Raw genomic sequence first — 121485 nt, 5'->3', positions numbered from 1 at the left:
GCCATAAAATGTGTATTACATTGCGAATTTCAAAAATCAAAATTATTTGATATCAGAAGGACATTCTTCGTATTCAGAATGCAATTCGATATGTCTGATGTGCTCTAATGTCCCACAATAAATACTGTCCAAACGTTCATACCCCTTCCCTTAAATGAATCATTAAAAATTACAGGAGCCTGGCATAAACAGAATATGTTCAAATTAATTTCCAAATTTTAACGACGCGTAATGAAAACAATAAGATACAAAGCAATCATACCCTTCTTTTATCCAAATCTCATTATCATTACCATTTTAGTTTCTCATAGACAAGAGTGAGAATATTTTATCAATTAATTAAGTAAATTTGTTTTTGCAATCGATATAGTATCAGCAAAGCAAATACAAAATGTGATCAAGCCTAAATGAGGAATATATGCATACAACTATTAATGAGATTTTACTAAGAGAGTGGTACAATGTTGTTCTTATATTTTATTGTTTTTAGTAAAAATTCTGAAGTATGAACCATATTCCCATTGTTTAATCATAATCATGAATGACCATATTTGCTTGATAATATAGCAAATAAAACAACTTTCAAGATTCAGGAGTCCAAAGGTATCCTTAAAATTAGTAAAATAGTGAACTCCAGTTATCTCCAGTTAGGACTAAATGAATTATTAGGATTGAGCTATGTTTAATTAGGCAGAACTTGATAATATTATTTGAATCCAAAAAAAAATTAGTTCTGTATTTTCCTGGAATAGGGAGTTGTTACTACATGGGAAAGCAGTCATGAAATGCACTAAATCCATTCTTGAACATTGTGATTTGAAAGGCCCGCATTGCAATGCAGTTCACATGCATGGAAGAGTAAGCCTATAGATGAGGTGACCTATGATGTCACATGTTTACATTCAGACCGCCCTCTGTTGTTTCAAAGCAGGCAAAATAACACAGAAGTGTCTATGACAGACCACATAAATCTCTTTAAAACTCAACTTTTAAAAACCTTTGAAGTTTTGTATGATATTATGTATATATCTATTATGTATAGATGCATTTATAAACAAGATTGATACCATTTTTTGTATTATTTGCTTTGAAACCAAAGTTAATGAATAAAAATCAACTTCTTCCATGTAAACTATAGTTTTTTTGCCTGACAGTTTTGATCACATACCAACAGAGGGCGTATCAAACGTAAACACATGTCACCTCATGCATCTATACAGACAATATGCATTTTAAGGTCCATTCAGTGATTTGCTCATCGGGAGGATCGTAAAAATCATCAAACTGTTTTGGCACCTAGATGTGCTAACATACGGTAACCTGTTAGTGTTAAGCTGAAAGCCGTGGATTTGACAATAGAAGACATTAATTACACGAATCTGTAATTTCTCCATACTAACGAGAAATTTGGTACATTTATTTGAATGGCATGAAAAAATGATAGGGGAAAAATAATGAATAATGAAAAATTTGCCTCATTTCGTTGCCGAAAACATGTTACGGAAAACTAAGAATCGACTTTCATGAGCCTTATCATTTTTCATTATTCAGAATCACCCTGTTTCCGAAAATTATATCTCGCCCTGTTTCCTAAAAATTAGTTTATATTTCGCTCTATTTCCGAAGTAGTCCTTGATAGGCAACAAGGTCATTCCAAAAACTGTATAGGGGTGTGGGGAGGGGTTGGGGTTGATATTTTGGGTGAGTGTATAGTGTACTTACAAAAGCAGAAGCCACGAGCCAACAAATTGCTACGCACATCAAAATCCCCAAACAACGGTTACTACACCCGCACACGTAATTCGCGTTTCGCATAAAGCGCACTGATCCAATCCAATTATAAAATAGAAAAATGCGTCTTAGGCCAATATAATTCGAATACATTTAATCACAACTCAACTTATCAAAACCATATACTCCTGTGGATGTACAGATAGGAGATGTGATATACACTACGCAAAAAAAGTTTCTTTATGGTTAGGAAATTTACCCACTATTAAAATCTAGCGACTAATTTTGTACGTTTGCTAAATAATCGCATGCGAATGATTGCCCTGCGAATTTTGACACCTCAATCACTACTCTACGTCACTCCTGAGAAAAGATATGAATGTTTAAGTAACACGAGGTCGAAAAATGAAAATTGCAAAAAGGCCTATTCAAGTTTTCAGCATAAAAGAACACAAAAACAACAAACATGCAGATAACATTTTTGTTTAATTGCTGAGCACATTTCAGGCATCATAGTCATAGTGCCGCCCCTTACTGCCGCTTCTAACTTCACTTGAGATTAATCCCTTTCTTTACCAGTCTTTCAATACTTTGTGTGTCCACCGTTGGCTTCCCTTCCAACTTCGAATGTTACCTTGCTCAACCCCGTTCCACTCGTTGATAACGATGCGACACAATCCCACCAGAGTTGTATCTGCCTTTATCTTCTTGTTGACTCGTCTCTTGTGCTGATCCCAAAGGTTCACCAAGGGGTTAAGATCAGGGCATCTGGAGGGCCACTCAAGTGTCTCAATTCCTTCTGCTTACAGGAATGCAGCTGTAATCATGACCTGTTTTGAATCCCTTTTCCAAATCCATCTCTCAAAACGTAAATGGCTTAGTACCCACTCACCTTTGTCTTTGATCATTCATCTGCACAATAAGCAAAGGATTATCCAACATGCATCAATTAAAATGCTTTAAATTAAAATTGAAAAGGCGGGAATAATGAAACGGTCTTGGATCAGTGAATCAGCTCTAAAACCATTGAATAGGCTTCTTTGCAATTTTCATTTTTCGACCTCGTGTTAATTAAACATTCATATCTTTTCTCAGGAGTGTCGTAGGGTAGTGATTGAGGTGTCAAAATGCGCAGGACAATCTCCCGCATGCGATTATTTAGCAAACGTACAAAATTGGTCGCTAGATTTTAAAAGTGGGTAAATTTCTTAACCATAAAGAAACTTTTTTTGAGTAGTTTATATGTACGGTACAGTGCATTTTATAAACCACGATTGCCATACCGTTGATTAATTGTGACCCGTTTTCACAAAACGCAGAACGTGCTAAGATTTTACTTTTGGTCGCTGGACGATAGCTAACAAATAAATAAATAAATAAATAAATAAATAAATAAATAAATAAATAAATAAATAAATAAATAAATAAATAAATAAATAAATAAATAAATAAATAAATAAATAAATAAATAAATAAGTGACGTAGGGTCTTTCCAATCGATTTAAAAATGATCCCAAAATGCCGTTTGCTTACTCGGATTAGGCCAAGAGAAAAAAGTGTTTGTTTGGCCTCACTCAATCTACCCTATTTTGAATGGGAAAAATTTCTTTACTGTAGGCCTACAACGAATACCGACCCTAAAAATTTCTAAAAATCCAAAAACACTTCTTTTTCAGTCTATATAGGGCCTACTTTAGCATTCTAGTTGACCCAAAAAACACGATTTAAATGAAACATATCACTTAATACCTGTTGTGAAGGCCTATTCAGTGCAGTCAAGCTAGCTCATCGGTAAGACATTCGACATGCGAGAGGTTGCGGGTTCGAACCCTGGCGGTGCCTAGTACGCTCTCGTGGAAAAATTGAGCTAGCTTGAAATTCCCCTGGACAGGGAACTTATATATTGCTAGTTGCATCGTTGTAACCCGTACGAAACTCGGGGTGGTAATCCTGGTTGCGATGGTCATTTCTTGTCTAGGGTGTGCGCTCTTGAAGCTGCAAAGCTCAGTCCCTGTGTTGTTGTTAAATGGTTTATGGAATGATGTTATGCTGTCGGTCAGTTATTGACAGTAATCCTCTCTAGTGTGCAACTGCGACGAAAATACCTAACGTCTCAGGTGTGCAGTAGCGTGGTTTGATGTTTTTCAATATTGGGAATTGCCAACTCCCAAAAATCTTCACAGTTAGAGCATCGAGATAACTATTTTTTGTCTCGATGGTTAGAGCAAATGGACTTTACATGTACCATAGGGCATTACAATCACGCAAAAAGTAGAAATTCGAGAAAAATTGAGGGCGTCACTGTGGAGCAAATCACACATTACGGCTTTAAATAATTACGACATTGGTCGTGAAGTTCTGTACCAAATATGATTGGTGGATCAAGCCAGAAACAGGTAAAAAATTAAATAGGTGATGACATACCTGAAACGAGTTAGGGTCCTATACTACATATAGGCCCTATATGCTATAGGGAATGTACGCCACTGAAAACAAAAACTCGTATTATGTAAGCTGAACTAAGCTTTTGTTTAGTAGGACCACTAGTTTCCCCTGGTAAACTAGTTTTTAATGTCGGACTAAACGTCCATCTAGTATGCTTGGCTAGTACACCATGCAGTGAGGGAAATTGTTAGTACGGACATGCCGAACTATGCCAAATTATGGTACTTTTAATTTACTAATAAGTGAAAATTAGTTGCACCGCAAAAGTCGGTCCAACTAACTTTTCTGGCTTTACGAATTGGTAGAACGAATCATGGTTGTGGACCGTACCAAGGGTTGTACTAAAGTTGAATTTACCGCCCTTTTGATCACATGACATGACTCTTATGACAAATAAAGCTAGTAGAGCTAGTCTGATGCAGCTGTAGACATAGCACATCTAGCGTCTTGAGATGGACATTTTAGCCCGATTCTAGCCCGTTAGAAATGGTCGAAGAAATGGAAAGGTATGTTTTATTGACATTTTTCCCAAGCTTGTTTTTGAATAACTTACAAACCGTTAGAATTTGAAATGAGATTGTAAATCGGAACACAAATGTCATGATCATGGACCGTGGGTTTGTGCATGCATGGTTGAGGCTGCCATGGTTGCCGAATTCGTGGAAACCTTCATCATGCCGTGTGTAGTAGAAAACAGGGCTCGAAAAACGGGGCCAAATCTATTTTTCAAATTCTAACCATGCTAAAACGAATTGTAAGTTATTAAAAAATACAAGGTTGGGAAAAAAGGTCAATAAAACGCAAGTTTCCATATCTTCGACCACTTCTACCGGGCTAGCATTGGGCTAGTTCGAACATTAGTACAGAATGCCCTATTAAAAAAAATAGTCGTACTTGACATCGTTTTTGATAGTAGAGCCCATTAGTAGAACACCCCAATATATTAGTAGTAGGGATAACCATCAAAATTTCATGTTGCCCCTATTGCTACAAAAGATTGTTTTCTGGATAGAACTCATCAACAGAAGTATTTTGGTGGTTAAATGGTCAAAATCGGACAAAAACTTTTCGAATTATGAATTTTCAAAGTTTCCCATTCTGACCGGTCATTGGAACGAAATAAAATGACAAGGTCCAAAAATAGCAATTGGGAGCAAAATTGGCATAAGCATATATTTACCTTTATATATTTCTTTATTTTAACATATATGCAAACATGAAACAAGCATATTGTGAAAGTATCAAAGGGTTTCTTGTGAAATGGCACTTTACTAGTCAATGGCATAAATTATTTTTTCAAACTGAGGCATTGAAATCATGCATTTAGAGAACATTTTCCAAAAATCATCCAAGATGGCTGATATGGCACAAAATCAAAATTGCACTAAGTCCAGGTGAACGTTTTTTTTCCACAACCATAAATATCAATGCTATTGGGTTTAATATGACCAATTAGTAGGTGTATGCAAAGAAAATCTTCAGTGTCATTGAAGGTCATTGACTCATTCACAACAATAGAGGAAATCCACTTCACTCATCATGCTCATGTGTGACTTCTAACAAAAGGTGCTGGTTCCCGTAGTATTCTTCATTCAAACCAATTCAATGCATGACCTCAGAGTCACCTGCATGACTTTCGCGGGCTATTTTGAAACAGTTATGGTTGCACATTCAGGTACTTCTTTTGAAAGTTCTAAACAAGGTATAGCCAGCAGCAAGTTGTAGATGGTATATGCCTAAATATAAGAAAACGTTTAGGGTTGAAATCAGGTGAAAAATACATCGAATGAGCACGAAACTTCACATTTATGTTCAGAAAGGTGTCTTCTTAGCATGATTCGAAAGGAGTATGGAAATTCCAAAGGGAAGCTGGTGACTTAATTTGTAACTCGAGATCTACTTGTTCATTTTTTTTTTTTTTTTACAGAGGGTATGATAGAGGTATTACTGGCAACTCTGCCAAATTACAGCTCAGTAGGCCACATTTTTCACCTGAAATTATTGACATGAATATTTTGTGCCATTCTTGAGCAGTACTGAACTCAGCCACTGGCAATTAAACGCACTGTGGTGATGGACCAATTTTGACTCGCACTTACAAGAAAATGAAATAAGTTGTGTTGCTGTAATTTGCAAGATAGTTACAAAATATAATTGGCATTCACTTTCCCAATTTTTACAGAAAAATATTGAAAAATAAAAGAATGAGATCAATTTAGAAATGTCTGTGCAAGCAGTGCACAGTTGAGCTCCCTGCATGTCTATGGGAGCGTTCTAATCAAGTTGATGGTTCATTGGTCATCCCTATTAGTAGAGTCCCTAGTAAGCTCTAATATACGTCTAGCCCTTTTCTATTCACAGATTATCCATTGTATTCCTTTTGTTTGAGGTTCGTTGTCTCGACCATTACCTAGAGTAATGGAGGTAGCTAGCTGCCCAGAGACCGTTATCAACACAATAGCTCAAGATAACGGTCTCGGGCAGCGAGCTAAACAAAAGGAATACCATGGGCATTCTAGAAACACTATGGAAAGGATCACAACATACATGTAGAATCTGAGTTGGTTACTAGTCTCAGGTAGAATGCAAATGTTACATGGCAAGAGAAAATTATAGAGGGCTCCTGCAGTCCGTATAAGAGTAATTCATATAACACCACTGATGCTCAGTTAGATTTATGCAAATTAAATTTTAATTAGCATAACGAAGTAAATATTCATAAATAAAAAGTAACCGTTTCGTTGAATGTAAACTCAGTACATGTATATATATAAACTTGCCATTGGTTTTTAGAAGGGAATCTGCCTTTATCCTTGCCCAACCCAAAACGCTCAACGGTCCATGCAAATCAGCTGCTAGGCAAGAACCCCCGGGATAGTACCCGACCAGGGGAGCTTCGCAAACTAACCTGCGGTACTCATTACAAGTCAAGAGGCTGGGGGTGCAAAGCCTTACTGTGACCTACCCATAATGGGGAGCACCATTGGACACAACGTTACTAGGTCTTCCAAATATCTGCTTATACTCACATTTTTCTAAGATATAAATTTCATGGTGTTGAAACAGATTGTAGTCCAACTCTATATAATTTGCATTATTCATTAATCATTTGAATAACAATGGTCATGGGGTGAATAAACTCCAGCTGATTAAAGCAAGTGAATAACCTACCAAACCACTTCAAATACAATTGTCAATTGAGATCAATTCTGTATTGATTTGATTAAATCTCTTGCATTTGTCATTAAATAGACTCGCACGCAGGACACATGGGAAGAATATTACACTATCTCGAGGTGTTTTTATTTTGGGAAAAAACCCACAACTTTTACAAAATAATACATCAGTTTTTTCCATTTTGTTTTTTGGAAAATTAATACACTTTTACAACAAATTCGTTTATTTTTGCTCGCCGTATATGTAAGATAAACGGTTCAAAACAGACCATCACCATAGATAATCGGTGTCTTGTTGAGGTATGGTTCGCATGTTAGTCGCTCTGAAGGCTCGACCCCTTCGGGGTCTCGCCTTCAGAGCGACTAACATGCTCACCATACCTCAACAAGACACCGATTATCTATGGTAATGGTCTGTTTCTCACCCTTTATCTACTACGTAGGTCTCAGTTGAACTAATTTATTATATTAGTAGGTCAAGGTTGAACTAGTATTTTGATAGTTAAGTCCCTAGTGTATCCTGACCTACTAACATATAGTTTAGTCCAGTCCAGCCGTATTAGTTACAGGTTAGTCGTACTTGACATTGTTTTAACTAACTTTTCATTAGTTAGTCACCCCAAGTTTCGTTTTCAGTGCGCCTATCATTCCTCTAGTGACTCTGCCAGCTTCCTCTTGTCCGACGTGCCTTCCCGGCCCCCCAACTCAACACAAAAGTTGACAACCATGAGAGTTACCAAATCTTTCAAAGGCCCCCTTTGCAATCATTTCATCAAATTTACCCCCCCCCTTTTTTTCAAGCAAAATCGAGGACAAAATTTGACCAAAAACAACCCCTTTTTTGTGGTTTTCAATGACCAGAATTTCAAACACACCTTTTCAATGATTAGAATTTCAAACACCCCTTATCAATGACACTAAATATTGACATAAAATTTCTGGATTTTCTCAAGTATCCCTTTTATCCAAATCTCGCGGAGAGTGCAAATTAAATACCCCTATTTTTCTGATTTCACTGTCAAATTTCACGGACAGTGCAAATTAAATACCCTATTTTGCCAATTTCGCGGTCCTTCCTACTGGTAAAAAAATAACCCCTTTTCCGCGCAATTTGGTATAACTCTCATGGTTGTCAACTTTTGTGTTGAGTTGGGGCGGGGGGGGCGGGCGCACCTTAAGGCTGTCATCTCACAAGTTTTGGTCTGCAAACATGTTCCGGGGTTTGTGAGAACGGGTCATATTTAAATATCAATTTTATAATAGGCTACCTGCTTATGTTCTGTGTTCAGCGCACAGCGTTTATCCGAACAGCTGCTAATACCGTATTTTGTAACACCTCGGAAATCGAATGTACGATGTTTTTGCCAGTGTTATTTTAATTGATTAATTAACCCTGTAAAATTTACACTTCATAATCATACGCCTATTCTAATTATTCGCATACTGTGGGATATGGGTTGGTATATGAGTATAGGTTGGTCTTTATATTATGTGATACGATCAAACAAAATCAGTCGGAACTCGGAAATATAGATTTTGAGATATAGCCAAACAAAGGAAATATTTCCTTTCGTTTCCTCTTGTTTTGCAAATTCTTTAATAACTCACATCTTTGGAACTGGTTGTTAAATTTCAATGGGGTTTTCTGAAAATGTGCGCTTTTCTCTTCCTGAGCATGCATTTTTATTACAAATGTCGCAGTGTGCGCTTTTCACTTCCTGAATGGTCTAAAAATAAGTTTATGGTACAATGCGCGCGAAGCTGCTCAACTGCTGAAATATAGTACAAAACTGGAATTAATCTGCGCGAAGCGAAAAAATTGGCACTTTTCAGTTTTAAATAACCAAATATGGGGTTAATTTTGGTTAGAAACCCATATACAGGCGTCAACATTGGGGGGGATGATGATGTATGGACCACCCCCACCCCCATCAAAATATTGGGAGGATCTACCCCTATACCGTTTGGAGTTATTACTCATTGGAGTCATAGTATTACACCCAAATTGTAAAATGAGCACATTTTGTTGATTTGTAGGTTGAGATTACAAAATTTAATATGTAACATTCATGCGCGCGGAGCGCTCAAAATTTTTGGAATGTAGGCCTACATGCCTTCTCGTACATTTTACCCCTGAATTTTACCAAATGTTTTTGACCCCCCCTATTAAGGACTGAATTTTTTAGATCCCCCCTTTTAGGGCCCAAAATTTTTTGATCCCACCATATCCCCCCCCCCACCATAGCATTTATGAACACTCCCTTATAGGAGCCAGAGCTCTGCTTAGGAGCATGCCTAACATTTCAGAAAATGTTGCGTTTAATTTTTATCTGGTGGATCTCTGGAAGTCTATTCAAAAGTGATGGATTAAAATGTTCATTATATCTGATGATGTACTTTTCATAAATTACAAAAAAAATCAAAAATCCATGGTTGAAAATGTCAAACATCCACAAATGCATTGATTATAATATAATACTTGATTTGACACGTCACCTGATAAAGTTTGAGAATTGTATATAATTTGCATTTTGTAGATCTCCTACAAACAATGTGGCTCAAAAGCATAGTCCTTGAACAACTTCCCATAGGTAGAGTGAGGCGAGGTAGCGTATCAGAGATTATTAGTGGGCGGAGCTTCCTCTGGGTTACCTCTGGGATTGTTTACATCCGCTGGACTCAGCATTGCCACCGGTACACAACAACAGAATGGGCCATATTTAGCGTATTTTTGAAAAGGGGTGATATATTTTATTAATACTAATTATTCCTTGAATTGGATCTGTTAGTTTTTCACCAATACGTGTACATTTGACCATTCATCGATAAAATAAAACATCCAATGTTTACATTTTGCATTTTGTTATGCTGAGTACCGGGCGAATCCAGGTCCGCGAAACTTACACGTGACACAACTCGCGCCAAATACAATCTCGCGCCAAACACAAATTTGGGGATCACTTCTCCCCTTTCTGGCACTTCCGGTGAGACGATTTTTATTCGGGTTGGCTGTGAAATCCACCGAAATCCAAGCATTTCTCGGTGCCATCCAAGTGCAAATATTCAACATAAGCTTGAATATTTATTGAACTTTCTTAACTTGGAAAGTGAACTTCAAAAGTAGTTTGTTAACTGTTGATTTTCGGCTTAATTTGAAGACCAACTTTGGTTCAAGTTCGTCGATAGCAACAACAACAGCTGTGTATAGATATCACTATACTGTACTGTACTGAACAACTACGTAAATAGAAAGCTTCCAGTCAAAATGCCGAGGGGAGGTTCACAAAATCGCCGTGGTGGAAGTGTTATAACTCAAAAACCAAGAATAATCACCGGACAACAGCAACATACTTATCAAATAATTTCCACAGCTTCGCTACAATCACCAAATTTTACAGGACTTCAAAGTACAAATCAATTTTTTACACAAAGTTCAACTTCAACTTCACAGCAAGAAGAGTTTTTAGACGTAGTCGGCTACACACCAGATGCACTGCCATTAACAAAGGGTATACGCCCTACCCTTGGTAGACCACCGGTAAGTCATCAAAATATACCATTAAATTTAGATGATTAAATTATATATTTATTATGTAATGTTTTATAACTCTGCATTTGATATAAACAAAGCTTGGATAAATAAGTTTTAAGAAAAACGTCATAAAAAGACATAAACATGGATTGTCAAATTAATTTTGCTATTTGTGTATAATTTATCATGTTTTTTTAAGAAACATTAAAATTTTATTGAAAATCAAAATGTACTGATATATACATTGCTTTTGACGTTGCTGTAGTTTGGTAAAACATACGGATACGGTATCACTATCACATGAACAGCATATTTTTATATTGGGGCAATCCTCGGTTTTATCATTTGACGGAATGAATATAAATAATTAAATCGCAATAAATGGAGTATTGCCGAGCCGAGTATCATGTATGTAATTTAATTTGATCAAATGATTGTTTTTAAAAAAAGAGAACTGCTTGATTTTGTTTGATTGAATTTAGAAGCTGCCATGCTGGCTGTGTGATTGTTCCAAATTTATTATATAAACTTGGGGCTTCTTTTGTTTTCTAGACTTGCCTGTACCAACGACAACTCCAATTTTTATGCAACTTTCATAAATGGAATTATAGACATCAATTAGGCCAAGTAAAATAAAAAACATGTTTCACGTCCGGGTTTTTGAAAAAAAGGAGGAAGAGGGGGCTTTTTATTTTTTATTTTTTATCGCAAAATCAGTGTGAATACCCATAATTAGGGCTGTTTTAGCGTATACAATAGGTTACAATAATGCCTGGAAAAAGGAGGAGGCCTCTTTTTATTTCTTGTTCTGAGAGATAGGCCCCTCTAACTATCACAAAACCTTATAAAAGTGTTTCTTGTATATTAGCAAGGCTATAGAAAGCATCTCTACTTCCTAAACATATTTTTTGAAAAGTTATAACTGAATTTCAAAAAATAAAAATAAAATTGGAGAAACCTCAAAAAAGGAAGCGGGAGGGGACGTGAAACATGTTTATTTTTTTATTTGGCCTTACATACAAATCAGCACAAACTTTAACAGAATTAGACATATATAATATTATAATATAATGATTATTGTCAAAAATATTAATTTTCAGACCCCCTTAGTTTTACATGCCCCCTCTGTCCAAAAACTTGTTTTGGCCGGCACCAACTCATGTTTTGGCCGATTTGGATGAAAATGGTGTCAAAATGCTCAGGAGATCATACTGCATCAAATAAGCCTATTCCCTAAGAAATATGAAACATAACCCTTTTTAAAAGGCTGTTTAAAACCTATACCCCTACTTTCAATGCAAAAATTATTTAAGGTGGTTGAAGTCCATTTTGCAAAAACAATGTGATTTCAACCTGATTTCGACGTCAAAATTTATTTCGGCATTGAAATTTCGACTTTGAAAATTTAATTCCATTGATTCAGGACTGCATTCAAAACTGAAACTTTTTTGTGAAATTTATTGATTTGAATGGTTATACATTGTACCATACCCATGTTTCCTAAAAAGAGGATGCTACTCTTGAATGCTAGAGAGTAGACTAGAGAATCATTAAATACCCCTTTAATCCAATTTCAGTAGGAAATTGGATATTAACAGTTAAAATTTTGTTCATGGCTTGCTACAACTACACAAACAAGTACATGGGACATACTTTAGTCATTGAATTTTATTGACATGTAAATTGATCAGCATCAACATGATCAATGACAATTGTTGCCCTTGAATATTGTTCAGTCAGTTGTATTGTTCATTGTTAGCCTGCCAGGCGATCAATACAACCAAATGAAAAAAAAAATTAACATGTTTAGTATCCAGGCTTTTTGAAAGAAAAAAAAAGAATTTTTTAACAATTTGTCAGGGGAAGGTCAGGGCTTGAAAAATGTCCCTACAGTAGAGAAAATATAATAAGCAAGGCTCTTCACTGATCCCAGTGATATGAAGTGTAAAATTTTATACCCAGTACCCTAGTGAAAGCGAATAAAATGGTCATTAGGAATTTTTTTTAAATAAAAATTTGGCAAAAAACAAGGAAAACGGCAGTACCGTGTATACATTGTTTGGTATTGACAAATTTGAAGCCCACATTCAATTTCCCTTCAATTTGGGTTCATGTAAAATGGCTTATTTTTGTCTTTACAGCCAAAAGCTGAATTTTGATATGGGCAAATCACTGAAGATTGGAAGAATGAGCATATGACCTTGACCTAGACCCATTGAATGTTATTGAATGAAATATGACACCATTTTCAGGTGCCATTTCCATTGTCACTTTGTTTGTTGTAAGGCCATGTAAAATAAGTAACATGTAGGGGAGATTGGGGTTAAATGAAACATTTTTCACAAAATTGTCTTTTTAACGCAAACCGATTACTTTCAAGAAACACTAACCATACAAATACAGCCTTAACCTTTATTGGACCTGCTTATGATTATTCATATATATATAATCCAATTTGAAAATTTGAAAAAAAGTGTTTCAACTAACCCCACCCCTGGGGTAAGTTGAAACATAGGGTGGGGTTAGTTGAAACATGGCTTGTAAAAATTTAAAAATAATTATTATTGTGTTGTTAGGGTTATACTTCCCTTGAAGGCACCCTTTAACATACAATCAGTGTGAAAAATGAATAAATAAATATGTGGGAGTCTTGGGTCAATACTTTGGACACAAGGTGACGAGTGTCACCATGGACCAAAATATGAGAAGCCTAAAATATTATAAAATGTACTTTCTGTGTGCACTTTTTGCTTGTATTATTGCTTTTTAACCATATTAAAGCAATATTGAAGAAATGGTAAACATGTTACAAATTTTTAAAAAGTCAAATTTTTAACCATATATTTTTATGCGATTTTCATGTGTCAACTAACCCCACCTCAAAAGTTTCAACTAACCCTGATGCCTATTTTTACATTTCAAAGTTCATTACACAAAATAAGAAATACAATAAAACTTTTATTTAACATTATTCTGGGACTTATTACTAGTGCTTATGATACTCAAAAAATAATCCCCTGAATCTTCAAACAACATGGAGATAACGCATCTTTTCTGAGGGGTATAAAAATTAGTCAGCAAGTCAAAAACGGATATTCCTTTCCCAAGCCAACACTGGTGGGGCATCAGTGCTGTTGCTAATTTGGTGGATGACCCTTGCTAATACCTATTACTAGGTGCCAGTATTTTACCAAATTAATTTTTTGTGTCAGAAAAAAATACAATGTTTCAACTTACCCCGCGTTCCAACTAACCCCAATCTCCCCTACATGTATGTATAGGCCTACCGTCCGTCCCCGCCCCACTGATTTTTATTATTTTTCTAATTTCCTTTGCTCGCCCGCCCTTTGTTTCTAAAATTGTTGTAATGAAAAGACAATGTTGTTAAGTTCTTGGTTATCATTTATAAACACATTGCAAACACTTTCTACCAGCTAGGGGTAGGGCTTTGGGGGAAATAACAAAAATATTACGGGCCTCCCAATTTTTATGTGTTGACAAACACTTTGCAATTGCAGTTTTACATAGTTCTAAATGAATGGTAAAAAAATAACATGATAATAAGGGCCTCCCTCGCCGATTTTTGAAAAAGTCAGGACGATATGTATGTATGTTATTTTTTTAATGTTGTGTTTAGTGCTGGGTGGCAATTCTTTTAACATGTGTCCTCTCCTGCCAAATTCATCGTTTTAGTAATAATATGTTGTGATTTTGTTTTTGTCATTTTTCTTGTAGGCGAAGAGGAAGTTGGAACTAGACGCACCTTTATCGTTTGATGTAGATGGTAGATTCAAGACTCCTAGTCAAGTCAAGACTCCAAGCAAAGCAAAGAAACCACGGCCTAATCCTAAAGTAACCCCAGGTATGGACAAATATATGATTGGATCAATCAAGAAAATTGAGGCGTTTGTTGCAGAGCAAAATCAAAAACAATTTATCAGTTTCTTTGTGAACGCAATTTTCAAATCTTTATTTTGCAGAGGATTTCATCACAAAGGAATGTGTAGGGTTACAGAGCAGTGTTGGAATTGAGCATTTTTTTATTTGCGTAGCAAAATTTGCTTTCATTACTTTTCTCAGTATATTCACATACAGTACTTCGACAGCGTGCAAGTCTATGGCATAAAAATGCTACTCAACTCTAAAATTGTGTAGCATACTAGCAAATTGATAAAATTAAGTAGCATTTTGCTATGCAATACCAGCTATTTCCAACGCTGTTCCAGAGGGGTCCCCACATCACTCCAAAACACCATCAAGCTGAACCCACTCAGTCAGTCTGAAAATCTAATTGATGTTAGGGTTAGGTTTGACGTCTTTTTCAATTAGATTTTCGGGCTGACGGGGTTCGAATAATTGACGGGGTGTCCCCATTCCAGAGATAAGTTCATTTTAGTACATTCAGAACAGTAAAATAAATAATTGAATACCGTACCTATAGTCAGAAAATGGAATACTGCACCATTTCCTTGACCATCTTTTCCAAACTGCCCTCATTCAAGAGCGCATTTTATGTTTTAGAGCAAGCATAGCGCATATTCAATGGTAATCCCTACTTTTTCGGAGTCTTTTTCATACTTTGTTTTTACTTTTGCGACGATCAGTGTTATGGCAGTCGGAACCATTGGTCAATTTGGTTGATCTGATTTGTTGTCTTAGTCGACAACGTGTCGACGTCGGGATTGACTTTTTCCCGACATGTCGCCAAGCCAAAAGCTTGCCGACGACAGCCCTAACAATAATACTGATTTGAGAGGGCATTTTAACTGCAAAAACAGTCATCGATTGCGTGCTGATCTTTCGTTCACCAAAGCTGCCATCTTGGATGACTAAATCAGACTACATTGTATGAGGGCAGTATATTTTTCAATCTTTGTGCAGTGGGAGCCGGAAGTAGATTTGTGCGAATCAAGGATTCTCGCAAAATTATCTTGCGAGAATCTAAATGGATTCGCCCGCACTGCCACAGATTTCTAGGCCTGATACGTCAGAATTTTGTTTCACAGTGCGAGAATCAATCTTGATTCCCACAGAATAAATTTGTGGGAATCATCTGTACCTGAAAACGCGACCAAAAATACCTGCCTTAATAAGGGTTGAGTTCTGCAACCGTGCTCCTCTCTCTTGGGCCACAATGATCTAAGAATTCCTGTTAAATAAGCTGTTTATAAATCACTTTTGGAAGTTTTGGTTATTTGTACTGATTTTGTTTTGTGTTATTATTCTCCAGCAGCAGGAGGAGGCGGAGTCAAGTCCCCATTAGAAAAGTCCCGCTACGACACATCCCTAGGTCTCCTCACAAAGCGCTTTGTCGGCTTACTACGAGGCGCCCCCGACGGCGTGTTAGATCTCAACAATGCTGCAGAAGTCCTGAAGGTACAGAAAAGAAGAATCTACGATATCACCAATGTATTAGAAGGAATTAAACTCATCACAAAGAAATCAAAGAACAACATTCAATGGAAGTAAGTATGAGACACAAGGGAACACGTTGGCCTAGCGGAACGGGCACTGACTCATAATCGGAAGGTTGCGGGTTCGAGCCCCGGCGACGCCATCGTGTTGTGCCCTTGAGTAAGGCACTTTATCTCGATTACTCCTCTCCACCCAGGTGTTTAAATGGGTACCGGCATTCTTAAATGCTGGGAAGGTAACAGACTCGCTGTAGAGGAGGTGTAGCGATCCCCTATAGCAACATTACATGGAGGAGTCTGGCCCAATCGCCAATGAAAGAGAGATGGGCACTCCGATCACTGTTTATACAGGATCGTCTCCTTTACTTTTTACCTTATGAGACACTACATCATGGATCACAATGGCCTCATCCCAATGCCATAGTTCAGTAACCTCAATTAAACAATCATTGAGCAAAATTTGACCTCAATTGAGGAGTATGAGTTTGTGCACCCAAATTTTCAAAGGTCATTCAATGAATGTGCAACTGTATTGGGGTTAAAGAAATGTGCCCTGAATCCTGATAGATGAGCATGTTGTGGATCCTTGTGAGATCAGTGGCATAAGGGCACAAGGGGTACATGCCCCCCCCACCCATGAAAGTGAACATTTTGAAAAATCCCATTTGAAAATTGCAGAAAAATGGCGGTGCCCCCTTTCAATCAGGCTTGGGTGCGCCCCCAATCAAATAAATTGCACTACGACACTGCAATGTAACTACAGGGAGAATTTCATGGAATGTGCCGTGTTTCAAACGTTCTGAGCTTCTGATTGCCGCCACACAACCCAGGAGCTTACTGAATGCAGCTTATCAATAAAATGTTTGTTTTCATGTTTGTTTGTTACAGAGGTGCTAACTCATCGGTTGCCGTGCAACCAGGTACAACTGTACAGTCCAGTCAACATATTAGTGCAGAGTCTCTCAATTTACATGCAGGTAAAAGCGCCCTCACAGGCTTGATATTTTCACGATTTTTAGGTCTTTATTTTTTCAGTTTTGGAATGGCACTAAACCTACATTTTGTAGCCAGAGCTAAATTCTAGGATCATTCATGATCGACTTAAATTGTCAAAATGCATACTAACTCAATGCAACTCTGGAGTTCAGAATCCATGAAAACTGTCCCCACCCCCTGGACCCCCGCAAGAACGGATCGTGCTGCGCACGTATCAACCCTATTTTTTAAGGCGCCACAGGGTTACCGCCGTCCTTGAATTTGAAAACACCTTTTCAAGGCCTTGAAAGTCCTGGAAATTTGCACAAAGTCTTTGAAAATTGGAATTTTACCCGAAGTATAATTTTGACCAAATTTGGGGAGTGGAGAGAAGCTATCACTTTCGTTACTATGTGCTGCATCATGGTTTTTGTGTTGTGGTAAGTCCTTAAAAATCATGCTTTTGGACCTTGAAAGTCCTTGAATTTGAAAGGCTTCAAGGTGCGGGAACCCTGGAGCCAGTATCGCCCCCCCCCCCCCCCCGGTAACGGCAGATACTGACTTTTACTACGGTAGCAGACTGATTGGACTATTCCAGTTGAAATCTGTACACCCCCTATCACGGCTGTGTAATGCATGACCTTAATATTCCATACAGGTGGGGTGTAGATTTCAAGTGGAGCCACCCATTCAGGTAACCCTGTTTGAAATTCACACTCTCTGTGTTAGAGATCTATGTCTTCCAATAGGGGAGTATGGGTTTCTACTGGAATAGTCCATTTTTAACCATCTGCCTAGGTATAATCCACGCAACAGTACCTGCATGGTGTACTGCATAGGGCTATTCCAGTTGAAATATAGGCCCTGTATCCATAGGCTGTTCCCTTGTGGCGTGTGCCCTTGTTTCGTGTTCCCATGTGACCTGCCACAGAGACAACAAACCTTTGTTTTGCTTAGCGGCCACTTAAAAAAGGGCACACGCCACAAGGGAACAGCCTATGGATACAGGGCCTTATACACCCCCTACAAAAAATGTATACATTTTGTATCTAGTCACCATTCAGGTAACCCAATTGGAAATTAATACTCCCTGTGTTAGAGATAGGTCATATCTTCCATAGGGGTGTATGGATTTCAGAATCTAGAATCAATGTTAACACACAGTAGGCCCTACACTGCGATAGTGCTCACGTTCAGGTAACCCCGTTTGAAATTCACACTCCCTGTGTTAGAGTGGATATTAAGGTCATGTCTTACAAAGAAGGTGTATGGATTTCAATAGCCCATTTTGATATTGGGAGTGGACTATGTTGTTGGGCAGGAAAAACCTCATGCGTCATTGGCCCCTGAACATAGAGCAAAACCTATGTAACCTTTTGGCAGTTTTGTTTTAAAACATGTTCGGGGCCACAATCACAGGAGATTTTTCCTGCCCACTGACGAATTAGATTCAGAAAATATTTTCGTCTCCCAAGTAGAAAGGCAAAATGTTAACATTGTACATTTCTTGTATTTGACCCCGTTATCATTCAGGTATAGCCGATTTAGAAAACCGTGAGAAGAGACTAGATGAATTAATACGCAGTGCAACCTTGCAGCTGAAGATGCTGACAGAAGACCCACAGAATGCAAGATATCCTTTTTATCATCAGAGTTGGTTTTCAAGAATATTTATACTACAGCAGGGCTTCCCAAACTTTATCCCCCTGAGCACTACCTGCCGATCTAACATTGCCTCTGATTGGTCAATTACATGATATCATTACTTTAATCACCAATCAGAAAATAATTCATCCCAATGTTTTTGCGTGGTGAAATTATTCTAACAATGTTGACGATTGGTCCAATTGATAATGAAAACTTCTTTTTGGCCAATCGGCAGGTAGTTCTCATGGGATTAAGACCCAAATTTCATAGGAAAAAGTTGTACCGCTGGCTGGCTCCCAGAATGACTTCATTGGGACAAATTGGACAAGATCATTTGAAATTGTAATACAAAAATTAAATGGGTCGAAATGTGAGTTACATGACCAGTACCAGTATGAAAAAAATTCATTTTGACATTTGCAAGAGCTGCCAATCATTTCTGCAAAGGCCTGCTACAGCACCAAGGTGCATATTGAAGTGCACGGTTAGGTGTAAACCTAAGCTTGCCCATAACATGGTATGCGCACAGTGATTTGGCACATTGTGATATTTTACATCCACATGAAAGACACCAATTTTGTGTGACCCAGAGGTACCATTATTTTTATATGGAACAACTCAGTGGTCCACCGCAGTGTTACATTTACAATTATGGTATTTCCTGTGTTCTGTCTCCGCCTCAAAACAATACTTTTATTCTCTAAAAGATAAACTTCAAATGACCTTATAAGGCCAAGAACAAATGTTTACTTGCCCTCTTTGATTTTTGGGATGGGTCGGTCGGTCGGAAAAATGAACATTGGTCATGTGGAAAGATACATCAATACTTCCCTTCTGACCTTCAATGCGCAAGATACACCATAGAAATTAATTCAATAAGAACGACTGCATATCCAGACATACAATGTAAGAAGCCAAGTTTATTGGTAACATTGATGCATGAATGGATAGTTATAATGAATTTACAGTAATGATTTTCTAAAGTAAAATTTTGTTGGCCAAATTTAGCTTTGAAATGAAATTTAGACACAGAAAAAGTAATAAAAACCCAACTAAAAATTTTTTTTTCAAAGGGCCAACCCTGATTTTGGCCAATTTTTGGTCAGTCAGTGGAGGGCAAGCAAACAATTTTTTTGGCCTAATATTGGTACACATAATGCCAATCATTTCAAGCAAGTTTCAAACAATCTTACACATTTCCGTTGATATCATTGCCTTTTTTTCTTAACTCACTCCATCACATATGCTTATGTAACATACCATGACATTCGTAGTATTGAAAGTTTTGAAGATCAGACTGTAATAGCCATCAAAGCGCCACCAGAGACGAGACTAGAAGTACCTGATCCTAGGGAGGTAAGAATCATAACCTCATGAATAAATTCACTGTAGAAATGATGATGTAACAGGATTAACTACCATATCAATACAGGGTTCCCATGGTCCTTGAAAGTCCTGGAAATTTGCACAAGGTCCTTGAAATTCCTTGAAAATTGGAATTTTAATACCTCTAAGAATAATTTAAGCTGTCACTTTCGTTAATACGTGCCACATGGAGAGCCGCATCATGGTTTTTGTGTTGTGGTAAGTCCTTGAAAATCATGCTTTTTGGACCTTGAAAGTCCTTGAATTTTTAAAGGCTGCAATAGGTTAAAACAATTTTTGAATATATCTCCCTGCACTACAAGCAAAGTTCCAGTCACCACCTGTGTTTGTCTGCAAGTCAGTACCGCTCTTTTCAAAGATCTTACAGGTGCGAGTAATAAGCATGATTCTATAGAATTACGATTCAGGTCTTTATCCCTGTTCTTAACTTCTTTGACATAGAAGTGGTTCAATGTAGAGGTACCGCATGAATGCACTAGTGCAGTGCGATATATTCAAAAATTGTTTTATGGCTGTGCCATGGTAGTTATCCTGTTACATCATCACTTCTACTGCGACTAGTCGCCAAAGACACAAACGAAGAATTTACCTGCACGCAACTACCATATTTGTACATTGCATGATTAAGTGTGTTGCACTTGGTCACTAGCAGGTTGGCTATTTTTTTAATGGAAAATTAAAGATTGTTTTGTTTATAAAAAATTAATAAGTTACGGTTATGAATGAATTTAATGACTTTGCACCAGTTATTTCAGGTATTGTGAAAACATATTGCTTGTTCCTCGGAATATCCTGAGGGGCACATTCTGTGGTCCCAGAAGCAAAACGTTTAGATTTTTTACAATTAAATTTAGCCTTAAAACAACTGATGCACACAGTCATTATCCTGTAAATAACCAGGGTCTGTTATGGATTATTGAAAGCAGCATCAGGGCTATTTCATTATAAATGACACGTTCACAAAAATGGCTTTTATCATATCTGGTTGATATAATTAGGGTGATAATGCAGTGTTATTAACTTAATTCTAAGTATGCCACAAACTACAAGCTACATGAGCATTTTTACAGAATTCTGTCTATTTTTTAAATAAAAAAATTGCCAAAAGGTACATTTTAACCCAATTTTGGAGTCCCATTTCATTTTGCCCATGTATTCTGAATAATTCTTTGAAAAATTAGGTACATTCTATGGCAATGTGCTTGTTGCAATGAAAATATGATATGTGTGGAACATCATGCAAGTTGAATGGGGAAAATTGGTGCAAAAATGTTAAAATTCAGAGATTCTTGCAAAATTGGCATTTTATGTTAAATAAAAAAATGAGTGTCCTCTCCAATTCATGCCTCCATTTTTGTTAACATTAAAGAGGAAATATAAACCCTTACCCTACCTGTATAATCTGTGTTATATTACCAATTGATGGGACAGGGCACTGATTGAGGAATTCATTTATTTTACATACAGTAGACCACTTGTTCTTGATACCACAGTTCCGCGTTAAAAATTTGTCCTCTCCAGAACTGAAGTTAATTACTAATTGTTGAAATAAGAAGGATTATATCATAGAATGTGAAATTTGTAGAGGAAGAGTGGTCTTCCTTCTACCAAGGTGGCACATGATTTGGTATTTGTTGCATTTTGCAAGCCTGTATCCACGATTCTGTTTGCAATTTAACAAATGTCCTCTCCAGCACAATTATGTCATTTCCATGAATTGGTAAACAAACTAAAAATAAAAATTTCAAAGAGCCAAACCCACAAGAAATTTTTGCATTTTATTGCAAATTATGCTTACAAACCACTTTAGTGTTCAAATTATTGTCCAGTTGTTGAGAACACATATGATATTATTCTGCATTGAACTTCGGTTAGCTAAAAATTGCAATATTCCTAATTTAACCAGAATATTAACCCTGTTTGTAGTGGATTTTAAATGCTGGGGATCTTTTATGCAATAATATTGATGCAATAATATTGATGCAGCTATTTCTAAAGTTAAAGTATGCTTTATTATGTGTTAAAAAATGTGTCCTATCCAGAACAAATGACACAGGAGGGTCTTTTATTTTAGGTTTTCCATGACTAGTACAACAGATTGACGAGAATACTCACTTATGCATCAGTGTAGCTATTGGGCAGGACAAAATGACTATTTCATGAATTTTTCATGTGAAGATAAAGTTTATCCTTAAAATATGTAGTAATTTTGCACCATTTATCTGGATTAGTATCAATTTACTAATTGTTTTATATTGAAACTGGCATATTTAAGACACTGAAGTGTAAAGGAACATACAACAGGAAAGAAAAAAGCAAGGTACACCAACTTGATGTGGGGAAACAAGTAAAATGCAGACTAGACAGTATGCAGGGGGACAAAAACAGCAAATGTAGGCAGAAGAAGTAGGCAAAGTTCGATAGCCAAATTTTACCAGTTCCAAGGCCCACAGAAGTAAGTGCTGAACCTGCAAAAACAACAAGGATCAATGGTAATACAAAACTGCACTAGAACAAGTGATGAAAATCACTGTGCATATAAACAGACACGCTTAACCAAACATCCAGAGTAGGCACAAAACAGGCAAAGTTCGATGGCCAAAATTGCCAATTCCAGAGCCCACAAAAGTGTCAGGAAAACAGTACACTGGAAGTGATGAAAATCACTGTGTACATAGCAGTCAAACACAGAACAGACAAAAAACAACCGACGCTTCGAGCAGATAAACTGCTCTTCTTCAGGGACAGACAACAAAATATAAAGCAAACAACAAAAACTACATGCTGTAGTTTAAAAACAAATTCAAGTCAAAAATTGAAGGCAAGTTCAAATTGAAATAAGTAGCAAAAAAAGACAGCAAACTCAGAGCAAAATAAGTTGTGTCTTCTCTCATTGAGAGCAAATTCACTACAAAGTTAGACTGGGAAACACTATATGTAAATAAGCACCACCACAGGACAATAGGGTATTGTCCTAATTGACAGGAAGTGAATGTCAAGTGGGGTCGCAATCAATAGAGGTTGTAGAGAATGAATTGAATAGATAGGATAAGTGGACTAATGTCACTCAAACTGCAATATTATGAGAAAAGTAATGCATATTAAATAAAGAACAAATAATGTTTATAGACCTACACAATACATGTATAGTGAAAAATAAGCCAAAAATTGCTGGATAAAACACAAGTCAATGAAGGTCTCAAATATTAAAGTGTAATATGCATACTGAAAAGAAGGGGAGGTAGAAAAACAGAGAAAGTAAGAAAGCATGTGGTCCATGCATGATAAAATTTAATTTCAGTGCATGTACAGATATAGGCTCATGGATGAAAGTGATAAAGCCAAAAATCACTAAAACCAAAGCACAGTGAAATACCGTTGCAAATTGACATGAAATATGCCAAAATAGGTAGTGATACAGGGACTGCTAAAAGCTGGAAAAATATTAGCAAACAACGAGGCCTACAATAAGAAAGCCAAATGTGAATTGACACATCAAACATATAGGCCTACATGTAGGTCCAGTAATAAATGCTAACAAGATCCATAGGCCTAAAGATACACTGGCATGTTAATCTTTAACATTTAAGCCAAGTGGTTGGGTTGTCTGAAGTTTAGAGATCCAGTCTTTCTCAAGTTTCTTTCGCATGAAAGTGTCAGTCTTTGGGGTTTGTCAATACACATGACAGTAATGTGATTTGCAGAATGTCCTGGGAGGTTGAAATGTTTAGCTACTGGTGTATTTCTGTTAAGACGAGCATCGGCACAATGCTCAGTCAGTCTGGTTTCCAGGCTACGACCAGTCTCTCCCACATACTGCACTTGACAATTAGCACATGTGATAAGGTAGACCACATTCTCACTCTGACAACTGAGGTGTTTGTGGATGACATGACTTTCACCTGTGGAAGAACTAGTGAAAGACGACCCTTTCTTGGTGTGTGCGACTGGTGAGCCACCACCCCATTTAGGTTTAGAGTGGATCTCATGATTACATAAAGTACATGAGCCACATGCAATCGAGCCTCTGGGAGGAGGTTGGGCTGGAGGTAGGGATGAACGCACAATCATGTCCTTGATGTTAGCACTTCTCCGATAAGCTACCATGGGTAGGTTGGGAATAGCCTTCTTACATCTATCTGAAGAATGCAAGATACGCAAGTGTTTGTGAAGTATCTGAGAAAGTTTGGGAAGCGAAGGATGGTAAGTGATGACCAGTGGAATGCGCTCTGGATTATCAGAGTCTGGCGCCTTAGGCTCGAGAGCATCAGATCTAGGAATCTCTAGAGCTTTGTTGATTTGTCTGTTGATAACAGAACCAGGATAGCCTCTGGCCTTTAGAAAGCATTCAAGTTCAACTTTTCTCTTCTGAAGTGTCTCAGGGAGGAGCAGATGCGGTTCAACCGGAAAGCCAAGCTGCACGGGAGACTTGACTTGGTATGCTTGGGATGACAGGAAGTCCAGTGAAGAAACTGATGTGAATCAGTGGGTTTAGAGTACAGGTCCGTGTGGAGAGTATCATCTCTGATGGATACCAGTACATCTAGGAAGGGTATTTCCTTGGTTGAGGATTCATAGGTAAACTTGATAGTTGGATGGAATGAATTGCAGAAGTTGACAAAGTGCTGAAGTTCATCAGGTCCATGTGTCCACAGAAAGAAAATATCATCGATATATCTCATCCACATGAGGGGTTTCTTGGAGATTGAAGAGAGCAGACGTTCTTCAAGACAGCCCATGAAAAGACAGGCCATAGAGGGCGCCATTTTCGTTCCCATACTGGTCCCAAATATACAACAATTATTACAGACTAAATATGAATAAGTATGAACCCAATGTTGGTTACATATACTCTTTCAAAGTTGTGTATTAAATTGTTTAAAAAATGTCCCCTCCAGACGGCAGCTATGTTTTACACAGCAAAAATTCAATTTAATTTTTTAATGGTTCCTGAGGGTTTGACGCTCTAATATTTTGAGAATTATTGACACACCATCTGAACTTTGAAATGATAATGAATTTGCATGAAATAAATGAGTTTGAATTTTGACCCCTTTTGGGACTCAATGTTGTCATTTATAATGAAATAGCCCATCAATCAAACACGGCTGTTTGATGTATATAGAATTGGCTTCATTATGAACTAAATGCAAACTATAGATGGCGCTATTTATCCTAAATCATATTTCTTAATTTGCAAGGGTTAGGTGATTAATACCGCCATTAAAACAGCTGGAATAGGTGAAACAAGCAACATGGAAATTTTATAAACATATTTTATCAAACAATAAAAGGAATTATTTGTATTAAAAGTTTGAAAGGGTAATTTCCAGTAACTAAATAGCGCCACCAATTTTGGCATTAACACATACATTTTATATCCGAAAAAGCTTTAAAAAATACTATAAAAGTGAATGATTTTGTAAAAGAGGGGAAATTAAAGTTGAGAACGACTCAAAAGCATCTGTATACATTAGCACTATATCACTTTTAGCTGTTTAAGCCTAAAATTTGGTTATACATGATGTTTTGTTTGAAAAACTAATAAATGATCCCATCAAACAACCGTGCAAAAGTTGATCAATTATCTTTGCCATTTTTTTCATTTATTCCAGAGTATTCAAATTTGGTTGAAGAGCACCAGAGGTCAGATAGAGGTGTATCTATGTCCAGAGGAATGCGCTAAAGATGAATTAAGTAGTAACTCATCAGGGTCCGAGTCTGGCGGCTCACCAAATAGTGGAAAAGGTAAGTACCAGAATTTTGAGTAATTGCATAAAACGGGGCACCGCACCACACTTGTTTATTTATTAATCCTAATACTAATCCAGGGGTGTGAAATCTCCTCTTTTAATTCCTCTTTTTTGGAAATTTCTTTGAGGCAAAATTTTAGCTTTTTCTGTCATTTTTAGCCCATTTTGAGCATATTTCAGTGCTTTTCCTCTTTTTTCAATACGCGTACCCCTGCTAATCATAACACTATAGTAGGAATTCAAATTGAATGAACGCAGCATTCAACAGCTGTACTCGATCCAACTGCGATTGTATATCGCATATTTAAAATTATAGGACGAACAACACAACCTCGGATACAATGCTAACCAATCACTAGTGCGTTGGCATGGTTGAATTCACTTCCATGTTACTCACTCACAGTCGCACACGCTGACGTACCTCGCGCAGTGTACGCAAAAAACATGTCACGCTATTGAAAGCTGCGTTTATTCAATTGGGATTCCAACTATAGCTCTAGCCCTAACCCTAATTCAAGTGTGGTGCCCTGTATTCTGCAATTATGCTAAAAAATGGGACATTGATCACTCTAATGGCCCAAGGCACCATAATATTAATAAACCATTTTGCATCAAGCAGAGATGATTATGCATGTAGGGACTGGGCACAGAACCCTAAGAAATGGGAATACACAATGCAGGGCAGTATATTCGTCCAGCTGGATAGCATTTCACCTGTAATGATGCAAATAAGATTGGTAAAAATATGAGTCAAGTTATTCCATGGAGAATGGAGATGAGGCCTTGTTGCACTGACCATTTGATAAAGTCCACTTGACATCATTGTTTATCAACAAAGGCGAGGGACTGGTCTATCGATATGCTTGAAAGAACTGTTACACTGTTCAATGGCTTTCTTGTATTATATGAAATGTGTTGGGCGATTTAAAATGCATGTGCCCTGAGCAAACTATGATGCGTACACACACTGCAGGGTAAATGACGTCACATGTCAAGTGGTCTTTACTTGGTTCCGATCAGCTCGTGAGCACACATGACATGCCTGTTCTGTAAAAATAAGCCCCGACACACTATCTACGGCAACCCCCTGTAACCAGGTTACTAGTGCCTGGCCAGAGCTTAATAACCTCCTAGATTTCAGCTGTTAATGCTCATAATGCTTCCAATTTTCCTTCAGGTGATCCGGCATTAAAGTCTACAGCAATAGAAGAAGACGATATATCGCCGGCATTAGACCTCCTACAAACCGAAGACCAGAACTCACCCGGAGACTTGGAAGACTTTGTACCGCTTTCACCGCCAGCTGTCGACGACTACCTGTTTGCCTTGGGAGATAACGAAGGCATTTCGGACCTGTTTGATGCGTACGATTTGTTTAAGAACTAAGTGTGTTTGAACTGAAATATTTTGTGTATTAGTACTACTGTAAGCATGAAATGTTCACGTGCATCAAAATTTTGTGAGTGATAAAGATTCACAAGATTTTATGCTCGAATCTTTTTCCCATACGCTTATTTTAAGCACAGAGAAGATATTTTTACCCTTCCCAGAATCCTTTGCAACATGATGCATCACCTTATTACAGCAACTGGCACACCTATTACTTTGTACAGGTTCCCTTTGTTTTCACGTTGAGAATAGTCTGGCTAAACATGGGTCGATAGTCAAAATAAACATATTTTGCAAGATCTGGAATGTGCTCTGTTCATTCAGGTACTTTTGACACTATCAACCCATGTTTCACTAGATAACCACTTAGTACAGAAAATTGATTTCAGTGAAATGCATAGTGGGAAGGGTAAGATGTCTAATCTGATTAAAGAATGATGTCGTGAAAATCACATGCCACAAAAATGATGGTTCTTTTCCAAAATTATTGAAAAAATATTGTGCTTTATGGTCTAGAGGTTGACTATGAGACTGAATCTCCAAATATAGCCTTTGCATGGTAAATCTGACATGCTGCGTTGAATTGTCATGCATGGGAGCCGAAAAAGTGCACCACCAGCATTTATCAGCAGCGGCTTGAATTTGAATGATATCAGTTATCAATTTAACATTATAGAATTAAGCAAATAATCGTACAGGATGAAAAGTAATATAATAGACTGCAAAGAATCATCTCTATCCGCCATAATTATGTTTAAGTATTAATCCATGTCAGCTACAATCCAGGACAAAATTGCTGGAACACTTGCAAAGGTACAGTACTTCAAATGTGCCCTCCCCCCATATTCCCATTATTGCAATTCCAGTTGAAATCCATGCAACCTTGTATGAAAGTTTTTGTCTTCCATGGGGTGTATGGATGTTAACTGGAATAGCCCAAATGGTGCAGCCTGTTGATTTGGTCATGCCCCCGACACCCAACATTGATTGGTGGGGAAGGGGAGGTTGTGGTGGTGCAAGGGATCAGACTTTGCAGTCCATATTAAAACCAGTTTTACACTTAGGGTTCCAACTACTTTTAGCTGGGATTGCTGATGTATTTGAAAATGGATTTTATTCAAATTAATGTTACAATACATTCCATGCTTGATGTATTCATTTATAAAGTACAGTACTGAATTAAGACTTTTTTTACGCTACCAGTACAGTACTTTGCAACAGGAACTCCCACAATACAGTACTGATATTTCTTGAAATCTTACAAACATTGTCTTCCTTTGTAAACTTTAAATATTGTCAATAGTTATGCAAATATATTGGGCTATGCCAGTTGAAATCCATAAACACCCTCTATATAACATTAATCTTCCACACAGGGAGTGTGAATTTCATATGGGACTACTTAAATGGGTAGCTCCATTTGAAATGTACACCCCCTGTGTGGGAGATTAAGGTCATGTCTTACAAAGGGGTGTAACACCAGACCTGCCAACTATCCCTCATTTTGAGGGACTGTCCCTCATTTGGGGTTTTCCTACGTAAAAATAGGGACAGTCCTGTTTTCTGAAAATTTCAGTGATGGCAAATTTAAATGTAAGAACAGCAGAAAATGATGCAAATTTCACTTTAAAATTTTGCTATAGCATTCTCTTTATTCTATTGTGATAAATTTAGACCTGCAAAACCTTCCTGAGTTCTGAAAGTATTGCACACCTCATATCTTTGAATTTGTCAGTACCTGGTTTGTGTACATGTACAAGGTTTTGGGCTCAATGTCCTTCTTTGTGACTTCGGTAGGTTGGCAGGTCTGGGTGTATGGATTACAACAAGGAAAGACCTAAACCTTTTTTAATATGAACAGTTTCGCCTAGATTTATTAACTGTAAATTATATAGTTACATGTTATATGGTTCGGTCATTATGACACAGATTAACTTTTGGTCAATGTTTATTAATGTGATCAATGGAGGCATGGGGCATACAAGGCAATTGCATTCGATGCCTCTGCTTATTTTTTTCCAAGGCCGGCGTCGACAGTCCCCTGTCGGAATCCTGTTGACAAAGTGAATTATGTCAACAAATCGACAGAACTTCGTCCATGGCGACATAGTGCTCATCAGGCAATGGCCCAGTAAAACTTTTCACTCAAAATATTGGCCATTTCCAACAAAATGCAATGCCAAATTTTATCTTTTACCTACTATTTCGCCAACTTTTCATGTTATTTGCCTTCAGGGGTAATACTTTTGGCAGTATTATGCCTTGTTTTCCGGTGTAAAATTGTACACTTTATCGCTACCAGCTCGCTATGAAGACGACCATATTGGAAATTGCCGACGGTGTTTCTAGATATTTTTAGGTTAAAATTTTTAAAATATTCCTAAAATCATGGGGGAAAAAAACGTCAAGATACGAAATATGTCGACATCAAAAAACGGTGCCGACGCCGGCCCTATTTTTTTCCTTGCCCGCCTTTGAGCCTTGGCAATCTGCTTTGATATTGCATTTTGACTCCAGTTGATCAGATTGAGGCCTAATGAAAGTGATACTGTTTTAGATTATGGTGTAGACCTCTTTGTGTTGCAGAGCTCCTACTGTGAGTCAATTATGACTGTAGACCTTGTTGCAGAGATCCTATTGTGTGCCGTAGATATGGATGTTGTAGCCTATAAAAGTTATCCCAACATTGATGTGTTAGTTACTGCATTGGTTTTGCCAGAAGTATTTTGAAGAAAGATTGCAATGTACTGGAAGTTGTATCATCCTAGCCTTGCTTTTAAGGGGTTACTACACCCCTGCCCATTTTTGTGCCCATTTTTTTTTCTCAAAAAATATAGCACATTGGGGACAAGTAAGATATGTATTATATTATAGGGGCAAGGACTACAACTACTGCACTGGAAATTTTGTTTCAGCACAGACAACAGTTGTGGAGTTAGTCAAAAATGAGGGAAAACAAATATTTGATCAATAAATCAATAACTACTTGCTTTGAGTTGTAGTCCTTGCCCCTATAATATACATATCTTTCCTGTCACCAATGTGCTATAATTTTTGAGAAAAATGCAAAATTGGGCAGGGGTGTAGTACCCCCTTTAATCCACCTACAATCTTATATTTGTACAGATCAGCACGGCAAAAAGATGTTGTTTCACTATAAAAATGAGTCTGCTGTGCAGTCATTGCCGTGCCGCTGAGACCTGGACTATGTACGGGGGTGCAAGCTTTTTGGATATGCAGTTTATTTCCGGATTCCATACCCCATTGCCTATTTTCCGATCCCTCACTTTCGCCAAAAAGATTGTACCCGAGCAACTATTTGGCTTGATCGGTTTACTCGCAGGTTTTTTCTTCCAACCACTACTTGCATCCCTGTGCTATTTAGATGCAATCATACGTGCAGCAGGTAATGGACATACATCTTTGTGATACTGAACCCCATGCTATCTAGATAATCATGGACACAGCAGCTAAATGGAGATACATCTTTGTACCACTGAACCTTCCAAGTTCATGCAAAAAACTAAAAATACAATTATTTTAAAGGTGCTAGAATTAAAACACTGCCTTAGTTTATGGAGTAACCTTTTTGTAACAAAAAATGGGCTATTCCAGTTGAAATCCACATCTTAATCTCCCACACAGGGGGTGAAGATTTCATATGGATCCACCCATTTATGTTAAGTCACACTCACTGCATGGGAGATTAAGGTCATATCTACCATAGGGTGTGTGGATTTCAACTGAATAGCCTAAAGTAGCATTGATTCTGATAAGATCTTTTTTTATTGTATTTTGTAAGCAACTGTTAACCCATAAGTGGTTAAAAGGTACATTTTAATACTGTTTTGATAATGTAACTAATTAATGTACTTTATTTGTCACCTTGGCTGTAATTATCACCTATAAGTACTGTACGTTTGTATTCTGAATGTTGACAATAAACATGATTTCACAAGAAATACAATTTTGTTTGTATTTTGGACTTTTGTTTTGGTTGTTGCAAGTTTATACCACTACTGATAATGTCCTATGCTAGAGCTTCCTGAAATTTATCCCCATGACCTAAATTTTGAGAAAAATATGGCACAACCTACAGCATATAAATGTTGTTACTTGGACTTGTTTTTGGAAAATATCTGATTCCGACGTATGCAACATAAATTAAACCGAAAAACATTTTGGAAATTTTATACCAAACATGAATAAAAAAATAACCCAAATTTTCTAATATTTGGGTCAGTTGGGAACAAGTTTTTTCAATCTTCGGTTTTAAACATAGCCATATGAAAGCCAATAGCATAGGAATTAAAGACCACATGAAATTTTTCCTATTTAAGTAGGAATGCCTATAAGCCAATATTTACGTTTTCATCTATTTTCAGCCTGATTTTAGGATTTTTAGGCTGTTTTTCCCATTTCACTCATTTCATATTTTTATTGATGAAGGATCAATATGCCTGATATAATTCTAAACTCTTCAAGAAAAGTTTGGAAACTTTCCAAAACGGCTATATATCAGAAATATTTGAAATTTATTCCCATATTGTTTCATATCAATACAAGCATTGTTCTTTCTTGTCAACAATGGGTAACTTTCTGGGTATGTCTTTGACATCTCCGGTCTGATGAAACTTGGCTTTTAGCTTGGAGATCATACTGTGGGAAAGTTGCCGTACCTTGTGAGGTATGGCAGCCTCAAGCTGACCAGTGACCAGTGTTCGAAATAAGCACTTATCCTCTTGTCCAAAAATCACTGGGGACAACCATATTGAGATATGTACTTATCCTCTGGACAACCACTTTATTTTACCTCTTAAATATGGCACATTTTGGGGACAACCAAAATGTTTTGAGGACAAGCAGAATTTATGCTTTAAGTTGTCGTCAGGACAATCTCCATATTTTCCTTTTTCGGACACTGCCAGTGACCAATAGCTCGAGCCTTATCCAGATCTGATAATCTGATCATAGTTGATTAGAACTTTCTTGCTAAAATGACCACTATGAAGAAGTGACCAGCAAGAGAGATTGACTTGCATTGATGTTAATCCCATCCTAGCACTTTTCATTCAAAATGATATACTGCAAACAACTTTTCCTGAGTCGTTCTTTTTATTCTTGCATTATAACCCACTCATTCATTCAAAGCAATGAGATGAGCGCAGAAAATGTTCAATTTGGCACATTTTCTTTGAAACCTCTCTGTCTTTCAAAGAAAGCAGCTGAATAAGTTATCATCACAAATGAGTTGTCATTGTTGACAAGAAAGAACAATGTTTTCACTGATATGAAACAATATGGAGATAGATTTCAAAAATATCTGATATACAGCCATTTTTGAAAGTTCCAAATTTTGGAGTTCATGTTGCAACATTTAAGGTTTAATGCAATTGATTTTCAAGGCTTGTTTCCAGAGGGGCGTAAGTTAATAATGGAAACAGCCATGCAGAAAAGAATAAACTCACACGTACAATAGTGTATCAATCTGAACTAGGGCCACGGACAAGCCATGCTCGTAAGTCATCCTATATGTTGCAGGGATAGGGAGGGGGCGACCATGATAGGACCATATGGGCTGATGGGGGGGTGATTGTGGGCAGCCGTTTTGGCAATTTTCCTTTGGATTTTCTAAATTTTCAATTTTTAAAATTATCCTGGATGATATCTGTCGTGAAATAAATCAATGCTTCTATAGGCTATTATAGGCCTAGTAGGCCTATTTATACCCTGATTATTTATGCAATATATATAGGCCTACAATAATAACTACAACAACAATAACAAAACCAACAACAAATATTTTGTTAATCTAATTTGTAAAAATATATTCATAGGCCGCGCCTATTTAGACTATAGTTTAGCCTAAAAATTCCTGAATTATATTTGGAAAAAAACGGGCAAAAACGATCAATCGCTGCAGTCAGAACGAAAGAAACGAACAAGAAAAAAGAAAAAAAGTGAGAGAAAACTAAAATAAAAATAAATGGAATGGACCACATAGGGACTCGAACACGTACCAAAGTTTTCCAGCTCAAAACTATAGTATTATATAGTCAAACGTGAGTCCAGCGCGCTAACCGATTGAGCCACTGGGGGATATATGAAATTGATTGATCTCAAACTGACTATTATGGAATAGTGCATAACAGGCTCTTATGATAAACAAGCTCATTACCGCTGTAAATGTCGGAGGTATCGATGGCGAAAAACCTTGTTTTTTGCAAAAGTAGCTTAAATTTAGAGTGAAATTCAAATGTTAAAGTAAGGGATAGACATTTGAGAAATAATGTAGGCAGTTAGAAATCAAAATTAACGTTCCACAATCCAGATATCGATAATGTAACATAACAGTGTTTTGTGGTATAAGATTCTCGAAAATTGTTCCCAAAAACGGGCTAATAAAATTTAATCGGTACTGTATTTGGTTTTTCCCCATGGCAACATTATTTCTTTGGTCGATTTGTAGTACAATACAAAAAAGGAGAAAACAATCACTCTGCGTGATTTTATACGGAGCGAACATTTGAAAAAAACTGCATGGAACGTGTTTTTGATCTTGTGAACATGGTGCGTAAAAATGATTTAAACGAAGGATTTTCAAACGGATTCTAAAAATTTGTACAAACACACAAAAATAATGTAAAGATACATCCATGCACCAACATTTGACTCACTGCAATATTTGATTGCTGAGAAAACGCGGTTTTAGAGTACAACTTTATACGTCTTTTATACGTCTTTTATACGTTTCTTCGTGTAACCTTAAGGTACTAAGCAAAAGCCATATGACCTGCTCTCACAAAATGAATGTGCAGTTTGGTTGTTTTGAGAACCCCTAGCTGCTGAGTTGTCTTTATTTGATGCGCACCTGTACATGACAGGTGATTACGTCCCTGATTATATCTTAGTGAATATTCTGCATGGGCCAGCAGTATGCTTTCACAAAGGACATACACAGGTGTGGTCAACAACTCGGCCAGGTCTTGGAACTGCCAACTTGCAACTTAACGCTCATTTCTTTGTAGGTGGGAGTAGCTCATAATTCAAAAGAGAAAGGAATTTCATCAAATAAACACAAGGTTACTATATATAATATTTCTCCATTGTTTGTTTCAATTCTTTTATTAAAACAGACGCTACTTGTGCATTACTTCAAAAATAGCAAATGTATACAAATGAAATGGCACCTATCTTAGCTATTGAAGCTACATGTATTTCAGAATGCAACTGAATCACCTGTTCGAATCCAGGGGGGCTCAACTTTAGAAGTGACTCAAAATCATGAATTTATACAAGTGAATAACTCAAAATCGTTAAGGGCAAAAATTACACATGCAAAAATTACCACTCTTATCATATCATTCTCTGGAATCCATCTTGCAGGAAAGTTATAACCACAGTACAAAAATTCTTGAGCAGTGTTTTAGCTAGAAATTACAGATTTCCCATCATTTGAATCAAATTTGTCAGTCTAAAACACCTGAAAAATAAAAATCAGGCCTCAGCCTATCCTCTCACAAAGGTCATGAAGGATACTGTATTAGAAAAAGCAGGGCACCTTCCTACTAAATTTTACAAAGGGAATATGCAATTATCCCGAGTCTCTTTTCCACTCGGGTGTGTTCCATACCTAATACTGAAAGTTCCCCATTGACCCACATACAGTCTGGGAACCTAAATGTAATAGTATACAAATATTGACTGCTTTTATTCGGGACATGGTTAAGATTTAGGCCCAAGGTGATCTCAAAACGCAGCCGAGGGTTATAGCATGGTTTGAGATCACCGTGGGCCTATAATCTTAACCATGTCCCGAATAAAAGCAGTCAATATTTGTTTTATATACCGAATGGATACGTGGATGTTGCAATTGAGCAGTTTGATCAGGACGCATGTGACCGGTCCATAGTTGATTTCCATGACCGGTCCATATATGTAGTTCATTTTGAGGGCATAGTTAATTCAATGACTGCACTTTCAACCAATCAGATGACAGGAATCTATATAATTATGAGGTATATAATTCCCCCTATAGTTCGATGATTGCATGATAAACAAAATGAATGGCGATTGTTTCAGTCAAAATTCTGATCATTTTACACCTTCAAATGTGCTCTGACTCAAACTTTGTATCAGAGATGTCAGTGGAAATCATAGTGAAGTAGATCGAGTGTTTCAGGCTAGCCTCAGCCTGTTGTTAAATGTTGGATTCAATGTGCTGATTGTCTGTGTGTGTATCCAATCTAAATCCAATGTAACTGGACAAAAGCCTGGCTCTTCATAGTTAGAACTTGGCTTTGATACATATATCTGACACCATTTCATATCATCCATCACCTGCTTTAGCTGGCTTCACTTTTGGACACGGTGCTGCAAAGTGAAAGAACAGATAGAAACTTGTCAATTTTTCACAACATTTGTACAGGCAAACCCATGGGTAGTAAATTAAAGGGTAGCCCTATAAAACATTATAAAGCTAACAAAAATAATTATAATGTAAAAGGAAAAAAAAGACAAAGAAACTGAAATAGAGGGAAGCAAGCAAGAAGCTAATCATGCAGTGCTTTGACCACAACATTGATGAAGGCTTTGAAGGTGTATGTGTGTGTACAGGGTCTTGGCTACAAATTGAGGGTTGCCCGTCATTTGAATAAAATTGCCTGTCCTAATTTGACCTTTAAAACATTTACCGGACATCTATAGCCCATTGGGGGTTCAAAGAGTTCAAATATGTGTTGATATGGCCTTGTTCTACAAATTCCCTCTACTAAAATGGGCAATTAGCTTCTCAAAACATAAAATTTATAATATAGCATCTGTCAAAGGCATTAATTTTGCCTGTCCCAGGAGCAAACTGGCTGTCTAAAATGACGGCCAGACGGGTGGCTAGCCAAGACCCTGGTGGTGTATACGTGTCAGGGTGTGTGAGTGCATGGGAGCGAGGTGTATGTGCGTATGTGGTTGCTGGCAAACAAAGGTGACATTTTACATTTCGACCGTGCACCTTATTGCAACCGGGGACCGTCCCCGTTTAGCTAAGATGTGCAATTGACTGTAAACAGCCTAAAAATGCATTTGAGAGTGCATCTCTTTTGTTTCGTCGGTCGCAACACATAGTGGCGTACGTGCAGGACAAACGCAAAATACATTTCCGAGAAAAACGCGTTTGAAGAATATGCTACTTATAACATAGTCAATACTCCTCCAATATTATCTCTCAGTTGACCGATTACATTTGAAATTGATGTTAAAGGATTAAACTATTAAACTGTTACTTAAATAGTTAAAAAGGAATAACTTTTACAGGATATATCTTGCTCTAAACTTATACGCCACTATGTGAAACGGACGATTTGGGGGTTTCGGAGGATTTTTGAAGCACAAGTCGCACGTACGCCACTATGTGAAACGGACGATTTGGGGGTTTCAGCAGGTTTTTGAAGCGTAAGTCGCACGTACGCCACTATGTGAAACGGAAGATTTGGGGTTTTCGGCTCGTGTCTGAAGCATATGCCATATTATTGACGGATGATGTGACTACATATCACCAACTCTGATTTTCGCCGTTTCACATAATGGCGTACGTTGATCGTACGTCAGTTTGTGAAACGGAAGATATTGGATTCTTACGGGATTGTTAACATAAGTCAATTGATTAATTAACATTATTTATTAATTAAGTATAGTTGAGCTTTCTTACTCGGTATACTTGAAGAACTTGATATATAAAACCGTTTGGCAAAATTTTATAAAATTGACCAAAATCACCGTACGCCACTATGTGTTGCGACCGACGGTTTATACAGAAATCAGTCCCCGGTTGATAGATTAAAATTTTTAAAAAATGCATAAAATTTGAACTGGGTCAACGTCCCTGGTTAGGTGCAGAAAACATGACTCTGTTTGTCGGTCCTGTACAGGGTCCCTGTTTGCCGGCAAACACAAGTACGGGTGTGTGGGTAGCAGTGGGATGAAAGTGTGTGGGTTGGAGTGGGGTGAATGTGTGACAGGGTGTGGGTGGGAGTGGATTGTATGCATGCCGGTGTGTGGGTTGAAGTGGGGTGGGGGTGTGTGTGGGAATGGGGTGGTTGTTTGTCGGTGTGTCAGGTGTGTGGGTTGGAGTGGGGTGTATGTGTGTGGGGTGTGTGCGTAGGAATGGGGTGTATGTTTGTTGGTGTGGCGGTGTGTGGGTTGGAGTGGGGTGTATGTTTGACGGGTGTGTAGGTAGGAGTGGGGTGTACAGGGGTGGGTTGGAGTGGGGTGGGGGTGTGTCGGGTGTGTGCGTGGGAATGGGGTGTATGTTTGTCGGTGTGGCGGTGTATGGGTTAGAGTGGGGTGTATGTTTGGCGGGTGTATAGGTAGTGGTGTGGTGTACATGTGTCGTGTGGGTGGGAATAGGGTGTATGTGTGTTGGGTGTGTGAGTGGGAGTGGTGTTTGTCAGGGTGATTACATGTATGTATAACAACCCTACTCAATGAATCTCTTCCAACTTCTTTTTAAGTTAATTGCTAGTGGAATAACAAACGTAACAATTATCTTAACCAGCAACATTAAACTTTGCTTTTGCATATTTTTTTTTTCATTTGCCTGTAGCTATAGGGTCAAGTAGCGGGACATCTGGCGATAATAAAGTCTGATATGGTAATAAAAGAAAATAGGACAAACAAATGGATCTAAAGAGAGATTGGAACAAAGAAAACACTATGTGCTGAAATGTTTACACAAAAGCTGTCCTATTTGGACCTGTTCGATGTTACCAGACACCCATGTCTTATTGTGGAAGGGATGGTGGAAAAGAGGTGGAAGAGAGGAAGACCAGCAGCAAGCTGGCTAGATGATATGTGACGTGATGTGTCAAAAGGAGACACTTTTGGGCAGGATCATGAATTGAGAAATAACCAAAAATCTGCCAGGAGGTGATTTTTTCACAATTTGGGTTTGTTGCGAATTTGTGATGTTATTAATGTTTAGAATATTGTCTGATAGTTTCAGACCGGAATATAACTGGCATCTTGTTGTTGTTTTTCAACTCTCAACATTGTCAATAATATTTTTAAAGGCCGATACCAATTTTATAATACCATAACTTACGAACTCAATATCTTCGCTTAGGAATGTCCGATTTCATTGGGGAAAAGGGCGTTGTGGAGCAAAATATCTCTATATTTTAAGATATGTAAAAACCTCAAAATTGATAACCTGCCCAAAAGTGTCTGCTTTTGACATGACACATCACATATACTTTGATCAGCTCGTAATCGGCGGGCCTTATAACATCGCGGATTAATATCAAAGTATTCTATTTTGAAAATTAATTCTCTTGCGACATCTCGCCAGAACCTTTACGAATTACTAATTCAAGTCCTATACTTTGTCTACTTTCTTTAACACACAAATTATAGCCCAGACAGGTCAACCAAATAGAACTCTTAGCGTGCTATTTTTCGGCGTAGTGGTTAAAGCCTAACATTTCCCGCCTATTACGAGCTGATCAAACTATAGGCCTAATCTTACAGGAAAATATCAGGCATGAGAACATATTTCAATGAAAAAAAAGGAAAATTCTGGGAAAAAAGGAAAAGATGCGTAAAATATGGCAAAAATGCTCAAAGAGGGCTAAAAAGAAATTTGGGCAAAAAACAAAAAAAAAGAAGAATTCCTTTTAAAAAAGGAAAATTCTCATGCCTGAAATATGCATGAGGTGTCACTGGAAATGGAACAGATAAGAATAACAATAGGACACTCCAGTTGAAATCCATCACCCCCTACATGGAAGACATGACCTTAACCTCCCACACAAGGGGTGTAGATTTCACCCATTCAAGTAGGCCTATTTGAAATTCACACTCCCTGTGTGAAAGATTAAGGTAATGTCTTCCATAGGGGGTGTATGGCTTCAAACTGGAATAGCCCAATATGGCATTTATTACATAACTCTTACCATTAGGGTTTTCACCCTTGTAGAATTCTTTCAGCAGCTGCACAGCTGTGTCTGCATGTACCCCTGCAATACACTGTTGATGGTTAAAAAAGAAAGACAGTTCCATGTATCAAAGAGCTAGTTAAATATTACATGTGTACTGAGTGATTGGATTGGATTTTTGTCCCGCCTATTTTTCAGGTGCACAACTGTGTACTGCTCAGCTGTGTAAATTTAACTAAATCATTCACTGCAGCATAATATCACTATTTTACAACATAACATTTTAACATTCAATATACTACCATCACTGAACACACAACTATACTACTACATGCCCTGGAACTATACTATATATGGGCTAGCCTAGGGTGGGTGCAGGTATCAAGCCAGGGATGATCCCCCTACTCTTTGTGATAAGAACTGGAATTTCCGAGGGCAGGACGAGGTTTTGAACCACAGACCCAGAGGTTGAGTTTTGTGCATGCTACGAATCGCACTTCTGGAAATGTTAATTAAGGTGGCCTGGCTGTCAGGTGTGCTTTTAAACTGCACTCAGTAAGAAGTTTAGGAATTGAGGTGTTCTATAAATCGCACTCTAACAGGTGATTTAAGGTGTACGATCGCACTTGAGCACCTTAAAACTCAATCCCTGCAGACCCCTCGCTCAACTCCCCCTAATGATCCAGTGCCTTAGCCCCGTCCACTAGGCCTCCTCGCCCTCATGTAACTGCCAGAATATTTGTTTGCAGAGTGATGAGGCGAGTCTTTCATTATAGCATTCATCATTTAACCCCATGAGAACTACCTGCCGATTGCCCAAAAAGAAGTTTTCATTATCAATTGGACCAATCAGCAACATTGTTAGAACAATTTCACCACACACACAAAATTGGGGTGAATTATTTGCAAAGCTCCATTCTGATTGGTGATTAAAGTGAAGATATCATGCAATTGACCAATCAGAGGAAATGTTAGATCGGCAGGTAGCGCTTAGGGGGTTAACATAAATCAAAACATCAAAGACAAGGAAATGACAGGTGACTATCTCCGGGAATATTCTACAACTTGTCAGGTTGCTTTTGCAACCTTGGCGGACGAGAAAGTATTTTCCAACGGCAAAGAGCGTATACGAGCAGAAATCCCACCAGCATGTACTATATATGCTAAAAGTTATTTTACCTCCAGCTATATGGGTTAACAACACCGATGTATGTGAGGCGCCAGGCGGCGAAAAATGTTCAACGGCAAAACACAGTGATACAAAGCTACAATCAACGAAATTAATGTTGGCATACTAAATGTAAATCGCCACCCCTCACCCCCAGTTCAATGTTGATGACAGCAATTTTTCCATTGGGCTCTCCAGTCTCCCCAACATTGATTGAGGGGAATGGGGGAGGGAAGGGGAAAGGAGAAGGTTTGTACTTCTCATCAAACATAGTTATACTATTAGAGCGGCAATGAAGAGTTGCAACATTGTCAAGGTGTGCCAACTATTAACATCGTTGATTGTAGGTACCTGGTATCCAGGGAAAGGGCATGGGAAAGGGTTTGTATAAAGATGAGGCTACTACAGTTAAGGTTCAGGAATGGCTCACTACTGTTGGTACAGAAGGACCTGGCCACCCACCTTATCTAAAATGGCCTCAAATGTTATAATGAGAGTGTGTGAAATCTAAAGAAGTATATGGTGTACGCTTGTGAAGACCACAGCAGCGCGATCCTACACCATCTAAACCAGAGAGACAGTTTCTACAGCTTATTTAATACAGGAGGTAGGTACATATATTTGTTTATAGTAGAGACAATCAAAGTAGAAAAAGGCTGAAGTTTTCAATAAAATAGCAAAATAAAATAAATTTCTGATGCGAAATAAAAAGGGTGACATGCCAAGTAGCAGGTTAGGTCAAGAGTGGGGGGAGTTTTTAACAAGCTGTGATCCGAGGTGACAATCATTCTTTGGCAGGCCATTTGTAAATTTCCCCATGCCTTGGGGTAGATCATTGGCACACAGTCCCTTAGAGAAAAAACACTTTAATATGAACACTTACATTGAATTGTCGTCCTTGTGATGGAAGGTCATCGTCATGGATACCAAGCACTGACCCACATCCTCCAAAGCGCTCATTGGCACACCCATACACCACCTGTGGTATACCTATTGAGGAGAATGATGGGTGCATGAAAATCACATCTATATTTCTGTGTATACGATGGCAGAAGCTCGATTACAATAACAGGCTGAAAATCATCAAATTGACGTCGATCCTCTGTAATTATTTCATTTAAAAAGCGATTCCTAAGGTCCCTAAGCCTAAGCCTAATTTTGTGTCGAATTATGAATAAATAAATCCAAGTTGGTGTGTAATTATTACACAGCCCCGTAATAAAAACTTTCCAGTTCAAGCTCATCTGGTCCAATATGCTAAAGTTGCGCAATTGATGAACAGATTTCAAACTTACCCATAAGTCTAAGTGCCCCAGCACACATGATGCATGGCTCTACTGTCACTTACCCATAAGTCTAAGTGCCCCGGCACACATGATGCATGGCTCTACAGTCACTTACCCATAAGTCTAATTGGCCCAGCACACATGATGCATGGCTCTACTGTCACTTACCCATAAGTCTAAGTGCCCCAGCACACATGATGCATGGCTCTACAGTCACTTACCCATAAGTCTAATTGGCCCAGCACACATGATGCATGGCTCTACTGTCACTTACCCATAAGTCTAAGCGCCCCAGCACACATGATGCATGGCTCTACAGTCACTTACCCATAAGTCTAAGTGCCCCTGCACACATGATTCATGGCTCTACAGTCACTTACCCATAAGTCTAAGTGCCCCAGCACACATGATGCATGGCTCTACTGTCACTTACCCATAAGTCTAAGTGCCCCAGCACACATGATGCATGGCTCTACAGTCACTTACCCATAAGTCTAAGTGCCCCAGCACACGATGCATGGCTCTACTGTCTCTCCCCCATAAGTCTAAGTCCCCCACACATGATGCATGGCTCTACTGTCACTTACCCATAAGTCTAAGTGCCCCAGCACACATGATGCATGGCTCTACTGTCACTTACCCATAAGTCTAAGTGCCCCAGCACACGATGCATGGCTCTACTGTCACTTACCCATAAGTCTACGAGCCCCAGCACACATGATGCATGGCTCTACTGTCACTTACCCATAAGTCTAATTGGCCCAGCACACATGATGCATGGCTCTACAGTCACTTACCCATAAGTCTAAGTGCCCCAGCAAACATGATGCATGGCTCTACTGTCACTTACCCATAAGTCTAAGTGCCCCTGCACACATGATGCATGGCTCTACAGTCACTTACCCATAAGTCTAAGTGCCCCAGCACACATGATGCATGGCTCTACTGTCACTTACCCATAAGTCTAAGTGCCCCAGCACACATGATGCATGGCTCTACAGTCACTTACCCATAAGTCTAATTGGCCCAGCACACATGATGCATGGCTCTACAGTCACTTACCCATAAGTCTAAGTGCCCCAGCACACATGATGCATGGCTCTACTGTCACTTACCCATAAGTCTAAGTGCCCCAGCACACATGATGCATGGCTCTACAGTCATTTGATAAGTCTAAGTGCCCCAGCACACATGATGCATGGCTCTACTGTCACTTACCCATAAGTCTAAGTGCCCCAGCACACATGATGCATGGCTCTACAGTCACTTACCCATAAGTCTAATTGGCCCAGCACACATGATGCATGGCTCTACAGTCACTTACCCATAAGTCTAAGTGCCCCAGCACACATGATGCATGGCTCTACTGTCACTTACCCATAAGTCTAAGCGCCCCAGCACACATGATGCATGGCTCTACAGTCACTTACCCATAAGTCTAAGTGCCCCAGCACACATGATGCATGGCTCTACAGTCACTTACCCATAAGTCTAAGTGCCCCTGCACATATGATGCATGGCTCTACAGTCACTTACCCATAAGTCTAAGCGCCCCGGCACACATGATGCATGGCTCTACTGTCACTTACCCATAAGTCTACGAGCCCCAGCACACATGATGCATGGCTCTACTGTCACTTACCCATAAGTCTAAGTGCCCCAGCACACATTATGCATGGCTCTACAGTCACTTACCCATAAGTCTAATTGGCCCAGCACACATGATGCATGGCTCTACTGTCACTTACCCATAAGTCTAAGCGCCCCAGCACACATGATGCATGGCTCTACAGTCACTTACCCATAAGTCTAAGTGCCCCAGCACACATGATGCATGGCTCTACTGTCACTTACCCATAAGTCTAAGTGCCCCTGCACACATGATGCATGGCTCTACAGTCACTTACCCATAAGTCTAAGCGCCCGGCACACATGATGCATGGCTCTACTGTCACTTACCCATAAGTCACGAGCCCCAGCACACGATGCATGGCTCTACTGTCACTTACCCATAAGTCTAAGTGCCCCAGCACACATGATGCATGGCTCTACTGTCACTTACCCATAAGTCTAAGTGCCCCAGCACACATGATGCATGGCTCTACTGTCACTTACCCATAAGTCTAAGTGCCCCAGCACACATGATGCATGGCTCTACAGTCACTTACCCATAAGTCTAAGTGCCCCTGCACACATGATGCATGGCTCTACAGTCACTTACCCATAAGTCTAAGTGCCCCGGCACACATGATGCATGGCTCTACAGTCACTTACCCATAAGTCTAAGTGCCCCTGCACACATGATGCATGGCTCTACTGTCATTTACCCATAAGTCTAAGTGCCCCAGCACACATGATGCATGACTCTACTGTCACTTACCCATAAGTCTAAGTGCCCCAGCACACATGATGCATGGCTCTACTGTCACTTACCCATAAGTCTAAGTGCCCCAGCACACATGATGCATGACTCTACTGTCACTTACCCATAAGTCTAAGTGCCCCTGCACACATGATGCATGGCTCTACAGTCACTTACCCATAAGTCTAAGCGCCCCGGCACACATGATGCATGGCTCTACAGTCACTTACCCATAAGTCTAAGTGCCCCAGCACACATGATGCATGGCTCTACAGTCACTTACCCATAAGTCTAAGCGCCCCGGCACACATGATGCATGGCTCTACAGTCACTTACCCATAAGTCTAAGTGCCCCAGCACACATGATGCATGGCTCTACTGTCACTTACCCATAAGTCTAAGTGCCCCAGCACACATGATGCATGGCTCTACTGTCACTTACCCATAAGTCTAAGTGCCCCTGCACACATGATGCATGGCTCTACAGTCACTTACCCATAAGTCTAAGCGCCCCGGCACACATGATGCATGGCTCTACAGTCACTTACCCATAAGTCTAAGTGCCCCAGCACACATGATGCATGGCTCTACAGTCACTTACCCATAAGTCTAAGTGCCCCAGCACACATGATGCATGGCTCTACAGTCACTTACCCATAAGTCTAAGTGCCCCAGCACACATGATGCATGGCTCTACTGTCACTTACCCATAAGTCTAAGTGCCCCAGCACACATGATGCATGGCTCTACTGTCACTTACCCATAAGTCTAAGTGCCCCAGCACACATGATGCATGGCTCTACAGTCACTTACCCATAAGTCTAAGTGCCCCAGCACACATGATGCATGGCTCTACTGTCACTTACCCATAAGTCTAAGTGCCCCAGCACACATGATGCATGGCTCTACTGTCACTTACCCATAAGTCTAAGTGCCCCAGCACACATGATGCATGGCTCTACAGTCACTTACCCATAAGTCTAAGTGCCCCTGCACACATGATGCATGGCTCTACAGTCACTTACCCATAAGTCTAAGTGCCCCAGCACACATGATGCATGGCTCTACTGTCACTTACCCATAAGTCTAAGTGCCCCAGCACACATGATGCATGGCTCTACTGTCACATAGAGTATGGTTTCATGGAAGACTTCTTCTTGTCTCAGTGCATGTTCTCTGCTCCATTGGATGGCTTCTTCTATCGCTACCATCTCAGCATGTCTTGTGGCCTAAAACAAAATGGCATGCTAATCAATTCTTTCAAAGAGCTATTTAGTCTAATTGTTATTATTATTTTCAGTATACAAACCAGCAAAAGCTGGCTATAATATTGTGTGCCTAATTACTTAGTGATTGAAATTAACATTTGAATCATTTGCCCCCACTTAGCCCCATGAGCAAAATCACTGAAATCACACTCTTTTGGGCACAAATTGCTTTCTCATCTCTTCTCATTCTCCCTCCCCCCTCACCCAGAACATTTCACATTTCATGCATGTGTGTGTTTTAAGGCTTTTAATATTATAAAAAAATGTTTGGGCTGTTTAAACATATGTGAGATGATCAAGGGGAATGAGTCACATGTTGACCCTGGTCGAAAATGAGGTTTATGTTTCTTAAGAGGACAATTAGATCTTTCAGAAACTGAAAACCCCATACCACTTTTCTGTGCAGAGTTAGGTCAATTTATCAATCGCTGAAAACAATATAAAACAAAAGAATTGTAGCACTTTTGCCAATATCTCCAAATCAATATTAGCGACATCCGACTCATTCCCTTTGATCGTGTCACATATCATCATCATCATCCTTCGGCTGCGGAGCAGGCGACTAAAGTTTCATCCAGCTACATCTTTCTTGAGCCCAGTGGTGGCACCATAGGGGCATGAGGGGAAAATGCCCCCAGTCAGAACTCTTTCCCCCCCAGTAAAAACCCAAAATTACGCAAATTTCACCTTTTTGCGGTAATTTTGGCATCCAAAATTTGTTGATTTTGCCCCCCCCCCCTGAAATTCACTTTGCCCCTCAATGCCCCCCCCCATAAAAAATGTCATGGCGTCGCCACTGCTTGAGCCTTTGCTGATAGTTCACCTTGAACTAAGTATGCTGTCCATATCCCCCAAAAGACACTGGATGTATTTCCAGAACAAGGTTTGTTGCCGTCCAGGTTTCCTCTTGCCATGAGTTGGGACATACAATGCATACTCTTTTACTGGCTCAATGTCAGGCAATCAGAGTATATGCCAACTATAATAATATTTCAGTAAATTCAATCAACATTTAAACCTGTCACATTGTTTCCCTTTCCACACTTTGCACATTAAACGGAAATCAACAGTGTGTGTGTGTGTGTGTGTGTGGGGGGGGGGGGTGTGTTCTGAAACTTTACTTCCAAATGAACATCCTGTGATCCAATCAATACCTACATTTCTTGTTTCATTGACACAGTTTTTGCCTGTTCCAATCACCGTTGTATTCTGATAAACCAGGAGACATCCTACTGGTACCTCTCCTCTTTCCAAAGCAGCCTTGGCCTTTATCAATGAAAGTTTAAAAACAAAAATGAAAATCAGAGAGAGAATTTGTAAGTTATATTTCCTTGCAAATAAACACATCAAAAAATACTGCAAGTAAAACTTATCAAATCCCCAGGCAAGTAGTAGCCCCCTGTGTTGTCATACCAGTGAAAGGCGTAACACATGATCATTGTAGTGACTGCGGCTACATAAACTGAGCTAGACTGCGGAATTCAGTCTTCAATGATAGTCATTTTATATCTAATTGGTCGTTATATGACTATTATTTGAAGACTGAGATCTTTTGATACATCCTCCGTGGAGCAGTTTCAGACAATATAGCTTTGGATTGTTATGATGAGTGAAAAAATGAATGAATGAATGAATTAAATGATTGGGGCAGAGGTTATCTTTTTTAACCCTTTCATGACCACTGAAGCATAGTCAAGGACACTTAAAAAAAGAGGGAGAGAGAGACAGAGAGAGAGAGAGAGAGAGAGAAAGAGAAGGAAGAAGGAAGAGAGAGTGAGTGAGTGAGAGTGGCATAGCCAGCAAGGCATTAGCCAGAGGGGTGTCTTTAGGGTGTCCAAAATGGTCAAAAATATATTATTCTACAAAATCAGGGTGTCCACTTCCTATTCACTCCATTATAAAAATCAGAATTTTAGGGTGTCCAAATTGAAAATAGGGTGTCCAAATGACACCTGGACACCCCTCTGGCTAATGCCTTGATAGCCAGTGGGGGTTCCCTCATTGGTTTTCCCTCATTTTGACTGTAACCCCACAACTGTTGTCTGTGCTGAAATAAAATTTACAGTGCAGTAGTTGTAGTCCTTGCCCCTATGATATACATATCTTACCTGTCCCCAATGCGCTATAATTTTTAAGAAAAATGCAAAAATAGGTACAAATTTTGGCAGGGGTCGACATAGTTATTATTATTATTATTATTATTCATTAGGCATTTCAACAAAAATATACAGCAAAATTAGACCAGCAAGCAAGGGCTGCCAGGGCCCAACAAAAGTGGCAAATGAAGCACTGACATCTAAAAGATGAGTGGACCCCACCCTTGCAAGCTTGTCATGAAAATAAACAAAGTATTGCACTATAAATACACATAAAAATTACAAAGATTATTAACACATTAAAAGTACAAACATTTTTTAAAAACAGCACTATGTTAAAGGCATGAAGCCCCAAGATACAAGAGACACAATATATTGCACTTAGCCAAGCAGGATAAAACACACCACAACATAATGAGATAATGCCCCCCCCCCCTCCTACCCTATCACCACAACAAAACATAGATGGCACCAAGGATTAAATTTCTTGAATGGACTGAAAGTAGTCTCTCAAGTGGGATTTGAAGCAGTTAAAGCTATTGCACAAATAAATGTAGTACCAAATAAGTTGTACGAATTAGTGCCAAAGGGTGTCTCCAGTGTAAACTGTTTCCATTACATTAGTATACGAGGGGGTATCCAAAAGTTTTTGACATCACCCAGAAGTGAAAGAGCTATATCGATAAAATTTGGTCAGTGTAATCACTGGTCCTTATGTACATTATGGTCCAAAATTGGTCTCATAAGTATGTTTACTTTCTTTACAGGTGGCGCTAGATGGGCAGTATGCGCATATCCATTTCATGATAAGATCCTCCACTTTCTTGAGTTTTTTCACTGTGGCCGCATTCAAAAAGAAGCAGTGCCATATGATGGGCAATCATCACCATATATAGTTTTCATTTCATCATAGATTTTCTGAGCATTGTAGGCTTAACCCTTCAAACGCAGGAACTTAATCATGCTGCGTGCCTCAATTTTCACCATCTTGCAGGTTATATGCACCTACTGCCCATCTAGTGCCACCTGTAAAGAAAGTAAACATACTTATGAGACCATTTTGGACCATAATGTACATGACCAGTGATACTGATTACACTGACAAAATTTTTCATCGATATAGCTCGTTTCCTTCTGGGTGATGTCAAAAACTTCGTATGTATGCCCTAATTATTAAAAAAATAATTGACCATGACCTATCCATAAAATATATTCATGTATTGCTTATACGCTGACGAAGTTACGTAATTAATCGGATTAATTACCGTAAAACGGGGTGACTTTGGACGGTGGGGTGACTTTGGACACGCATAGGAAAAACTATTATTTCATGTAGGCTGTTTTACCTTTTAACATTTCTCAGAATATTTTTATATGTTCTTATGTGGTAATGTATGGACATTACACATCACTAAAGTTTCCCAGTATATTATCTTACATATTTTTCATAACTTTTTAGCTGGGCCCATAAAATACAGGATTTTTGTGGTGGTCAAACTTTCGGTACTCCACCAGAACATAAGAGTGGAAACTCAAGCCTGTTGGTTGGATAGTGAACACAGATGAACCAAGAACCTACCTGGATAGTCATGATATCTACCCACTCTTAAGAATTTAAAAGCAGGCTGTGTCCAATGTCACCCCATGGTTTGGCTTCCTTTCCGGGGTGACTTAGGACATAATAAACGAATAGGTATAAAAAATTTGACACTTTGTTTCAACTACACCACAGTGACCATGTCCTACCCCAACATCCTCTGTGCTCCTACCCACCTCACATCTACTTCTCCATTGCTCTACTCTTCAGGTCGGGGTGACTTTGCACATGCAATAGAATACATGGTGTCCAAAGTCACCCCAAACCCAGGGGTGACTTTGTGGACAAACTTTGCGCCCCCAAAATTATCGGAAAATAAAATAAACTCGAGTTGACTCTATGGGCATGAACTGTCCTCTATTGGTACTTGCCAAAGCCAACATGAAACTCAGAATTCTACTGATCATTATAAAAATATTTACGACAATACATCAAAATTGTCCAAAGCCACCCTGTTACCATAACAATAGGTGAAAACAATTTTGAACATATCGCGCTGCACTACAAGCAGGTTATACTCATCACCTGTGTATGTCTGCAATCATAGATGGAATACAATACTGGTCTTTTCAAAGATATTAGTCTTACACTTACAGATCAGTGATCAGCATGATATGGTTCATGGTACCGCGTGAACGTATCAGTGCAGCGCGGTATAACATTCAAATATTGTTTTCACCTATTGCTATGGTAGTTAATCCGATTATTACGTAACTTCGCCAGCGTATACCTGTGTTATATATTTTGTGGTGAAAAATGATTACAAATGTATAATTTGCAATCATTTGTAGAGTAAAGAACTTCGTTCCGACGGCTATAAAGTACAGATCTATGACACTAAAACCGCGACGACACATACACCTGTAGCACTTCTTGGAACTCCCGGTCAAAGCCAGGAGTATCAATTATTGGAACTGCCTCTCGCAAGTCTGCCTTGATCAAAATGTTGTGGAAGATGGTTTATCCTGTTGGATGTTCCAAGGCCTTTCAAAGAACACCAATCCAGGCTCCTGCCACAGAATACATATGTATATTAGGCAAAATATATTCTTTCATCATGAGAGCCAACTTGGGTACGCACAGATATTTGCGCTGAGCGTAATATTAAAATACGTAGTACAGGAATCTTTTATTTTGGGTGGATCATCGTACATGTATTAAAAGGCATTGCATTGAAAATACATGTCACCCATGCACCACGCAATTGAATATATGTATCCCAGGCAAACCTTAGTTAACACATTTGCTAGTCAGCGAAATTCGCCTAGACCGGGGCCCAAACACAATGCATATTTACATAGAAATTTGAAATATATGATTTTTTATGGTGATGAGCCAGTCGCACATGGACCCAACTTGGACTTCACTTGACCCAAATATATGATTTTTTATGGTGATGAGCCAGTCGCACATGGAATTTTAGAGGATTTTGATAGCAGTTCCATTAAAAAAGCTGCTATCGCCATGAGACTAAGATCTAGAAACACCCCTAAATGCTGTTTTGGGGAATTTTGCTAGAAGAATATTTTTGATGAAAGTCAATCTTTGACAAGATGTAACTTTGTTACGGCAAATTTGAATTCACCTAGCATACCTATTGAATAGCAGCCCGATACTGCACAGGTTCGCTTGTTACCAGTTGCTCTCGTCTATGTAATAGGCAATCGCGGAGCCTAAAAAACATGGCGCACATATCATGACAGTCATACCTAGAAAGGATAAAATTGAGAAAATATTCTAGGTATGACTTAAATTGTTGTACCAATAAATACACAAAGACAACACATCATTTATGCTTACGGAGCAAGCGCATCTTTTGAGAATTGGCCACTCTCGCACTGTCTAGTCGCGGGAGTGTGTTGTTCCACGAAAAGAACGCCCTCTCATTCGATCGAGAATTAGATATATTTTGCCTTATAAAGTTTTTTTTTTAAAATGTCCGTGGTCCGGGTACGGTACGCGCTGGTGAATTGCGATCGCGTAGTAGAAGTGACAAGGTCGCCTACTACGCGCCGCGCCGAAGACCAATGGGTCAGCCGGCTTGTTGTCAAGTGCATTGATCAGCCAATCAGCGTGATTGTTTATTGCTTTTGCGCTTACCCTCGTGTACGCGATACGCACAGGCACGACCACGGAAATTAAAAAAAAACCTTTTAAGCTTAGCTACATAACATACACATGATACACATGATACTAGTCCGAGGTCATAACACTCCGATCGCCAGGCAATCTACGTAAGTAGGCCAGTGGGACAACGAAACCGCTACGTGAACGAGCTAACATGATACATGCATTACCATTTTGCAGCTCCGAGTCATCGATCATGCATGTCTGAGGTCAAATTATAACACAAAAAACTGTTTATGAGTGTCTTCTACGAAATCTTACCCAAAGTATTGCTTCGTTCATCCATTTGTCATGTTTGTGTAAATCGTGTTTTCTATCATAATGTTTCTCACTCATCCTTATCATACACTTTTCTCAGATTTTCTGCCATGTGTGATGTTTACAATGTGTTACCGAAGAGTTCATCTATTGTCACTCACTATTGGTCTGTTCTTCATGCTAGAACTTTTTGTAGCCAATCACAGTTCATCTTAGTTACAGATATCCAATGATTGACACTAATGGCCTACGGGCTGTGTGTAACAATAGAGCGAACAGTGAGCTGAGCTGAAATTGTCTGTTACAGGTCTTAGACTTAGTCGAGAAAAACTCATTGGAACAAATCAAGATGAAATTGGTAAGTTTAAGACGCTATTAAAATATGCATTTAATAACAGCTACGAATCCCCAAATTTAGGTTGTAAACTCACTAAACTGGGAGCAAAACCCGGGCAAAACAAAGTTGTTGTACAAAATTCGTCACCCATGTACATGTTGTATAGGGCGCACACCACTAAATAAAAATGATCGTCCCATTGAAATACACGGGAAAATACAAGAAAGTAAGTTTGTTTTTCTACCCCATGTAACAACATTTTGATCGAATCAACGTCTTAAATAAAGATTAAACTTTTATTTAAATTTGATTTTTTGGGACAAGTTGAGACAAGCTAGATACGAACTCCTGAACAGCGCCATCCCGAATTTCAGCCGACACTCTCGCCTCCTTACCAGTTCCCGCCATGATATTGTTCCGAGGGCCTATTGCCCGTGTACATTCGATTCGGAACATTTTCTGAACAGATTTGTAATGTTGAGCTCCTATTCTATCGTTTTTATCAAAACAACCAAAGTCCAAGAGTCACTCAAATTTGGTTCCCTTGGGACGCCGATATATTTCGCGATAGGCGCTATTTTTTACCGAACTATGAAGGGTTACACCAAATGCGGAAGGATTTAGTGTAGTGCACTCTTCTAAGAAAAAATATTTTTGATATTCTTTACACAGCCGTGACGTTAGTCACGGCTGTGTCTTTTTTCTTACAGGTTCTTTCTTTCTTTCTTTCTTTACCTAGCTGGGGTTTACACCCCCAGCTAGGTACTATAATGTTATCCATTACACAGCCGTGGCGTTAGTCACGGCTGTGTCTTTTTTCTTACAGGTTCTTTCTTGCACATCCGCCATCGGCGATGTGCATTCTTTTTACCACGTTCTTGCACATCCGCCATCGGCGATGTGCATTCTTTTTACCGCGTTCTTCTTCTTCTTTCTTTCTTTCTTTCTTTCTTCTGTCAACATCATAATCAGCCATCGTAGCCACATGCTTTCAGGCATGTTGACCATACTTGGTCAGTATAACCGTTTGGTGGTGCCACAGATGTCACATGATCAACTTCCGGTCAAATGTCATCCACTTCCGGTCAATGGCCAAAACTTGGATTTTCACTAAAAATGCTACTCCTCCCACATATTACATAGCACCGTGCCGTCACTTACACACATGCATCATCTATAGCCACTGTCTAAAAGTTATACCACAAAATTGGAATCAAAGGTCATTAAGGGGTCACTTCGGTAAAAGTCTGAAAAATTTGTAAAAATATTCAAAAAATCACTGTCTTTACAAATTACATAGCAGAGAGTCGCCATTAGCACACATGCATCGCTACTAGCCAGGGTCTTTAGGATGTCTACAGTTTTGGGGTCAAAGGTCATTAAGGGGTTACTTACGGTCAAAAACCAAAATTATCAAAAAAAAAAAAAAAAATTTTATCTCAAAATGTAAACAGACCAGAGTAATATAATCATCATACATGAATCAGTGTTACTTGATGTATGCATGGTATTTTTATTTTGGGGGTCAAAGGTCATTAAGGGGTCACTTCCTGTTTTTAGCTAAATAACTTTAAGAATTTTATCTCGACAACTAAACATAGTAGAATTTTTTAATTAAAATTGGAACAATGCATTTTGTCGGTGTACATAAGGTTTTTTTTTCATTGAAGTCAAAAGTCATTAAGGGGTCAGAAGGTCAATCATAAATTTTTTTAAAATCAAAATCCACGTATAAGTTCCGATTAAGCTGAAATTCACCAGGAATATTCCTTATGACATCCTAAGCACTATGTTATATTTTTTCTTATTTTGCATCAGCCCCCCTAAAATACCTGGCGGTTGTGCATGCTCATGGTGCATGGCGACCGCAACCATATCTAGTTGCACATCCGCCATCGGCGATGTGCATTCTTTTTACCGCGTTCTTCTTCTTAAGTTAGGCGTGCAGCCTAACTTATTTCTTTCTTGCCATTTCTTTAAGTTAGGCGGGCAGCCTAACTTATTTCTTTCTTGCGATTTCTTTCTTCTTTCTTTCTTTCTTTCTTTCTTCTTTCTTCTCACAATTTGCTACTACTTCCACATCCTTGATCGGATTTCGACCAAACTCAGTCACAAGCAGTACTGGGTAGCTGTCTACAAAAGTTATGGGTTGTTTAAAGTCAGAGGTCATCCAAGGGGTCACAGGGGTCAAAAAAGGTCATTTTAACCCAAAATACTCCAATCGAGCTGAAATTTATATGCAATGATCCTTATGACATTCTAAACATGTTTAAAATATTTTAAAATTTATTTAAGGTCATTAAGGGGTCATAAAGGGGTCAAAGGTCAAGTTTTTCAAAATGCTCCAATTAAGCTGAAATTTAAATGCAATGATCCTTATCACATTCTAAACATTTCAAAAATATTTTAAAATTCATTTAAGGTCATAAAGGGGTCAAAGGTCAAGTTTTTTTAAATGCTTCAATTAAATGCAATGATCCTTATGACATTCTAAACATGTTGAAAATATTTTTGAAATTCATTTAAGGTCATTAAGGGGCAATAAGGGGGTCAAAGGTCAAGTTTTCAAAATGTTTCAATTGAGCTGAAATTTAAATGCAATGATCCTTATGACATTCTTAACATGTTTTAAATATTTTAAAATTCATTTAAGGTCATTAAGGATGTCATACAGAGGTCAAAGGTCAAGTTTTCAAAATACCAGCTTTCCAGGATCAAGGTATATTAAAACGGCAATTAATGAAACAGTCTTATTAAAATTAATACTATCCATTCAGCACAGTGTTGCTGCTGGATCAGATCGTCACAGTCATCCGCCTAACTTACCTCGTGCCCTTGCAAAGGGCACAGTTGCTCTAGTTAAGTTAGGCGTGCAGCCTAACTTATTTCTTTCTTGTCGTTTCTTTCTTTCTTTCTTCTTTCTCACAATTTGCTTCTTCTGCCACATCCTTGATCAGATTTCGACCAAACTCAGTCACAAGCAGTATTGGGTAGCTGGCTACATAAGTTATGGGTTGTGTAACGTTAAAGGTCATCCAGGGGTCACTGGGGTCAAAAAAGGTCATTTGAACTGAAAATGCTCCAATTGAGCTGAAATTTAAATGCAATGATCCTTGCGACATTATAAACATGTTTAAGATTTTCTTAAATTCATTTAAGGTCATTAAGGGGCCATAAAGGGGTCAAAGGTCAAGTTTTTCAAAATGCTCCAATTGAGTTGAAATTTAAATGCAATGATCCTTATGACATCCTTAACATTTTAATAATAATTTGAAATTCATTTTAAGGTCATTAAGGGGTCATAAAGGGGTCAAAGGTCAAGTTTTTCAAAATGCTCCAATTGAGCTGAAATTTAAATGCAATGATCCTCATGACATTCTTAACATGTTTGAAATATTTTAGAATTCATTTAAGGTCATTTAGGGTCACAAAGGGGTCAAAGGTCAAGTTTTTTCAAAATGCTCCAATTGAAACGCAATGATCCTTATGACATTGTTAACATGTTTAAAATAGTTTAAGATTCATTTAAGGTCATTTAAGGGTCATAAAGGGGCTAAAGGTAAAGTTTTCAAAATGCTTCAATTGAGCTGAAATTTAAATGCAATGATCCTTATGACATTCTTACTCATGTTTTAAATAATCGGGGCCATACAGAGGACAAAAGTCAAGTTTTCAAAATGCCAGCTTTCCACGATCAAGGTATATTACAACGACAATTAATGAAATAGTCGTATTAAAATAATCCTATCCAGCACAGTATTGCTGCTTGATCAGATCGTCACAGTCATCCGCCTAACTTACCTTGTGCCCTTGCAAAGGGCACAGTTGCTCTAGTTCTTCTTTCTTTCTTTCTTTCTTCTTCTCACAATTTGCTACTACTTCCACATCCTTGATCGGATTTTGACCAAACTCAGTCACAAGCAGTATTGGGTAGCTGGCTACAAAAGTCATGGGTTGTTTAACGTCAGAGGTCACCCAAGAGGTCACAAAAAAAAAAAAGGTCATTTTAACCGAAAATGCTCCAATTGAGCTGAAATTTAAATGCAATGATCCTTATGACATTCTAAACATATTTAAAATATTTTAAAATTTATTTAAGGTCATTAAGGGGCCATAAAGGGGTCAAAGGTCACGTTTTTCAAAATGCTCCAATTGAGCTGAAATTTAAATGCAATGATCCTTATGACATTCTAAACATTCTAAAAACATTTTAAAATTCATTTAAGGTCATTAAGGGGTCATAAAGGGGTCAAAGGTCTAGTGTTCCAAAATGCTCCAATTGAGCTGAAATGTAAATGCAATGATCCTTATGACATTCTAAACATGTTGAAAATATTTTGAAATTCATTTAAGGTCATTAAGTGGCAATAGGGGGTCAAAGGTCAAGTTTTCAAAATGTTTCAATTGAGCTGAAATTTAAATGCAATGATCCTTATGACATTCTTAACATATTTTAAATATTTTAAAATTCATATAAGGTCATTAAGGAGGTCATACAGAGGTCAAAGATCAAGTTTTCAAAATGCCAGTTTTCAACGATGAAGGTATATTAAAGCGGCAATTAATGAAACAGTCTTATTAAAATTAATACTATCCAGCACAGTGTTGCTGCTTGATCAGATCGTCACAGTCATCCGCCTAACTTACCTCGTGCCCTTGCAAAGGGCACAGTTGCTCTAGTTTGCATTTCTTTCTTTCTTTCTTTCTTCTTTCTTCTTTCTTCTCACAATTTGCTACTTCTTCCACACCCTTGATCGGATTTCGACCAAACTCAGTCACAAGCAGTATTGGGTAGCTGGCTACAAAAGGTATGGGTTGTTTAACATCAGAGGTCATCCAAGGGGTCACAGGGGTAAAAAAAGGTAATTTTAACCGAAAATGCTCCGATTAAGCTGAAATTTAAATGCAATGATCCTAATTACATTCTAAACATGTTTAAAATATTTTCAAATTTATTTAAGGTCATTAAGGGGCCATAAAGGGGTCAAAGGTCAAGTTTTTCAAAATGCTCCAATTGAGCTGAAATTTAAATGCAATAATCCTTATGACATTCTAAACATGTTAAAAATATTGTAAAATTCATTTCAGTTCATTAAGGGGCAATAAAGGGGTCAAAGGTCAAGTTTTCAAAATGCTTCAATTGAGCTGAAATTTAAATGCAATGATCCTTATGACATTCTTTACATGTTTTAAATATTTCAAAATTCATTTAAAGTCATTAAGGGGTCATACAGAGGTCAAAAGTCAAGGTATATTAAAACGGCAATTAATGAAACAGTCTTATTAAAATCAATACTATCCAGCACCCAGCACAGTATTGCCGCTTGATCAGATCGTCACAATCATCCGCCTAACTTACCTCGTGCCCTTGCAAAGGGCACAGTTGCTCTAGTTCTTTCTTTCTTTCTTTCTTCTTCTCACAATTTGCTACTACTTCCACATCCTTGATCGGATTTCGACCAAACTCAGTCACAAGCAGTATTGGGTAGCTGGCTACAAAAGTTATGGGTTGTTTAACGTCAGAGGTCATCCAAGGGGTCACAGGGGTCAAAAGAGGTCATTTTAACCGAAAATGCTCCGATTGAGCTGAAATTTAAATGCAATGATCCTTCTGACATTCTAAACATGTTTCAAATATTTTAAAATTTATTTAAGGTCATAAAGGGGTCATAAAAGGGTCAAAGGTCAAGTGTTCCAAAATGCTCCAATTGAGCTGAAATTTGAATGCAATGATCCTTATGACATTCTTAACATGTTGAAAATATTTTAAAATTCATTTAAGGTCATTAAGGGGCAATCAAGGGGTCAAAGGTCAAGTTTTCAAAATGCTTCAATTGAGCTGAAATTTAAATGCAATGATCCTTATGACATTCTTAACATGTTTTAAATATTTTAAAATTCATTTAAGGTCATTAAAGGGGTCATACAGAGGTCAAAGGTCAAGTTTTCAAAATGCCAGCTTTCCACGATTAAGGTTTATTAAAACGGCAATTAATGAAACAATCTTATTAAAATTAATACTATCCAGCACAGTGTTGCTGCTTGATCAGATCATCACAGTCATCCGCCTAACTTACCTCGTGCCCTTGCAAAGGGCACAGTTGCTCTAGTTCTTCTTTCTTTCTTCTGTCAACACTATGATCAGCCATCGTAGCCACATGCTTTCAGGCATGTTGACCATACTTAGTCAGTATAACCGTTTGGTGGTGCCACAGATGTCACATGATCAACTTCCGGTCAAATGTCATCCACTTCCGGTCAATGGCCAAAACTTGGATTTTCACTAAAAATGCTACTCCTCCCACATATTACATAGCACCGTGACGTCACTTACACACATGCATCATCTATAGCCAGTGTCTAAAAGTTATACCACAAAATTGGAATCAAAGGTCATTAAGGGGTCACTTCGGTAAAAGTCTGAAAAATTTGTAAAAATATTCAAAAAATCACTGTCTTTACAAATTACATAGCAGAGAGTCGCCATTAGCACACATGCATCGCTATTATCTAGGGTCTTTAGGATGCCTACAGTTTTGGGGTCAAAGGTCATTAAGGGGTTACTTCCGGTCAAAAACCAAAATTATCAAAAAAGTTTACATTTTTTTTTTCTCAAAATGAAAACAAACCAGAGTAATATACCCATCATACATGAATTAGTGTTACATGGTGTATGCATGGTATTTTTTATTTTGGGGGTCAAAGGTCATTAAGGGGTAACTTCCTGTTTTAGCTAAATAACTTCAAGAATTTTATCTCAACAACTAAACATAGTAGAATTTTTTAATTAAAAGTGGAACAATGCATTTTGTCGTTGTATATAAGGTTTTATTTTCATTGAGGTCAAAGGTCATTAAAGGGGTCAAAAGGTCAATCATAAATTTAAAAAATCATAATCCATGTATAAGTTCCGATAAAGCTGAAAATTCACCAGGAATATTCCTTATGACATCCTAAGCACTATGTAATATTTTTGCGGGGTCAAAGGTAATTAAGGGATCACTTCCGGTTCTCACAGATTCGAGTCATAACTCATTTGTCACTGCTGGCTGTGCATCCTCATGATCGCAGGCTAAGCATAATCAGATCTCGTTTACATTATTGATTTTTATTTAGGGTCAAAGGTTATGAGGGTCACTTCCGGTGTTAAACAAAATACCTTCTAAAATACCTGGCGGTTGTGCATGCTCGCGGTCGCAGGCGACCGCAGCCAGATCTTGTTGCACAGCCGCCATCGGCGCTGTGCATTGTTTTTACCGCGTTCTTCTTTCTTCTGTCAACACTTGCAGACCCCCCCTCTTGAAATTTACAAATTGCTCTAGCTCCGACATACTTTCATGGATTTCAACCAAACTTAGACACACTCATCACTGGCACTTGCTACAAATGTCACATGATCAATTTCCGGTCAATGGTCATCCACTTCCGGTCAATGGTCAAAAACGTGATTTTCACTAAAAATGCTTCTTCTTCCACATATTACATAGCATCGTGACATCACTTGCACACATGCATCATATATAGCCAGTGTCTAAAAGTTATACCACAAAATTGGAATCAAAGGTCATTAAGGGGTCACTTCCGGTAAAAGTCTGAAAAATTTGTAAAAATATTCAAAAAATCACTGTCTTTACAAATTACATAGCAGAGAGTCGCCATTAGCACACATGCATCGCTACTAGCTAGGGTCTTTAGGATGCCTACAGTTTTGGGGTCAAAGGTCATTAAGGGTTACTTCCGGTCAAAAACCAAAATTATCAAAAATTTAAAAAAATTTTATCTCAAAATGTAAACAGACCAGAGCAATATAACCATCATACATGAATTGGTATTACCTGATGTATGCACGGTATTATGATTTTTTGGTTCAAATTTCATTAAGGGTTCACTTCCTGTTTTTAGCTAAATAACTTTAAGAATTTTATCTCAACAACTAAACAAAGTAGAATTTAAAAATTAAAATTGTAAAAATACATTTTGTCGGTGTACATAAGGTTTTTTTTTCATCGAGGTCAAACGTCATTAAGGGGGTCAAAAAGTCAATCATAAATTTAAAAAAAATCAAAATCCATTTATAAATTCCAATTAAGCTGGAATTCACCAGGAATATTCCTTATGACATCGTGAGCAGTATGTAATATTTTGCGGGGTCAAAGGTTATTAAGGGATCACTTCCGGTTATCAACAAAACCGCCTGGTGGCTGTGCTCGCGGTCGCAGGTGACCGCAACCAATCAGATCTCGTTGCACATCCGCCATCGGCGATGTGCATTCTTTTTACCGCGTTCTTCTTTCTTCTGTCAACACTTGCAGACCCCCCTCTTGAAATTTACAAATTGCTCTAGCTCCGACATACTTTCATGGATTTCAACCAAACTTAGACACACTCATCACTGGCACTTGCTACAAATGTCACATGATCAATTTCCGGTCAATGGTCATCCACTTCCGGTCAATGGTCAAAAACGTGATTTTCACCAAAAATGCTTCTTCTTCCAAATATTACATAGCATCGTGACATCACTTGCACACATGCATCATATATAGCCAGTGTCTAAAAGTTATACCACAAAATTGGAATCAAAGGTCATTAAGGGGTCACTTCCGGTAAAAGTCTGAAAAATTTGTAAAAATATTCAAAAAATCACTGTCTTTACAAATTACATAGCAGAGAGTCGCCATTAGCACACATGCATCGCTACTAGCTAGGGTCTTTAGGATGCCTACAGTTTTGGGGTCAAAGGTCATTAAGGGGTTACTTCCGGTCAAAAACCAAAATTATCAAAAATGTTTAAAAAATTTTATCTCAAAATGTAAACAGACCAGAGTAATATAATCATCATACATGAATCAGTGTTACCTGATGTATGCATGGTATTTTTATTTTGGGGTCAAAGGTCATTAAGGGGTCACTTCCTGTTTTTAGCTAAATAACTTCAAGAATTTTTATCTCGACAACTAAACATAGTAGAATTTTTTAATTAAAATTAGAACAATGCATTTTGTCGGTGTACATAAGGTTTTTTTTTCATTGAAGTCAAAGGTCATTAAGGGGGTCAAAAGGTCAATCATAAATTTAAAAAAAATCAAAATCCATGTATAAGTTCCGATTACCCGCATATTTTACATTATTGATTTTTATTTAGGGTCAAAGGTTATGAGGCGTCACTTCCGGTGTTAAACAAAATACCTTCTAAAATACCTGGCGGTTGTGATGTTTCATGATCGCAGGCGCATCGCAACCATATCTATTTGCACATCCGCCATCGGCGATGTGCATTCTTTTTTCAGCGTTTTGCACATCCGCCATCGGCGATGTGCATTCTTTTTACCGCGTTCTTCTTTCTTTTTCTTGCACAGCCGCCATCGGGCGCTTGTGCATTGTTTTTACCGCGTTTTCTTGCACATCCGCCATCGGCGTATGTGCATTCTTTTTTACCGCTTCTTCTTCTTCTTTCTTTCTTCTTATTCTTCTTCTGTCAACACTATGATCAGCCATCGTAGCCACATGCTTTCAGGCATGTTGACCATACTTGGTCAGTATAACCGTTTGGTGGTGCCACAGATGTCACATGATCAACTTCCGGTCAAATGTCATCCACTTCCGGTCAATGGCCAAAACTTGGATTTTCACTAAAAATGCTACTCCTCCCACATATTACATAGCACCGTGACGTCACTTACACACATGCATCATCTATAGCCAGTGTCTAAAAGTTATACCACAAAATTGGAATCAAAGGTCATTAAGGGTCACTTCCGGTAAAAGTCTGAAAAATTTGTAAAAAAAAATAAAAAAATCACTGTCTTTACAAATTACATAGCAGAGAGTCGCCATTAGCACACATGCATCGCTATTATCTAGGGTCTTTAGGATGCCTACAGTTTTGGGGTCAAAGGTCATTAAGGGGTTACTTCCGGTCAAAAACCAAAATTATCAAAAAAGTTTACATTTTTTTATCTCAAAATGTAAACAAACCAGAGTAATATACCCATCATACATGAATTAGTGTTACATGGTGTATGCATGGTATTTTTTATTTTGGGGTCAAAGGTCATTAAGGGTAACTTCCTGTTTTAGCTAAATAACTTCAAGAATTTTTATCTCAACAACTAAACATAGTAGAATTTTTTAATTAAAAGTGGAACAATGCATTTTGTCGTTGTATATAAGGTTTTATTTTCATTGAGGTCAAAGGTCATTAAAGGGGTCAAAAGGTCAATCATAAATTTAAAAAAATCATAATACATGTATAAGTTCCGATAAAGCTGAAAATTCACCAGGAATATTCCTTATGACATCCTAAGCACTATGTAATATTTTTGCGGGGTCAAAGGTAATTAAGGGATCACTTCCGGTTCTCACAGATTCGGAGTCATAACTCATTTGTCACTGCTGGCTGTGCATCCTCGCGGTCGCAGGCTAACATAATCAGATCTCGTTTACATTATTGATTTTTATTTAGGGTCAAAGGTTATGAGGGTCACTTCCGGTGTTAAACAAAATACCTTCTAAAATACCTGGCGGTTGTGATGTTTCTCGCGGGTCGCAGGCGACCGCAGCCAGATCTTGTTACACAGCCGTGACGTTAGTCACGGCTGTGTCTTTTTTCTTACAGGTTCTTTACACAGCCGTGACGTTAGTCACGGCTGTGTCTTTTTTCTTACAGGTTCTTTCTTTCTTCTTCTTCTTCTTCTTCTTTCTTCTGTCAACCATTACATTTGCTCTAGCACTCACATGCTTACATCGATTTTGACCTAACTTGGTCAAAATGATCATTGACTGTGCCCCTACATGTCACATGAAACTTGTGGGGTCAAAGGTCATGCAGGGGTCACAGGGGTCAAAAACGTGATTTCAACTAAAAATGCATCTTCTCCCACAACTTACGTTGGACAGTGACCCCACTTGCACACATGCATTGTTATTACCCAGTGTCTATGTGGTGTACACAGATTTGGGGTCAAAGGTCTTTAAGGGGTCACTTCCGGTTAAAAACGAAAAACCTTCTAAAATTTTTATTAGCTAAGTAAAACATAGCACAGTAACGGTATGTTCACATATGATCTGCAGTCACCCAATGTATATGTGGTATTTTTTTTATTTGGGATCAAAGTTCATTAAGGGGTCACTTCCGGTTTAAAAAGAAATACCTTTAAAATGCATCTTCTTCCACAAATTATGTGGGACAGAGACGCCACTTGCACACATGCATTGTTATTACCCAGTGTCTATGGGGTATACATAGATTTGGGTTCAAAGGTCATTAAGGGGTCACTTCCGGTATAAAACGAAAAACCTTCAAAATTTTGTATTTGCTAAGAAAATCATAGAACAGACACCGTACGTCCACACATACATTGTGGTTACCCAAGTCATATGTGGGATTTTTTTTAGTTGGGGTCAAATGTCATTAAGGGTCACTTCCGGTCTGAGACGAAAAACCTTCAAAATGCCCCTTCTGCCACAAATAACATGGCAAAGTGATGTCACGTGCACACATACATTGACATTAGCCAATGTCTATGGGGTTTTCATATATTTTGGGGTCAAAGGTCATTAAGGGTAACAACACGGCTGTGTTCGTGGTCTTAGACCACAGCTAAGTCTAGTTCTTTCTTCTTCTGTCAACCATTACATTTGCTCTAGCACTCACATGCTTACATCGATTTTGACCTAACTTGGTCACAATGATCATTGACCATGCCCCTACATGAAATTCGTGGGGTCAAAGGTCAAGCAAGGGTCACAGGGGTCAAAAACGTGATTTCAACTAAAAATGCATCTTCTCCCACAACTTACGTAGGACAGCGACCCCACTTGCACACATGCATTGTTGTTACCCAGTGTCTATGTGGTGTACACAGATTTGGGGTCAAAGGTCATTAAGGGGTCAATTCCGGTATAAAACGAAAAACCTTCAAACATTTTTATTAGCTAAGTAAAACATAGCACAGTAACGGTATGTTCACATATGATCTGTAGTCACCCAATGTATATGTGGTATTTTATTTATTTGGGGTCAAAGCTCATTAAGGGGTCACTTCCGGTATAAAACGAAATACCTTTAAAATGCATCTTCTTCCACAGATTATGTGGGACAGAGACGCCACTTGCACACATGCATTGATATTACCCAGTGTCTATATGGTGTACACAGATCTGGGGTCAAAGGTCATTAAGGGGTCACTTCCGGTATAAAACGAAATACCTTCAAAAATTTTTATTAGCTAAGTAAAGCATGGGACAGTAACGGTATGTTCACACATGATCTGCAGTCACCCAATGTATATGTGTTTTTTTTTTATTTGGGGTCAAATCTCATTAAGGGGTCACTTCCGGTATAAAACGAAATACCTTTAAAATGCATCTTCTTCCACAGATTCTGTAGGACAGTGACGCCACTTGCACACATGCATTGTTATTACCCAGTGTCTATGTGGTGTACACAGATTTGGGGTCAAAGGTCATTAAGGGGTCACTTCCGGTATAAAACGAAAAACCTTCAAAATTTTTCATTTGCTAAGAAAAACATAGGACAGTAACGGTATGTTCACACATGAATTGTGGTTACCCAGTTTATATGTGGTATTATTTTATTTGGGGTCAAAGGTCATTAAGGGGTCACTTCCGGTATAAAACAAAATACCTTAAAAAAGCATCTTCTCCCACAAATTACTCAGAACAGTGATGCCACTTACACACATGCATTGTTATTACCCAGTGTTTATGGGGTGTACACAGATTTGGGGTCAAAGGTTATTAAGGGGCCACTTCCGGTCTGAGACGAAAAACTTTCAAAATGCCCATTCTGCCACAAATAACATGGCAAAATAATGCCACGTGCACGCATACATTGACTATGCCAATGCCTATGGGGTTTTCATATATTTTGGGGTCAAAGGTCATTAAGAGGTCACAACACGGCTGTGTTCGTGGTCTTAGACCACAGCTAAGTCTAGTTTCTTCTTCTTTCTTCTGTCAACCATTACATTTGCTCTAGCACTCACATGCTTACATCGATTTTGACCTAACTTGGTCACAATGATTATTGACCGTGCCCCTACATGTCACATGAAACTCGTGGGGTCAAAGGTCACACAGAGGTCATAGGGGTCAAAAACGTGATTTTAACTAAAAATGCATCTTCTCCCACAGCTTACGTAGGACAGCGGCCGCACTTGCACACATGCGTTGTTATTACCCAGTGTCTATGTGGTGTACACAGATTCGGGGTCAAGGGTCATTAAAGGGTCACTTCCGGTATAAAACGAAAAACCTTCACAATTTTTTATTAGCTAAGTAAAACATAGCACAGTAACGGTATGTTCACATATGATCTGCAGTCATCCAATGTATATGTGGTATTTTTTTTATTTGGGGTCAAAGCTCATTAAAGGGTCACTTCCGGTATAAGAAGAAATACTTTTAAAATGCATCTTCTTCCACAAATTATGTGGGACAGAGACGCCACTTGCACACATGCATTGTTATTACCCAGTGTATATGGGGTGTACACAGATTTGGGGTCAAAGGTCATTAAAGGGTCACTTCCGGTATAAAACGAAATACCTTCAAAAATTTTTATTAGCTAAGTAAAACATGGCACAGTAACGGTATGTTGACACATGATCTGCAGTCACCCAATGTATATGTGGTATTTTTTTATTTGGGGTCAAATCTCATTAAGGGGTCACTTCCGGTATAAAACGAAATACCTTTAAAATGCATCTTCTTCCACAGATTATGTAGGACAGTGACGCCACTTGCACACATGCATTATTATTACCCAGTGTCTATGGGGTGTACACAGATTTGGAGTCAAAGGTCATTAAGGGGTCACTACCGGTATAAAACGAAAAACCTTCAAAAAAATTTATTTGCTAAGAAAACATAGGACAGTAGCGGTATGTTCACACATGAATTGTGGTTACCCAATTCATATGTGGTATTTTTTTATTTGGGGTCAAATGTCATTAAGGGGTCACTTCCGGTCTGAGACAAAAACCTTCAAAATGCCCCTTCTGCCACAAGTGACATGGCAAAGTGATGCCACGTGCACACATGCATTGACATTAGCCAATGTCTATGGGCGTTTTCATATATTTTGGGGTCAAAGGTCATTAAGTGGTAACAACACGGCTGTGTTCGTGGTCTTAGACCACAGCTAAGTCTAGTTCTTTCTTCTGGCAACAAACTGCACATTTTTTGTTCTAGCTCAGACATGCTTTGACCGATTTTGACCTAACTTGGTCACAATCATCATTGACCACGACCATACCCGTCACCTGACTTTTAGTAGGTTAAAGGTTACAGAGGGGTCAAATAGGCCAAAACTGTAATTTCAGCTAAAGATGCTTCTTCCCGTACATGTAACATTCTACAATGATGCCACTTGCACATAAGCATCGGCTATACCCAGTACCCATAGGGTGTCAACAGAATTGGGATCAAAGGTCATTAAGGGGGCATTTCTGGTATATAACCAAATACCTTCAAAATGCTTCTTCTGCCACATATTACATAGCACAATGACGTCACTTGCACATATGCATCGGCTTTTCCCAGTGCCTATAACTTGTACACAGAATTGGGGTCAAAGGTCATTAAAGGGGCAAAATCTTACAATTGCAAAATCTGGACATCTATAAGGGGTATGGGGGTCAAACTCGGTGACAACAAATCTCATGACCAGGGGAACATTTTGCAGGGGTCAAGTCAAAGGTCACGCAGAGGTCAAATTTTAGAAATGCATTTTCTAGACATTTGTAAGGGGTCCGAGGCTCAAACTCGGTGACAAAAAACTTAATGACCAGGGGAATATTTTGAAACACTTTGCAGGGGTCAGGTCAAAGGTTACCTGGGTCAAATTTTATAATTTTATTTTCTGGACAACTGTAAGGGATATGGGGCTCAAACTCAGTGACAACAAATCTCATGACCAGGGGAACATTTTGCAGGGGTCAGGTCAAAGGTCATGCACAGGTCAAATTTTAGAAATACAATTACTGGACATCTGTAAGGGGTGCGGGTCTCAAACTCGGTGACAACAAACCTCGTTATCCGGGAAACATTAAGGTCAAAGGTCAGGTCAAACACCCAGCTAGGTTTGTGGTCTATGACCACCATTTGCCACTAGTCTTTACACAGCCGTGACGTTAGTCACGGCCGTGTCTTTTTTCTTACAGGTTCTTTCTTCTTTCTGTCAACCATTACATTTGCTCTAGCACTCACATGCTTACATCGATTTTGACCTAACTTGGTCACAATGATCATTGACCGTGCCCCTGCATGTCACATGAAACTTGTGGGGCCAAAGGTCACGCAGGGGTCAAACACGTGATTTCAACTAAAAATGCATCTTCTCCCACAACTTAAGTATGACAGTGACGCCACTTGCACATATGAATTGTTATTACCCAGTGTCTATGTGGTGTACACAGATTTGGGGTCAAAGGTCATTAAGGGGTCACTTCCGGTATAAAACGAAATACCTTCAAAAATTTTTATTAGCTAAACAAAACATAGGACAGTAACGGTATGTTCACAAATGAATTGTTCTTACCCACTTTATATGTGGTATTTTTTAAATTTGGGTCAAAGGTCATTAAGGGGTCACTTCCGGTATAAAACGAAATACTTTTAAAACGCATCTTCTCCCACAAATTACGTAGGACAGTGACGCCACTTGCACACATGAATTGTTATTATCCAGTGTCTATAGGGTGTACACAGATTTGGGGTCAAAGGTCATTAAGGGGTCACTTCCGGTATAAAACGAAATACCTTCAAAAATTTCTATTAGCTGAACAAAACATAGGACAGTAACGGTATGTTCACACATGAATTGTGGTTACCCAGTGTATATGTGATACTTTTTATTTTGGGTCAAAGGTCATTAAGGGGTCACTTCCGGTATAAAACGAAATACCTTTAAAATGCATCTTCACCCACAAATTACGTAGGACAGTGACGCCACTTGCACACATGCATTTTCATTACCCAGTATCTACGTGGTGTACACAGATTTGGGGTCAAAGGTCATTAAAGGGTCATTTCCGGTATAAAACGAAATACCTTCAAAAATATTTATTAGCTAAACAAAACATTGGACAGTAACGGTATGTTCACACATGAATTGTGGTTATCCAGTGTATCTCTGGTATTTTTTTTATTTGGGATTAAAGGTCATTTAGGGGTCACTTCCGGTCTAAAACGAAATTCCTTCTAAATGCCTCTTCTGCCACAAATAACATGGTAAAGTGATGCCACATGCATACATACATTGACATTAGCCAATGTCTATGGGGTTTTCATATATGTTGGGGTCAAAGGTCATTAAGGGGTCACAACACGGCTGTGTTCGTGGTCTTAGACCACAGCTAAGTCTAGTATTGTTTTTATTTTGGTAATTTAAATACTATTTAAATATGATTATTATTATAACTATTTCGTGCTTTAATATATTCCCACTTATGTTCTAGTTAGGCTTTACGAGTTTCAGCTCCAAAGAACAAAGAATTTATAGTAAGGGTAAGGATATGGTTTTAGAGTTAACAGTGAGGGCTAAATTAAGGGTTAATGTTAGGGACAAAATAATACAGTCTAAAGAATAAGATTTCTACCGTAGAGTGCATTGAATTTGATCAAAGCATGCCATATGAGTCATTCTGTGACTATTCTTGCATACTGAATTGCGAAATGCTTTATCAATTAATAATAAGATTAACCCTAACTCATATTTGTTATTACACTGATTAGAATACTATATGAAACAGGATGTGAAAGGTTGGCATGGTTGGTCCACTCTGTATACGTTATGGTAACATAACATAACATAACATAACATAACATAACATAACATAACATAACATAACATAACATAATAGGCATTTATTGAGCGTCCCACAAAGAACGGAGCGCTTTACAAAAGAAATATATACAGGTACATGAACCATAAACTAATACAAACAATACAAACATGACAAAGCATAATATATGTCATGACAATTGGATAAGAGCATGATAAAAAAACTACTTGAACAGGTATGTTTTCAGATTTGCTTTGAAAAGCTAGAGTGTACCAGCTTCCCTGATGTCACGAGGTAGAATGTTCCATATCCGTGGTGCACATGATTCAAATGAATGATCACCGGTACGTGTCTTGGTTTTTGGTTGAGATAGAAGTGTTTTATCCTTTGACGAACGAGTGGCATAAACAGAACTCGTAGACCAGTAGTTACACAGCCGTTACATTTGCTCTAGCACTCACATGCTTACATCGATTTTGACCTAACTTAGTCACAATGATCATTGACCATGCCCCTACATGTCACATGAAACTTGTGGGGTCAAAGGTCACGCAGGGGTCATAGGGGTCAAAAACGTGATTTCAACTAATAATGCATCTTCTCCCACAAATTACGTAGAACAATGACGCCACTTGCACACATGCATTGTTATTACCCAGTGTATATGGGGTGTACACAGATTTGGGGTCAAAGGTCATTGAGGGGTCACTTCCGGTATAAAACGAAATTCCTTCAAATATTTTTTTTAGCTGAACAAAACATAGGACAGTAATAGTATGTTCACACATGAATTGTGATTACCCAGTGTATATGTTGTTGTTTTTTTTGGGTCAAAGGTCATTAAGGGGTCACTTCCGGTATAAAACAAAATACCTTCAAAAAATTTTATTAGCTAAGAAAAACATAGGAGAGTGATTGTATGTTCACACATGAATTGTGTTTACCCAATGTATATATGGTATTTTTTTATTTGGGGTCAAAGGTCATTAAGGGGTTATTTCCGGTATAAAACGAAATACCTTTAAAATGCATCTTCTCCCACAAATTACGTAGGACAGTGACACCACTTGCACACATGCATTGTTATTACCCAGTGTCAATGTGGTGCACACAGATTTGGGGTCAAAGGTCATTAAGGGGTCACTTCCGGTATAAATCGAAATATCTTCAAAAAAATGTATTAGCTAAGAAAAACATGGAAGAGTGATGTTATGTTCACACATGGATTGTGTTTACCCAATGTATATATGGTATTTTTTTATTTGGGGTCAAAGGTCATTAAGGGGTCATTTCCGGTATAAAACGAAATACCTGTAAAATGCATCTTCTACCACAAATTACGTAGGACAGTGATGCCACTTGCACACCTGCATTGTTATTACCCAGTGTCTATGGGGTGTACACAGATTTGGGGTCAAAGGTCTTTAAGGTGTCACTTCCGGTATAAAACGAAATAACTTCAAAAAACTTTATCAGCCAATAAAAATATAGCACAGAGACGGTACATTCACACATGAATTGATGTTACTCGGTGTATTCGTGGTATTTTTTATTTGGGGTAAAAGGTCATTAAGGGGTCACTTCCGGTCTGAGACAAAAAAACCTTCAAAATGCCCCTTCTGCCACAAATAACATGGCAAGGTGATGCAACGTGCACACATACATTGACATTAGCCAATGTCTATGGGGTTTTCATAAATTTTGGGGTCAACAGTCATTAAGGGGTGACAACACGGCTGTGTTCGTGGGTTAGACCACAGCTAAGTCTAGTTACACAGCCGTGACGTTAGTCACGGCTGTGTCTTTTTTCTTACAGGTTCTTTCTTCTTTCTTTCTGTCAACCATTACATTTGCTCTAGCACTCACACGCTTACATCGATTTTGACCTAACTTGGTCACAATAATCATTGACCGTGCCCCTACATGTCATATGAAACTTGCGGGGTCAAAGGTCACGCAGGGGTCACAGGGTCAAAAACGTGATTTCAACTAAAATGCATCTTCTCCCACAACTTACGTCGGACAGCAACCCTGCTTGCACACATGTATTGCTATTACCCAGTGTCTATGTGGTGTACACAGATTTGGGGTCAAAGGTCATTAAGGGGTCACTTCCGGTATAAAACGAAAAACCTTCAAAAATTTTTATTAGCTAAATAAAACATAGCACAGTAACGATATGTTCACATATGATCTGCAGTCACCCAATGTATATGTGGTATTTTTTTATTTGGGATCAAAGCTCATTAAGGGTCACTTCCGGTATAAAAATAAATACCTTTAAAATGCATCTTCTTCCACAAATTATGTGGGACAGAGACGCCACTTGCACACATGCATTTTTATTACCCAGTGTCTATGGGGTGTACACAGATTTGGGGTCAAATGTCATTAAGGGGTCACTTCCGGTATAAAACGAAATACCTTCAAAAAATTTTATTAGCTAAGTAAAACATGGGACAGTAACGGTATGTTAACACATGATCTGCAGTCACCCAATGTATATGTGGTATTTTTTTATTTGGGGTCAAATCTCATTAAGGGGTCACTTCCGGTATAAAACGAAATACCTTTAAAATGCATCTTCTTCCACAGATTCTGTAGGACAGAGACGCCACTTGCACACATGCATTGTTATTACCCAGTGTCTATGGGGTGTACACAGATTTGGGGTCAAAGGTCATTAAGGGGTCACTTCCGGCATAAAACGAAAAACTTTCAAAATGTTTTATTTGCTAAGAAAAACATAGGACAGTAACGGTATGTTCACACATGAATTGTGGTTACCCAGTTTATATGTGGTATTATTTTATTTGGGGTCAAAGGTCATTAAGGGGTCACTTCCGGTATAAAACGAAATACCTTTAAAATGCTTCTTCTTCCACAAATTACGTAGGACAGTGACGTCACTTGCACACATGCATTGCTATAACACAGTGTCTATATGGTGTACACAGATTTGGGGTCAAAGGTCATTAAGGGGTCACTTCCGGTATAAAACGAAAAACCTTCAAAATTTTTTATTTGCTAAGAAAAACATAGGACAGTAACGGTATATTCACACATGAATTGTGGTTACCCAGTTTATATGTGGTATTATTTTATTTGGGGTCAAAGGTCATTAAGGGGTCACTTCCGGTATAAAATGAAATACCTTTAAAATGCTTCTTCTTCCACAAATTACGTAGGACAGTGACGCCACTTGCACACATGCATTGTTATAACACAGTGTCTATATGGTGTACACACATTTGTGGTCAATGGTCAGTAAGGGGTCACTTCCGGTATAAAACGATATACCTTCAAAATGTCCCTGCTGGCACAAAAAGCATAGCAAAGTGATGCCACGTGGACACGTGCATTGACATTAGCCAATGTCTATGGGGTTTTCATATATTTTGGGGTCAAAGGTGATTAAGGGGTCACCACACGGCTGTGTTCGTGGTCTTAGACCACAGCTAAGTCTAGTTACACAGCCGTGACGTTAGTCACGGCTGTGTCTTTTTTCTTACAGGTTCTTTCTTTCTTTCTTCTTTCTTCTTTCTGTCAACCATTACATTTGCTCTAGCACTCACATGCTTACATCGATTTTCACCTACTTTGGTCATAATAATCATTGACCGTGCCCCTACATGTCACATGAAACTCGTTGGGTCAAAGGTCACCCACGGGTCATAGGGGTCAAAAACGTAAATTTAACACAAAATGCATATTCTTCTACAAATTACATAGGACAGTGATGCCACTTGCACACGTGCATTGTAATTACCCAGTGTCTATAGGGTGTACACAGATTTGGGGTCAAAGGTCATTAAGGGGTCACTTTTGGTATAAAACGAAATACCTTCAATTTTTTTTATTAGCTAATGTAAACATAGGACAGTAACAGTATATTCACATATGAGTTGCAGTTACCCAGTGTATATGTGGTATTTTTTTTATTTGGGGTCAAAGTTCATTAAGGGGTCACTGCCGGTATAAAACTAAATACCTTTAAAATGCATCTTCTCCCACAAATTACGTAGGACAGTGACGCCACTTGCACACATGTATTGTTATTACACAGTGTCAATGTGGTGTACACAGATTTGGGGTCAAAGGTCATTAAGGGGTCATTTCCGGTATAAATCGAAATGTCTTCAAAAATTTTATTAGCTAAGAAAAACATAGGAGAGTGATGGTATGTTCACACATGAATTGTGTTTACCCAATGTATCTATGGTATTTTGTTATTTGGGGTCAAAGGTCATTAAGGGGTCATTTCCGGTATAAAACGAAATACCTTTAAAATGCATCTTCTCCCACAAATTACGTAGGACAGTGATGCAACTTGCACACATGCATTGTTATTACACAGTGTCAATGTGGTGTACACAGATTTGGGGTCAAAGGTCATTAAAGGGTCATTTCCGGTATAAATCGAAATTTCTTCAAAAATTTTTATTAGCTAAAAAAACAATAGGAGAATGATGTTATGTTCACACAGGAATTGTTATACCCAATGTATCATGTGGTATTTTTTTTTATAGGGTTAAAGGTAATTTAGGAGTCACTTCCGGTATAAAATGATGATAGACATGTAACGCCATTTCACCTACCACAGGGGTGCTCCTCTTGAAAACGGGCTCTCCTTTAAGCACATGATCTGACATGATACAATGACAGCCTACGTGGAAAGTACGTACCGAGAATCGCGACGTGTTTGGAAGGTATAAACATTGTTAAAGGACCCAAGCCTGGTGGTGAGTGTTGACTAAAACACATTAGTAATATTTTAAGGTCACATACATGTATAATATTGAGAACCGATTGCTAATTGTAGAGGTTTATACATGTAGACGCGTATTAAAAGTTAGCAATGTGAATCACATGCAGTGCATGCGGTAAGCGTTGGATTCCTGCACTTCGAAGGAGGTCATGAATATTTATGTTATGACGTTTTCAATAACTTTGGAAAATTTAGCTCAACTTAAAGCCATATTATAACATTTAAAAAATAAAAATTAAAAATAGATTAGTATTCATTTTCAATAAAATGCTAGCATTTACTAGGTATAACAGGGAAACCTCAGTTATTGCTGGTTTCATACTACCCTGCCGCTTGCCGCTGAGCGGCGTGGCGTACGCGTATTGCAGACAAACGGACACAATCAAGGCATGTCATTGGTTGAAACGGAAACAAAAGTATGCTGGAGGCTTAACCAGGGCTGTCAACTTTTTGGAATTGCTTGGCGTGAGACAGGCGTACCGGGATTTGCCAACTCAAAGGCACTGTTCATTTTGTACCATGATTACTTGAGCCACGGCGCTCAAGAATGTGAAAAGGGGTAGGAGCAACAAAATATTCATGACGATGCGTGAGATTTTACACATTTTCGAGCTTTTTGCGTGAGATTTACTACCTAGGCGTGAGATACTGAGATTATACTACCTTGGCGTGAGAAAGTCACCCAATGCGTGAGACTCACGGCCAATGCGTGAGAGTTGACAGCCCTGGGCTTAACACATTTGCTAGTCAGCCAAAATGGCCAAAACAGGCAATACAAATTTACATTGAAATTTAAAAGAACCGCTTGCTCAAGGAAACCTTCATAAATATGTTGTCTATACTTCACTTGACCCAAATATATGATTTTTTTTGCTGCTGAGAGACTCGCACATGGAATTTCAGAGGGATTTTGATAGCAGTTCCATTAAAAAAAGCTGCTATCGTCATGAGACTAAGATCTAGAAACACCCCCGTAATGCTGTTTTGGGGAATTTTGCTAGCAGAATCTTTTTGATGAAAGTCAATCTTTGACTAGAGCCTAACTTTGCTACGGAAAGTGCTATGACAAAAAGGTTTTCAGTGTTGGCTTAATTTCTTTTATACTCAAGGGCTTTAATTTGATATATAAATGATGCAGTTTGATGGCAAATTTGAATTCACCTGGCATACATGTACCTACATTTACTGTCAGATATCACTGAGATACGGTATGTCCCCTGTTAATTTTGAGCCGAACAAGTGAGGTAAAGCAAAGAAAATTGGAATTTACTACTAGCGCCAATGCATGTTACTCCGGTGGTTGTAATATGGTACGATCCTCTGGCATGTGTGTGTGTGTCCCGCACGCCCGTGTACGTAGGGGTGTGTTGACATCGAATACACTTCGGTTCGAGTAATATTTCCATCGTGGTTTATTCAAAATCTCGGATATGATTTTGACAAAACTACAGCACCTGAAGTCTTTTTTGCAGAGAATCTTTGTTTACTAAAGTACAATTACACCGGGACATTACAATCGTGCAAAAACCTGAATTAAAATTTTTTTGAGGGCGTTCTTCCCAGCAAATGTTATAATGGGTTTAACTAAATCTTAACTAAACCTTCAAAAGTCTTGACAAAATTGTGGCCTCTGTTATAATTATATAAATATCATATCAGACCACCCCCACCCCTACAAATTACTCATCATACAGAAATGTTTGCAGCCGATGCTCAGAACCAGGACAGTGACGTAGTGTATCAATATTCATTACCTCCTTCTAAGCACAGGAATCCAACGCTTACCTGTGCATGCAGCATGTATGTACATGTAGGTATGCCAGGCAAACCTTACCACATGCTAGTCAGCCAAATTCGCCTAGAACACACCTGGGGGCACATCAAAAAAATGTTCTCCCCTGGAAATTTGAGGTGGTGGGTCTTTTGGAGCTGCGAGCAGTCAAAATCTAGGGTCTTTCTTGGCTTCGTATAATATGATGGGCAAACCTTAGTAGTTAATACATTCTTTATCTTGTATTTTTAAGATATTTGAAAAAATAAAAAAATTCTGGTCAAACTCAAAAGTGTTAGCACAGCCTTAGACATGTTGTTAAGACTAATACTATAATATTAAATTTGTGTACATCGTGGAACATTCAACTATGCTTGTAACTCCGCGACTAATCATGCTAAGTACACACGCCGTGACGCGCGTAAAGCCGCACTAACGCTACTTCTGGCGTCCATATAGCGAGGCTATCTGCGCATACAACTGCTTACTACGCACAGCAAAGAGTATGTTCCACGATGTACACAAACTTGATAATTTTTCTATAGTACGGTAATATTAGACTCGTCATGATTTGATTTACACTTTGCAAATTCCAAAGTTCAATATTATTTAAAACCCCATTTCTTTTCAATTTTTTCAAAAATTTTCAGGGCCCCCCTTTTTGCATCAGGCCCCCCCTAACAAGTGTTAGCGAATGGTCCCTTAATACCACCATTCTTTCCCAAGAATATCAGGATTTGCTTGACATTTTCAGATAAAGTCACTTTACAAGAATTGTTTTCAGTTACCTACATGTAAGGGAGTGTTCATAAATTTATACTTTGGTGGGAGTTGTTGGAAAAGTTGGAACCTTGGACATCAAAAATTTTTTGATCCCCTTAAAAAAGGGTGGATTTTTTTTATCCCCAAAAAATTTGTTGATTCCCCCTTCATGTCCTAAAAACCACAAAAAATATATACCGTGACGTCATTAACAGTGGCATAGATTTCTTTTTGACATGGTTGATGGAGTTGGAGAAATATTCTTAAAGTCTAATTGCACCTTTTGGTTCCAAAATAAGATCATGGTACAAATGTGCGAAGCGCGTGAAAATTTTTGCCATATTAAAGCTAAATTAGCGATATATGTTACAAAACTGGAATGAATTCACGCCAAGTACAACAAATTTGGCACTTTAGGTTTTAAAATGGTCAAATTGCCCGAATCAGGGTTAATTTGGTCAGAAACCCATATAGTCCTACAGGCGTCACCATTGGGGGATGATTGTATGGACCACCCCCCTCTTTCAAAATGTTGGGTGGGAATTTATCCCCCCCCCCCGTATCTACGCCTATATGGTCATTAACTCATTAGCTAAAAATTACAATTTGAAGTTATTACTCATTGCAGTCATAGTGATAGTACACCAAAATTGTAAAGTGTGTATACATTACACATTTTGTTGATTTGAAGCTTGAGAGAACATGTAGGCCCCTACACAATTGAATGAATACTTAACAATAATGCACGAGGAGCGCACAAAAAATTTAGAATGTGCATGCCTTCTACCTGATTAGATTTTCAGGTCATTTTTGGGTCATCCAGGGTCACACAGGGGTCATCTGAGGTCAAATTGCTAATAATTGTTGTATGGGCATGAAATTTGGTGGGTACAGTCAACACTTAGAGTCAAATTTTTGGAAGGTCATTTTTGGGTCATCCAAATGTCACCCAGGGGTCATTTGAGGTCAAATTACTAATAACTGTCATATGGGCATGAAACTTAGTGGGTACATTCAACATTTAAAGCCAAATGTTTTGAAGGTCATTTGGGGGTCATCCAGGGGTCAGATGAGGTCAAATTACTAAAAACTAGTGTGCCATCAAAATCCCAAAAACTTGTTGCTGCAAAATTAAACTTATCCCAAGTCCAGGCCCGTACGCAGGGGTGTGTGGGGGTACGACCGCACCTCCCCAAATTTGCAAAATTATACAAAAAGTCCCAAAATATAAGAATTTGCGAGAGTAGCAAGCAAAAAAATCAGTTTTTTTACCTTAAATTTGTAGAAGAAAGTCCACTTTTCACAAAAAATTTTCACGACGGGCACTTTTGATCAAAACATTGGATTTGCTGGTTTTTTTGCGCCATCAAAGATCACATTTTTCCCCTTGGTTTTTGTGATGTAATCATTTGGTACTTCAAAAAATGCAAAATGCAGGTTGGGATGATGATGGCTCACAATGTTATACATGTACATTATGCACCTCCAAAGTTTATTACTTGTAAGTAAGGCTCAGAGAGGCTGAGATTTCATGATTTTTTTAAGGTGAATGAGGGCGCTGTGCACGCTCATACTGTATATAATGTATGTGAGTTGTTGGTGTTAATATTTACCAAAATAATTTTAAACTTTTTTTGTATCACAGATCCGTACATAATAAGTAAATAAAACTTATGAAATGTATCTTCCGTTCGTGAACTTCATGCACATTTAATATGCGATCTTTAGTATGTGAACTTACGTGGTGATTACATGTGCTTGTTTGCGTGTTAAGAAACGGGACGCATAAGCGGATTATTTATGTGAGTGATTGGAACAATCACATTTAAATTGTAATTAAATTTTTATTTTCCCTTCATTCACAGGCTAAAATATGTCTGGGCTCCTTCAGCATCAGCAAAATTTGTGAAAGGTGTGTAGGATGTGTGGCAGAGATTTTCGTAGGCCTGGATCAAAGTTGGCTGGAACAAGTTTTGACAGTAAGGGTGTGGATAAGTTATCAAACATCACTTGTAATGCATTGCAAAAAATCGCAATACTGATCTACCGAAAAACGATAGCTTTGGACTCTAGTCAAAACTATTGTGTGCAATTTTGAAGCTGGAGTTCTCGAGTAAGGTGAGTGTCTGCCATGTAAACGTTACACTGCAGGCACATAGCACAAAGAAAGAATTTAAACTGGGCGCCCATAACGGTCACGGATATCTGGTTTAGCAATATGCACAAGCATGTATGATGTAGTCAATGGTTCCAAAAAACTAAGTCCCCTGACATATTTGGGCATAACTAAAAAACTGTTAGGCCCCTTAAGGGGGTACTACACCCCTCGATAAATTTGTGTCTATTTTTGCATATTTCTCAAAAACTAATAACACAGTGGTAACAAAATTTATGTATATTATTGGGGCAAGGAATCCAATTACTACACTGGAATTTCAGTGACCCAAGACAAGCGGTTCGTTAAAAAAAAACTGACCACCGCCCAAAATTTGACCTTTTTGCGTATAACTCAAGAACGGTAAGTCGCAGGTAGGTCAAACTATACTTTTTCTGAATCCTTGCAATGAGAGGAATAATTTGGTGTGCTTGTTAACCAGATTTGAGCAATTTTTGTTAACATCTTGAATGTCTTATAGGACCATAAAAGGAAGCTAAAAAAGTAGGTTTGGTAGAGTCCTGGGGGGGATGCACATTAAAACCTGGTAGATACCCGACTAAATGACAACACAACACTGCAAGGGTTGCTGAGAATACTGCAACGTGCATGGAGTCACCTGCACAGCAATGCATTCGAAACCTGGTCAATAGAATGCAGAATCGTTGCAATGAATTTGGTGAGAATGAAGGTGGACTAACACATTGCTAAAAAGGAAAACAAAACTTTCACATTGCACAAGTCACTTTGAACCTTTGTAATCTTTCACATCCAGGGTCAGAGTTTTGTTTCATAGCGCGAGAATCAATCTTGATTCTTGCAGAATAAATTCTGCGGTAATCATTTCATTCTTGCAAATCAACTTCTGTGTAAACTACAAAAGTTTGTGAGAATTTACTTTGATTCATGCAAATCTGTTTGCCAGAATGTTTCCGAATATCGATTCTCGCCAAAATTCTGACCCTGATTTCCCACTTCTGAATATGATGTTTGTGTTTTGTTCATAATGTAGTATTATTATCTTTTGTTTTTACACAGACTGCCCAAGTTGACCAGACAAACCAGGACACTAGTCTCTATTATATTATGTTACTCAGGAACCATTCTGACGTTCAGAAAAATACTTTCTAGCATCCAACATTCCATATGAAGCAGATTATGTTCTGTGCATGGATTTGGTAAAGCATTTGCCAATATTGTTGATCAAAGAGGCAGCAGGATTCCAAAGCATCACAGCTGCTGTGTTGTGTTCACCTTTTAGTGAAACTGAACTGTTTGGATTTTAGATTTATTCTCTCAGTAAGCAGCATCTATAGAGAATAGAGATTGATATTTTTGATCGCATTATTAAAGAAGCAACAGGATTCTCAAGGATGTCATCTCTTTGTGAAACTGAACTGTTTGGATTTTAGATTTATTCACTCAATAGCATGTACAGAGATTGCACCACCTTTGCCAGGCAATGGATCATGTAAAATAGCACAGAATATCTAGATAGAGATGCTATATAGCAGGCCGTTGCAGCACATGCCTGCACCCTCAAACTATGCCTATGAAGGCTAGCTAACATGAATGAATTACATCAACAAAACAAATTAAGAACTTAGTTCATTAAGGGGGTACTACACCTCTGGCCCAGGGCCTAAATTTCGCTCCTGTTTGCGAGAATCAAAAGCCATCAGAGTGGCTTCACTTACTGCATGATTCAATGAAAGAAATTGATTCTCGCAACAAATGTTAGAAGAATCATTACGAGAATCGATTCGGTGATTCTCGTCGAATCTGAGGCCCTGTGGCCAATTTTGTGCCTATTTTTGCATTTTTCTCAAAAATTATAGCGCATTGGTGACAAGTAAGATATGTATATTATAGGGGCAAGGACTACAACTACTGCACTGAAAATCAGCAACTCAAGTCAAGTAGTTATTGATTTATTGATCAAATATTGGTTTTCCTCATTTTTGACTGTAACTCCACAACTGTTTTCTGTGCTGAAATAAAATTTCCAGTGCAGTAGTTGTAGTCCTTGCCCCTATAATATACATATCTTACTTGTCACCAATACGCTATAATTTTTGAGAAAAATGCAAAAATAGGCACAAAATTTGGCACGGGTATAGTACCCCCTTAAGTATCTGCTAGCCCATTCATCATGCGATGCATTCAAAACCAGTAGTAACTGGTACTACATTTCAAACAAAGCAGTTGCTGCTGCTTACTCCAATAGTACTTTCAATATAGATTATCAGCACAATTTGCTGAGCAATGAAGTTTACAAGAAACTGAATGAATTCCGAATTTAAATAAGACTAAAATCATCAGAAGATAAATGTCTGGCTTTAAGTGGTGACATCAGTACATTAAAGTCAGGCTTTCACTTTACTTATGGTACATTTAGAATCAGGTACATGAACCATGAAAGTACATACCTAAGCCAACGGTCACAAATACAATTAGTTATTTGTTGATGATCACACAGTTGAAAAGAGTAATGTGTTAACCATGATTGTCATAACCTGGCCTCTATATTCACAATCTTAAGATCAGGCTGCACTCATGGATGAATTGAAGTAATTCTGATTTTCAATCAACAGCATCACTTTATTAGACGTCCATACATAAAAAGGCACATAATATCGAATGAATACTTCGCCCGTTGTGTTTTACCATGTACACCGCTCTGTTAGAACTTAGAAGACATAATAACGTCCCATGATGGTATAGAGCTGATGTTCTACGCTGATGATACACAACTGTTACATGATCTTCAATCAGTCAGAGACTTCAACTGCCATCTCCAATCTGGAACACTGCATCCATGATGTGAAAAACTGGATGTGTGCAGACAATTAGATGAAACTGAGTAGAAGCAAGACCAAATTCCTGCATATTACTTCCAAGTTCTTACGTAAAAGTAATACCATTCCACGTGTTCATATTCTCTCGGAATCTGTTCATGCACTTTCTTCAGCACAAAACCTTAGTGATTAGTGTGACCATTGATAAACACCTTAGTATATATCCGCTCATGTGCATAAAATCGGCAAAGCATCTAACTTCGCTCTACGCTAAATTGGTCAAGTTCGAAAGTACCTCGATCATGCATGCACTGAGAAACTCTCCCATGCCTTCGTGAGTTCACTCTTAGACAGCTGCTGCAATGGCATAATTCTTTATGGACTACCGCATTATGAAATCGGTAACTACAGGAAGTGCAGAACACTGCAGCTAGGATGGTACCTCGTGTGAGAAAGTATGAACATATAACACTGGTTCTGCAACAGCTTCTTTGGTTACCAGTACGGAAGCGTATTATTATACATAAGATCTTGCTAATAACTTACAAATCACTATGGGTTTGCACCGGACTATATCTCTTAGTTGATTGTGGAATACAAACCCACTCGCTCGCTCAGGTCCGGTGCCAAATACTTACTCCAGTGAAGACATTTAAATTGTATGGAAGCTGGTATTTCGCTGCTACAGCACTAATGCTATGGAATGAACTGCCTTTACAAATCAAATGTTCTATGTCAGTGACTAGTTTTAAAGCATCTTTAAATTAAAAACATACTTGTTTTCATTTTAATTATAAATGTGTTTCAGTGTTTTTACCTGCTACATGTGCATGTATGTATTGCCTATTGAACTGTGCTGTTTTATATGATTGTTTTACTTGCTGAGTTGTTGTATCACTAATTGGGACCTTTTCATGTTATGCTTTTTATTACTCATGTACCGGAATGTTATGCGAGGCCCACTGACTGGCTCCCTGGAATCATGTTAGTAGGTCCTAAGCTTCCCCTGATGCTACTGATTGTGTGTGCTTGAGAGAGGTCTCACTTTGTGCAATGTTTTAATATTTAAAGAATGTATTATGTGTTACTTTGTATGTGAGGTACACCGACTGTCCCATCATCAGTGCTCAGTCGGTGGGCTTTTCATACATGATCATATTTTTACTGCCATTTATAAGAAATATTTCCTTATAAATGTCTTAATTGCTATATTGTGTATTAATTTACTCGATTTGGTCCTGCGCCATGAGTTGGGATACCTAATTTGACGGTGGAATAACACTTTTCCACTTTAAGTGATGATTATGTCATATTTTCCATGATACTAGTTATACAATAATAAAGTTTGTGTCATTTTAAAGAGTAATCTATACTCTTTCCATCGCAATAATAAAGTTTGTGTCATTTTAAAGAGTAATCTATACTCTTTCCATCGCAATAAATAAATGCTTAGGAAAACAAGCCTCATCAAGTAAGATGTTAAGCCATTGTAATGTTCAAAATTTCCTATGTGTTACCGAAAGGGGTCCCAACTTATGACACATGACCATTTATTAATTTTGTAATTATTGTTTGATGAATGGGGGCTATGCGAGGTGCACTGTTCCTGCTTTCTTGGAGTTGTGATAGTGCCCGGTGATAGTGGGCCTCTCATTTCATGATTGTTGGACTCACACAATTACTTCCTAGCAGCTATGTTGGGAAATGGTTGTGTGAACTCAGAATTGTTTCTGCTCTGTGCTGAAGTTATGTTTTTAATTGTTTCTCACATTTTGTAATTGTTGTTGCACTTATCTATTGATTGTTATTATTTGTACACATGTTGTGTGGGATGCATGGCTGTACATTTGTAGCTCTCAGGAGCCATATCTGTGCATCTACACTGTATAACTCATGGTATGGTGTTTGGGGGTACGTACATGTATGCACGGTTGTATGCTGTCGTGTCCCAGCCCTTTGTTTGGATACGGTCGTGTGCATTTCACCACTCTGTTATGATCATTGATATGATTGTATGTTTTGTGTATAATTGATCTGGTTTGAATGACTTTGTAATGCTTATTTATTATTAATATGAACAAGGCCATAAGACAACTGCATTCATCATTTGCAATTTCATATTATTAGATGTCAAATTCATGTAAGTTTTGGACATCAAATTTGTCTTGGAGTGTTTTACATTAAAATTATAATTGGTCATATCCTTACTATGTCAAATGAATGGAGAATATCTGTAACAATTTCTGCATGTACATGTAAATTTATACCTGCATATATCACAAAAAACAGCATTTTGAGAAAATTACATTTGGAAATTTTCCCATTTATGTAGATTCACTGGAAATCACTAAAATCAACGTCAATCCAACATAGTCCAAAAAAAAAAAGTTTGTCTGCGGACCACACGCGCATAGCTTTTAAAATGAGATTTAGCACAATGCGCCAGTGCATTTTTTTTAAATGATAAAATCATTGAAGTTTCCAAGAAAAATAACATTTTGGGCACAAAACAATTTCCGATCATTTCAGACAAAATGTCAAAAATAAATACTCCAAAAACTGTATCAGAATATCGCTCTGAATATCGATCTATTGAAAGAGCATACAAGTCTTGGCTCTGTGATCGAAATAGCGGGAGAATCAACTCTACTTATAATAGATCTCCGCCTTGTATAACACCATCAATTTTTACTGCTCGATTGATATTGGTAGAGGAAAGATCACCTTTTCACTCATTTTCATGTCATGCCGAGTAAATATTAGGGTTTCCTAAACACATAAACGTCAACTTTTTGTACTCCTACTTCGGTAATGTTTTAATATAGAATAAAATAACAGTAAATTAGTGTCGCACATCAACATTTGGGGTGCTTAATTTTGCACCATTGACATTACATTGTCACATTGTGTGATCTTGATTTTTCAGAACTTTGCAAGTTTTTAAGGGTTTGAATTATTAAATGTTTGAATTATTTAGCAGATGTGTAGTTTTAGGTCAGGGTTAGGATTTAGTGAGCATAGGTTTGGGGTTTAGGAGTGACAGTTAGAATAGGCAAACTACATTTTCGTAGTAAGGCATGTGTTCTGCTTCTTTCTAAACAAAAAGCCCTAAAACAGGATTGCAAAAAGAAATCACAAAGGACAGCTTTTTAGCCAAAAGGTCAAGACAAACTTTTTTTGGCCTAATACAGATGTAATTTGTGGGCCAACATTATTAATCCATCCATTGACCCGAGTTGATCCAACCGTTAGCCCTGGGGCACTCAACTTAAATTTTGGTAGGGGTGTGCGGCGCGGAGCGCCGAACTTTGGGAACTAAGAACTGATTTTCGGGCAAAATAGGGGCTTGAAGAACTGAAATTAGGGCCACTACTATAGGCTGTTGAGCTAAAAATGTCTAAATTATTTCCAAATTTGAGCTAAAGAGCTACAATTGTCAGAATTTGAGGCTCAAAGAACTGGAGCAGATCCAAATGTGGGGCTTAAGGAACTGCCGGAGAGCCTGAAAAAGGGACCCTTGAGCGCCGCACATACCCGTACCATCTTAACATGTGAGTGCGCCCCCCCCCCCCGGGCCGTTAGCCAACGTTGACCCAACCATTAGCAAACTAGCTCAATGAGACAAAAATCTTTTTTTAAATGAGTTATTAGTGTCTACTATGCTTACATTTAGTCTTATATTCTCTATTTTACAACGAAGACAAATTGATTACCGTACCTTTCATTGAGCTAATGGGGTGTTTATAGTTGAAGAAGTGTTTTTAATATAAGATATATTTTAATGACTATTAACCACCCAAGTCCATCTTTTTAAGGATATTGATCAAAGTTTCTGTAAATGTTGGTAACATTTACTATAAATGTTGATTTTTTTCTTAAAAAGTAATATAAAATAGAATTCTCATTTTAAGGTTGGCACAACAACGTTAGTATGCCGACTGTCATTTTAAGATTGGCTGGCTACATTGGCTCGATGTTGGCATACTGACCATCATCTAAGGTTGGCACAACAACGTTGGCATGCCAACTGTCATGTTAAGATTGGCTGGCTATGTTGGCATACCGACCATAATATAAGGTTAGCATAACAACATTGACCCAACGTTGGCCAGATGTTCCCAATCTAATCATTATTTAAGGTTGGCATGTCAACGTTGGTTTAACATAGGCTTGGCATCGGCTTACCGACTGTGACCATACCGACCATTGTCAACGTTGGGCCAATGTTGTCTTGATATCAAACTTGAATTGATGCTGACCGTCAGTGGCGTAGTGTGGGGGCACAAGCTGTTTTTTGGCAATTTTCCTATGGGATTTTCTAAATTTTGCAATCGATTGGGGGGGGGGGCACTTGCCCCTATGACGCTACATCACTGCTGATCGTCATTTTAAGGATGGCTGCTTGACGTTAACATACCGACCATAATGTAAGGTTGGAATAGCAACGTTGACCCAACGTTAGGCTGACATTCCCATTGCAACCATAATTTAACAATGGTCTAACATTGTCTTGGTGTCAGCTTACCGACCGTGACCATGCTGAACATTGTTAACGTTGTCTTGCTATCTTGGGAGTTGCCTATTGTTCCTGAATTGTAGATAATCTCTTTGACAATGAGTTCCGTCGGAGGGGGGGGGGGGGCACTCAACTTTGGAAGTGACGGTGATGTGCGGACAGGTTTTAGAAAAAAAGGGTCTTTCGGTGAGACACCAAAAAAGTGGGTGGGGTCTTTCATTGGAAAGGTCCCAAAAATGGGAGTCTTTCCATGAGACTGGAAATTTGTGATAAATATGACCAAAACAGGAGGTTATTCAGTGAGACTAGGATAAACTTTGGGACATGATTCATGTATATAAAATTATATACAAAATTTTCAAAAATTCATCAAAATTTGAAAAAGTTGCTGGGACAGCATTCAAGCTTTGACTTACTTTTGGCGGACACACGTGTGAAAAAAATATTTCGGGATGAAAACAGTCAAAATTCTTGATAACCTGGCACTTAAATGTTTTTAGGGGTAAAATGTCACATATTTTCAGATTTTGGCACTTAAATCCCCATATTTTCACTGATTTTGAGAAAAAAAATCATTTTTTTGTCCAATTTTGGCCGAAAATGGCCGTTTTAGGGTGAGAAAAATGTTCACATGCTAATTTCCTGTGAATGTATGAACATGAAAACTACTGAGTAGTGCCTAATTGTTTATGCTAATTATGTGACAAGGGCACATTTGTGCTATTCAAATCATTAAATGGAATAAATCAATTTCTTTATTTTTGTAACATGGTTAGAAAGTTGGGGGTCAGGGTGACCATTGATTTGAGAAAAAATGCAATTTTCGCCTAATTTTGAGCTTGAAAAAGCCATATAACTCAATGGTATGAGTTATTGAAATGCTTTTTGTGTCTTTTTGTTCAGAATTTCAATAGTTAAATAGTGGTATAAAACTTGACTCGGTTAAATGTACTGACAAAAAATAAATTAGTAATATGTTACTACAAAATAAAGGCCTTCGCAAAAAAAAAATCCCTTCAAAACAGGTTTAAAGCTAAACAAATATAAACTTGCTATAGCCAAGACCTCCTCTAGAGCAAGTTTATATTTGTTTAGCCCTGAGAGTCCCAGTTTTGAAGGACTTATTTTTTTTGCGACAAGTTTCGCTCAAATTTGAGGACTTCGGGCAGAAATATGCATGTACCGTGCTATGGGGAAAATTTTCAAGTTGATAATTAAGCATTTTTTTTATGTCAGATTCAGTTTCTACACAAAATTTCACCCTAGAAAATGTTCCTTTAAGAAGGATATCTTTCACTTCAAGTTCCCACCATTCTGACCACCAAACGTAAGTCAAAAGCTTGAACGCTGTCCTAGGTCAGCGACAATTTCATTCATGTTATGTTTGTGTTTGTTCTTGTTATATGTGACATGGTTATCTGCAGGCCATTGTGTTGTTTTTGTCCTCGTTATATGTCACGATTGCAGACTACCACAGAGTTACCTATTGTTCTTGAATTGTAGGTAATCTCTTCGACAAGGGAGTTCTGGGGTCCGTCGGACTAGAGCTGGAACTGGACCTTGCACCCAACATAGATATAAACGAATTTAGACTAATTGAGACGAAATGAGACTAATTGAGACGAATTTAAACGAGTTGACACGAATTGAATTGAAGTGAAACGAAATCGAAGCGCATTGAATTGAAATGAAACATGAGTTGAACTGAATTGATAATGAACATGGCGAATGGAACTACCCAATTTATTCCATTACAATGTAAGTACATGTATGTAATTTTAAATTACAATGATGTACCAAAGCATCATCTCAGGTAGGCAAACAAATAGACAAATAATTAGCAAAGCACAGTCAATCATAGGTCTACCATGTATAGCCAAAAATACCCAAGTAAGGCCTCGTAAATATTCAGTATTATTAACATATTGATAATTTGAATTTCGTAATTTTTACATGGGACAGTTACCAAACACATAATGAATATGGAAAATTAAACGTAAACTAGCTTTTTGATTGCATAACAATAATATTTAAGTAGATTTTAATTACAGTATGATATAGCCAAGTCAAGGATAGTAAAATAGCTAAAGATGATTAAGCATAGGCCTACCCAAGCAATCTCGTAATTCTTACATTCATGAGACATTAACCGAAAACCTAATAATCAACATGGACAATGAAACAATATAAGTACATGTAAATATTAATTACAATGATATACCAAAGCGTCGCCAAAGAATCAGGTTGGCCTAAACAAATTCAAGGAAAGTAAAATATATAGCAAAGCACAGTCAGTCATAGGACTATCCATACATAGCTAAAAATACGCAAGTGAAGCCCCGTTATAAGTAACATTGATCATTTGCCTCTCGTAATTCTTACATGGGATAGTTACCAAAAACCTAATGAATATAGATAATTAAACGTAAACTAGTTTTTTTAGGATAGTAAATCAGTCGAAGATGATTAAGTATAGGCGTACCCAAGCAATACACATTAACCCCGTTAAAATACATTATTATAATTCTAATGCATCTTGTGATTCTTTCATGCTTACACCAATGGATATGGATTATTAGTCATGTAATACCAGATTTAATTAACTAAAATGCGTAGTTATATTTTCTGTACAAATTTATTGTTTATTATCAGATGTACATCATGATGTGTTTTCAAATATTAATTGTATCTCATGTATTTGATCTAATTTGTTGTACCAGCAATTAAAAAAATAAATTCTCATCCAGAACGTCTCTTTTGCCTCTTGTGAGATTATCTTAAGTGTGAGTACATCGTGATACAGGGAAAACAACGTCACTAAGTTTATTAAAAGTTGCGGGGGAAGAATCCGTTGTTTCAAATCAATACGGCATGATAGAAAACAATCCATGCGCATGCTCGTTTTGTAACAAGTCAATCGGGACTTTGATAAATACAAATGGCGTTATTGAAGAATTCAAGCACCCTGGAAGTAGACAGATTTGATTAAACACGAATAACATTAGGATTCGTAATGTACTATCTGCTTTACTATGTATTATACATGTGTTTCGCTTGACAAAGTTGACCCTAGATTGAAAATATCGGCCGAGTTCTTTAAAAGTGCACCAAATTCGATTATACTCAATTATCATTGATACAGAGCTAGTGCAACAATATTTCACATCTGCAGAAAAGTAAAAGACATCGCCGTTCATATTTCAAGAATTGCTTACTAATTTACCGAACGCATGTAAATAAGGCACATGGCATAAATTAGTTAATTGAGATATTTACAGTTTCATAATTATAAAGCAGTAAGTGTGGATTAAAATGATACCTTTGGGATATGTAGTTACACAAAGTTATTATCAGTCAAAGGTCATGGAACTTGAATACAAAATACAGAGAAACAAGCCTTTAAAGTTGCAGCATATGTAGAAAAAAAGACATTCTCTGTTTTGAACATGTTAACGTGGATTTCAGAAGATAAAATATGGTTTGAAAGAGATATCAAGGTATTTTCGGCCAAAAAAATGAATTTTGAACACCTTAATGACGATTTATGGAAGTACAGTAAATTTTACATTTGCCAACATCAGCCTCAACCACTGGTGTTCAGACACACAGTATCTTCGACTGGAATAACAATGTGAAAAAGATCAATGAACATAATTATTATAGGATTTACGTTCTGTATTGGAAGTTAAAACCGAATTTGAAATGTGCTTTGAGAATAAACCAAAACTCAGACCTAATTATGGAATTATTTTAAAACAAATGCAAGTACAACAATAATGTGAACAACACGGTTCTATTTATTGTCTATGGGGTCTGTAGATTGGTTCCGTATGATATAAAACAACGTTTACTAAGCGTACAACCGACCCTGGGTAATGCTAAAATCTACATTCGTACTTGACACGTAAATTGAATATCTAATACTAAACGTTAAGTAGCGTTCTGTCTAAACTAGTGTTCTGTTCAAAGAAAAAAGTAACAATTAACGGATAGACCTTTTCTTGAGTCTTGACTCTTCGTGCAGTCCCGTTAAAGTAAGAATTTTACAGACTCATAAACGTTAACGACACGAATACGAATCTCTTTCGTAGAGCCGAATTACTTCAAAAACCAGTAGCTCAAAGTATATGTTGGACAATTTAAATTGTTTCATCATAAAGTAGTCCGATATTTCGGAATTTCCTTTTGTATATCAGTTACCATATTAAACCGTTAAACGTTATTAACAATTCCTAGTTTTTATCGTGTTCTATTTATTATATACATAAACTTGTTTGTTTAAAAGTTACCTTTCATTGTTAAAATTGTTGTATTCTTGTAGTTATAATTTTCTACTTTTTACGTATTTTAATAGATATCGTAAATATTTTTGCCGTTATATAGTATTAAAAGTTTCATTGTTTGTGTTTATTAAACTTACACTAATTAGCCTAAACGCTATTTATCACTTTTTATTCAATCACATTACTTCTTTGAAAATGCCTAAGCGTTCTAATAAAGCACGTGCCAAATTGGCATTTCACCAGAAATTACATGATAATAATAATCATGATAATCCAGAAAGTAATATCAAGTGCAGCAAATCTGTGAGCTCAATTGACAAAAAACCGGATGTAACGAAGCCTACTGGTGGCATTAGATTAACACGTGCCAAATTGGCATTACACAAGAAATTACAGGATGATAATAATCATGATAATCCAGAAAGTAAAATCAAATGCAGCAAATCTGTTAGCTCAATTGACAAAAAACCGGATGTAACGAAGCCTACTGATGGCATTAGATTAACACGTGCCAAATTGGCATTACACAAGAAATTACAGGATGATAATAATCATGATAATCCAGAAAGTAAAATCAAATGCAGCAAATCTGTTAGCTCAATTGACAAAAAACCGGATGTAACGAAGCCTACTGGTGGCATTAGATTAACACGTGCCAAATTGGCATTACACAAGAAATTACAGGATGATAATAATCATGATAATCCAGAAAGTAAAATCAAATGCAGCAAATCTGTTAGCTCAATTGACAAAAAACCGGATGTAACGAAGCCTACTGATGGCATTAGATTAACACGTGCCAAATTGGCATTACACAAGAAATTACAGGATGATAATAGTCGTGATAATCCAGAAAGTAAAATCAAATGCAGCAAATCTGTTAGCTCAATTGACAAAAAATCGGATGTAACGAAGCCTACTGGTGGCATTAGATTAACCTATACAAACAGAGTTTTGGCAACCTTTAATCAAGGAGATGTCCAATTCAGCGAAGAATCAAGAGCTGTACAATGTTCATGTAATGCATTAGTAATGTTATGCTACATACCGATTATTTCCCACAAATTGACATCCGATGATTTAGACCAAATTCTGATATATGGCGATGAATTGTACAAGATTACATCTCGGGAACTAAATGCAAATGGCCAACTTGATCGTAACAAGTATCTAGATAGTGAACAATTGCCGACGATTTGTACCTTTGGCAAGTCATCTTTCCCGATTCAATATCTGGTTCAAAGATGTGGAAGATTAGACGCTACTCCAGACAGTGCGTTAGGACCACTTGATGTTGAATTACAGGACGCATTCCATGTATCAAATTTTAACATTTTGATATTTGAACCTTACATGATGGCGATTTATAAGGACATTACATCAGGACAATATGTATTTTTTGATTCTCATTCTCGAGATGAATTCGGTTTTCCAACATCAGAAGGAACTGCTGTGGCATTGTATTTTGAAAACTTTGAAAACCTTCACCAATTCCTGGTGTTATTGGCTGAGAAATTGAATCTAAGATACAAAACGTTTGTCATTCAACCATTATCCATAAAAATCGATATATCTGTGACTGAAACCTACATTAGAGATACCAAGACTGTTAAAGTTGGCGTGGAAAATGAACCAGGATGTTCGACATGGACTGAACAAAATATCAAACCATGTACAAGTAGCCACGATAGTTCCAGTTTGCCCAAACCAAGACAAAAACTAACAAAACATCAAAAATGGTTACAAAATCAACCAATAGAAGTACAAAATGAAATTCGTGCACAAAAAAGGAAAAGATCAAAGGATCAGTACTCATCACCTGAATACGCCGAAAGAAAACGACAAAAAGCACAACTCCAATCTCGACTTCAGTATGAAGACCCTGAAAAGGCCAACATAAAACGACAACAAGCACGACTTCAGTATGAAGACCCTGAAAAGGCTGACATAAAACGACAACAAGCACGACTTCAGTCTCGACTTCAGTATGAAGACCCTGAAAAGGCTGACATAAAACGACAACAAGCACGACTTCAGTATGAAGACCCTGAAAAGGTTGACATAAAACGACAACAAGCACGACTTCAGTCTCGACTTCAGTATGAAGACCCTGAAAAGGCTGACATAAAACGACAACAAGCACGACTTCAGTCTCGACTTCAGTATGAAGACCCTGAAAAGGCTGACATAAAACGACAACAAGCACGACTTCAGTCTCGACTTCAGTATGAAGACCCTGAAAAGGCCAACATAAAGCGACAACGTGTTCAGTCTAATAGATTAAAGAAGTCATCAGATATCGATACTGTTATTGCAAATTTCAAAAGATCGTGCAAAGAAGACCAACAACTGATATACATATGTCAAATATGCCAGCGAATCCTTTTCAAGCAACAGGTTAGAACATTATATCGAGACAAATATAATGAACGCATCCTACTCAAGAGTATACCAGCAAATGTTGCAATTGCAGAATTACCTCTTACAACAGATAATGATAACCAAAACAAATGGATCTGTGAAGCCTGTCATAGAAATATGCTATCAAATTCTGTTCCTAGATTAGCAACAGTAAATAAGCTTAGCTTACATGAGCAGCCACCTGAACTGTCTCAGTTAAATATGCTGGAAAGACATCTCATTTCGCCTGCCATACTATTCATGAAGATGATTTCACTTATAAAGGGTGCTCAAAAAGGAATCAATGGACAGGTTGTATGCGTCAAAGCTAATGTCGATAATACTGCTCGATGTTTACCAAGACTACCAACGGAACAAAGTCTGATCAGAGTCAAACTGAAAAAGAAATTAGAGTACAAAGGACATCACATGTGTCAGGACGTAAATCCAACAAAAGTAAGGCAGGCTCTTGTCTGGTTAAAACGAAACAATCCAGAGTATGAAAGTATAGATATAAATTTCGACGAGTTTGACACTATGTTAGACGATCAGTTACTTCGCAATGAAGAACACCAGGCACAAAACGATGCGTTGGAAAAAACAATGTCGGAATCAAGTCCCCACACAAATGCTTCTGATGAACTTTTCCATGAAACATCGAAGAACGATGATGAGTCATTCATACAAAGTACCGACTATGACGGAAGTTCTAGTGAATGTTACGATGACCACGTTATTAATGAGAATGAATTAATGAATGACTTCCATGATGATGATCTGGCCATTAGATTAACCTATGCAAACAGAATTTTCGCAAATTTTCATCAAGGAGATGTCCAATTCAGCGAAGAATCAAGAGCTGTACAATGTTCTTGTAATGCATTAGTAATGTTATGCTATATACCGAGTATTTCCCACAAATTGACATCCGATGATTTAGACCAAATTCTGATATATGGCGATGAATTGTACAAGACAACATCTCAGGAACTAAATGCAAATGGCCAACTCGATCGTAGCAAGTATCTAGATAGTGAACAATTGCCGACGACTTGTACCTTTGGCAATTCATCTTTCCCGATTCGATATCTGATTCAAAGATGTGGAAGATTAGACGCCACTCCAGACAGTGCGTTAAGACCACTTGATGTTGAATTACAGGACGCATTCCATGTATCAAATTTTAACATTTTGATATTTGAACCTTACATGATGGCGATTTATAAGGACATTACATCAGGACAATATGTATTTTTTGATTCTCATTCACGAGATGAATTCGGTTTTCCAACATCAGAAGGAACTGCAGTTGCATTGTATTTTGAAAACTTTGAAAACCTTCACGACTATCTGCTTCTCTTGTCTGAGGAATTGCATCTAAGATACAAAACGTTTGTCATTCAACCACTAGCCATTGAAGTCGATACATATATATCTGTGAGTGAAACAACAAACATTGGGTCTACCGATGTCAACCAAAATGAATCAGAATGTTCCAGTCATCTGGCCAGTGACAATATGAGTAATGTTGAAGATCAACACAAAGATGATATTGCAAATATTGCAAATAAAGATAGCCAAGCTACTAAAGACAATTCTGATCTGGATCGTATGATGATAGATGAGCCTTCCGAATATAACCCTCCAGATGCATCAGAAAATAATGTAGAAGCGGAAACTGACTATGTTACAAATACCTCAGCACCACTTTTTTCCTTTCTACATCCAGTAGATTTTGCTCAATATGTTGCAGACAAACATGATGAATCAATAATGTGTCTTGCTCCTGGCGAAGGAAATATACCTGAAAAGGTTTTGGAAATGGAATCAAAGAATTTTCCAACTGAATTTCCTGATGGCAAAAACACCTACATGGAAAAGAGAGAGAAAAAGATATCACCTTCACGATACTTTAATGCTCGCTTATTTTCAATGGACAACAGATTTGTCAGGAATCCGGAATACATATTTTTTGCTTTGTATGCAACAGAGGTTCACCAAATTCACTCCGGTATTTCTATCGCAATTAGAGTAGGTAACACGAAGACAGCAGGAGGTAGAAAGATAACTGCATCTATGTTGCGAGACAAGGAACAAGTAAAAACCTAATCAAAAGGGACGAAGGATATAGATTCCTGACACAAATAAGAGGAACACCTGCTTATTGGGAAAGATCAAAGCGAGATCTGTTTGCAATGATACGTCAATTAGGAATCCCAACATTTTTCATGTCATTTAGTGCTGCAGACAGACGCTGGATCGAAATAACCAATGGTATCCTAATATCACAAGGCAAACCACCAATGACTGAAGAGCAACATAAGAACATGACATGGGAAGATCACTGTACTATCATCATGTCTAATCCTGCAGCAGCAGCCAGAATGTTTGAACGAAGAGTGCACACTTTAATTAAAGATGTAATGTGCTCATCAGCTAACCCAATTGGTAAAGTTGAGGACTATTACTACAGGACAGAGTTCCAACAAAGAGGTTGGCCACACATTCACATGATGGTATGGATTAAAGATGCACCGAAGTTTGATGAAGATTCCGATGAAGATATTACAGAGTTTGTTGACAAGTATATATCTTGTGAACTGCCCCCTGAGACTGATGAAGAATTGCATGAACTAGTGACGAATGTGCAACTACACAGTAAAAGTCATTCGAAATCATGTCGTAAAACTGGAAAAGTATGTCGGTTTAATTTTCCAAAACCACCATCCAACAGAACATTTATCTCCAGACCAGTTGAAGGGATAGAAGGAAATGAAGAAGATCTCGAATATCAAGAAGCTCTTGAACATAGAAAAGAAGATGAGACAAAGGCAAAGGAAACTTTAAAGAAGATTTGGGAACTTGTCGAAGGTAACACTGACGCAGATTTTGAACAAATACTCCGTACCGCACAAGTTACACAATCTGAATTTGAAGAGTACTTAGCATTGGTTACAAGAAAAAACACAATAAACCTGAAACGACGTATCCAAGATCAATGGATCAACAATTACAACCCACACTTGATTCGATGCTGGAATGGAAATATGGACATACAGTTCGTGTTAGATCCATTTGGTGCCGCCATGTACATGCTTTCCTACATTACCAAATCTGAAAGAGAAATGGGTGATTTGTTAAGAAATGCACAAAGAGAAGCAAGGGAATTGGGAAATGATGATGCTGTTTCGCAATTGAGAAAGCTTGGAAGTGTTTATTTGCAACATAGAGAAATCAGTGTCATGGGCGCCATCTACCTAATCTGTAGCATGCCTCTACGAAATAGTACCAGAAAGGTCATCTTTGTTCAAACTGATTTGGACGGACACAAAATATCATTGCCATTGAAAGAGGTACAAGCAAACGCAGGAAATCTGAACAAGTTTGGAAAACATCCCAAATTGAAAAGTATATAGGTAGACCAAGAACCTCAAAGTATAATAACATGTGCATGGCTAAATTTTTCTCCAGTCATTATCAAGTATCAGGCAAATCAGATAATATCAATGCCAGTCCAGATGAATTAATTGATGACGAAACAGACAATGAAGAAGATAACGAAACAGATGCTGTAGATATTGAGCAAACTGAACCCAAGAATGAACAAGATGTACGTAATGACGAAACAAACAATGAAGCAGATAACGAAACAGATGTTGAGCAAACTGATGAATCAGAGAATGAACAAGATGTAGGTGATGAAGCAAGTAATGAGAAACAAGCAAAATCTTGCCAACGAAATACACCAATCGAACTGCAAAATTGCTCCATCAAGATGAAAGAACGTACAAGAGGAAAGCCAGCTGTTATTCGTTACCCAAGAGTATCAGTTAAGAAAGATAGTGAGCGTTATCATATGAACATGCTACGCTTATATTTGCCACACAGAAATGAACAAATCAAGCCAAATGCCTTTACCAAATATGAAGATTATCATATGAAGGGTAATGTGAATATCAATGGCAAAAGAGCACAAGTCAAAGATATAGTTAAAGAAAATATGCAAGAGTTTGAACCAGCAACTGATCAACTAGATGAAGCATGGGATGCGATTCAACATGTTGCAGACCTTCAAGATGCATGGGCAGCAATCAATCCACAAGGTGAACAACAACGTCTGGATGACCAATTAGACCGCAATTTAGTTCAAGATTCAGATGATGAATTTGCCGAAATTGAAGTTCCTGAACTGCAGTCACGACAAAATATACATCAGGCAGATCAACCTAGATGTGCGATTGAAACATGCGATCCTGAAATAACCGAAGAACAAGCACAACACATGATGCGCCAACTGAACGAAAAGCAACGTCAGGTATTTAATCATGTTTCAAAATGGTGTGACGATAAAGCAAGAGATCAGAGTGTCGACCCATTTCAAATGTTTGTTACTGGAGGTGCAGGAACCGGAAAGTCGCATGTTATCAAATGCATTCAGTACTATGCAAAAAAAGTATTTGCACGCATGACAGAATCCGCCGAAGATATGACAGTTTTGTCACTTGCTCACCTTGGAACAGCTGCATTCAATATTTGTGGTCAAACAATCTGCTCCGGATTAAAAATTAATCCTAAATCTCAAAAAGAATACAAACCACTTGGTGAAGAATCACTAAACACTTTACGAGTCAAATATCGGCATTTGCAATTAGTAATTATAGACGAAATTTCAATGGTTAGTACAACTCAGCTGACATATATATTCGGACGGTTGCAGCAGATTAAAGGAACATATACTGACTTTGGCAATGTGTCAATCCTAGCAGTGGGAGATTTCTATCAATTGCCACCAATTAGCCCACCTACACCATTATGCTTTCCACACGACGAAATTTTGAAAGATATATGGAACCCACTCTTTCAAATAGTTGAGCTCAAAGAAATCATGCGCCAAAAAGATGATGCTATCTTTGCTCAAATGCTTAATCGGCTACGTGAACGGAAAAAGAAGCAACCACTGCAAAAGACAGACAAAGAATTGCTCGAATCACGAAGAGTTGAGGAAAATAATCTAACAACGCCTCCTGATGCATTGCATTTGTTTTACCTTAACAAAGATGTCGATAGCCACAATGAAAGAAAACTTGCGTCACTGAACACTGAAATGTTCACCATTAAAGCTAATGACGTTGACCAAAGAGGTGGACGAATTATCCAAGTGCATGAAACGCCACATAGAACAACACGTGCAGATGATACTTCTTTAGCATCTTACCTGAAATTAGCAGTAGATGCTCGAGTTATGCTCATAGCAAATGTAGATGTTTCAGATGGACTATGTAACGGAGTTCCTGGCATAGTGAAAGGAATCGAGTTCTGCAATTCTCAAAATATGCCAATTGTTGTATATGTCAAATTTGACAGTGATCGAGTTGGAGCAAAAACACGAACTACCCAGTTTATTCCACCACACTATGCAGGATGTGTACCAATAAAGCCACGTAAAGAATCGTTCCAGGTCAAAGGTAGAACATTCACTACGACAAGAGAACAGATGCCATTGAAACTTGCATGGGCTGTTACTGTTCATAAAGTGCAGGGCCAAACGACAGATCAGGCAGTGATTTCTATGAAAGGTCTAAGAAAATCGATGGCTTACGTGGCACTCAGTCGAGTCACTCATCTTGAAGGAATGTATTTGATGGATTATGATGAATCCCGCATCTTTTGTAATGAAGATATCGAAGCAAACGTCGCCAAAATGCCTACATGTGATCTTTCCAAAGCAAACCCTTTGACAGAAATCGACCACAACACAAATTTTGTAATCGCTCATCACAACATACAGAGTTTACATCGACACATAGATGATCTCAAAAAGAACCCAGAAATAAGAAAGGCCCATGTGATCTGTTTGTCTGAAACATGGCTTACCGACGACAGTAACCTCGACTCTGTTTCAATTGAAGGATACACATTGGAAGTAGTTAACTCTGGAAATGGTAGAGGTGTCGCTATGTATATTCAGAACGGCATCCGTTATACAGTAGTACCACTTTTCAGTAATGAATGTGATATACTTGCCATAAGAACAAGTGGAAAAACAAACTTGCTGGTTGCGACAATATACAAGCCTATGGCAACAAGTACAAGCACGTTTAGCACAGAAATGAACAATATCACAGCCCAAATGGAAGTACTAGATACAGATTACAAAGTACTCGTCGGAGATTTCAATCGCAACTTGTTCAAAGAAACCATTTTACCCGCTTTCAGACAATACCATCAGGTCATCTCCAATTCTACCACCGCTAAAGGAACTCTGCTAGATCACATTTATGTCAAGCCCAAGCCCACGCAATACCAAGCATCTGTAATGACAACATATTACAGCTACCATCAGCCAACATTTATTGCCATAACGTATTAGCAATTCTTTTCAGTTAAACCATTTAGATTTACATACAAAGACGATTCCCTTGTACTGAAACAAAACAATAAAGGTAAAAATAATGTTTGATTATATGCAAAAGCAAGTTTAAGAGCAGGATAACTGTTAACTTATGTCAAAATTAATATAAACCATGCACTTAGTAATGTCTTGCATGAGAATCTAAATTTATATCTTTTTAAAAAGAATTGAGCTCAGTGAAACATCTTTATGTTAATCCAAGTATTTTGTTATACGCAATAATTGTGACATAGCAGATGTTAATTAATATCTATATAACATTGTTTAATTGTACAATGATCTGTGAATGTTTCATGAATCGGATTATTTAAATATTGTGTTTTTCCTGCATATTTTATACTCGTCTTCAACAGTTTCAATACCTTATTTATCAAAAATAACATACATTAATCATGTCAATCAATTACCGATTTTCATCATACTATAACTTATATAATATAACGAACATCGTCATTCCATTGAACTATTTTTCAACATGTTCATATTCAAAGTGTAAAAAATGCATTTTCATAATTCGTTAATGGTTCAGAGAATTGGTACACGTAGATGCCTCTATCTTAGTATTACTTTTAGAAAATGCAACGTACAATAAAGATTATAAGCCTGCGTATTTCTGTGACATATAAACCTCGATAATTATGTTGTAATTCTATTTATGCTTTCACATTGTCCAGCCTATTATACATGACATCATTATATCAAATAATATTGAATAGTCGCTTTTATTCACTTTTTTGTAAATTATATATATACCTTCACTTTGTGCAATATCAATAAAATATTCTGTGTATTTTTTAATAATGTATTAATGTCACTCTGTATAGCCTACTTAAAATAATTTGTGATGAATCATAATAAATTATTTGCAATTATTGTATATACTATATGCTAACCAATAATTATAATTGAGTCTTAGTTAAGACTCGTATGCCCAGGGTAGGGCAATTTGTGCGTAAGTTAGAATGGGGCAACTTTGTCTTCTCTGCAGACAAAGTACACTGTTCTGGACCCCTTTCTATCTACAACAAAAATTGCACTAGTCAGAAACGAGTCTTAGTCTCCTACTTTGTCTTCTCTTGATTTGACAAAGTACAGTCGTGCGTGTCCTGGGCACTGAGGACGAATCCGCAAATCTCTTGCTGCTTCAAATTGTTTAGGAATATCATCATTTGCATAGCTGAACCACGTGGCTTCAGCAGAGTTGTGTTCGACAAAACACGAACATCTATGCCCGTGACCCTACTTATCTCCTTTCCCTGCCCACAAACACAAATTTGGTAACCAACATGCCCCTTCTGCCACAAATAACATGGCAAAGTGATGCCACGTGCACACATACATTGACATTAGCCAATGTATATGGGGTTTTCATATATTTTGGGGTCAAAGGTCATTAAAAGCTATTAAAGGTTCACAACACGGCTGTGTTCGTGGGTTAGACCACAGCTAAGTCTAGTTCTTCTTTCTTCTGTCAACCATTACATTTGCTCTAACACTCACATGCTTACATCGATTTTGACCTAACTTGGTCACAATGATCATTGACCATGCCCCTACATGTCACATGAAACGTGTGGGGTCAAAGGTCACGCAGGGGTCACAGGGGTCAAAAACGTGATTTCAACTCAAAATGCATCTTCTCCTACAAATTACGCAGGACAGTGACGCCACTTGCACACATGCATTGTAATTATCCAGTGTCTATGTTGTGTACACAGATTTGGGGTCAAAGGTCATTAAGGGGTCACTTCCGGTATAAAACGAAAAACCTTCAAAAATTTTATTAGCTAAGTAAAACATAGCACAGTAACGGTATGTTCACATATGATCTGCAGTCACCCAATGTATATGTGGTATTTTTTTATTTGGGGTCAAAGCTCATTAAGGGGTCACTTCCGGTATAAAACAAAATACCTTTAAAATGCATCTTCTTCCACAGATTCTGTAGGACAGTGACGCCACTTGCACACATGCATTGTCATTACCCAGTGTCTATGGGGTGTACACAGATTTGGGGTCAAAGGTCATTAAGGGGTCACTTCCGGTATAAAATGAAAAACCTTCAAAAATTTTATTTGCTAAGAAAAACATAGGACAGTAACCGTATGTTCACACATGAATTGTGGTTACCCAGTTTATATGTAGTATTATTTTATTTGGGGTCAAAGGTCATTAAGGGTCACTTCCGGTATAAAACGAAATACCTTTAAAATGCTTCTTCCACAAATTACGTAGGACAGTGACGCCACTTGCACACATGCATTGTTATAACACAGTGTCTATATGGTGTACACACATTTGGGGTTAAAGGTCGGTAAGGGGTCACTTCCGGTATAAAACGATATACCTTCAAAATGCCCCTTCTGCCACAAAAAGCATAGCAAAGTGATGCCACGTGGACACGTGCATTGACATTAGCAAATGTCTATGGGGGTTTCATATATTTTGGGGTCAAAGGTGATTAAAGGGTCATAACACGGCTGTGTTCGTGGTCTTAGACCACAGCTAAGTCTAGTTATTTTTGGAATCAGTGGTCAACTTCCTAAAAAAGTGAAATTGCTTTTTATCGCTAGTCGCTCTAAAGTTATAAAACAGGGCTCCAAACAAGCTGGGACTGGGTGAAAAATATGATACTTTTCGCAATTTTCGGCATTCAAGGGCCAGAGCAACATTTTGACCATGTTAAACTGTATTTATAATCCCATTAAGACTTTGTTTACTAAAAATATGAACAATCACGAATATAACATGACCGAAAAGCGACATGTGATCATTTCACCCCCCCACTCTTATATCATGCATAATATAAGGACGCGCAAATAGGCATGTGCCTAAAGTTGGGGGGGGGTATGGGTAGATAGAACATCAATTTGACACTCTAAAATGTTAAATTTCCCAGTTGTGTGTATTATTTTTGCAAGATCTAAAATTAAGAACCCCCATCATTTAATAGAATTGTTTGATAAATTTCTCTCTTGGGAATTGAATATTTGGTCATATAATAAAAATGCCGTCATTTTTCCATCATTAGGCCGTAATATAGTTTGCTTTGACTTTAAATGTCTATTAAGACCCAATTAAAGGTTCAGTGATTATTTTCAAAACGGTTATAATTGAGTTTTGATCTTATAATTACATTTTGCATCAAAATAATTCCAAAGATGTTTCATTTTTTCTGCACCGAGATAATCAAAAGTGACCACTTCTATGATATTGTGGCCAAAATAGCTCAATTTCAATAGCCCGGTCTTAAATTGTCAATTCGACGGGAACTTGTGTTTTGAAGCAAATTTCTCGTGCGTTTAAGAATGAAATCGCGTATTTGTAGACGGAAATAGAAAACAGATCTTTTTTTTTCTTTGCAAAGACATCAGTTTCAGACAAAATGTCAACTTTTGGCACTTAAAATCAGGTATTAATCATGTCCATAACCTATAAAAATGAGTCTTCGAAGGGCGCACACCACTAAATAATCGTCCCATTGAAATACACGGGAAAATACAAGAAAGTAAGTTTGTTTTTCTACCCCATGTAACAACATTTTTAATATTTTGATCGAATCAACGTCTTAAATAAAGATTAAACTTTTATTTAAATTTGATTTTTTGGGACAAGTTGAGACAAGCTTAAGGGGGTACTACACCCCTCAATAAATTTGTGTCTATTTTTGCATTTTCCTCAAAAACTAATAACACAGTGGTAACAAAAGTTATGTATATTATAGGGGCAAGGAATCCAATTACTACACTGGAATTTGAGTGACCCAAGACAAGGGGTTTGTTATTTATGATCAGAAATAAGGTACCGCTAGGATGTACCTCGTTTCCTATCATATATACTGAACCGCTTGTCTTGAGACACTGAAATTTCAGTGTAGTAATTGGATTCCTTGCCCCAATAATATACATAACTTTTGTTACCAGTGTGTAATTATTTTTGAGAAAAATGCAAAAATAGTCACAAATTTACCACATGGGTGTAGTACCCCCTTAAGAGATACAAACTCCTGAACAGCGCCATCCCGAATTTCAGCCGACACTCTCGCCTCCTTACCAGTTCCGGCCATGATATTGTTCCGAGGGCCTATTGCCCATGTACATTCGATTCGGAACATTTTCTGAACAGATTTGTGACTCCTCGTCACAACTGAGCCCGGAAGTCGCCAATCATCATTTTTGAGATATTCAACCAAAATATTCTGCTTTAAATTAGCTTTAAAATGATTATATCATGTCTATAGTACTTGACATTTAAGTAGTGAAAAATCAATAAAACAGTCAATAAATCCTTTGTTTCCTATTGTTTATTGTTAAGTTCGATGGAGCATATCTCAATAGTGGCACTGGCGACATCCGGGCTCAGTTGTGGCGAGGAGTCACATTTGTAATGTTGAGCTCCTATTCTATCGTTTTATCAAAACAACCAAGAGTCACTCAAATTTGGTTCCCTTGGGACGCCGATATATTTCGCATAGGCGCTATTTTTTACCGGAACTATGAAGGGTTACACCAAATGCGGAAGGATTTAGTGTAGTGCACTCTATAGGCAATGTCCAGTGTGGTCACGTCACACTTCCGGTGTGACGTGTCCAGAACATCCAGACGACGGTGGACTACATTATTCACTGTGGCAACAGCCAATATCGTAAACAAAACAGACAATATGACGGCAACACTGCCTGGACATTGGACGCCCAATGAAAAAAAAGGCACAAAATATATTTCTCAGTGAATGTATAAATTTTCACATAAAAATAAATATTTTTGGATTCAAAATTAATGTGAAGAAAAAAAAAATTATAGCCGGGAGTGAGCGGGACTCGATCTCGGGACCCTTTGCACCGCAGGCGACAACCGTTACCATTACACCACGCTAACCGTGATACACAATGGAGGAAATTTTAGGTATATATGATAAACATAGCGTGCGTTATTCATACAAAACATTCAAAAAACAGTACTTACAATGTGGTTCACTGGCGAACCTCAACGGATTTAGACTGATAAAATAGTGCTTAATAACATACGTACAGTTTTGGAATAATTTGAGACATTTTTGTGTTTACGTGTAAAACCAATGACGACGTCAAAATTCAGCCCCCCGAGAACATCTATACAATTTTGGAAGACGCGGATAAATTCTAGGACTGCCTGCCAATTTTAAGCTTCCTGTAATATCTATTGCACTTTAGGCTAATGAAAGTCGATTCCTTGTTTCCCGTTACCCTACTCCGCTCAAAACCAATTGCTGGCCAAATATTTCATTATTTTGAATAAAATGTTGATTTCTAACAAACTTTAACATACCAACAAATAATTGTGATTTTAAATATATCATAAATCTCTTTCTGTTGATTTTCAGGGATTTTCTTTGCAGTAGGAGTGTGCATATGGTTACGGTAATGAATTAATAATGAATGCCTACTCACTTCTCTGTCCCGCACTTTTTGATCTGCTCTGATCTCATCCCGTAAAAAACATTGTGAAACTTTTGATAATAGTTGTACAATCACCTTCATGTGGTTGTAAACTATATATCTGTAAACTACAAACTGTGATTTATCACATGGGTAGTTATCGGTTTACACCTGTAACAGATGCAATAATGAAATGGTATGAAATAATGAAAAATGAAATGGTCACCTACACAGTCATGAAAAATTGTGTAACGGGAAACAAGGAATTGACTTTCATTGGCCTAACATACTAGACTGCGGAACTCAGTCCTCAATGATAGTCATTTATCTTTTGGTCGTTAATATATGACTATCATTTGAGGACTGAGTTCTTATAATATATTTTCCGAGGAGCAATTTCAGACAATAACTGGGGATTAGTGGGGCAGAGGTTATCTATTGAATCCTTTCATGACCATTGAAGCATAGTCAAGTCTGCCAAGGACACTCGGCACAAATTGAAAGACCATGTCAACTCTCGACAAAAGAATGCATGCATGTCAAAGGTCATACGACACCAATTTGGTGTTTGTTATGCTCCTCGAAATAAGTACCTTACGGTCTAAAAAAGTCGCAAACTTCCAGGTATGCCAGGTGAATTCAAATTTGCCATCAAACTGCATCATTTTATATGTCAAATTAAAGCCAGTGAGTAAAGAAAGCCAAAACTGAAAACCTTGTTTTCATAGCACTTTCCGTAGCAAAGTTACATCTTGTCAAAGATTGACTTTCATCAAAAAGATTCAGCTAGCAAAATTCCCCAAAAGCATTTCGGTGGTGTTTCTACAGACTGCCTTACTAGCCTGTATCACGTTTCAGCGAAAGAACGTCTGTAGTACATACCTGTTTTTAATGACGTTGCAACAATGTTTCTATGGTCAGCAATAACACCTTGCATTCATACTTTTGAGTTTGTATGGAGCACGTTCGTACACATTATAAATAAGTGAAATCAGAATATCCTGAAAGGAATTTAGGTAACGAATTGAACGACACTGACCTCGCAGCAGCTAATGTTTTCATGTAAACATGGCGAATGAATGACGTCATTAGACATTTTTAGCCTACGTTTCGTATCCTACTATCGGATTGTTGAAACAAGAAAACCTCATTCCCCGGCCTCATTACTCTGGGTAAAGATAATAATAGATAGAGACACATGTGGATATTTTTGTCTGATACATTCATGATTGCAATAAAGTTTTATTTCTATTTCAGATATTTTGATCTACTGTCTATACCAAGCACCAGTTGGATAAATGCAGCTAGGAACCGGCAGATAAGGAATTGTCAATACTTGAGGACATACATTGTATATTGCTGGGCTATTGTGGATTTGAGGTATACACTAGTTTTGAATTGACACATTGACAGTGCTCAAGAACAATGAAAGTGAAACTAATAAAATTGTTCCGTTGTAAATTTTGTACAATCAACATTCATTCTATGAACAGATTGAAAACCCATGTTGGAAGACATGTGATGAAATATGTACGTGTTTATAGAAACAACAAATATGTGGATCGTCAGAGAAACAGGGCAGAAGGTGGTGTTCGTCAAAGACATTCGAAAACCCAGAATATGCCTGCGTACCAATGTGAAAACTGTTTGAAAAGTGTTGAAAATATTGATGCACTTTCAAGCCACATCAAATCATGCACAGCGAGCCATGTGTATGTATATCAGTGTACTTTTTGTTTCACATATGTTGGTTGCAGCAGTGCTCTAATAAAGCATCTGCTTAAAATGCATAAATGTAGTAATATTGCTATAGGTAATATGGTAGGCACCATCAATAGGGTACTTTGTAAGTGTGAGGTGTGTCATAAAAGTTTTACAACTTCGGTAAGTTTGAACAAGCACATACAAGATAACAGTAAAGATAAACCCTATCAGTGCAAGACTTGCCCAGAATCGTTTGCACAAGACTGTGGTCTCAAAACTCATATCATTAGAATTCACGGTGACAAAAAAAATCTATCAGTGTGAGTTTTGTCATAAATGCTTTTCAAGCAGAGGTAATCTTAGCAAACATATTAACATTCACACTAAACAGAAACGCTATCAGTGTGAGTATTGTCAGAAACATTTCACACAATCTAATAGTGTTAAAAATCACCTCAGAACTCACACCAAAGAGAAACCCCATCAGTGTGATTATTGTCAGAAATGCTTTGCATGGAAAAGCGTTCTTAAAACACACATTAGAACTCACACTGAAGAGAAACCGTATCAGTGTGAGTATTGTCAGAAATGCTTTGCGATATCTAGTAACTTAAATTCCCATATCAGAATTCATACCAAAGAGAAACCCCATCAGTGCGAGTATTGTCAGAAATGTTTTGGCCACTCTAGTAGTCTTCAAGTTCACATCAGAACTCACACCAAAGAGAAACCCTACAAGTGTGAGTATTGTCAGAAATGCTTTGCACAATCTTTTAGTCTTAAAAGTCACATCAGAACTCATACAAAAGAGAAACCCCATCAGTGCAAGTATTGTCAGAAATGTTTTGCATATAGTAGCATACTTAAAGAACACATCAGAATTCATACCAAAGAGAAACCCTATCAGTGTACGTATTGTCAGAAATGCTTTAGGCACTCTAGTAGTCTTAAAGGTCACGTCAGAACTCACACCAAAGAGACACCCTATCAGTGTGAGTATTGCAAGAAAGGTTTTACACGCAATACTAGTCTCAACAAACACATCAGAACTCAACACTAAAGAAAAACCAGTATGAATATTGTCAGAAATGCTGTGCACAATTTAAAAGTCACATGAGAAACCATAGGCCATATAGGCTGATCAGGCTAGCTAAACCAGGAATTTTCCTGGCTAAACACACATAGAGGTGATAATAATCCTGTTGTGAATGATTGCCCAACCACAAATCCACAAGCATCCCCCTGGAGGCACTTGCCAATTACAGTTCCCATTTGACATACAAGGCAATAGGTAACTGTTCAGAACATTTGATTTATCATAACAATGTACCAGAGATTACTACGGAGGGCAAATATCAATTGTGAGTAATTAGTAGTTTTGGGCCAAAACTTTTAAAATAGACTGATCAGACTATACCTATCACTTGTTGGGCCATTGTATTGTATTATCATGGGAATTGACCCCATGGTACCTTAGGCCAAAATAAGGGCTATCATTTTCACGGAAGGGGGATCCCAAATATTCATAAAGTTAGGCGTCACTACAATTGCGACCTCCCCCCCCCATTTCGGCAACAAAAATATATATCTGTGGTCATCTTGTGACTCCCTACACTTTGGTCATGAATCAAGAATTTTATGACCCCCTATTTTTCTAACCAAATATTTATGACCCCCCCATATTTGGGACCCCCTGTATATTAGTGACCCCCTCGCTCCGAGGACATATTATCATAATTTTTTTAATTATGATAATATGTTGAACTTTGCTCTGTTGACCTACAAAGACAACAAATTTAGCTGATTCCATTTAGGTGCAAGTTGGGACATGTATGCAAAAAATATGCAAAAAAATCAGGTTTGAAAAAAATTAACCAATTTCATATTATAAGATTGTACATTAAGGCTTTAAAGGAGTATTTTGTGATCCTAGATCAGTAGATATCGACGAAAAAAGCTTATTCCCAAAATTTCAGTTGATACCAATTTTGTGTTTGCGAGTTATGCATGATTATGTGCATTACACTGCTCCATAGACAATGTGTTGTAATTTCGAAATTAAAATTTCACGATATCTTTGCTAAACGAATTAATCTGCAAGAAATTGTTTGTACATTAACATAATGTAGCCAGGTTTCCAGTGATATAAAAATCTCAACTTTTTTTGAGAAAATGGGGGGATGATGCTATGGATTACGAAATGCCCTTTTAAGTATACTGTGTCAATTAAAGTGGCAGAAACATTAATGAGGGGATGGCAAATTTTGTTCCGGTTTCACTGGTACTTTGAAAGAAGCTTGCGAAAATCTTTAATTTCAAACCATTTTGGACCAAAAAATGGATGCATACGGCAGTTATTTGATTTTAATGGGGTCAAACCCCACCTAAAAGTTTAGGGGGTCCTGACCCCCGCTTTTGCTGCCTATGATTAAACCCATAATGCGCAAGCTTTTATAATGAGTTTGGTCAATTTTTTTTTTCAAACCTGATTTTTTGGCATATTTACACATCTTTTTTGGGATACCGCCCTGTAGAATTACATCCACCTCAATTTGCATAGACATGACTGTTTTTGAGGCGGTTTATTATTATATTTAAGTTCATTTAAAAATGCATTATGCAGTTATGCTTCACATTATTTTGTACAGGACAACACTGTAGTAATAAACTAAGAAAAAATTGAATACAATCGTGTCATACTAGTATTTATGATTCTTTGTCTGTATGGATTAGATGGAACAAGGCCGTGCAGGAAAAACCTATATGACGTCATCGGCCCCTGAACATGGTTAAAGCAAAACCTCATATTATGTATAACCTCTTTGCAGTTTTGTTTTAGACATGGTTTGCATAATTTAAATTGTTCAAATTTTCTTAGATTCAAAAACCATGAAGTGTTTGGCTGGCAATATGGTGCAAAAATCATCAAAATCTGTTCTTACGTCATCCCGTCACTGATCATTGCCAAGTTTCCTGAAAATTCAACATTCTCTACTAACTTGATCCCGAGGACATTGGAAAAATGTCCCTTTTTTTTCAAATTTTCATGAAATTCCTGTGATTTCCAAACGTAGCCTACAGTACGTCGTATCATAACACCCATGCATCTATACAAAATCACTCTCATATGGCAGGATTTTAAATAGGTGCAGGGGTGTTGATACGTATGTTTGGAAATGGCAAGCTCTCTATAAAGCCCGAATTAAAAAGACTACCCTCCCCCCATGTAAAATTAGCATTGTTAGTTGTTTTTGGTCTTTTACAACAGTGCTCGAAGGAAAGAGCCCCCCCCCCCTTTTTTTAAATTTTTTAATGTGAGATTCTGAGGGGTAAATCCTTCTAGAGTACCACAAAAAGTCTTGGAAGATCCGTATTATGTTCTCTAAGGCCCTTCGCACTTGATTATTAGTTTCCTGTTAAAGATTTTGAAAAAGGGACGAGGTGACTTTTAATTATTAATTATCTTTTATTTTCTTTATTTGGTTTGAACTATTACAAGCAACTATTGACTGTTTTGACTAGAGTGGACATTTTAAATTATTGCACAACAATATTTGATTTTATAAATAAGTGAAGGTAGAGTTGAAATTTTTGTTTATTGATCAAAATTGCATGTTTTTGAACCATTTTACCTCAAATTGCAAAAATATTAAAATTTGACTTTTATTGTCAGTTAGGACTACCTAAAGGATTAGGATTTAGCTATGTTTCATTTGGCAAAACAGGATAATATTAGTTCTGTATTTTTTTGGAATGGGGAGTAGAGTACCACAAAAAGTCTTGGAAGTGATTCATAATCATTATGTTCTCTAACAAACCTATTTATGCCTACAGTTTCCCAAAATATTCCAAAGTCTAATAATATATTTTTGAAAAATCACAAAAAAAATATGACAAATCCCAGAAATTGAAGAGGGAGTGGACGAGAAGCAAAACATCAATTTTATATGGCCTTAGAACTTTTTGTAGCCAATCACAATCCATCTTTAGTTCGCGAATGATTGACACCAGGCACTAATAGCCTACGGGTTGTGTGTAAGCTGAAACGATTGAGATTTTATATTTATGATTATTGTAACAAATCAAGATGAAATTGGTAAGTTTATGACGCTACTAAAATATATATTAACAGTGCAAGAAAAAACATTATCTATGAATAGCTACGATTCTCCAAATTTTGGCTGTAAACTGGGAGTAAAACCCGGTCAAAACAAAGTCGTGCAAGTTGTATCAAAATTCGTCACCCTGTTCGCTGTTTCCCTTGCATTAGCCTAGCTCGAGATACTCTAGCTAAAATAAAGGTTTACATTTACTATCTTACATTATCTTGCTGTATTTCAGCTAGAGCTCCAAACGACAAGCTTCCGGGTTTTTTTTTAGAACAATAGACGAAGAAGAAGCCCGCCTACTCACGTGACTATCAATAAACATAAGCTTAATCGCATGGTCTTTGCGCCCTATATGACTTTAATTCAGCATTTTCATATTTAAATACAAACTTGTCCTGTTCCTATGCACTTACAGTAACTCCTGGCATCACCAAATCAGCAATCGTTGCACTCTTACCCCTGCAAGTGCAATTTGTCGATCTTTTTCACCTCCATGTGCGAATTCGCCATCTTCGAATTCGATGACATCAATATTTTGAAAATGGCGATTAAAAGCTAGTGATGCTGGTTTCATACTACCCTACCGCTTGCCGCTGAGCGGCGTGGCGCACGCGCATTGCAGACAAATGGACGTGCAATGTAAAGGCTTTTCATTGGTTGAAACGCCCTGCCACTTGCCGCAGTGGCAAGCGGCAGGAAAGTATGACGGGCGCTTAAATTTCAATATTGCGGAGTTTGCACACTTCACTGGTAAAAATGTAATAGCCGATATGAGGGGTGTGTAGAGCGATCTTGTGTTTTGATGTGCAGGTCAGGCGGTGGTGGGCAGGCCTGAGTATTGGCGATTTATATTGCACCCATGAAATAGGATATCCATACCCCTCTTATAAAATGCTACAACCCAGCTGACCTTTGACATCTTTAGCCGTCTTCATCGATAAACAGGAAGGAGTATTTCATCTCACAAACTACACGAAATTCTGCAAGCATCATTGGAAATGATGCCACAATTTTCATCTGAATCATCTTAGAAACGAAGTAAGCTAACACTGTTGGTAACCCACGCTTTAGAAAGGGTGGGTTTGAGAGGTCCACAAAATGCTTAAAAGGGTGGGTTTGAAAAATTTCTGGTTAAAATGTGTGTCCAAATATAAAGGGTGGTCACAGATAAAAGGGTGGGTTTAGAAGTCAACAATTGCAATCTCAAAGCTTACTGTAATTTCCGATTGAATGACACTAAATGAAACGCATTAAAATGAATGAAAATAAAATGAAATCCCATTATGTGGTGTTTGGTCATCTAAAACTTCAATATATAATTCTCTTTGGATGCAAATCTGCACCTCCTGGACCACCATAACCATTTATCTATGATTCAAGTAAGTAGTAACCACGCTTAGAAAGGGTGGGTTTCGGAGTTTTGGTATAAAGAGTATAAAATAAAAAGGGTGGGTTTGAAATAAAAAGGGTGGGTTTGTATCACCACTGCCAACTATGGCTAAACGTGATCTGTACTTTTGTAACGTTCCGATCGCTTTTGATCACCTGTTATCGGGAAATTTCTGCACACACGTGAGTTATTGATATCTGCCAATCATTGATGTTTATGTGTTACGTGCACAATGGTGTTATAACATACTGTAAATTAGCATGGACACAAATGAAATTACAGTGCAATACAATGCAATTAAATTGCGCAGCAGATCTATAGAAATAACGTTGCCCGGTTTTATGCAGAATTAGACCCTGTCTGCATTAGCCCGAGGTACTCACACTGCACACCTCTGGCTGTCTGGCACTACGAAATAAGTACAATTTCAACTAACTTCTCCGCGTTCTATGGTGAGGAAGGAACCACTAGGGCCATGAAGGTTCGGGCTACCCCGGGGGGGGGGGGGCTACCCTTGCATGCCTTGGCACCGTCCGAGTTGCTGATGACTGTGTGATGTACAAACCATCAGCAAAGACTCTGACGCTGTCCTTCTCCAATCTGACCTTGACATACTTAGTTAGACCGGGGGCACTCCAACTTTGGAGGTGACGCGTATGTAGGGCTGTTAAGGCAGCTGTGTACTCTAGACATTGTTTCTTTCATAAAATTGAGTTTTTTGATATGTTTGTACTTTGTTATGTTTTTATAAATACAAGGAATGAAAATCCAGATTTGTAAACTCCAACTGCAATATTTTAAAGATTTTATTTCACTATTCCACTCGTGTTTGAAATTGAAAAGGAAAGAAAATCTTTGTTGTACCAGCAGGGTACACGCGCGCAACAACGCATCGCGTTGCATATCCTGCAATTTGTTAACGCACAAATACGCTACGCATATGCGACGCTTATCTACATGCGTGGCGCATCTTATGGAAACACCACGGAAGCACAAAAACCTAGTGGTCAAATGGCTCCGTTTTAGCTGATAAAATGTGGGTTTTTTCAAGTTCATTTCCCCAATTTAAATATCAAGTTATGAATGGATTTCGCACAAACTTCTCAATGGGCCGTGGATTTACCTGATGTTTATGTAATGTAAGGTAGAAAAATAAAAATTGCTGCATTCTTCTGCGAGATTCGATGAAAGTACAAAATGTGACCACTTTAAACTTCAACGGCCATTATTTCAATGTTCATTTTTGTTATGATGTACCTAACAAATATTGCCAAAAACTCACTTTTTGTGATTTTCTTCATAATTGTTGTTTTTACCCTAAATCTGTATTTATATTAAGATTTATTGATGTCTTGCCTTCATAAAAATGTATACTTTTATATGTCTTATGCGAATAATTACAAAGTTATTGCACTTTTACTACATGCATGTCTGAGAGTACAGCCTCCTTAAGACCCCCTTTTTCAGCATCGTTGTCACCCAAAGACCCCATATTTTTTTACGAACACATGCTCTGTCACCCGAAGACCCCCTATTTTTTCATTTGATCTGTCACCCAAAGACCCTTACAAGTTCAATTTGAACAGAAACTTTCATTTATCACTGATTTTGTTACTTATTTTGAAAAAACAAAGAAATTTGAAGATGATTTTTCATCATCTTGAAAAGGGAAGCCCAATTTTTGGCTCCAATTTTGTTTTGCTTTTGGAACCTTTATATTCATTAGTTGATTACAAAGTGATTTACAACCTTTTTTATCCTGGAGGATCAGACTTAAATGAAAAGGAATAAAAGGTTTTGGGATTGGGTACATTTGAATATTTGCCCGGAATATATGCTTAAATTTGCTTTTAATTGCACAAAGTACACCATTATATTCTAAAAGATTCATTTTCAAATCATACATAGCTTCAATTTCATTCAAGAAAAGAAAATGATTACTATCAGCATGAACCAGATCCGAAATGAAACAAATATATGTGTGCCATTTCTTGTACATGTAATTAATTTCTTTTCCACCAATTTTGAATAGCTTGTTGTCCCACAAACATGATTTTAAAATGTCATCAAGTTTTTGAGGAGTATGTTTCTTTTTTATATGGGACCACGATAAAAGAACCTCTTTCCAGAAAATATTTTGTATCCTTTTCGCTACTGTTAAAGTATGATTTGCTCCTTTTTCAAGAACATCAGTCCTTTTTCATAAATATTTCCATTTGCAATTCTTCTGATCAAAGTACTTTTAAAAGGGCATTTCGTGATCCACAGCCTCATCCCCCCACTTTTCTCAAAAAAAGTTGAGATTTTTATATCACTGGAAACCTCTGGCTACATGTTTATGTACAAAATATTTCTTGCAAATTAATTCGTTTAGCAAAGATACCGTGAAATTTGAATTTCGTTCTGGTGCACCAGAACGAAATTACAACACATTGTCAATGGAGCAGTGTAATACACATAATCATGCATAACTCATGCGAACGCATAAAATCGGAATCAACTGAAATTTTGGGAATAGGTTTTTTCGTGGATATCTAATGAAAAATTACATAATAGAGGATGCTAGGATCACAAAATACTCCTTTAAGTGCTTCAAAAAACAAATCTACTTTTACCAATCTTAAACCACCATCAGATTCAGAGTAATCATTTGACAATTGATCTCTACTTTAATATTTTATCTCTCTTTCCCCTCCAAATAAAATCATAAAATTGCTTTTGCAGGGCCTTAATAAATTCTTTAGATGGATTTGGAATAGAATAGAACGAACAAGGTGGTTAAACTTTGGCATCAAAATAGATTTAACAAGTTATTCTTCCCAATACAGTTATATTTCTTTGAGACCAGTGTTTTATTAAACCTGTCACAGACTCCATAATTTTTTCGTAATCAGGCATGTCCATTAAATTTGTTGAAAAATCAACACCCAGAACACAAAAATTGGTTTGGAGTAAAAAAGTTTAGTTTTTAATATGAGTTAGCTTTTCATCAAGAAGAGACATGAACTTAGGGAAGGTGTTTAATTTCTTTTTTAGTAAAAAAATGTTGTAAAAAAAGCATGTGAAAAAAGGAATTTCATCACTTTTAAACTAGAAATTGCACATAATGGTCAAAATGGTGTACTGTATATAATTCATGTTCTTAAAACAAATATTTTGAAAAAATGAGAAAACCTTCCCAAGACATTGATGTGCTCTGAAGGAAAGTGCAAAAAGTTAACCGTTTGCTTGCACATTTGTCGAGTTATCTTGTCACAAAAATCTTGTAATATTGTCAAAAGTGAACTCTGAGAAATCGGCGTTAAGTGGCCCAGAATGCAATACCGTAAAACCTCGTCTACAAGCATATAGAGTGTTTCTGATGAAAGCTAAATTAATCCATGCGCCATTATGTAGTTTGAGCAAATAAATTACAGGTCCAAGCATATGCAAACAAGTATTATTGTAAGACCAATGTATTGTTTTGGCATATTTACGCATGTATCGTACTAATTTAGTCTTCGTCAAAAACACTATATGTGACGCGGCAGCACAAATGAGCCGTAAATTCCCTAAATTGTATTCTGAGTTACGGTGTAAAATGTGTACGAAGGTCATATTCATCGGTAACTTAAGCTGGCCTGACATCCGCCTCATTTTGATAGTCTAAAACTAATCAATAATCCTATTGTTGAAGTGGATAATAAGCTTCTACCTTAGATAGCTATAGAACTTTTAATAGCTCGGATCTTTGTTTGCTTTCGCTAAATCCTGCTCAAGTGGTGGGTTACCAGGCATTGTGTTTTGTACAGGTATGCATAACCAACAATTATCAATGAGAGAACTTTCTTAAACCTCGTTGACTTGGGGATGATTTGAAATGACCGCCCATATGACTGTTTGATATTTATTGCCAGCAATGTGGAAAAAGAGACACATGTAAAAATGTAAAAAGCTATAATTTTGTTGAAGGAGCAAAGTTTAACAAACCATAACCCCGCTTCTGGATATCGTTTGAAGTCAAATGATATACCATTTTTAAGTTTATGATGTTTATTTTTAAACACAAAATAAAACAAAATTGACTGGGGAGGAATTTACGGCTCATTCGCCGTGGACGGTCACATATGCTTGTAGAGGAGGTTTTACGGTAGTCTTTTTGCAGCTGACTTTAGAAATAGCAATGATAATCAATAGTAATTGGCCAATCAAATTACAAGTATCTTTGTATGAGTTATGTTTAAACATGTAGATATGTTTGTCAGATAAAAACGATGATTGCAATATTATTATTTTTTATGTTTCAGATATTTGATCTGCTGCAAACCAGTTTTAGTTGGATAAATGCAGCTCTAGGTACCAGTGCAGAGGAATCACCTTAACGTTGAGGACAAATATATAACTATTTTGTCTTCTATGGTGGATATGAGGTACAGTTTGTATTTTGGATTAGTACAATGTATGTTCTATTGATCGTCCAGTGCTATTGAGGCCCTAGCTACTAAGATAAGTTTAAGTGACCGCTTATGGGTTCGGATTTCAACAAGCCTAATCATGAAGCTCCTGTGGCTGAGTGGTTAAGGCACAGGTCTCTTACAGCTGGGTTCGATTCCCAAGCGGGATCACTTTTTCTACTTGTCTCCTTTATTACTTGCGACAACGAACCTGGTGAAAAATTAAGATCTTTCCCACTGTCAAAATTGCGATTTCGTATATATTGGAGAAACTGGAATGCTACTGGACACTCCAATAAAAGAACACTGTGCAGAAGAGGAAAAGATCTCCAGCAAAATCCAGACCAGCACCTCCAAACTAACATCAGTTTCCGACAAACATAACGTAAATCGGCTCAGTGACTGACCACATAGCTACAACAAATCATATATACGTCCATCATTGGTACAGGCAGAATCTAAATACAATTAAAATAAACTCCTCAACAAAAGTTTGGAAAGTTTTTTCAAGCATCTGTATCTCAGATTATTTGTGACATTCATATCGTGTTGCATATCAATGGATAGCTACAATACTCCCCTTTACAATGACACCCCATTTGAAACAAAAACATTTTTCAAGGCTGAGTACACGCCTTGTGAATGTATCCAGTGATATGAACACGATATGAATGTCACAAATAATTGGAGAATCGATACAGATGCTTGAAAAAACTTTCCAAACTTTTGTTGAGGAGTTTACATGGATATTGTTGTCTGATAATTTACAATGATTGCAATAAAGTTTTATTTCTGTTTCAGATATTTTGATGATCTGCTGTCTATAAAGACAAGTTAACCATGCAAGTCCAGGTGGATAAATGCAGCTAGGACTAGGAACCAGAACAAAGGAATTGTCTTTACTTGAGGACATATATTGCTGTAACTAATGTGCTTTATGGTGGATTTGAGGTATACACTGTAGTTTTCAATTGACATCTTCCATTTTTCGTCAAGCACTATTTTGAGCATGTATAGACAGTGTTCAAGAAAAATGAAAGAGAGACCGTTTGGGGCGTTTTGTTGTAAATTTTGTGCAATCAATTTTCATTCTCTGAACAGATTGAAAACCCATGTTGGAAGACATATGATGAAATATGTACATGCTTGTAGAAACAAAACATATGTGGATCATCAGAGAAACGTGGCAGCAGATGGTGTTCTTCTAAGACAATTGAAAACCCAGAAGATGCCTTCATACCAATGTCAAAACTGTTTGAAATGTTTTGAAAACATTAACGACCTTCTAAGCCACATCAAATCATGCACAAAAAAGCATGTATATGTATATCAGTGTACATTTTGTTTCAAATATATTGATTGCAGTAGTGCTCTTATAGAACATCTGCGTAAAATACATCAATGTAGTAATATTGCTATAGGTAATGTGTTAAGCACCATCAATAGGGTACTTTGTAAGTGTGAGTTCTGTCAACAATGTTTTGAAACCTCTGTAAGTTTAAACAAGCACATACAAGATAACAGTCAAGATAACCCCTATCCGTGTGAGACTTGCCCAGAATCGTTTGCACAAATCTGTGGTCTCAAAACTCACATCAATAGAATTCACGGTGACAACAAACTGTATCAGTGTGAGTTATGTCATAAATGTTTCGCAAAAAGAAGTAATCTCAGCCGACATATTGTCATGCACACTGAAGACAAACCCTTTCAGTGCGAGTATTTTCAGAAATGTTTTGCAAGTAGTAGTCAACCGAAAGATCACACCAAAGAGGAACACTATCAGTGTATGTATTGTCAGAAATATTTTGCACACTCTAGTAGCTTTAAATGTCACATCAGAACTAACTGTTTTAGTTTGACTAAAGAGAAACCCTATCAGTGCGAGTATTGTCAGAAATGCTTTACATGGAAAAGTAATCTCAAAGAACACATCAATACTCACACTGAAGAGAAACCCTATCAGTGTGAGTATTGTAAGAAATGTTTTGCACGTGTTAGCCATCTGAAAGCACACATTAGAACTCACACCAAAGAGAAACCCTATCAGTGTGCATATTGTCAGGAATGTTTTGCACATGGTAGCCATCTGAAAAGACACATTAGAACTCACTCTAAAGAAAACCCCATTTTGGCGATCTGGTTACCTTCAATGTCACATCAGAACTCGCACTAAGCCAAAAGCGCTAGCACCCTAAAAGCAACACATTTTCTTTACTAATTCTTTTTGCCGCCCCTTCTTTTTCCTACGCCCCTTCTCCTGCCGCCCCTTCTTCCGCCGCCCCTTCATTTTGGCTGCCCCCTGCTTTTACCCCGGGGGTGTTTGCTTTGTCAGAAATATTTTACATAGTAGTTCTCACAACATACATGTCTCAACATACATGCCAACTCAACCAAGAAGAAGTCAACACCAATGGTAAAGGTTGCATTAGAACTCACACAAGAGAAACCCTATCAGTGCGAGTATTGTCAGAAATATTTACAAAATCTAGTAGTGTTAAAGGTTGCATCAGAACTCGCACTAAAGAGGAACCAGTATGAATATTGTCAGAAATGCTTGACACAATCTAGTAGTCTTGTGACCTGTGTAAATTTTGACCAACATACTTGGTGTTATGGTTCATTTTGGTAAAATGTGCCATTTTGGTTTTGTCAGCCACGTTTAGTAAATTCAGGCCAATTTACAAGGAAGATTACAAATTCCAAATTGATGCCTTAGTGATTAATGATTACAAATTCCAATGTTTGCTTTGTTAATTATTATGCGAGGGGGGGCACATGTATTCCGAGGTGCATATCATGCTCATGCTTGGGACTTTCTTTAAGAGTAGATCCTAAATGAGTATGTTCCTGGGTCTTCAAGTATTTTTGTGGCATTTTTTATATTACTACCCAAAATAGTGTTATTTTCCAATATTTTATTTCAAGGTCCTAGCTGTCAAACACACCCTTTTCCTGATTGTTGACACCTGAAACGATGTATGCATGTACATCACTGGCTCATGAAAAAGTTCCCTATAACACATTTTGTTGCAGTCACAACATGCATCTCAGAATCTGCCGAAAAATGTAGAATCCATGATAATATGCTGACATGAAGATAGAACTCTATTTTGTAAGGTAATTATTATCTGTTTAGCATACTGTGTCAATTAATGTGAGGCAGAAACATTGAAATGTAAGGAGGCACGGGACGGCATATTTTGTTATGGTTTTACCGGGGGCACTCAATTATATTGACATACGTCATGTGTCCATGAAAAGAACCCGGTATTTTTGGCAAATCCTTTTTTTTAGTAGCCTATACTGAATGACCCCTTTCTTGAACACTTATTCCTCAAAATTATGCATTTTGAGCAAAATAAATGAGTTTTGTCTATTTTGTACTGTAAAATTGGGTAAAAAGCTATTTTTGATTGTCAGTGATGTGAAATTTTGGGCACTCCCATACAAAATCACCCCATTTTTGACATTGCCAACACCGAATGATCCCCTTTGTTCTGAAAATTGCTACACCGATAGACCCCTAGTTTCGTACGCTGGTGGGCACAGGGTCAATTCAATTTCCAACCATTTTTTTAAGCCCCAAATGGTTTTGCAATTTTTAATACCCTATTTCTTGGGCCAAAAAAAATGGATCCATAGGGCAATTATTGCTTTATTTTGATTTCAGCGGGGTCAAACCCCCACCTAAAAGGGGGGTCGTGACCCTTGCAGCCTTGCTTTCGCTGCCTATGATTAAACCCATAATGCACAATCTTTAAATAGACATGACTGTTTTTGAGGAGATTTATAAATATATTTAAGTTCATTAAAAAAATGCATTATGCAGTTATGCTTCACATGTACAGGACAACACTGTAGTAATAAACTAAGAAAAAATTGAATACAATCGTGTCATACTACATTTATGATTTTTTGTCTGTATGGATTGGATGGAACAAGGCCGACGCATAATGATAATAGTGTCGTTGTGAAGGAAAACCCTATATGACGTCATTGGCCCCTGAACATGGTTAAAGCAAAACCTCGCACAGTGTCATCGCCGCGATATCTTCATGGCAGAAATCGCCATGGTAGGTTGAATGCACAGCCACGCATGGTCATTTTGTTCCGACCTGTTTAATAGTTTTGAGATGCATAATGAGCCGAGGGACATCCGACTAAGGCTACTGACAATAGCCTGGTAATTGACCTCTCTGTGTGTGAGCGAGCATGTATATGCCATGAGGTCATCTGCTTTTAGACTGCTAATTCAACATTCTCCCTTTTTTTTCAAATTTTCATGAAATTGCTGTGATTTCCAAACGTACATCGTATCATAACACCTGTGCGTAGCCAGGGGGGTATACTACCCCCTTGACAAAAAATGAAAGAAAAAAGTGCCCCTCTGACCAAAGAGGTTGCTGACGCAATACAGCCATACGCAAACTAGTCTTTTAATTCGGTCTGCAATTATATTAAAATCTTTTCTAACTTGACTTCAAATCCCCTCACATGACCTTGTGACGTGATGTGATCAAGTCCTGGGGATCAAGTCAGAGGGGGCTTAAATACATTCCCACAATGCACTATGATTGGGAAATTTGACCAATATAACCTAATTTTAAAGACAAAGTCCCCATTACCACACACACAAAATGGTAATTTTAAAATTGCAGCCAATGAGCTAATAGTGTATACTTTAAAAAAAAAAATTAAATTTGATTTTCTTATATTAATGTTCATATTGTCCCACTGCATTAATTTTATTCGTAAGTCTCAATGTTTTGAACGTTAAATAAAAGGATGAAAACACAAGATCTTTGCACACAATCCCAATGAAAGGCATGGTCAACTGTGCCACATGTGTGTACAAAGGCAGACAAACTGTACCAAGGTCAGAAACCCCAGGTTATGGGAGTGTATTTAAACATCCTCTGTGATATAAGTTTTTAGCTATTTGGTGCATTCTTCACAATTAGGCCGTATTTTATTTTTTAGTTCTCATCCAGAGGATTTTTATCAATTGATGAGGGAGGGTTGTGGTCCCCCCCCCCCATGTAAAATTATCATTGTTAGTAGTTTCCGGTCTTTCGCAACTGTGATCGAGGAAAAGAGCCTCCCCCCCTTTTTTTAAATCTTTTTTAATGTGAGATTCTGAGGATAAGGCACTTGAAACTTGATTCTGAGTTTAGCGTTCACCGCCGTGTTATGAATTTTGTGCCGCGTTTGAGATGTAAAATCTGTAAATAATTCATTATTTTGCAAATTATTACTAAACTATTATTACGAAAATTTGTTCTGCAAAATTTTTAAACCCCTTTTTTTATATTTGAACCCTTCAAAAACTATAGAAAGCCTTGAGAACTATTAGGTGAATCCATCTAAATATTTTAGCATTAAAAATATACAGGTTTTTGATCCTTGCTCTATCTAATTATTTCAATTATACCTTTGGGATACCAGGGTAGACTAGAAGCCAAAATGTTTTTACCAGATTGTTGATTTTGTCAATAATTTAACTAGGAAAGACCTAGTTTTGACAAATTGGTGCCAAAAATTTATTTCATAAATGTTCTGCATGATTGTTATTTTTGTATTTAATGAGTCAATTCCCCCATTTCCCCTATCCTCAAATGTACACGGAGAGGTTAGTACAAATTGGAGTGAAGAAGACTGGCATGGTATACTTGAATACATTCAGTTTGTTTTAAAACTTGAAAAACAAAAAGCAAGATAATTATACTTTTATAAATGTTTATGCGTGTTTGTGACATTATATTGCGACTGTCGATACCCAATTAGAATGAACAAAAGCGCATAATATAAGCATTGGTATTAAAAAGGCCGCTGATAATGAAACCTTGAAAATAATGAATAATGAACTGAACATGAGCTGAA

General features: G+C 37.7%; 2 protein-coding genes and 1 long non-coding RNA gene across 4 annotated transcripts; 2 read left to right on the top strand and 1 right to left on the bottom strand.

Moving 5' to 3' along the window:
• Positions 1-10307: 10307 nt before the first annotated feature.
• On the top strand, positions 10308-29608 carry LOC140163169 (transcription factor E2F3-like). 2 transcript variants are annotated; one of them, XM_072186556.1, is made up of 8 exons: positions 10308-10890; positions 14620-14746; positions 16118-16349; positions 17187-17275; positions 18807-18910; positions 20166-20276; positions 25922-26054; positions 27237-29608. In XM_072186556.1, the coding sequence occupies exons 1-8, from the start codon at positions 10618-10620 to the stop codon at positions 27443-27445; spliced, it is 1278 nt and encodes a 425-aa protein (XP_072042657.1). In that variant the 5' UTR covers positions 10308-10617; the 3' UTR covers positions 27446-29608. The 2 variants fall into 2 exon arrangements, with proteins under 2 accessions (XP_072042657.1, XP_072042656.1); XM_072186555.1 differs by having other exon boundaries at positions 16115-16349.
• Positions 29609-34554: 4946 nt separating this feature from the next.
• Positions 34555-51714, bottom strand: LOC140163168 (tRNA-specific adenosine deaminase 2-like). The gene is made up of 6 exons (XM_072186554.1): positions 51541-51714; positions 46618-46725; positions 45270-45420; positions 41427-41533; positions 39394-39466; positions 34555-35821 (listed from the first exon to the last, which is right to left on the bottom strand). Exons 1-6 carry the CDS (start codon positions 51622-51624, stop codon positions 35778-35780), a joined length of 567 nt encoding a protein of 188 aa, XP_072042655.1. The 5' UTR covers positions 51625-51714; the 3' UTR covers positions 34555-35777.
• Positions 51715-51852: 138 nt separating this feature from the next.
• Positions 51853-118820, top strand: LOC140163167 (uncharacterized). The gene is made up of 4 exons (XR_011860413.1): positions 51853-51895; positions 105224-105346; positions 115456-115578; positions 116404-118820. It is a non-coding gene; the product is annotated as an uncharacterized lncRNA (long non-coding RNA).
• Positions 118821-121485: the final 2665 nt, after the last annotated feature.

This window comes from Amphiura filiformis, chromosome 10 (assembly GCF_039555335.1).
Source record: "Amphiura filiformis chromosome 10, Afil_fr2py, whole genome shotgun sequence".
NCBI classification, from domain to species: Eukaryota; Metazoa; Echinodermata; class Ophiuroidea; order Amphilepidida; family Amphiuridae; genus Amphiura; species Amphiura filiformis.
This window is presented reverse-complemented; position numbering and strand designations above follow the sequence as displayed.

What these genes read in the sequence shown, in the direction of transcription:
- LOC140163169 (XM_072186555.1), top strand. Translation starts at nt 10,618, where the DNA reads ATGCCGAGGGGAGGTTCACAAAATCGCCGTGGTGGAAGTGTTATAACT. An exon ending in CTACCCTTGGTAGACCACCG is followed by an intron (nt 10,891 to 14,619) that starts GTAAGTCATCAA and finishes TTTTTCTTGTAG; the next exon opens with GCGAAGAGGAAGTTGGAACT. An exon ending in AAGTACCTGATCCTAGGGAG is followed by an intron (nt 20,277 to 25,921) that starts GTAAGAATCATA and finishes CATTTATTCCAG; the next exon opens with AGTATTCAAATTTGGTTGAA.
- LOC140163168 (XM_072186554.1), bottom strand. Translation starts at nt 51,624, where the DNA reads ATGATAAGGATGAGTGAGAAACATTATGATAGAAAACACGATTTACAC. An exon ending in TGAACGAAGCAATACTTTGG is followed by an intron (nt 46,726 to 51,540) that starts GTAAGATTTCGT and finishes TCATTGATAAAG; the next exon opens with GCCAAGGCTGCTTTGGAAAG. An exon ending in TGGGGCACTTAGACTTATGG is followed by an intron (nt 41,534 to 45,269) that starts GTAAGTGACAGT and finishes TCTCCTCAATAG; the next exon opens with GTATACCACAGGTGGTGTAT.